General features: G+C 47.1%; 8 protein-coding genes and 1 non-coding gene across 18 annotated transcripts; 4 read left to right on the top strand and 5 right to left on the bottom strand.

Annotated features, from left to right (window-relative positions):
• Positions 1 to 17808: 17808 nt before the first annotated feature.
• On the bottom strand, positions 17809 to 31885 carry NPR1 (natriuretic peptide receptor 1). 2 transcript variants are annotated; one of them, XM_055402315.2, is made up of 22 exons: positions 30359 to 31885; positions 29510 to 29709; positions 28956 to 29069; positions 28414 to 28549; positions 27989 to 28080; positions 27270 to 27405; positions 26819 to 26903; positions 25818 to 25938; positions 25328 to 25402; positions 25093 to 25170; positions 24585 to 24689; positions 24260 to 24331; positions 23996 to 24152; positions 23565 to 23720; positions 23156 to 23324; positions 22061 to 22207; positions 21852 to 21975; positions 21630 to 21698; positions 20972 to 21146; positions 20637 to 20735; positions 19129 to 19220; positions 17809 to 18873 (listed from the first exon to the last, which is right to left on the bottom strand). In XM_055402315.2, the coding sequence occupies exons 1-22, from the start codon at positions 31068 to 31070 to the stop codon at positions 18802 to 18804; spliced, it is 3186 nt and encodes a 1061-aa protein (XP_055258290.1). In that variant the 5' UTR covers positions 31071 to 31885; the 3' UTR covers positions 17809 to 18801. The 2 variants fall into 2 exon arrangements, with proteins under 2 accessions (XP_055258290.1, XP_055258291.1); XM_055402316.2 differs by having other exon boundaries at positions 17809 to 18976; positions 30359 to 31884.
• An 11470-nt stretch (positions 31886 to 43355) lies between these two features.
• On the bottom strand, positions 43356 to 43427 carry TRNAM-CAU (transfer RNA methionine (anticodon CAU)). The gene has a single exon. It is a non-coding gene; the product is annotated as a tRNA-Met (tRNA).
• A 227-nt stretch (positions 43428 to 43654) lies between these two features.
• On the top strand, positions 43655 to 50322 carry ILF2 (interleukin enhancer binding factor 2). Its single transcript, XM_055402317.2, has 14 exons — positions 43655 to 43762; positions 44468 to 44527; positions 44745 to 44787; positions 45144 to 45248; positions 45631 to 45708; positions 46010 to 46112; positions 46608 to 46673; positions 47143 to 47259; positions 47731 to 47809; positions 48590 to 48677; positions 49083 to 49144; positions 49221 to 49335; positions 49549 to 49639; positions 49786 to 50322. The coding sequence occupies exons 1-14, from the start codon at positions 43758 to 43760 to the stop codon at positions 49944 to 49946; spliced, it is 1173 nt and encodes a 390-aa protein (XP_055258292.1). The 5' UTR covers positions 43655 to 43757; the 3' UTR covers positions 49947 to 50322.
• Positions 50323 to 50499: 177 nt separating this feature from the next.
• SNAPIN (SNAP associated protein) lies at positions 50500 to 52476 on the bottom strand. Its single transcript, XM_055402318.2, has 4 exons — positions 52278 to 52476; positions 51982 to 52028; positions 51634 to 51752; positions 50500 to 51114 (listed from the first exon to the last, which is right to left on the bottom strand). The coding sequence occupies exons 1-4, from the start codon at positions 52418 to 52420 to the stop codon at positions 51013 to 51015; spliced, it is 411 nt and encodes a 136-aa protein (XP_055258293.1). The 5' UTR covers positions 52421 to 52476; the 3' UTR covers positions 50500 to 51012.
• A 17635-nt stretch (positions 52477 to 70111) lies between these two features.
• On the bottom strand, positions 70112 to 79615 carry CHTOP (chromatin target of PRMT1). 2 transcript variants are annotated; one of them, XM_055402567.2, is made up of 6 exons: positions 79327 to 79615; positions 78149 to 78230; positions 76679 to 76832; positions 73954 to 74140; positions 73004 to 73141; positions 70112 to 71358 (listed from the first exon to the last, which is right to left on the bottom strand). In XM_055402567.2, exons 2-6 carry the CDS (start codon positions 78211 to 78213, stop codon positions 71153 to 71155), a joined length of 750 nt encoding a protein of 249 aa, XP_055258542.1. In that variant the 5' UTR covers positions 78214 to 78230; positions 79327 to 79615; the 3' UTR covers positions 70112 to 71152. The 2 variants fall into 2 exon arrangements, with proteins under 2 accessions (XP_055258542.1, XP_055258544.1); XM_055402569.2 differs by having other exon boundaries at positions 73954 to 74137.
• A 1205-nt stretch (positions 79616 to 80820) lies between these two features.
• Positions 80821 to 84566, bottom strand: S100A1 (S100 calcium binding protein A1). Of its 3 annotated transcripts, none has more exons than XM_055402710.2 (3): positions 84458 to 84566; positions 82406 to 82607; positions 80821 to 81124 (listed from the first exon to the last, which is right to left on the bottom strand). In XM_055402710.2, the coding sequence occupies exons 2-3, from the start codon at positions 82544 to 82546 to the stop codon at positions 80981 to 80983; spliced, it is 285 nt and encodes a 94-aa protein (XP_055258685.1). In that variant the 5' UTR covers positions 82547 to 82607; positions 84458 to 84566; the 3' UTR covers positions 80821 to 80980. The 3 variants fall into 3 exon arrangements, with proteins under 3 accessions (XP_055258685.1, XP_055258686.1, XP_055258687.1); XM_055402711.2 differs by having other exon boundaries at positions 82406 to 82558; positions 84458 to 84561; XM_055402712.2 differs by having other exon boundaries at positions 82406 to 82558; positions 84454 to 84554.
• A 1100-nt stretch (positions 84567 to 85666) lies between these two features.
• Positions 85667 to 93091, top strand: S100A13 (S100 calcium binding protein A13). 3 transcript variants are annotated; one of them, XM_088835784.1, is made up of 3 exons: positions 85667 to 85787; positions 86721 to 86914; positions 92868 to 93091. In XM_088835784.1, exons 2-3 carry the CDS (start codon positions 86762 to 86764, stop codon positions 93009 to 93011), a joined length of 297 nt encoding a protein of 98 aa, XP_088691910.1. In that variant the 5' UTR covers positions 85667 to 85787; positions 86721 to 86761; the 3' UTR covers positions 93012 to 93091. The 3 variants fall into 3 exon arrangements, with proteins under 3 accessions (XP_088691910.1, XP_055259618.2, XP_088691909.1); XM_055403643.2 differs by lacking the exon at positions 85667 to 85787 and adding an exon at positions 85962 to 86115; XM_088835783.1 differs by lacking the exon at positions 85667 to 85787 and adding an exon at positions 86137 to 86556.
• Positions 93092 to 95709: 2618 nt separating this feature from the next.
• S100A14 (S100 calcium binding protein A14) lies at positions 95710 to 97731 on the top strand. Its single transcript, XM_055402150.2, has 4 exons — positions 95710 to 95866; positions 96228 to 96335; positions 96774 to 96920; positions 97143 to 97731. The coding sequence occupies exons 2-4, from the start codon at positions 96306 to 96308 to the stop codon at positions 97278 to 97280; spliced, it is 315 nt and encodes a 104-aa protein (XP_055258125.1). The 5' UTR covers positions 95710 to 95866; positions 96228 to 96305; the 3' UTR covers positions 97281 to 97731.
• Positions 97732 to 98563: 832 nt separating this feature from the next.
• On the top strand, positions 98564 to 105437 carry S100A16 (S100 calcium binding protein A16). 4 transcript variants are annotated; one of them, XM_055403036.2, is made up of 3 exons: positions 98564 to 98751; positions 104207 to 104384; positions 104684 to 105437. In XM_055403036.2, exons 2-3 carry the CDS (start codon positions 104232 to 104234, stop codon positions 104840 to 104842), a joined length of 312 nt encoding a protein of 103 aa, XP_055259011.1. In that variant the 5' UTR covers positions 98564 to 98751; positions 104207 to 104231; the 3' UTR covers positions 104843 to 105437. The 4 variants fall into 4 exon arrangements, with proteins under 4 accessions (XP_055259011.1, XP_055259009.1, XP_055259013.1 ...); XM_055403034.2 differs by lacking the exon at positions 98564 to 98751 and adding an exon at positions 98931 to 99124; XM_055403038.2 differs by lacking the exon at positions 98564 to 98751 and adding an exon at positions 103371 to 103496.
• Positions 105438 to 125815: the final 20378 nt, after the last annotated feature.

Genomic DNA, 125815 nt, shown 5'->3' with positions numbered 1-125815 from the left:
GCCCGAATCCCAGTTGTGAATTGACATAGCAGGGCCAAGGAGCAGAACCCTGACCCTTAAGTAGTGTTAGAGCAAATGCCATTGGATGGTGTGGAGCCAGCCCCTGGAGCTAAGAGTATATGTCACACAAGCTATTGGAAGCGTCCATGCAACTGCAATTATCAGCCAGACACTGAGAAAAAAAAAAAGCATGGACCCACTTTTGCACACCGCTCATTAGAATCGTGCACTGATTCATTATTAGAAAGGCTTCTGGAAGCTCTGTATTGTCCTGCTTTATCTGTGTTCGTGTCAGCATTTGCCCCTAGCAATCCAGTGTGGAAGCTTGTTTTTGACATTCTTTTCCCTCCCATAATTCAGTCAGTAAAGGCTTTTTATTAGAAATGTTTCTGGAATTTGTTCTTCTCTGGCCTATATATGTGGGTATGTGTGTGTGTATATACATATATATAGGAAATGGCAACCCACTCCAGTGTTCTTGCCTGGAGAATCCCAGGGATGGGGGAGCCTGGTGGGCTTCCATCTATGGGGTCACACAGAGTCGGACACGACTGAAGTGACTTAGCAGCAGCAGCAGTATATCCTTAGGGATTACAGTGAATTCAAGCCCATTCAACATCATGCCACTTCTCTAATCATACTAAACTACTCTCAGACACCTGAATTTCCCAAATCCTTAGTAGAATTTATGTGACTCACCCTACCTAATCAATATAGTTTCCCAAGGCTTATTTTTACAATTATTATAATTTAAAAACCTGTAATAAAGATTCATAACTGCAAAATAGAAGGAACCCTCTTTTTTCCCTTTCACCCCATCCAGTCTCACTTCTCTTGAGTCATCAGTGTTACTAATTTGTTGTATATCTTTCTCTACTTTTTAAAAATACATAAACACATATCCACAATTTTTTGGTTGTTTTCATTTGTTTTTTTTTTAACAAAAATAAAATTGTTTTACAATTTCTGTCTTATTGCTCAATTAGTATTTCTATCCTGCCCATTTTTTTCTCCCAAATCAAAATATGGAAATTAACTTCATTCTACCTAACAACCTCAAAATATTCCCCTCCTCTCTTGTGGAGAAATTGAGCTCTTCCCTGATGCTGCCTCCACCTAGCTGATTTCCAGAAGGAAGGACCTTCCATTTGTCAAAATCCACCCACTGTTAGAGGCAATTGAGGTTAAAAATAGTAAGGTGTTTTTTTTTTTTTTTTTCTCCCTTGGCAGGGGAAGCTATAGTTACCATTAATGAGAATCAAATAATAAGGCCCTAGAATCAAGAAAAAATTAAAATGAAAAGACTCACAGTGCTGCAGAAAGTTCCTCCATCAAAGAAAAAACAAATCAGTGCCTAATAATCCTGAGAGACTTTTTGGCTTGACAATAAAGGAATCTCCCTACCTCAGAGAGAATGATGAATTACAGGGTTTGGGTAAAGACTAAAAAGGCATACTTATAAAATTTATAAAAACATAAAGCTGAAGAAGGAAATGGCAACCTATTCCAGTATCCTTGCTTGGGAAATCCCATGGGGAGTCTAGTGTGCAATGGTCCATGGAGTACAACAGGCCTGGACATGGCTTAGTGACTAAACAACAACAAATGGCAGTTCTAGCCAATGTATGAGAACAAAAACTTGTAAGGAATTAGGGGCTGAAACCAAAATGCTGTTGTTTACAGATGTGAATGTCTATTTAGAAAAACCAAAATAAACTGCAAGCAAATATTTAAACTAAAAAAAAAACAAAAACATAGAGCTGAGACTAGTAGCTAATAGACCAGATTACCATATAGCACTGAAAATGTTATTAATGAATTCAGAGATTGAACTAACAGAACATGAAGTTATTTAATAATGGAAAGTGTGCTTACTTGTATGCCCAGGCCTAGGCTAGAAAGGATTTAAAACAGGGATAAATGTGAGTTCCTGAAATTAATATTTAAAAGTTAGTGAAGTGAGATAGGCAAAGATTTCTTTTTAAAAAGATTTATTTATTTTTGGCTGCACTGGGTCTTCATTACTGTGCATGGGCTTTCTCTAGTTGTGGAGAGCGGGGACTTCAGCAGTTTCATCATGTGGACTTAGTTGTCCCAAGGCGTGTGGAACCTTCCCAGACCAGGGATTGAACCTGTATCCCTTGTATTGGCAGGTGGATTCTTAACCACTGGACCACCTGGGAAGTCTGCAAAGATTTCCTAATAGATACAAAAATCATAATGGAAGGATGGATGAACTGGACTTAATTAAAATTAATATCTGTTGGACTTTCTTGGTCCAACTTCATGCCAACACAACATGGTGCAACTTGGTGCCACTAAACCTGTGCACCGAACTACTGAGCCTGCGCTCTAGAGGGCATGTGCTACAACTGCTGAAGCCTCCATTCTTCACACCTAGAGAAAGCTCACTCGCAGCAACAAAGACCCAGCACAGCCGAAAATAAATAAATAAATAAAAATTTTTTAAAAAATTAAGCACTGTTCATTAAAAGATGTCATTAAAAGGATAAAAGACAAGCCATGAACTGGGAGAAAATATCTGTAATACACATATCTGATAAAAACTGTCATCACAAGATGATATTAATAGGTAGGTAGATAGAGATATATAAAACACAGGAAACTCTCATTTGAAAAGTGGACAAAAGACATAAGCTGGCAGTTCACAAAAAAGGACATCCAAATGGTTAAAAACACATGAAAAGTTTGTTAATATCAAGTCATTAGGACAATATTAATTAAAATTATAAAGTGATACTGGAAATTCTAGCCACAGCAATTAGAAAAGAAAAAGAAACAAAAGATACCCAAATTGAAAAGGAAAAAAATAATATTATATCTATGCATAGATGAAATCCATAACCCCATATAGAGGAAACCCCCAAAGAATCCACAAGAAAGACCGTAGAAGTAATAAATGAATTCAGCAAACTTGTAGGGTACAAGATCAACACAAAAAGCTCCAGGTCTTTCTGTATAACAGCAGTGAATAATCTGAAAAGGAATTCAAGAAAGCAATTCCGGGAATTCCCTGGCTGTTCAGTGGTTAGGGCTCTGAGATTTCACTGCTGGATCCTGCAAGCCACATGGTGTGCCAGAAAAAAGAAAAACAGCAATTCCATTTATAATATCTTCAAAAGAACAAAATACCTAGGAATAAATGTAAACAAGGGAGTAAAACACTTGCACACTGGAAACTACAAATTATTGCTGAAAGAAATTAAAGATTATCTAAGCAAATGGAAGATATCCTATGTCCATGGGTAAGAAGACAATATTGAAGTACTAAACAAAGCAATTGACCTACAGATTTAATGTAATCTCAATAAAAATTCCAAAGCTTTTTTTTTGGTAGAAATGGAAAAGTCAATCTACAAACTCACATGGAATTGCAAGGGTCTCTGAATAGCCAAAATAATGTTGAGAGAGAAAAAAAGAACAATGTCAAGGACTCACACTTCCCATTTTTAAAATGACTACAGTAAGCTATAGTAATAAAAACAGTGCTGTGTTGGCATGCGGATAGACATATAGATCAAGAGAATAGAATTGAGAGTCCAGAAATAAAATAATAAATTGATAGCTAGTCAATTAAAAGACTGTTTTGGTTGTGCTGGGTCTTCGTTGCTGTGCGCAGGCTCTCTCCAGCTGTGGAGAGCTGGGGCTGCTCTGACGGTGCACAGGCTTCTCACTGCAGTGGCTTCTCTTGCTGCAGAGAGCAGGCTCTAGGACACACGGACTTCAGTCGCTGTGGCTTGTGGGCTCCAGAGCACGGGCTCAGTAGTTGTTGCACATGGGTTTTTGCTCCGAGGCATGTGGAATCTTCCCAGACCAGGGATAGAACCCGTGTCCCTGCATTGGCAGGTGGATTCTTATCCACTGTACCACTAGGGAAGTCCCAATAGCTAGTCAATGTTTGACAAGGGTGCCAAGTTCATACAGTGGGGAAAGAACAGTCTCTTCAACAGACAATGATGGGACAACTGGATTTCCACAGGCAAAAGAATGAAATTGGACCCCTACTTCACACCATTTACAAAAATTATCTCAAAGTGTACCTACAATCTAAATATGAGAGCTAAAACTGTAAATCTCTTAGGAGAAAACATAGGACAAAATCTTCATGACACTGGATTTCAAAATGGATTGATTCTGAGATATGATACCAAAAGCATGAACAACAAAAGGAAAAAGAAATAAACTCGATATCATTAAAATTTAAAACTTTTGTACACCAAAGGATATTATCAAGAAAGTTAAAAGACAACACATAGAAAGGGAGAAAATATTTGCAAGTCATATGAGAGTTTAACATCCAGAATACATAAAGAACTCCTAAAACTCAAAAACAAACCCAATTAGAAAACGGGCAGAAGACTCAAATGGATATTTTCCCAAAGAATATATATAAATACAAGCACATGTACAGTAGGTCAACATCATTAGTAATAAGGGAAATACAAATCAAATGCATGTTACAACATGGATGAACCTTGAAAACAATATGCTGAGTGAAATAATCCAGATAGGAAAGAGTAACTATTACATGATTCCACGTATATGAAATATCTAGAGTAGACAAATTCATAAAAGTAGAAAGTAGATTAGAGGTTACCAGGAATAAGGGAGGTGGGAATAGGGAGTTATTCTTTAGTGGCTGTAGATTCTCTTTTTGAGGTGATGAAAACATTTTGGGAATAAAGGTGATGGTTATATAATGTCGTGAATGTAATTAATGCCGCTGACTTATACACTTAAAAATGGTTAAAACAGTAAATTTTGTGTTACATGTATGTTACCACAGTAAAAAAAAAAATCTTTAAAAACTACAATGAAAAAATAACCTTTGACAAAAATCATAGTAACAAGGATTTAAGCAAGAATATGAGAAACCCAAATTGAGGGACAGTCTACAACGTAACTGGTCATATAAATATATATGACATTTATTACTATTATTTATTGATTGAAGTCAGGAAATTTACTGCTATCTAGTCTATATAAGCATGTATTCAAATTTTTCCAACTTCCAATTGTCTCAATGATGCATATTATAGAAAACATTTTTCTTCAGTCCAGGATCCAGCCCAGGATCACACATTATGTCCAGTTCTTATGTCTCCATGGTATTTGTTTTTTGATTCATGATATTTTTTTATCTAGAAGAGTTCTTCAGTCTTAAATCTAAGAGACTTAACATTTTGGACAGACCGGTTACGTTGTAGAATGTTCCCAGACCACCTGACCTGCCTCTTGAGAAACCTGTATGCAGGTCAGGAAGCAACAGTCAGAACTGTACATGGAACAACAGACTGGTTTCAAATAGGAAAAGGAGTACGTCAAGGCTGTATATTGTCACCTTGCTTATTTAACTTATATGCAGAGTACATCATGAGGAACGCTGGGCTGGAAGAAGCACAAGCTGGAATCAAGATTGTTGGGAGAAATATTAATAACCTCAGATATGCAGATGACACCACCCTTATAGCAGAAAGTGAAGAGGAACTCAAAAGCCTCTTGATGAAACTGAAAGAGGAGAGTGAAAAGGGTGGCTTGAAGCTCAACATTCAGAAAACAAAGATCATGGCATCTGGTCCCATCACTTCATGGGAAATAGATGGGGAAACAGTGGAAACAGTGTCAGACTTTATTTTTGGGGGCTCTAAAATCACTGCAGATGCTGATTGCAGCCATGAAATTAAAAGACGCTTACTCCTTGGAAGGAAAGTTATGACCAATCTAGATAGCATATTCAAAAGCAGAGACATTACTTTACCAACAAAGGTCTGTCTAGTCAAGGCTATGGTTTTTCCCGTGGTCATGTATGGATGTGAGAGTTGGACTGTGAAGAAAGCTGATCGCCGAAGAATTGATGCTTTTGAACTGTGGTGCTGGAGAAGACTCTTGAGAGTCCCTTGGACTGCAAGGAGATCCAACCAGTTCATTCTAAAGGAGATCAATCCTGGGTGATCATTGGAAGGACTGATGCTAAAGCTGAAACTGCAATACTTTGGCCACCTCATGCAACGAGTTGACTCACTGGAAAAGACTGATGCTGGGAAAGGTTGGGGGCAGGAGGAGAAGGGGACGACAGAGAATGAGATGGCTGGATGGCATCACCGACTCTGTGGACATGAGTTTGAGTGAACTCCGGGAGTTGGAGAGTCGGACACGACTGAGCGACTGAACTGAACTGACTGATGCTCACATAAAGAAACTTGGTAAGAACAAACAAAAGTTAATAAAAGTGCTTACTTATATTTACACGGATGTAGATGACAATGGGACAGATGCAAGAGAAATTTTTCACAGTGTATCTTCATATACACATTTTATTTTTTAACTGTGTAATTGCTGACTTTAAAATTCAACTAGTTTAACTTAAAAGAGGCTATAAGGGGCTTCCCTGGTGGCTCAGTGGTAAAGAATCTGCCTGCCAGTGCAGGAAATGCAGGTTCAATCCCTGGGTTGGGAAAATCCCCCGGAGAAAGAAATGGCCAAACACTCCAGTATTCTTGCCTGGGAAATCCCATGGACAGAGGAGCCTGGCAAGCTACATACAGCCCATGGGATTGCAAACAGTTGGGCACGACTTAGCAACAACCATATGCACTAGTAATTCTGCTTCCGGATATTGAGATGAAGGAAATGACAACATTAAGTTGAAAAGACATATGTATCCCCACACGCACTGCAGCACTATTTAAAATTGCCAAGATATGGAAACAACCCAAGTTTCCGTTAACTTAATGGATAAAGAAAATGTGGCATGTATATTTAATGGAATATTATTTGGCCATGAAAAAGAATGTAATCTTGCTATTTAAGACAACAAAGGACTTCCCTGGTGGCAGAGTGGATAAGAATCCCCCTGTCAATGCAGGGGACACAGGCTTGATCCCTGGTCTGGGAAGGTTCTACATGGTGTGGGGCAACTAAGCCTGTGACCACCATGACTAAACCCTGCATGCTCTAGGGCCCCAGAGCCACAACTAATAAGCCCCTGTGCTGCAACTGCTGAAGCTCGTGCAGCTAGAGCCCCTGCTCTGCAACAAGAGAAGTCACCACAATAAGCCTGCTCTCCGCAACTAGAGAAAGCCTGCATGCAGCAACGAAGACCCAGTGCAGCCAAAAAAAAAAAAAAAAACAAAGCACACAACATGGATGGACCTTCAGGACATTATGCTAAGTTAAATAAATCAGAGAAAGACAAATACTGTGCACTCACTTATATGTAAACTCTAAAACAAGCAATAACAATTACAAAAATTTAACTCATAGATACAGAGAACAAACTGGTAGTTGCCAGAGGTGGGAGTGCAGTGGCAAAATGGCCAAACGGTACAAACTTACAGTTATAAAATAAATAAGTAACGGGTACGTAATGCATAGCAGGGTGACTATAGTAAATGACACTGTATTGTCTATCTGAAAGCTGCTGAGAGAGTAGATCTTAAAAGTTCACACAAGAAAAAAACTGTGACTCTGTATGGTAATGGCTGTTAACTAGACTTATTGTGGTGATTATTTTGCATTGTATACAAATATTGAATCCTTATGTTTTATACCTGAAGCTAGTATATCGATTATATCTCAGTTAGGAAGTGGAGAGGTGCTGTGATCTCCTGGGAACTGGATCCTGGCAAATTTTAGAGGTGATGTGTGAGTGTGTGTGTTAGTTGCTTAGTCGTGTTTGATTCTTCGTGACCGAACGGACAGTAGCCCGCCAGGTTCCTCTGGCTCCTCTGTCCATGGAATTCTCCAGGCAAGAATATTGGAGTGGGTTGCCATTTCTTTCTCCAGAGGTGAGGTAGGGAAGGTGATTGATATAGGCTGGATATGGAAGAGGTAGACTTTTTTTTAGATTTATTTATTTATTTGGCTATGCTGGGTCTTCACTGAGGTACATTGCAGTGGCTTCTCTTGTTGCAGAGCATGGGCTCTAGGCACACGAGCTCAGTAGTTTTGGTACACAGATTTTAATTGCTCTGCGATATGTGGGATCTTCCTGGATCAGAGATCAAACCCATGTCTCCTGCATTGGCAGGCAGACTCCAAACCACTAGACCACCAGGGAAGCCCAAAGAGGGAGATTCCACATGGAGCTTAGGCTTCAGAGCTACTCACTTTCACTGATTGCTTCCAAGGCCCTGGAAGAGGGTCTAGCAATGTGCTCACATGTATTTGTAAAATTTGCAAAAGGGAGATATTTTAACTATAATTTGCTAAGACTACTCTTTCACTCTGGCCCCTCTACAAGCCTCCCCTTCTGTTGTATAGTATGAAAATGGGCATAGGCATTTTGATGATCTGGCTAAGGTGAGGTTGAGTTAGCACTACATTTTAGTGGAGTTCAGTTGTATATATTGACATAGTTTGCAGTCACTTTCATACACAGTTATTGAGAATCATTTCCATGTAGGACCAGCTTTCAGGAGGAGTCTACCATGGTCAAAGCAGGCTCTTCCAACATGATGACAGGAACGGGACCAGAGGCTATATAAACACAGCGTGTGAACATAGCTTTTATGCTGAGCATTGGAAGCACATGGTTAGCAGAGGAGAAACAAGATTCGAAATATACAGAGCCAGAAAATAGTCTATGGAAAATCCTCCCAATCATCAGATATATAAAACTGTAAAGGGAGAATTCAACTTTCACTGATAACTAGTCAAGACAGAAGTTCTCTCCTATCAGGAATATATTCAGTTATCTAACACACTAAGTGAACTAAATCAGAAAAAGACAAACATCATATGATATTGTATATATGTAGAATCTAAAATATGACACAAATGAACGTATCTATGAAACAGAAACAGACTCACAGACATAGAAAACAAACTTACCAAAGGCAAAAGGGAGTGAAGGAGGGATAAATGAGGAGTTTGGGTTAGCAGATACAAGCTACTATATATAAAATAAACAACACGGTTCTATTGTGTGGCACAGGGAATCATATTCAATGTCTTGTAATAAACAATAATGGAGGGACTTCCCTGGGTGTCCTGTGGTTAAGAATCCACCTTGCAATTCAGGGGATGCTGGTTTGCTCCCTGGTCGGGGAACTAAGGTCCCACATCCTGTGGAGCAACTAAACCTGTGCCCTGTAACTATTGCGCCTGGGCGCCAGAACTGGAGAGCGTGTGTGTGTGTGTGCCACAACAAAAGATCCCATAGGACGCAACTAAGACTCAATGAAACCAAATAAAGAATAATAAATGGAAGAGAAAAAAGATAGTTATTTTTCTAGATTTTGGTATGTTTGCATGTTTGTCAGCTTTTGGAAATTTAAAATTTGCAAAATTTTTAATTTTTAACTTTATCTTCACATTCTAATTAAATATTTCATCCCTAATTTTGTATTGTCTTTCTTAAAGAGGATCCACCAAATTGTATAAGATTCCAGACCCACAAAACCTGGATCCATCCTGGCTGGTGGCTGGCTGGAGAGGGAATCTGAGGAGACAGTAAGCCCATTTAATGAGTTTTTAGGTAGGAATATTGTGCTATCACATGGCTCACAGCCTTGTCTAACTCAGTGAAACTATGAGCCATGCCAAGTAGGGCCACCCAAGACAGACAGATCATGGTGGAGAATTCTGACAAAAAGTGGTCCACCGGAGAAAGGAATGGCAAACCATCTTAGTATTCTTGCTCTGAGAACCCCATGAACAGTATGAAAAGGCAAAAAGATATGATGACACTGAAACATGAACTCCCCAGGTCAGTAGATGTCCGATATGCTACTGGAGAAGAGTGGAGAAATACCTCCAGAAAGAATGAAGAGGGTGAGCCAAAGCAAAATGACACTCAGTTGTGGATGTGACTGGTGATGGAAGTAAAAGTCCAATGCTATAAAGAATAATATTGCATAGGAACCTGGAATGGTAGGTCCATGAATCAAGGTAAATTAGAAGTGGTCAAACAGGAGATGGCAAGAGTGAACTCTTTTTAGGAATCAGTGAACTAAAATGGACTGGAATGGGTGAATTTAACTCAGATGACCATTATATCTACTATTGTGGGCAAGAATCCCTTAGAAGAAATGGAGTAGCCCTCACTGTCAACAAAAGAGTTCGAAATGTAGTACTTGGGTGCAATCTTAAAAATGACAGAATGATCTCTGTTCGTTTCCAAGGCAAACCATTCAATATCACACTAATCCAAGTCTATACCCCAACCACTAATGTAAAAGAAACAACTCGAACAGTTCTATGAAGACCTACAAGACCTTCTAGAACTCATACCAAAAAAGATGACTTTTTCATTACAGGGGACTGGAATGCAAAAGCAGGAAGTCAGGAGGTATCTGGAGTAACAGGCAAGTTTGGCCTTGGAATACAAAATGAAGCAGGGCAAAAGCTAACAGAGTTTTGCCAAGGGAATGCACTGGTCATAGCAAACACCCTCTCCCAACAACACAAGAGCCGACTCTACACATGGACATCACCAGATGGTCAACACTGAAATCAGACTGATTATATTCTTTGTAGCTGAAGATGAAAAAGCTTTGTGCAGTTAGCAAAAACAAGACCAGGAGCTGACTGTGGCTCAGATCATGAACTCCTTTACTGCCAAATTCAGACTTAAATTGAAGAAAGCAGGGAAAACCACTAGACCCTTCACGTATGACCTAAATCAAATCCCTTGCAATTGTACAGTGGAAGTGACAAATAGATTCAAGGGATTAGGTCTGATAGAGTGCCTGATGAACTATGGATGGAAGTTTGTACATTGTACAGGAGGCAGTGATCAAGACCATCCCCAAGAAAAAGAAATGCAAGAAGGCAAAATGGTTGTCTGAGGAGGCCTTACAAATAGCTGAGAAAAGAAGAGAAGTAAAAGGCAAAGGAGAAAAGGAAAGATATATCCATCTGAATGCAGAGTTCCAAAGAATAGCAAGGAGAGATAAGAAAGCCTTCCTTAATGATCAACGCAAAGAAATAGAGGAAAACAATAGAATGGGAAAGACTAGAGACCTCTTCTGAGAAGGCAATGACAACCCACTCCAGTACTCTTGCCTGGACAGTTCCATGGACGGAGGAGCCTCGTAGGCTGTGGTTCATGGGGTCGCCAAGAGTTGGACGTGACTGAGCGACTTCACTTTCACTTTTCACTTTCACGCATTGGAGAAGGAAATGGCAACCCACTCCAGTGTTCTTGCCTGGAGAATCCCAGGGACGAGAGAGCCTGGTGGGTTGCCCTCTATGGGGTTGCACAGAGTCGGACACGACTGAAGCGACTTAGCAGCAGCAGCAGAGACTTCTTCAAGAAAATTAGAGATACCAAGGGAACATTTCATGCAAAGATGGACACAATAAAAGACAAAAATGTTATGGACCTAACAGAAGCAGAAAATATTACGAAGAGCTGGCAAGAATACACAGAAGAACTATACAACAAAGATCTTCATGACCCAGATAACTGTGATGGTGTGATCACTCACCTAGAGCCAGACAGCCTGGAGTGCAAAGTCAAGTGGGCCTTAGGAAGCATCTTTGTGGAAAAAACTTGTGGAGATGATGGAATTCCAGCTGAGTTATTTCAGATCCTAAAAGATGATGTTGTTAAAGTGCTGCACTCAGTGTGCCAGCAAATTTGAAAAACTCAGCAGTGGCCACAGGACTGGAAAAGGTCAATTTTCATTCCAATCCCAAACAAAGGCAATGGCAAAGAATATTCAAACTACTGCATAATTGCACTCATCTCACACACAAGCAATGTTCAAAATCCTCCAAGCCAGGCTTCAAACAGTACATGAACTGAGAACTTCCAGATGTCCAAGCTGGATTTAGGAAAGGCAGAGGAATAAGAGATCAACATCCGTTTGATCATAGAAAAAGCAAGAGAATTTCAGAAAAATATCTGCTTCATTGACTATGCTAAAGCCTTTGTCTGTGTGGATCACAACAAACTGGAAAATTCTTCAAGAGATGGGAACACCAGACCACTTTACCTGCCTCCTGAGAAATCTGTTTGCAGGTCAGGAAGCAACAGTTAGAACCGGACATGGAACAATGGACTGATTCCAAATTGGGAAAGGAGTACATCAAGGCTGTATATTGTCATGCTGCTTATTTAACTTATATGCAGAGTACATCACGTGGAATGCTGGGCTGGATGAGCACAAGCTGGAATCAAGGTTGCCAGAGGAAATGTCAATAACCTCAAATATGACACTACTCTTATGGCAGAAAGCAAGGAGAAACTAAAGAACCTTTTGATGAAAGTGAAAGAGGAGAGTGAAGAATCTGGCTTAAAATGCAACATTTAAAACACTAAGATCATGGCATCCAGTTCCATCACTTCATGGCCAACAGATGGGGAAACAATGAAAACAGTGAGAGACTATTTTCTTGGGCTCCAAAATCACTGCAGATGGTGACTGCAGCCATGAAATAAGAGTTCCTTGCTCCTTGGAAGAAAAGCTATGACCAACCTAGATAGCACAATAAAAAGCAGAGACATTACTTTGCCAACAAAGGTCCATCTAGTCAAAGCTATGGTTTTTCCAGTAGTCATGTATGGGTGTGTGAGTTGGACCATAAAGAAAGCTGAGCGCTGAAGAACTGATGCTTTTGAACTATGGTGTTGGAGAGGACTCTTGAGAGTGCCTTGGACTGCAAAAAGATCAAACCAGTCAATCTTAAGGGAAATCAGTCCTGAATACTCATTGGAAGGACTGATGCTGAAGCTGAAGCTCCAGTACTTTGGTCACCGGATACGAAGAACTAACTCATTGGAAAAGACCCTGATGCTGGGAAAGATTGAAGGCAGGAGGAGAAGGGGACAACAGAGGATGAGATGGTTGGATGCCATCACTTACTCAATGGACCTGGGTTTGAGCAAGCTCCGGGAGTTGGCAATGGACAGAGAAGCCTAGGTTGCTGCAATCCATGGGGTCACAAAGAGTCGGACACCACTGAGCAATTGAACTGAACTGAACTGAACTGATTGTGCTCTCAGTGACATAACCCTCATCATCATCATCATCTATACAAAGTCTTTACTAACATAGGTATTTTTTATTTTGAAATTGAACAAAGAACAAGGTGGGAGAGATTTGATTAACAGTAGCAGCGTCAGAAAAACTGTGGAGGTCGGGGGGGAGAGGGATATGTGTGACCACAAGTTCCATAATAGCCCATCATGTGACAGATGCTAGGAGGTGATAGTTTCCTGCTCTCTGCACTCCTTAGACTTCACCTGAGTGATTCTGCTCCAGACAGGGAGGTAGGCTGTCAAAGGGACATTGATGAACCAGGGTGAACACATAGGAGCTCACCCAGAATGGTACAGAGTTTAGAGTCAGATTTTAGAGAAATCTCTAGAGAAACTAGTGACGTTATATTGCTGAGACTCCAACGGGGGGAATGGAGGGGAAGGAAGGGGGGTTAGGATTAGGGAGGCGGTTTGTCCTTGGAAGAGAGAGGAGACTTTTACAGAGCTAGAAACGGCAGTGCTAGGGCCAGTGGAAGAGGTAAGAGGCAGATTGACCTTTCATAAACATAAAGGGAATTTATATTAAATATCAAACAATTTATAATTCACACTGGAATGATGTTCATCAAATGTTAACAATAACTATTCAATGGCCAAGTTTTAATTTCTTCTCTATACCTCTTTATAGAAGTGTGTCATTTCTAGAAAACAATAAAGTCACAAGTTTTTTTTTGTTTGTTCTTTTTCTTTTTGGCAGTGCTTGTGGGATCCTAGTTCCCCAACCGGGGAATGAACTAGGCTCTGAAGGCGAAAGTGCCAAGCCCTAACCACTGGACCACCAGGAACTCCAATCACTACCTCTTTTTTTTTTTTTCCTAAGTCTCTATTAGATATATCTGGTCTCCAAAGTCTCCATCCAGCTACTGGAATATCTCTATCCTTGCTTCTTCTCTCAACTGTCACACAAGTGGATTTCTTAGACAATCTCATCCTGAGCTCACAATTTATATAAAAACTCAGCTCAAGGCTCCGAAAAAGGACCCTTCATCCAACAAGATGCGCCTTCCTTAGAAGGCAGTTGAAGGAGCATGAGCATGCTTCCTTGTCTGTAAACAAAAATTGTTTCCTCAAAAGGAATTCTGATGATTGAAATATCTCCATCTTCTTATATCAGGAAGAATATTCTAATCACAGCTGTTCAAAAATAGAATGGTCTTAGTTCCAAGTCCCTGAAAGTTTTCCAGTAGAACATGAAAGATATACAGACGTTTTAAAAAGGATTTCAGTCCCAGATAAGCGGTTGAAATGCATAACCTCTAGCTTTTCTTCTAAGGTTTTTAGATCTTACCTCTCATTGAGGGGTCTGATCACGTTGCATTTCACTTACAACTGTTCCTGGATATCAGTAACTCCTTACATTTAGCATTATAGTTTGCATAATATAGACTTTTAATAATAGCAGCAAACTTAATGAGTTCCTATTATCTGTCCTTCAGTGTTCTAAGGATATGATGGGAAAAAACATAATCCTCCAGGCAACCCTATGGGGTAGGTCTTTTTATGATCATTCCCATGTTAGAGCGACAGAGGATGAGATGATTGGATGGCATCACCGATTCAATGGACAAACTCTGGAAGATGGTGAGGGGCAGGGAAGCCTGGCATGCTCGGAGTCACAAAGAGTCGGACACGATTTGGCAACTGAACAACAACAACCATGTTAGAACAGAAAACTGAAGCTTAGAGAAGTTGAGAAGTTTGCCCAAAGCTACTTGGATTATAGGTGGCAGAGGGCTGTCCCTTGAGGTCCCATGGTTAAGATTCCACCCCTTCTTTGCAGGGAACACAGGTTTGATCCATGGTGGGGGAACCAAGATCGCACATGCTGCACAGTGAGGCCAAAATATATATTTTAGGCGGAGCAGAAATTTGAATCCAGAATTAGTCTCTTAATCAGCATCATAATGCCTCTTCACTTGTTAGAGGTTTGAGGTTGCTCCAGTCCTGAATCCTGAGTTCTATATGGTATGATGGCCTGGTCTTGGCCTGCTGAGAGTTTGGTGGGCTGAGACAAGATAAGCTGACCTGATCACAGGACATTATCAACAGTCAATGTGTGCCATGTGCAGTCCATATTTGAAAGCTAAGGCAGACAGTAACAGCGGGATGCATCAAGTCCAGAAGAGGTGTCAGAGTGATTAACAGATGCACCTGATTATGGAATCTTTGCTTATGCTGATTATGGAAAGGTTTTTACAGGGCAACCAGCCTGACCACTCACTCATGGGTGAAATTTGTGACAGGGAACTGGGTGGGTAGGTTTTATCCCCATCTGGACCCCCTCACTACACCTGCAGTTAGCACTATAGTTAAGTGGGTTCCTGCCCCACACCATCTCTCTTCTAAGGCCTTATCTTCCTCACCAGCATCCAAATTTATCAGTATCTTGATGATAAACACCTCGCCTGGAATCTTAATTGAATTCCATTTCAATGAGATTAAACCTCCCTGAACAGTGTTAGGTATTTTTTTTAATGGTTAATTAATTTTTGTATTTTTACAGCTCTTGCAATTAAAAAGAAAAAAATGACTTTCAGGCTGCAAAACTGGCCTCTGATGCTAATTAGATTCCATGGATCTGTCCTGAAAGGTATAAATCATTTTAAAAACATTATCACTAAACGTACTGCTATATAAATAAACTACCCAAGCTCTTCGATCTAGATGAAAGAGAGGATGGAGCAGGGCGTGGTGTGTGAAGATATTTGTCTTTTTCTGTCAGCTCTTTTTTTTTTCTGAGTCCCAGGCTCTGGCACCGCTGGTTCCCTCTGCACACTGTCTACACTGGGCCCTCCTACCCACAGCTGGACCATAGCTGGGCCCTCCTACCTCCAGCTGCACGCCCTCCCTCTCCTTCCCAGAGTGTCACGTGGGCTGATGAGATAATGTATGTGAAAGCCTTGGTCAACTGCAAGGCACAATCGAATGCCAATGATTACTGTTGTTATTATTCTTATCACACTCCAGGGAAACCCTGCGGCCTCCCACCCTCCCAGACCTCCTCTGCAGGACAGCCGGCGAAACTCAAGCGAGGCCAGACAGCCCCTCCCACGTGGGCGGAGGTCCTGGCGCAAACACGTCCCCGCTGCGAGCAGGGTGGGGGCGCTAGCGCCCGCCGCAGACCCTGCCGCCTGCCCGCCCCCCACCTCCCCTCAGTAATGGCTTTCCCAGTCCTTCCTGGCTGCGGGGGCCTAACTCCGGAAGGAAATCTCCGCAGTTCCAGTGAAAGTTCTCGAGCTACTGAAGTCATCGGCTCCCTTGGCCGGTCTTCACACCCACTCCCACAGCCCCCTCCTCTCCAAGTGCCCACGGCGGAGCCAGGCTGCCCCGGAAGGATCTGACCGGCGATTTCCTGCAATTGTCTGCCTGGGGCTCCTCAGTCTATCAGCTCCCCGCTTCCTTCCCCACCTCATCTCTTGCAGTCTCCCCTCCCCAAAGCCCCAGTCTCCTGGATATCCCAACCTCCACCCTGATCTGACTTCTTAGGCCCCACAGTTCTCTTTAGCATTTCCTCTCTCTTCTGAGATTGTCACTACCCCGGGGGAGGTTGGAATGGGGGTTTGGGAGTCAACCTGGCCACCAGGGCCCATCAGGAAGTTGGATATGCTGCCGTGTTACCAAGGCAACCACCCTTCTCTGTTAGGCCTTCCAGAGCTATTTGTCCCCAGCTGAGGAGGGTGAGGACTTGACTGTGTTAGGTCCCTCTCCCAATAAATCAAATCTGACTGAGGCCAAAAAGGGTGGGCAGGGAGCACAGGATATCAGAAGACTCATTAGACAAAGGGAGGACAATTTTCCTTTCTTCGGCCACTTGTGTATCAAGGAGCGCTGTCCCCAAGGCAGACCTCCAGGCTCTGCCCGGACCATCCTGACCTCCAGTGCTGCTGGGCGTGGACTCCAGGAAGAGGCTTGGAGAGGTCGGAGGAGGGGCCTGTCTGCTCTTGATGGATGGTACTGAAGAAATGTCTGGCACTTTCTTTCCCCATGGGGGAGGTGAAACTGCAGCCACCTCTCCCCCGCATTCACATTCCTGCCTGCCTGCTCAGGAAGGGGGTGGGGTGGGTGGCCCGAGCAGGGAAAGGAGGGCCCTTAGCCCCACTGAGAGCTGGAAGCTATCACTGACATTTGTCTACAGTGTCAGGGGAATGGATGGGCAGGTGGACAATTCCCACATTTCAAATGAGGTAAAAAGGGATCCCTATGTTCCCACCCCACCCTCCTTTTTGGCTCCCAGACCTCCTGGGGCAGGTGCCAGGACTGCCCATTCAGTCTGCACTCATTATATTCCTACTGCATGCTGGGCATTGGGTAATAGAGCAAATAAACAGAGGTCTCAAAGTGTAGTCCACGGATTCGGTGAGTCCCCAAGACCCTTTCAGTGGATGTTGCTCAGTCAGTCAGTTCAGTCCTGTCCAACTCTTTGCAACCCCATGGACTGCAGCCTGCTTGGCTCTTCTGTCCATGGAATTCTCCAGGCAAGAATACTGCTATTTCCTTCTCCATTTCAGGGGATGGATGAGGTCAAAAAGATTTTCATGGGAATTATCTTGACAGTGTAGTGGTTAGGACTTGGTGTTTTCACTGCTGTGGCCTGGGTTCAATCCCTAGTCGAGGAAGTAGGATTCTGCAAACTGTGCAGCACTGCCAAAAAAAAAAAAAGTTTTTTCCTCACAATCCTACTAATTATATATTATTTTCCCTTTTTGGCTGCACTGAGCAGCACACAGAATCTCAGTTCCCTGACCAGGGGTCAAACCTGTGCCCCTGCATCAAGAGCGTGGAGTCTCAACAGCGGGATTTCCAGGGAAGCTTTTTATTTACATTATTGAGTGTGCTGTTGTGTGCACTGACGGTTTAAAAACAGTGGGGTTAAAAGGCTGGTGTCTCAGCGTAAATCAGGGCAGCAGCACCAGGCTAGTCATTGTAATCTTCAAAACAAAAAGCCAGTTTCTCTCAAGAATGTCTATGATAAAGCAGTAAAAAATTAACATGTGATGGGTTTATTAAAGTTATTTTAAGTGAGTTAAAAAAGACTTGTTTTAATTTCTAATACAGAATATATCAATAGCTATAACCCACATCAAAGCTCTTTGGGGCCCTCAGTAGTTCTTAAGGGTGTAAACAGATCCTGAGACCAACAGAGTCAGCACTGCTGGGGTCACTCATAGGCTGTTACACTGGTTCCTCAAAGTTGAAGGGAACTTTCTCACATATTAAATTGCCAGCTTGAGAAACGTCTTATTTAAAGCTGAGGGTAGAGAATATGGTTGTATTTCCTGGCAACCTTGGCTCGAGAAAAGACACTGTCACTGGAATAAAGAGTTTAATGGTCTCCACTCACAGGAGAAGCAAGGCATACAAGCTCTCTGTACTTCCCTTTCTCCCCTATGTGCTGAATATCTTGTGCTGGGTCATGGGGGATTCGGGGTGTTTGTGGCCCATGTGGGCTAGGCCCAGATGTGGGCTCCCCCCAGCCCCTAGATTCATCTATAGTCCCTTCTCCTAGTCCCACTCAGGGGGCTCTTCCCGCCCCCCCATAATAGTCACAGTGTAGCAAGGTTGAGGGAGTAGGGCACAGGGAGGGACAGGAGGATTCAGGAATCCACAACCCAGCCTGGCCCGGCCTGGGGTAGGGTGGAGAGTGAGTGTGTGTGCCTACATGTGTGTGTGTGTTCCCTGGGCATGACTGTGAGTTTTGGTCCAGTCCTGTGGGCTCCAAGTTCTCCCCCATACCAGTCCTCTTTCAGAGGTAGTATCTGGTGTCTCCACTGGAGTCAGCACATCTGAGTTGTTCAAGCCACTTCTTTGGCACTGTGGGGTTGCTGTGGACGGGCTGATGCTGGCATCGCTCTGTCATCTCTGGCCTAGGGAAAGGGGAAGTGGAAGGCCAGGAGGGGAGCCAGGTCAGCCTCAGGTGCTACTCCTTCGCTCCCCCAGGAGCCAGTAGGTCCGAACTTTGCCTTTGCCCTGGAGGGAAAAAGAGGACATTGGGGTGGGGAGTGATACGTCCACTTTCCCAAATGATGGGAATAGGGATGGTTGCTTGAGAAGGGGCCTGGGGGACAGTGAGCCCTGCAGGGACCTCAAGGGGTCGTGAGGGCAGGGACTTTCTTTTCTACCTTCATTTCTACATCCCCTCGAAGCTCCAGCTCGAAACCACCAAACTCCTCCAGGACAGCCTTGGTTTCAGAAGATAAGTGGATCTTCAGGGCTGGGTAGGATAAAGGAGGAGAAGGGAGATGAGAGATGCAAGAGTTGGGAGCAGGAGACTGGGGGCCGTGGGGCTAGAAAGATGCTCTCCCACCTTCCTTTGGCCCTGAAAGCCTCCTAATTCAGAGTCCCACCCACTCCACATGGTGTCTGACCACACGGGGCTTGCCCTAAGAATTCCAGAGCTGTGTTGTCCACCAAGATAGCCACTAGTCACATGTGGCTATTTAAATTGCAATTAAAATGAAATACAGTTAAAATGCAATAAATAAATAAAATACAATGCCTCAGAGGTTACCATATTGGACAACACAGCTTATAGAACATTTCTGTTACTGCAGAAAGTTCCATTGGACAGCACTTCAGAGCATCACCAGGCTCTAGACAGATAGTAGAGTGCAGAGGTCAAGGGCTCAGACACTGGAGCCTGCGCTGCCTAGTACGAATCCCAGCTTGGACATTCGGCTGGGGAAGTAATATTAACTCTCTGCACCTCATTTTCCTTGTCTACAAAATGCTGAGAGTGATAGGACCCATCTCAAAGCTTTCTTGGTGGATTAAACAATATTATTCATAAAGTATTTTAAAAGAATCTGGCACTTTGGTGGCACTGTACAATTGGTTGCTATCATTATTTTTTAACTCAGTACCCTCATATTAGGGTTGAGGGAGCCCAGGCCTTGGAGAGGAGATCTGTGCAGGCTGCTGAGGTCAGGCCCAGGCATTCTGACTACTGTTCCCCGCAGCCCTTCCTTGACCCCCTAGCAAACTGTGGTCTAGGTCATCTTAGTATTCCAGAGCCTGGTATTCAGTAGTTGCTCAATAAATGGTGACTGAATTAAATTGTGTTGACTACAGCAGGAAGGAGATCAACAGGAAGCAAGCCCAAGGGAAGAGCTGGGAGCAAGCATTTATCAGGTACCCATTGTGTTCCAAACCCCAAGACATCATCATTTTAAAGATAAACAGCTGAAGCTCAAACAAGCTGAACAATATGTGCCAGTCATGTTATATGACTTTCTCAAATAACTCCTCTGAGGTAGATGTTTAATTCTCATTTCCCAGATAAGGAAAACAGGGAGGTGTAGCAAATTGACATGAAACATCAATTGTAGAACTGAGCCCACACCCAAGCGGGCAGATATGAAGCCCTCCTGACCACACCCAAGAGGGCCCTAAAGGTAAGATTCCTGCTGGAAACTGTCAGACGTTGGTCTGGAAAGACTTTTCAGTCATTTGGCAAGGAGGACAGCTGGGACCTGTGTCTCTGATTAGACTCAAGGTGACCTGGCCAGGTTGAACCCTTATGAGGAGGCAACTCGGGAAGAGAGAGAACAGGGAGTGGAAGGCATCCGCTGCCAAGGGGGCAGCTACAGTCCCCCTGCCCTCCCTGTCCCACCCAGGGGACCCAGAGTACCTTCCCCATTAGACTCCATTCGTGAGGCAGTGTTGACTGTGTCCCCAAAGAGACAGTACCGGGGCATCTTCAGCCCCACCACGCCGGCACACACGGGTCCTGAAGGGAGTGGAAGCCCATCAGTTCAGGGGAGTAGGTGGGAGGAATGGAGGGTGACCTAGGTGGGGCCAGAGGATGAAGCTGCGGTAGGGTGCCCCAGGAGAGGCAGCAGGTGGGATCTGAGGTCGGTGGGAGCCCAGGGTGCGTGTGTGGGGGGCGGGGGCGGTGCGGGTGTACGCGCGTGTGTAGGCAGAGCTGGAGAGGGCTGGAGCCGGTCTCCCCTCTCCTGGCCTCACCCGTGTGGACGCCGATGCGCAGGCGCAGCTGCTCCTGGGGCCGGTGGCGGATGCGGAAGGAGCGGACCGCGTCCAGCAGCGCCAGCGCCATGCGGGCCACCTCGCACGCGTGCAGCCTCCCGTTCCGCACCGGGAGCCCGGACACCACCATGTAGGCGTCACCGATGGTCTCCACCTGTGAGGGTCGCGAGAGAGTGCAGGGCCCGAGGGCTCCAACTTTCTCTTCCCAGTGTGGGCCGTCACCCAGAGGGCACTGTCTCCTAGTCCACCCGTCTACCGGCCATTGTTTGCTCATCCTCCACACTCCGCCCGGTTTCTCTGCCCGTTCCTGGGTCTCCCTGTGACACCTCCTCGTGACACTGTCTTTGCCCATGTCCCTTGGTCTTCTTTCTCTTTTTTTTTTTTTTTAGTTCTACCTGTTTATTGCTACCATCCCGTCTCCCTCCACCCCCTCATGCGCGCATGCTCAGTCATGTGACCCCATGGACTGCAGCCCAGCAGGCTCCTCTGTCGGTGGACTTTTCCAGGCAAGGATACTGGAGTGGGTTGCCATTTCCCTCTACAGGGTAGTCTTCTCTCTTAGGGTTCTATGTCACTCTGCCCTTCACTTTTCTGTAAACCTGTCCACAACTGTCTGCCCCTTCCCATCTTTACTCACCTTGTATACGTCAAAATTGTCTATGACGGCATCAAAGCAAGTGTACAGGTCGTTGAGCAGGGTGACCACCTGGAAGAAAAGAGAATCCACAAGGGTTGAGGAGGAAGGGACCCCACCTGGGCTCAGGTGAAAAATGCAGACCCAGAAGGCAGACCTGTGAGACGGAGATGAGAAGCCAAGCACACCTGGCTGCTCTCACACCTGTCGCTGTGCCTGACTTACCTGCATGGGCGTGCTCTCTGCGGATAGGGCTGTGAAACCCACGATGTCACTGAAGTAGATGGTGACGCTGTCGAAGGCTTCGGCCTGGACTGTCTCCCCACGCTTCAGCTGCTCAGCCACTGAGCTGAGGGGTCAGGGACGGGGGCAGGATCAGAAGATGAGCCGGGGCCAGGGCAGGGGTGGCGGGGGCACCAGGCACAGGCACTCACTGAGGCAGAATCTGGTAGAGCAGGGCCTCGGCCTTGCGCTTCTCCTCCAGGTAGGCCTGGGTCCGCTCCTCCACCAGCTCCTCCAGATTGTTGGCGTACTGCTCCATGCGTGACAGCAGGTTGTCCAGGATATTGCTGCTGTTCTCCCTGGGGACAGGTTTGGCGGTGGGGGTGATGGTGAGAGGGGAGCAGCATGCCCAAGCCTGCAGTGCCCACCCCAGGCTCTCACCCTTCCCAGACTGAAGTTAGCTTATACTGCAGCAGAGTCCCCGGAGACAGGGTTGGGGGGCACAGCAGGATGGGAGTGCAGGGGAAGAGGGTAGGAAGAAAGTCCAACTCATCCCTGAGTCCCCAGGGTCAGGTCTGAAGCTTCAGGCGTATTGGCTCTTTCGCTCATTTTGTTGAATACAAGTAGGCTAGAAGGAGGTGGAGGAGTTAAAGGGCTTCCCAGGTGGTGCTAGTGATAAAGAACCCGTGTGCCAATGCAGGAGACCCAGGAGAGAGGGTTCGATCCCTGGGTCAGGAAGAACCCCTGGAGGAGGGCATGGCAACCCACTCCAGTATTCTTGCCTGGGAAATCCCATGGACAGAGGAGCCTGGTGGGCTGTATAGTCCACAGGATCTCAAAGAGTCAGACACGACTGAAGTGACTTAGCATACATGCTCACAGAGGAAGTAGAAAGGAACAGAGATCAATTGAGAAGAGAGTGAGGGCACAGACTAGTTAAGGGGTGTGCCTGGAGGAACTGGCCCCCACAGAGCACACTGGAAAAGGGGATCAAGGATGGGTGGGAGCTCCCATGGAGGACAGAGAGGCAAAGGGAGGCGGTAGAAGGCCATTTACTCTGCTTACCAGTGAAGACTGTGGAGAAGGGGCCAGGGAGGAGACTAGTATGAAAAGTGGGTGGCTATGGGGACAACTGGGTCCTACAATATTCACAAAGGGGGCTGCAGGGCTGTGGTGGGCTGCAGCAGGCTATGACTGGGGGGCTGTGCATGGGCTCTGCCACCACAGGGATAAAACTTAAGCATGGGATACATGGTGGCTGCCGTGGGTGGAGGAGGCTGGGACGGCCCAGGACTAACACCAGAGACCTGTTAAATTTTCGCAACATCAGGCGGATCTGCTGGAAGGGCGGCCGCTCCTGTGGGTCCTCGGCCCAGCAGCGCTGCATCAACTGCCCCAGTTCCTCCAGGTGACTCTGCAGGACCAGGGAGGGCCGGAAGGGGGGCTGCTCGCCCCGAGTCACACGCTCGATGATCTCTGTGTGGTGGGGGGAGAGAGGATGGGAGATGGGTTCAGCCTGGGGCCTGTTGAGTAACGAGGTGGGGAAGCCCAGGACCAGGGCAAGGGCCAGGGAAGCCCCGCAGGGACCTGGGCCAACCGTGCTCAGGGTCACTGGCCACAGTGGGGGAGAACGGGGTGGCGTTTCCAGGGTTGCCTCTCTCTGGAGCTGGGGTCAGTGGAGTGTGGCGGCATTAGGGGAAAGTGTGGTCCTCTCACCTTTGGGACTGAGGTCTAAACCTTCCACGTGGAAGGCGCCGCTCCTCAGGGCAATCTCCTGAAGGATGATCCCAAAGCTGTACACATCACCAGCCTGGGAACCCCGGGCAGGGGGCGAGGCCATTCGCAGGAGCTCAGGGGCTGTCCACAACTTTTCTGTGGGTCAGAGGTCAGGAGTCACAGGGTGAAGGGCCCCAAAGCTAAGGGGTGACAGGAAACAAGGATGTTGCTGGGCTGATCTGGAGACAAAACGGGGTGCTAGAGCTAGAAGGGGCTCGAGACGACTTCTCCTGACTCGGCTTTCTACTGATGATGAATTGAACTGGAAGTCAGGAAAGGTGGGCCGGAGCCCATCACAGGCCACGGCATCAGTCTCCCCAGCGGGTTGTGCTGGCCGTCGGGGTTAGGGGTCAGAGTCACGTGGGGCTCACTGGCATAGAGGGTGTGTCCCTGCTCTGGCTCTGGATCCCTGAAGCTCTCCAGCCCGTAGTCGGTGATCTTGAGCACAAAGCGCCCGTCGACCACGCAGTTGGATGACTTGAGGTTCCCGTGGGAGCAAATGGCTCCATTGTGTAAGAACAGCATACCCTGGGAAGTTTGGGGAGGCAGGGGCCTGAGTGGGACCTCCAACCAGGGCCAGAGAAAAGGCCCGCTTGGCCCCTCGCCCCACACCCAGTGGGCTCTTCCCGGCCTACCTTGACAATGTCATTGGTGAGTGAGTACCGGAACATCCAGTCCAGGGTGATGCTCTCATTCTCCAGGATGTCCTGCAGGGCAGTGAGAGTCAGCCATGTACCCTGCATGCGCCCCCAGGAGGAGGAGTGCAGGGGTCCCGCTGACATAAACTGGCAGAACAGAACAAAGCTTCATATTTACTCTAGTGCCACCACCCTCCCCCACTTCCATTTTACAGATGGGGAAAATAAAGGTCAGAAAAAAGGAGAGGTTTGCCCTTATGGTCAGGCAAGGGTGGACTCAGGGCTGGACCCAGGTGTCCTGACACTCCCCTGTCACCCTCACCTGCAGGCTCCCACGGGGACAGTACTCTGTGAGGATACAGATGTTGGGGGGATCAGTGCAGGCTCCCACAAACCTGGTCAAGTGTTCATTTTGTACATCCCGCATCTGCAGGTGAGAGCCAGCATCAGAGCCTGGCAGAGACCTCACTCCTCACTAAATCGCCCCTACCCTCAGGGACCCCTCACTCTTCCTAAGTCCCAATGTATTCTCTCCAGACATTCTATGAGCTTCCCGTGATTCCCACTCCTGTTGGAAAGAACCTGTCCCCAGAATCTGCTCCCTACTCCCTCTGCTTCCTAAACCCATCCAGTGGAGCCCCTAGGAAATCTCCAGTAGCCCTTCTCCCATCTGTGATTCTGCTCACAATGTGCAAGGGCCCCTGCCATGGCTCTAGGGCCCACCCTTTCCTAGGATATGCTGTGGTCCCTCCGTGCCGCTTCTGTTGGCCGACCTCCCCGTATCCCCAGATTCTTCCCCGGGCCACTGCCTCCCTCCCTCCGCACATTACATGCTTCAGCTCAAACAGGACTTCCCGTGTCAGCTCAATGCGTTTCCGGTTCACACGTTTCACAGCCACGAGGTTGCCCTGAGCAAGGAGGGGAGGTGGTCACTGTGAGGAAAGAGCCCGGCACTGGGACCCCCACTGCTCTGACAGCCCACCGCTGCCCTAAGTCCCTCCCGAGTCCTCCATCAGAGCACAGCCCTGCCCCATCTGGAGGACCAGTGGTCTTACCCAGACTTACCTTATAATATGCTGTCTTGGCAAAGATTTGGAATTGGCCCTCTGTGGTCAGGAGGGAGCCATAATTGGAGCCTCTCTGAAGGGGTGGAGTGCAGGAGGGACGGTCAGCCAGTGGGCCTAGTCCTCCATCCTGGCTGGCTGAGCTCTGCTCTTCACTCCCCTGCCTTATCTTTGTGTCACCCTGCCTCATCCTGTCACCCGACGGCAGCTCAATGTGTGGGATTTCAGCTCATCCTGAAATCCTTTCCTCACTGATTTACTTTTTGGAAAACAAAATTTATTGCAGTGTAGTGCTCTACCGTGTTGTGTCAGGCTCTGCCGTACAGCACAGTGAGGGTATGTGACCTCAGAGAGGGTATGTGACTTGCCCAAGGTCACACAGCAAGTGAAGGCAGAACTGGGACGAGAACCTTGCTCTCTACCCTAACTCGTCAGGTGCTGCCCCCATACCCGTACCCAGCTCAGCCTCCTTCCCCCAGTAGTGTTCTTACCCCGCTCAGGGTCAGCCGGCTGCCTGCACTCCGGAGATGCCTCTCAAGACTACTGGGCTGCAGGTCCTCCCAGCGCACACGCCACAGCTCTGAGGCCAGTTCCTTCTCTAGCTGCATCTTCCTGGGGCACGAAACCAGCACCTGAGCCCACATCTGAGCCCCTGACCCAGGGCGGGGGTACTCAGCAGCCCCTCCTCAGAGCCCTGGGATCTCTGCAGGAGCTGAGAGATGGGTGGGGCAGTTACAGCCTCTCAGCTTGGAGTCAGGAGGCTTGGGTGAAATTCTGCCTCACTGGGGACCTTAAGGAATTCATTTCACTTCTCTGAGTCTCATGTTCATGTCTAAATGTCCTCATGTGGAAACTGGGGATCTTGACGTTTATTTCAAAGCATTGTTATAAGAATGAAAAGAAATGTGTGTGGAAGCGCCTGGCACACAATTTATGTTCAACCAGCCCTGATTTTCTTCTCTCCCTCCTTGCTTCCCTCTGTCATCAACTTTTCCTGCACCTGTCAGCCTCCCGCCAGAAGGCAGGAGTGAATCTTCCTTATCTTTCTCCTCTGCTCCGGGTTCAGCCCCTGGTACATGGCCGAGCCATCATCCTTGCTCAGCTAAAATGGGTCCAACACACTGCTTCCCATCTGGTCTGTACAAACAGGAAGGGAGGATAGACCAGCCTCAGCTCAGAACAAACACCCTATGATGCTCCAACAGATCTGCTCCTTGGATCTCCCAGATCCTCCTTGGCCACTCCTATCTCTGGACCCTCCTTAAGTCTCCTGCATTGGCAGGTGGGTTCTTTACCACTAGCACCACCTGGGAAGCCCTTTCTGCTCCTTCTTCGTTCTGGGGCTTTTTAGTCTCCTTTCTCCCCCATCTCCCTGGGCCTTGCTGTGCTGTCCCTTCAGCCCTCCCTCTCCACCCTGGGTCCCTGCCACCTCCTCTGCTACTGGTTCTCTGGGCCTTCCAGCCTCAGTCACCACCCTTATCCCCAGGCTCACCTGTATATGAAGAAGGAGACGATCAGGATGCTGAGAAGGGAGAGGCTCCCCACCAAAGCCAGCACCTCCAGGGTGGAGAAGTGGTCTACACAGGAGGACCAAGTTGCAGCAAGAGAGATGTGAGATAGACATTGGACAGGAGAAAAGAACTTTTTTACATATAATTTTTTTTTTTTGGCTGCACTGCATGGCGTGCAGGCTCCTCTCCTGACTGGGATTTGAACCCATGCCTAAAGTGGAAGCGTGGAATCCTAATCACTGGACTGCCAGGGAAGTCCCAGAACTTTTTAATATTTAATCAATGAACTCAGATGGTGGACGAAGGGACAGAAAAGGCAGGTGGAGTCTCTGCGGGAAACCCTCAGTCCCAGAGCGCAGCACCTATTTGACTCGTGAACAGGAAGCATGCAGTGTCTCCAGAATGGAGGTCAGGAAGGCAAGGGGCAGTCACCTTGGTTGCAGGCTGGGTCCTCATTGTCAAAGCCGCACTTGGGGACATCAGGAGGTGGATACCCCAGGGGCCAGTTCAGTTTGCACCCTGACATGGTCACCAGTTCTTGGGAAGTCCCATTGAAGTTCAGAACAACCTGTGGGGGAGCAGGAGTGGTGGGCGGGCATGGGCCCTTGGTGAGGCCTCCTGTCCAAGGGAGCAGTCCTGCCCCTCACCTATCCCGTCTTTGCTACTAGAGACTGTGTCTGCACTGTCAACAGTTCACCGAGCCCCTGGTGTGACTGGAGACAGAGAGCCTCATACCCACGCCCCATGTTATCAGAACGGACAAACTTGAAAGTGGCTTAAGCGCTTCTATATTCTGTATTGAATCACAGTCCCACACTCAGGAAGTTTGTAATTTGGGATTGAAGCACCCAGAAAATAGGAAAAGGCAGTGTTTTCAGTCCACATTCCCAGGCCTAAACCATATACTCCTCCTTCTGAATATAGCCTGTCTGCTGGAAGGGGATCCTGCCGACCTTCAGAAACATGGGGCTTGCTGAGGGCAGGGCTGTGTTCCCTTCTTACACATGGGGCTCCCCAACGACAACTATCATTCTGGTTGTTCCTCCAGATTGGCTGGATTGCTTTTATCCAGGGTTCGCTCTTATGCAGGGAGGTGGGAAGGTGAGACGTCACTCCCAGCTGGCACTGCCTTCTTGGGGGCACAACCTTACCCTGAAGGCGCCAGTGTTAGGGTCCATATCCCAGAGGGAGAAGTCAGTCTCCCGGTCTCCATTGCTGTCCATTTTCAGGTATCCTGTCACACCTGGGGGTACGGAGGATGATGGCTGTGTTTTGAGAGTGGAAGTTCAGGGACTCCAGACCTCATCTCCATCTTTCGATCATGTCTGTCTTACCCTCCGAATATATATCAGTTCAGTTCAGTTCAGTTCAGTTAAAGAGACAGACATGCCATCAGCAGGAACGATTGGTGTTGGGCACTTAGTGAGATGGGGAAGAAAGCCTAAAGGCAGCTTGGAGGGGAGGAAGAGACTAGTGTGTATAAGTGACTACCTGCACTGCAGGCCTAGAGGCTTCTTGTTGCCTCCTGCCTGGGGCGCCCCAGGGTAGCCCATTCCTGCCACCTGCAGTCCCTGACCTTGGAAGCTTCGGTTCCACATCCGCTGAGTGATGCCCTCCCCATCGGTGACAGCTCCCCCGTGTGCTAGAGTCTCCGTCACCGCCTGGATGTAGAGCAGGAGCCCATCATGGAAGGATGCTGGGATGGTGTTCACCTGCAGGGGCAGGTAGAGCTGGGCTGGTGGGGGGATGTATAAGGGGTGCAGAGTGGGGTGCTGTGGGGCAGGGAATGGGAGGTAATGGGAACTTGGAAGAGGATAGGCGAAAACAACCCCATCCACATACGCACAGAGATTTCACTACTTATAAGACACATCTGTATACACCTGCTGGCACATGGGGCAGGATGTATCATCCTCATTTTACTGATAAAGATTTGAGGTTCAGAGGTTGAACAATTGTCAGTGCCTCCCTCCATCATCAGGAAAGATAGGGGAGCAAAGGGAAGGGAAAGAAGGGCAGAGCTGGGAGTAGGAGGGAGGCTGAGAAAGCAGGGTAGAGACCAGCAGAGGGCGGTGGAGTGGAGATTCGGGGTCCACATCACCCAGGACCCCCTCCTACCAGGCCATCCTCCATGGTGAAGTTGAACTGCTCAAGGGCCAAGTGTTTTAGCTTCTGTAGGAATTCCAAGTACTCGGGATTATCCGGCTCTTTATATGTAATGATTTTGGCAGCCTGAGGAGGAGTCGGTGGAGAGGGGAGAGCTGGTTGGATGCTGACTCTGGTCCTCCCTGTACCCTGAGTGCCCACCTCCCAGAGCTGCACCTCTGTTTAGCTCAAGGTCAGATTGGACCCCAGGTCCTGCAGGAGGTGCTGCCTGCATCAAAGCAGGGAATGAACTGGGATGGCATTTCTAAGTCCTGATGGTCGACGGGATGTGAACATTATCCTGCCTCAAGGGCATTCTCTCATATTTTTAGCCTCCTAGTTCTGAAGTCCTCCGATCCTCTATATACCCCTGGCCCCAGCCCCCTGCCCTTCTGTCACCTAACTCCCTACGAACATCAATAACTTATTTTCTGGAATCCTTTCAGACACAGAGGCACCCAGGACCCAGAAATGATGGGCCGGCAACCAAGAGCCCCACAGCCTGGGCTTCCAAGTTGGACCCTCACCCGAAAGGCCTGGTGGGCACTGACATCCTGCCCATCTCCTCTCTCCCAGGGCCTGCGGGGAGCAAGGCCGTGTGCACCTTGCAGGCTTTGCCCAAAGAGGTCCAGGTGGAAGAAAACATAGTCGTCCCCACTCAGGCCAGCTTCCAGGGCCAGAAGCATGAGGGCTCTGAAGGTGTCCGGCGAGCTGCAGATGTAGATAACTGGGGAGAGGGAGAAGCCAGGGTGTCAGGGAGTGGAGGAGAAACTGAAGCTGGGGGGCCCGGGGAGGAAGTTCAGAGACCCTGCGGTGGTTAAGTGAACTCCTGGCTCAGTCTAGGCTAAGCAGGAGAAAGACGAGGGAGAAGGTGGTGGGAGGGGGAGGAGGAAGGAGGCCAGATAGGGAGATCAGGAATGGTGGAGCTGAAAGCGGGGAAGTTGAGGTGTGCAGCAGGGAGAGCAGAGGGCCAGCTGGAGAGGGGACTGGAAGAGGAGAGGGCATGTGGGAGCTCTGGGAAGAGAAGCTGGAGCAGGGAAGCAGGTTGCTCGGAAAAGACGGAAAATGGGGGAGGAAAAAAAGGGCTCGGACGGAACTAAGCCGGCGCCCCACTAAGTGTCAAGGTGGTAGCTGGAGGCCTTTTTAACCTCTGTTAACTCCGGAAGAATCAGTGGGAAGGAGGCGAGGGAGTGGGGAGGTGAGAATACAGGCCAGCCTAGGAAAGAGAGAGGGGGCCATGGAGAAAGACAGGGAAATAGAAACTCAAAGGTGGACGGGGCAGGAATGAAGGGCCCGGAGGAGGAGACGTTTGGTGCAGACAGGAGAGAGGTCAAGTCCCCGGGAAGGCCCGGAGGCAAAGCGGCCCTGCCTCTCACCTCGGCCTTTGCGCCGCACGGTGCGCAGCAGCATGGTGTAGTGGTCGCGGTCCCCCTCGGCGAATTCCAGGTGGTCCACCGTGATGTTGAGGCGGTCGCGAACCCGCATGTACAGACCCTCCACCACGAAGAAGCAGGGCTGGTCGTCACCGGGCTGGTAGGCGTAGAGCACGAGCGCCTGGCGCTCCCAGCCCAGCCGTCGGTGCAGCGCCGCCACGAAGTCGCCCAGCTTGGCGTGGCTGGGGCCCGCGCGGGTGGTCAGCGCGTACTCGTCCTTGGCTCCGAAGCCCACGGCTGGGGCGCCGGCGGTCAGCAGCGGCACCCGCCAGTGCGCGGTGAAGCGGCCCACGGGGGCGGCGGCGTACACGCAGCCCGGGCCCAGGAACACCGCGGGGCTGTGCTCCCACTTGAGGTCCACGGCGGCCAGGGGCGCGGCGGTGTCGGAGCAGACGCCCAGAGCGCTCTCACTGCTGCCCAGCACCGTGCGGACTGTCCACCCCGGCAGCAGGTCCGGCCGCGCCTTCACCCGGGCCAGGGCCAGCTCCACCGCCGGTCCCACGCGCGCCCAAGACCACGGGTACGACGTGTTGGTCAGAGGCAGCACCACGGCCACCGTCAGGTTGCCAGCGTAGCTGCCCGGGAGCAGTAGCAACGGCGGCAGGAGCAGAAGCAGGCGCAGGCGGGCGCCGCCGGGGCGCCCCGGGCGCGGCATGGCCTCAGCGGGCACCGCGGTGGGCGAGCGCTCCCACCATGGCCTCAAGCGTCCACTCCGGCTCAGCGGCCGGTGCCGGGCACCGGGAGCGCCCCCGCGGGAGGGAGGAGCGGCAGAGCGGGGCGCTCCCCCCGGAGCACGCTGCCCCCGCTAGCTGCGCCAGTCCGCGCCGGGAGCGCCAGGGGCGCGCGACCCAGGGCTGTGCCCAGGGCTCTGCGGAGCAGGTGGGTGCGAGAAGAGCGCGGGGGCCGAGAGGACCCGAGTGGGAACCACAGGGTGTGTGTGTGTGTGTGTGTTAGGAGAGAGGAAAAGAGAGCGCGAGCGAGCGCTCGTGGAGAAGGATGGGAGAGAGGGCGCCAGGGAGGAAAAGGGGAGTGTGAGTGTTTGTCTGTGTGCGCGAGCGCTTGGCCCAGGGAGTGTGCCAGAAGGGGCGTCCGGCCGGCCCAAGTCTCCGACAGTCCGGGGGGAACTGGGGAGGACCCAAGCCAAGCTCCGAACCCTCCCTCCCGGCTGCTTCCCCTCCCAGACTCCGAGACCGTAGAACCAAGCCTGGATCTTTAACTCCTTCCTCCCCGCCCCGAAGTCGCGGACTCTCCCGAGCCTCTCAGCCCGCGCGGTTTCCTCCAGATCCTCTTCCCGCTTCTCGGCGGGCCGAATGCGCTTCTCCTCCGAGAAGCGGCACCCGCAGAAGGGGCTCCCTCACGGGGATGGGAAGAAGAACAGAGATGTATGGAAGTAACAGTGCCTCTTGAGCCCCACCTCGTCCCTCTCTTCCTACCTGGCTCCGTCTCGGGAAGAAAGAGGTGCAGGTTTGGGATCTTAGCCGGAAAAGGTGTGAGTGTTTGGTTGTGAGTCAGGTTGGCGGGCGGGAGGGTGACGGTTTTTGGAAAAGAAACTAAAGTAGTTGAATCCAGGGTCCCATGACCACTCTATCTAGGATGTCACCCACCCCCCAGCTTCCAGACTGAGCGGATTAGCGGAGAAAAAGGGCCAGGTGGAAGGGCGGAGTTAACTCTTTAGTTCCCAAAAGGCCGTAGGAACGGGAGGGAGAGCTGGTGGGTGGCCGCTGAAACGAAGAGGTGTGACCGCAGGGCGGCTACCGGCGTTGCGTTTGGTTTGTCTTAAAGAGGGTTATTAAAGTGAGATTTGTCGGGACGGTGGCAGACAGTGTGGGAAACGACAAGCGGAGGCATATACTGGGGAGTGTTCGGGGGTCCTTGACGGCTGGGCGGGGGGCAGGACAGCTGTGGAATCAGTCTGCCCTCTAGTGGCCAGAAGGGGTCATTGGCGGTATCGCGCGCCAACCTCTGACAACTTCTGCCTCAGTTCAGTTCAGATCAGTCGCTCAGGACCAAAGATGAGCAAACTTCTGCACTGTAGACTTTCAAAGGACCTAGTACATGTTAAGCACCAACTCGATGCTGAAGGCATGCATGTGAAGATTCTGTGTGTATATTTGTCCTGTTGTTGTTCAGTCACTAAGTCACGTCCGAATGTTTGCCACCCCAGGGACTGAGGCACACCAGACTCCTCTCCCCTTGACTATTTCCTGTCCACTGAGTCGGTGATGCTATCTAACCATCTCATCTTCTGCCACCTCCTTTTCCTTTTGCTTTCAGTCTTTCCCAGCATGAGAGTCTTTTCCAGTGAGTAGGCTCTTCACATCAGGTGGCCAAAGTACTGGAGCTTCAGCTTCAGTCCTTTCAGTGAATATTCAGGGTTGATTTCCTTTAGGATTGACTGGCTTGATCTTCTTGCTGTCCAGTGGATTCTCAAGAGTGTTCTCCAGCACCACAGTCTGAAAGCATCAATTCTTCAGCGCTCAGCCTTCCTTATGCTCCAACTCTCACATCCATACACGACTACTGGAAAACCGTAACTTTGACTATATGGACCTTTGTTGGCAAAGTAATGTCTCTGCTTTTTAATATGCTGTCTAGGTTTCATAGCTTTCCTTCCAAGGAGCAAGCGTCTTTTAATTTCATGGCTGCAGTCATCGTCCACAGTGATTTTGGAGCCCAAGAAAATAAAATCTGTCACTGTTTCCACTTTTTCCCCTTCTATTTGCCGTGATGTGATGGGACCGGGTGCCATGATCTTAGTTTTAATCATGTTGAGTTTTAAGCCAACTTTTTCACTCTCCTCTTTCACCCTCAGCAAGAGGTTCTTTAGTTCCTCTTCACTTCCTGCCATTAGAATGGTAGTATCTGCATATCTGAGGTTATTGATATTTCTCTTGGCAATCTTGATTCCAACTTATGATTCTTCCAGCCTGGCATTTCACATGATGTACTCTGCATAGAAGTTAAATAAGCAGAGTGATAATATGCAGGCTTGTTGTACTCCTTTCTCAATTTTGAACCGGTCTTCTCTGTTGCTTCTTGACCTGCATTCAAGTTTCTCAGGAGACAGGTGAGGTGGTCTGGTATTCCCATCTCTTGAAGAATTTTCCACAGTTTATTGTGATCCACACAGTCAAAGGTTTTAGTGTAGTCAATGAAGCCAAAGTAGATGTTTTTCTGGAATTCTGTTGCTTTCTCTATGATCCAATGAATATTGGCAGTTTGATCTTTGGTTTCTCTACCTTTCCTAAATCCAGTGTGTACATCTGGAATTCTCTGTTCATATACTGCTGAAGCCTAGCTTGAAGGATTTTGAGCATAACCTTGCTATCATGTTAAATGAGCGCCATTGTACGGTAGTTTGAACATTGTTTGGCGTTGGAATGAAAACTGATCTTTTCCAGTCATTTTCCAGTGGCCACTGTTGAATTTTCCAAATTTGCTGACATCTTGAGTCCAACACTTTAACAGCATCATCTTTTAGGATTTGAAATAGCACAGCTGGAATTCCATCACCTCCACTAGCTTTGTCTGTAGTAACGGTTCCTAAGGCCTACTTGACCTCACATTCAGAAGTCTAGTTCTCGGTGAGTGACCACATCATCGTGGTTATCTCAGTCATTAAGACCTTTTTTGTATAGTTCTTCTGTGTATTCTTGCCACCTCGTCATCCCTTCTGCTTCTTTTAGGTCTTTACTGTTTTTGTCCTTCATTATGCCCATCCTTGCATGAAAAGTTGGCTTGATATATCCAATTTTCTTGAAGAGATCTCTAGTCTTTCCCATTCTGTTGTTCTGCTCTATTTCTTTGCATTGTTCATTTAAGAAGACCTTCTTATCTCTCCCTGCTATTCTCTGTAACTTTGCATTCAGTTGAGTTTATCTGTCCCTTGATTTTTCGTGTCTCTTCTTTCAGTCATTTATAAAGCCTCCCCAGACAACCACTTTGCCTTCCTGCATTTCTTTTTCTTTGGGATAGTTTTGGTAACTGCCTCAAGTACATGTTACGAACCTCTCTTCATAGTTCTTCAGGTACTCTGTCTATCAGATCTAATCCCTTGAATCTATTCCTCACCTCCAGTTTATAATTATAAGGGATTTGATTTAGCTCATACCTGAATGATCTAGTGGTGTTTCCTACTTTCTTCAATTCAAGTCTGAATTTTGCAATAGGGAGCTCATGATTTGAGCCACAGTCAGCTCCTGGTCTTGTTTTTGCTGACTGTATAGAGCTTCTCCATCTTTGGCTGCAAAGAATATAATCAATCTGATTTTGGTATTGACCATCCCGTAATGTCCATGTGTAGAGTCATCTCTTGTGTTGTTGGAAAAGGGTGTTTGCTATGACCAGCCTGTTCTCTTGACAAAACTCTGTTAGCCTTTGCCCTGTTTCATTTTGTACTCCAAGGCCAACTGAAAGTGAAAGGATTAGTAGCTCAGTTGTGTCCAACTCTTTATGACCCCATGGACTGTTATAACGCCCACCAGGCTCCTCTGTCCATGGAATTCTACAGGCAAGAAAACTGAAGTGGGTAACCATTCCCTTCTCAAGGGGATCTTCCCCACCCAGGACTCGCGCATTAAAGGCAGATTCTTTACCATCTGAGCAACCAGGGAAGCCACTCTGAGGCCAAACTTGCCTGTACTTCCCAGTATCTCTTGAATTCCTACTTTTACATTCCAATTCCCTATGATAAAAAGGCCATCTTTTTTGGTGTTAGTTCTAGAAGTTCTTATAGGCCTTCACAGAACCCATCAGCTTAAGCTTCTTTGGTATCAGTGGTTGGGGCATAGACTTGGATTACCATGACATTGAATGGTTTGCCTTGGAAACGAACAGACATCATTTTGTCATTTTTGAGGTTGCACCCGAGTACTGCATTTTGAACTCTTCTATTGACTATGAAGGTTACATACTTCCTTTCTTCTAAGGGATTCCTGCCCACAGTAGTAGATACAATGATCATCTGAATTAAATTCGCCCATTCCCATCCATTTTAGTTCACTGATTCCTAAGATGTCGCTGTTCAGTCTTGCTGTCTCCTGCCATCATGACATCCAATTTACCTTGATTCATGGACCTATCATTCCAGGTTCCTATGCAATATTGTTCTTTACAGCATCAGACTTTACTTTCACCACCAGACACATCCACAACTGAGTGTCATTTCCACTTTGGCCCAGTCGCTGCATTCCTTCTGGAGCAATTAGTAATTGCCCTCCACTCTTCCACAGTACCATACTGGACACCTCTGACCTAGGAAGCTCCTCTTCCAGTGTCATAGCTTTTTGCCTATTCATGAGGTCCTTGCAACAAGAATACTGGAAGGGGCTGCCGTTTCCTCCTCCGGTGGACCACATTTTGTCAGACTCTTCACTATGACCCGTCCGTCTTGGGTGGCCTTGCACAGCACGTCTCATAGCTTCACTGAGTTACACAAGCCCCTTCACCACAACAAGCCTGTGATCCATAAAGGGGTTGGGAGGATGAGAAAGTTGTTCTGTACAGAGAGAGCAGAATACTGAAGTATGTTTCCCATATATTTAGGAGAAGTATGAATATTGTTATGGTCTAGAGCAAACAGTAGCCCACAGACCAACTTTAGATGGCAGGCATATTTTATCTCACTTGTTCTCTCTCTCTCTCTCTCAGAATTGACCGAAAATGTGGGCGATTAAATTACACACACACGCACACACACTCGTGTATGTGTAACTTAATTGCCCACATTTTTATATCAGCAGGTAGCACATGAATATTTGGACTTCTGACTTGTCTTAAAATACTGGAGAGCTGGTAATATAGGTTCTGCATCTCTCTGTGAACAATCATCTGAAACCAAGCATCCAATATTTCTTTGAGTCGAGTCTAGCTCATCACAGTTCCTATTCACTGTGTTGACTCATTTGCATCACTGGCTGAAGCACTAGTGTATGTTTTCAACCCTGATCTAAGATGTAAGGTATATAGGTGTAAGAGTGACTGAGGAGGAGAGGCAAGAAAAGGCAGCAGAGGGCAGATAATGCAAGCTTTGTGTGATAGGCATAATGTCTTTGTCCTAAAGGGAGGACTCCAGAAGCTATAGAGGTAGATAGGAGATAGGGAAATAAAAAAATAACAGTTTTATTGAAGTATATCTGTTATACCATAAACTGTACATTTGTAACATATATTACGATTTGATGAGCTTGGACATACACGTATGCTGGTGAAAGCATCACCACAACATCAAAGTAACACACATTTTCCTCACGTCCAAAAATTTCCTTGTGTCCTTTTGTGTGTGTGTATAAGAACATGAGATCTACCCTTTCAACAAAATTTAAAATGTATAATGTGGTCTTGTTCATTATAGGGCGATATCTTATAAGTAGAACCAATTGGAATTCAGGAAAAGAAGACAGCATACAAATAACCAAAGTCTAGGCAACACTGACCCATTAGTTGAGAAGCTGAAAGGTTTTGGGGGGGAATATAACAATTTTAGTTTATTGGTTTTGAGGTGCCTGTAGATACCTAAGTGGACGTATTCAATAAGCCATTGGAATAGTGGAACTGGAACTCAGGAGAACTTGACTAGAAATCTAACTTAGTAATTGAGCTTCCCTTTTACCCATGGTGGCTTAAATAATTTGTCCAACCCTCAAGCTGAGCTGAAGATAACTAAAAAATGGTAGATGAAATGCTTTTGAAAATCAACAGTCTAGGAAGACAGTGAGAGCATGAAAGGACAGGAAAGCAGGAGACCAGCAGTAGGAGGGCTTTTCCCCCTGCAGTCATTTCCTGATCCAAAATTGGTGGCAGAAAATAGGCTACATGGGGCAAATGAGACAAAACTTGGAGTCCAGATGGGGTTAGGATCCTGAAAGGCTGCACTCTTAGGGGAAACCCAGGAGTAGGGGAAACCAGAAGTAAACAGAAACTCCAGTCTTGAAATAGTCAAAAGCCCAAAATTAAGAACCAATTCATGGGTTTAAGAGCAAGTTAGACTGAAGCGAGGGGTAATTAATGAATTGGAAGAAAGCATAGAAGAAACCACTCAGAACGAAGCAGGGACAAAAAGGAATGAAAAATATAAAAGAGGAGGTTAGAGGAAAAAAGAGAGGAGGTTGCAGATATAAAAGATATCATGAGAAAGTCTGGCTTTCCTTTATTTGGAGCCAAGGAGGGAGGGAAATAATAGGGTAGAGTTCAGTTCAGTTGCTCAGTCGTGTCCGACTCTTTGCGACCCCATGAATCACAGCACGCCAGGCCTCCCTGTCCATCACCAACTCCTGGAATTCACTCAAACTCATGTCCATCAAGTCGGTGATGCCATCCAGCCATCTCATTCTCTGTCGTCCCCGTCTCCTCCCACCCCCAATCCCTCCTAGCATCAGACTCTTTCCCAGTGAGTCAACTCGTCGCATGAGGTGGCCAAAGTATTGGAGTTTCAGCTTTAGCATCAGTCCTTCCAATGAACACCCAGGATTGATCTCCTCCAGAATGGACTGGTTAGATCTCCTTGCAGTCCAGGGGACTCTCAAGAGTCTTCTCCAGCACCACAGTTCAAAAGCATCAATTCTTCGGCGATCAGCTTTCTTCACAGTCCAACTCTCATATCCATACATGACCACGGGAAAAACCATAGCCTTGACTAGACGGACCTTGGTTGGCAAAGTAATGTCTCTGCTTTTTAATATTAATTTCATGGCTGCAATGAGCATCTGCAATGATTTTGGAGCCCCAAAAAATAAAGTCTGACACTGTTTCCACTGTTTCCCCATCTATTTCCCATGAAGTGATGGGACCAGATGCCATGATCTTCGTTTTCTGAATGTTAAGCTTCAAGCCAAATTTTTCACTCTCCTCTTTCACTTTCAACAAGAGGCTTTTGAGTTCCTCTTCACTTTCTGCCATAAGGGTGGTGTCATCTGCATATCTGAGGTTATTGATATTTCTCCCAGCAATCTTGATTCCAGCTTGTGCTTCTTCCAGCCCAGCGTTCCTCATGATGTACTCTGCATATAAGTTAAATAAGCAGGGTGACAACATACAACCTTGACGTACTCCTTTTCCTATTTGGAACCAGTCTGTTGTTCCATGTCCAGTTCTAACTGTTGCTTCCTGACCTGCATACAGGTTTCTCACGAGGCAGGTCAGGTGGTCTGGTATTCCCATCTCTTTCAGAATGTTCCACAGTTTATTGTGATCCACACAGTCAAAGGCTTTGGCATAGTCAATGAAGCAGAAATAGATGTTTTTCTGGAACTCTCTTGCTTTCTCCATGATCCAGCGGATGTTGGCAATTTGATCTCTGGTGCCTCTGCCTTTTCTAAAACCTGCTTGAACATCTGGGAGTTCACGGCTCACATATTGCTGAAGCCTGGCTTGGAGAATTTTGAGCATGGCTTTACTAGCATGTGAGATGAGTGCAATTGTGCGGTAGTTTGAGCATTCTTTGGCATTGCCTTTCTTTGGGATTGGAATGAAGACTGACCTTTTCCAGTCCTGTGGCCACTGCTGAGTTTTCCAAATTTGCTGGCATATTGAGTGCAGCACTTTCACAGCATCATCTTTCAGGATTTGAAATAGCTCAACTGGAATTCCATGACCTCCACTAGCTTTGTTCGTAGTGATGCTCTCTAAGGCCCACTTGACTTCACATTACAAGATGTCTGGCTCTAGGTGAGTGATCACGCCATCGTGATTATCTTCATCGTGAAGATCTTTTTTGTACAGTTCTTCTGTGTATTCTTGCCACCTCTTCTTAATATCTTCTGCTTCTGTTAGGTCCATCTCATTTCTGTCCTTTATCAAGCCCATCTTTGTATGAAATGTTCCCTTGATATCTCTAATTTTCTTGAAAAGATCTCTTGTTTTTCCTATTCTGTTATTTTCCTCTATTTCTTTGTATTGATCGCTGAGGAAGGCTTTCTTATCTCTCCTTGCTATTCTTTGGAACTCTGCATTCAGATGCTTGTATCTTTCCTTTTCTCCTTTGCTTTTCGCTTCTCTTCTTTTCACAGCTATTTGTAAGGCCTCCTCAGACAGCCATTTTGCTTTTTTCCATTTCTTTTCCATGGGGATGGTCTTGGTCCCTGTCTCCTGTACAATGTCACGAACCTCCGTCCAGAGTTCATCAGGCACTCTATCTATCAGATCTAGTCCCTTAAATCTATTTCTCACTTCCACTGTATAATCATAAGGGATTTGATTGAGGTCATATCTGAATGGTCTAGTGGTTTGCCCTACTTTCTTCAATTTAAGTCTGAATTTGGCAATAAGGAGTTCATGATCTGAGCCACAGTCAGCTACTGGTCTTGTTTTTGCTAACTGTATACAGCTTCTCCATCTTTGGCTGCAAAGAATATAATCAATCTGATTTCGGTGTTGACCATCTGGTGGTGTCCATGTGTAGAGTCTTCTCTTGTGTTGTTGAAAGAAGGTGTTTGCTATGACCGGTGCATTCTCTTGGCAAAACTCTATTAGCCTTTGCCCTGCTTCATTCCATGCTCCAAGGTCAAATTTGCCTGTTACTCCAGGTGTTTCTTCACTTCCTACTTTTGCATTCCAGCAATATTTAAAGAGACAGTGGCTGAGAAACTTAAAAAAATACATACATCAAGCCACAGATTCAAGAAGCTCAACAAATCTCAAGATTAAAAAGAATAATCCATACCTGGAACCATCAGAATGAAACTGCAGAAAATGAAAGATTTGTCTCTAAGTCATGTCTGACTCCTTGTGACCCCATCAACTGCAGCACGCCAGGCTTCCCTGTTCTTCACTGTCTCCTGTAGTTTGCTCAAACTCATGTTCCTTGAGTCGATGATGCCATCCAACCATCTCATCCTCTGTCCCCACCTCCTTCTGCCTTCAATCTTTGCCAGCATCCGGGTCTTTTCCAATGAGTCAACTCATGTCCGACTCTGCAACTCCATGGACTGCAAACTCCAGGCTTCCTAGTCCTTCACTGATTATGGTATTAGGATCATAATTAAATCCATTAGTGAGCACCTGGCATCACTTATTTGTCATTGAACATATTTACTATATAATACAATTTGCTGGATGTGAGAGTGTAATTGAAAAAGTCTTGGTCTTACTTTTAAATCTAAAACAAATTAGTTACTGTGTGACACTGTGGTTGTTGTTCAGTCACTAACTCATGTCCAACTCTTCACAACCCCATGAACTGCAGCACTCCAGGCTTCCCTGTCCTTCACTATCTCCTGCTCAAATTCATGTCCATTGAGTCGGTGATGCTATCTGACCACCTCATCCTTTGCTTCCCTCTTCTCCTTTTGCCTTCAGGATTTCCCAGCATCAGGGACTTTTCCAATGAGTCTAATCTCCTCATTAGGAGGCTAAAATATTGGAACTTCAACTTCAGTTTCAGTCGTTCCAATGAGTATTCAACGTTAATTGCCTTTAGGATTGACTGGCTTGATCCCCTTGCAGTCCAAATGGACTCTCAAGAGTCTTCTCCAGGACCACAATTTGAAAGCATCTATTCTTTGGTACCTTCGGAGAAGGCAACGGCAAGCCACTCCAGTACTCTTGCCTGGAAAATCCCATGGACGGAGGAGCCTGGTAGGCTGCAGTCCGTGGGGTCGCTACGAGTCAGACATGACTGAGCGACTTCACTTTCCCTTTTCACTTTCACACATTGGAGAAGGAAATGGCAACCCACTCCAGTGTTCTTGCCTGGAGAATCCCAGGGACGGGAGAGCCTGATGGGCTGCCGTCTATGGGGTCACACAGAGTCGGACACGACTGAAGTGACTTAGCAGCATTCTTTGGTGCTCAGCCTTCTTTATGATCCAACTGTTAAATTCGTATGTCTACTGGAAAAACCATAGCTTTGACTGTAGGGACCTTTGTCAGCAAATTGATGTCTCTGGTTTTTAATATGCTCTCTGGGTTTGTCATAGCTTCCCTTCTAAGGAGCAAGTGTCTTTTAATTTCATAACTGCAGTCACCGTCCCCAGTCATTTTGGAGCCCAAGAAAATAAAATCTGCCACTCTTTCCACTTTTCCCCCATCTATTGGCCATGAAATGATGGGACCGGATGCCATGATCTTTGTTTTTAGAATGTTGAGTTTTAAGCCAACTTTTTCACTCTCCTCTTTCACCTTCATCAAGAGGCTCTCTAGTTCCTCTTCATTTTCTGCCTTTAGAGTGGAGTCATCTGCATATCTGAGGTTATTGATATTTCTCCTGACAGTCTTTAAAATCTTTAAAGACAATCAGAAAAAAGAGGATTGGTTACTCTCAGAAGAACAATCATTTGACTAACAACTCTTTTTTCACAGCAAAAATGGATAAATAGTAAAATAATATTGTAAATGTGCTGAAAGAAAATGACTTCCAATTTAAATTACATATTTAGAGAAAATGTCCTTCAAAAACAAAGGTGAAATAAAGATGTATTCAGAGAAGCTGAAAACAAGAAAGTTAGCCAACAGCAGAAGGGCACTAATTCTCAAGAAGGAGTATTATTCCATAGTGTTGTGGATACAGAAAGGAATAAAGAGCTTTAAAAATAGTAAATCTCAGTGACCATTGTCTTAGTAAGCATTAATGTCCTATGGGATTGAAAATATATGTGGAATTTAAATTCTGTAAACATATACACCTACACTTACCCAATAGGAACAATTGCATCTCACTAGAATCTTGTACAAAAATGGTCATAGCAGCTTTATTCATAAAGGCTTCAAACTAGAAACAACCCAAATGTATTAGCCTGTGTCTTAGCCAGTCAGAGGTCTTGTATTCAACACAGGAGAATGGATAAACAAACTGTGGAATATTTATGCAATGGAATGCTACTCATAATAAAAGGGAACAAATTGCTGACAGACGCAAAACTTCAGAAGAATTTTAAAATGGGTCAAGCAAAAGAAGCTAGAGAAAAAAGGAGTACATAGGATGTGAGTCCTTTTATGTGAACAACAGACCAAAGTAATCTCTGATAATAGAAATTAGAATAGCGATAGCCTCTAGCAGAAGGGCAAAGGGGTATCAGTGAATTTTTTGAGGTGATAAAAATATTTTATGTTAATCTGCGTGGTGGTTACCTGGGCAAAATATATTACTCAAAATTAATCAAGCTGTAGACTTAAGATCTGTGCACTCTGCTGCAGTAAATAATACACCAATGTAGTACTTAAAGGAGTTACACAGCAATATATACAATTCTGGAGGGAGTGATGGTGGTAAACGGAATTAAATTATTCTTGCATTTTTCTGGAGGAGGGAAAAGATTTTATAAAATTAGACTTTGACAGTCGAGGAGGCGCGTCATAATTTTTAGGGTAACCACTAGAAATGTAGAAAAAGAGTGGGAACTGTCAACTGACAGAAGTAGGGAAGGAATAATAAATAGTAAACAATGCAAAGGCAGGCAAGGAGGATAAACAGGATTATAGGAAGGACAGACAGCACATAGTAATATGAATTGATGTAGATGCAACCACAGTCTATCCATATACGTGGCTGTGAAACTTGGCATAACAGTGGAATCCGTCAGAGAGGTAGAATGAGGAAAGGAGAGGAAACTGGACGGAAAATGGCAGAGGGCTGGTCCTTCTCTCCTGTCGCTTCCCTCGCCCTCCTTTTCTGAGCTGTCTTTCCAAAAAAGCTCTCTTTTCAGTCTCCCTTGCAGTCCCTCACAGTCAGTGCTTTCCCTCTCCGAGTCAGTCAGCATACATACTCACATCCGTTTCTTCTGCCTCAAGAGCCTCTATGAACCACATCCAGACACGTAGTGTTCACAGTCACCTGAAACCCCTTCCTACGTGATTTCGCTTGCTTTTTCCATTTCACTCGCTGATGGCAAAAACAGCTTTCAAAGGCTGCATTTTTGAGGGAGAAAAAAGTAGGATTACAGTAGTTACATTTACTGAAGAAATTTAAAACAGAAAAACTGTTACAGGAGGAAAAGAAAAACAGCACTAGCAGAGGATGGTTTCGATCCATCGACCTCTGGGTTATGGGCCCAGCACGCTTCCGCTGCGCCACTCTGCTGTGTGAGGGTACTCTTCCCAAGAATCATATACAAAGGTCTCCGAATGCCAGCCATCCTGACTTCTTTGCACAGCGCTCTCTAGTGTCCGCAAAAGGGCGTTATTGTCTAACCCGTTCTTATTGGCTAGTTACTGACATAGCAGGCCCTTTTCATTGGCTCAATAAACCGGTTTGCCAAAGCAAACCAATAGGCACAAGCAGCGAAGTACGGCGGGAGCCAATCGCGCTGGAGTTTGTTGGGACACGCCGGCAAGCTGCCTCTTCAGTTGTCGGCTCCCCAGAGGAAAGGGGCGGTTGGTGTGGCCTCCATTGTTCGGGATCTAGGACGCCATGAGGTAAGGGTTGTGGGGTGCTCAGGAGAGGTTTCAGGTATTCGACCGAAAACTTTAGGAAGTTGGTCCGAAAGGCGTCGGCGGACTGGAAAGGGCCATGCACCTGGGGGTTGCACGGAAACCCGAGAACTCCGGGTCTAAGAGAGGGGGCGGTCGGGGCAGTGGAGGCGGGGAAACTTGGCCGGGGGTGGGGGGTGGGGCCCAGGAGTCGCGAGGCGGCTCCGACTGTTCCATCTCTGGGGGGTTCAGATGAGGGGGAGACCTCAGGTTCCAGGAGGAGCACCCCCCACCCCCTGTTTAGACTGAGAAGGCGGGAGCGTGTCTCATTCATCCTCAGTGCCAGGCGCTTGACATGCGCTATACGCCTGATAGATGCTCTTACTACATGAACGAATAAATAAGCAGTCACAATAGTCTCCGAAGTATTAGGGTTGGCGGGACCTGGCGATTACGGGGTGTTTCTTGTAGGGCTGTCTGAGCCTCGTCAGTATTTAACGTGGTTTGATGTGATTCAGTTATCCAGTCGTGGGGAGTGGGGCTGGACGTTTGGAAGGTGTAGAAGTGTAAGTGAGAATAGGATCCTTTGGCTTCCAAAGGGAAGTGCAGAGCGATAGAGGTAGGCTAACTTGAAATCATACGGCCGGTATCGAGGAGATTGCTTCAACGAAGTGAAAACAAAGTTAAAATACGTTAATAATGCCTTTCTAGGGGTGACAGAGGCCGAGGTCGTGGCGGGCGCTTTGGTTCCAGAGGAGGCCCAGGAGGAGGGTGAGTGCCAGTTTTTAGCATCTCTGTGCCCGTTGGTTTCCGTTTCAGTCATCTAGATAGGAGTTCGGAGTGGAGTAATCTTACTGGCCTTGTTGAGATCCAGCTGTAGTTTAGAAGTATTCTTCTCAGGCTCTCTTGATAAATGAGTTTGGCCCCATTATGTGAAGTCAATTTGATTTATGTGGTGAGTAATCTGGATTGTTTTTCTGCTTTTTAGGTTCAGGCCCTTTGTGCCACATATTCCGTTTGACTTCTATTTGGTGAGTAACTTGGCCACTATTCAATTGTTGTTTCTTGGAACCTGGCATCTCCCTGTTAATGAAATCATATGGTAGTTGGGAGTAGAAAAAGGGAGGTTTTGAGTCATCTGTGTTGCTTTACATACAAAAACAGTGTAACATGGGTGGGGAAGATAGTTCCTTCATTACAATTGACAGTAACATGATTATAATCTTCGTTCTGAACAGTTAATTGTATCACTGCCTTATCTGTTCATATTAGGGTAGCAAGAGCATAAGTGTTGTAGAATTGTCTCTTTTTTTGTGTTGTGGCAACAGAAAAATCTGTTGTATATTATTTTTGGTAAGTAGTATATAGTAGTTTATTTCTTGTTTAGTGTGAAATGGCTTTTCCCCGGGTCAAGCCAGCACCTGATGAAACTTCCTTCAGTGAGGCCTTGCTGAAGAGGAATCAGGACCTTGCTCCTAATTCTGCTGAGCAGGTATATTCTGTTGGTTTTCTTCCTGAGATTTCATGAAGGAAGCTAGAGAAGTAAACAGCTACTTAGTGAGGTTACTGTTATCAGAGCCTGAACTCCATAGGTTTAATTATTCTTATTTTTCATTGTGGGTAAACGGAGAGCATCAGGTGAATGTATAAACAGATTACATGTGCATTTATATTATTATTGGGGAATCTGTCTTTGGAATCAAAAAGTTTTCTTTTCTGGCACATTCAAGGCTGGGAGGGTCAGGGTGTTCTCAGAATCCTGTGTAGATGTTGATTCATCTCGTATTGAAGGAATTGGGGAAAATAGTCAGACTTGATGAAAAGTTGATTGGTATTTCAACCTGAGGGTATTTTTGTTTTCTGCTGTCTTTCAGGCCTCTATCCTTTCCCTGGTGACAAAAATAAACAATGTGATTGACAATTTGATTGTGGCTCCAGGGACATTTGAAGTGGTGAGTTTTTGAAGATTTAGTCCTAGGAAAGGGAAGCCATGGTAGTGTGAAAGTTTCCTTGATTCCTGTTGCTTGATTCTTCAGATGCTTATTCAAAGCCACTCTTGGAATGCGAAAGTACAGTGGAATTCCTTTGTAGTGCTATTCTTGGACCAGACTCATCATTACTATCAGCTAGCCGTAATGAGTCAGGCTTTTCTTTGCTCATTTTGGGATATGATTTGAACTCTGCTACTTCCAAATCTGGGTAATAAGCTTCTCACTTCTAAGTTTTTTCTTTCTTAAATCCCTTTTCCAACAGCAAATTGAAGAAGTCCGACAAGTCGGATCATATAAAAAGGGAACAATGACTACAGGACACAATGTGGCTGACCTGGTGGTGATCCTAAAGATTTTGCCAACATGTGAGTGTGCCTCTCTCTGGCCATAGTAGCAGAACATAGCAGTTGGATTTGAGGCATAGGGATCTAAATGTGTGCTGTATGTGAAAGAATGTATGACCAGTTACTGCAGGACAGACTTTGCTCCCCAGGGGACATTCGGCAGTATCTGGAGATGTTTGAGGCTAATGTCTTCTGGTAGAGGCCAGGGTTGCTGCTAAGCATCCTGCAGTGGACAAGATAGACCCTACCTCCCAACCCCAAACAAAGAATTATCCAGGCCAAAATGGTATTAGTCCCATTGATAAAAATCCCTACTGTGGAAAAAAGCTGTGTGTAAAGGAGGAGGTGTCACTGAGCCTTCAGTTTGTCTCTTTTTACAAACTTCCCCTTGTAAAAGTGTGTATTCAGTTGTTTGTCATTGCTCTGTGGAAATCAGAGTGCAGAGTAATTTTAAGACATATAGAAAGTCTACTAAAATAATTAGAACCTTCATTATCTCTTTTTCTCTCAATCTAGTGGAAGCTGTTGCTGCATTAGGAAACAAGGTTGTGGAGAGCCTAAGAGCACAGGATCCTTCTGAAGGTTTGAGTTTGTTGCTAAACATGTAATACAGTGGTCATCGAAGCCAGGTTTATAATTATAAGTATATTTTAACAGAGTCAGGTCAGGCTAGAAGGAAGAGTGAGTGCAGAGTTTTATATTGGGAAAGTTTCTAGCAGAGATCACTAGTGTTCAAAATCTAATTGATTTCCCTTACTTTTAAAATTCTTTTTTTTTACTTTTAAAATTCTGTGTTCTCAATTCTGACTCTGGACTGTTGCTGTTTTTAAAAACCTGGGACTTCCCTAGTGATCCAGTTGTTAAGATTTTACACTACCAATGCAGGGGGCATGGGTTCGATCCCTGGTTGGGGAACTAAGATCCCATAGCCAAATAAATAACAAGTAAATAATAACAGATAGATAGATCTGTTAGATAAATCAATAGATAAATAAGTATCTGTTCTCCTACCCTCAAATGTGAGTGCAACTTCTGATTTTTCTTCTTTCAGTTTTGACCATGCTGACCAATGAAACTGGCTTTGAAATCAGCTCTTCTGATGCTACAGTGAAGATTCTCATTACAACAGTGCCACCAAATCTCCGAAAACTGGATCCAGAACTCCACTGTTAGTCCTTTTATTCCATTGCTGTGAAATTTGGGGGAAATTCAAAACATGGTATAAAGTGCTATTGAGTTTACTTCATTTGTTGCTGTTCCACATGGGACCTTTTGGGGACCCAAGTTTACCCCCAAACTTTGCTATCTTCCTTTGTAATTGGAAGCAGTTTTATCAGCTTTCTAATGAAATTGTCAAAAACAGCCAGGCCAAGAAAGCAGTTTGAGGACTTAAGAAAAAGGACTGAGGAAATAGGGGGGTAGGCTTTTAGAGAAAATTGGGGCTCTCTCATGCTTTCAGATCTGGTTGAGGGGAGGAACAGCGATTTGGGGATTTGCTGATCTGGGGACATGGGGCTTAGTTCAGAGAATTACTGGGTTATTCTGTCCTCTTCCTGAGTTCTTGGAGCCTGGCAGTGGGACTGAACTGCTTGCTCAGTAATCGGATGTTTTATCTTGATGATTCATGCCTGTCTTCTAGTGGATATCAAGGTGTTACAGAGTGCCTTAGCAGCCATCCGACACGCCCGCTGGTTTGAGGAAAACGCCTCTCAGTCCACGTGAGTCCCTCCCTATTTGAGTGAAGATAAATCCTAATCCTTCTAACCACATTGAACAGCCTGATAACCCAACCTTCCTCTGACTGATTTTCTGTCTGGATTTTGATTTTTTTTTTACCTGAAGTACCTGGTAGCTCAACTGGTAAAGAATCCGCCTGCAATGCAGGAAATCCCAGGTTGATCCCTGGGTCAGGAAGATCCCCTGGAGAAGGGATAGGCTACCCACTCCAGTATTCCTGGTCTTCCCTGGTGGCTCAGCTGGTAAAGAATCCACCCGCAATGTGTGAGACCTGGTGTTCAATCCCTGGGTGGGCAAGATCCCCTGGAGAAGGGAATGGCTACACACTCCAGTATTCTGACTTGGAGAATTTCATGGACTATATGGTCCATGGTGTTGCAAAGAGTCAGACACGAGTGAGTGGCTTCCACTTCACTTCAAGCAACTTAGGTTGAGGGAAAGAAGGGAATAATTCTGGGAATAACTTCAGCTCTGTGCCTTAGGTATGGAAGTAAAGTCTTATAGCTTTAATTTTTAAAGGTTATAAAATGCCCGTCTTGTACAGTGTATCCTTGTAACATTTATTTTATGTGTAGCAGTTTGTGCCTCTTAACCCCGTGACCCCTATTGTGCCCCTTCCCCTTCTCTCCCCCCATTGGTGACCACTAGCTTGTTCTCTGTTTCTTTATCTGTGGGTCTGTTTCTGTTTCCTTTTTGTTACATTCACTGATTTGTTTCATGATCTGTTACTGCTTTTAATTCCTGGTGCCTCTTACTTTCAGAGTTAAAGTTCTCATCAGACTGCTGAAGGACCTGAGGATTCGTTTTCCTGGCTTTGAGCCCCTCACTCCTTGGATACTTGACCTACTTGTAAGTAATGAAGGGCAACTGGAATTCCTGATCCACCCTATGAATCAGTAGTTAGTCTGAAACCTATCATAAAATGAAACTTGGTACAGATTAAAAGAAATCTTGGAGGAATGGGGGGACAAAAAAAAAAAAAAAGGAATCTCATTAGTGGACAGGTAATCCAATAAAGATTCAATGTTGATTATTTCTTGGGCTTTTGGAGTACTCAATTAAATGGGTAGTTATTACTGCTCCTTTATCTTTTTCATTACTGTTGTCATTAATGTGATAATGGAGAGGAATTACTGAATGAGCAGTCATTTCAAAACTGCTTCTTGAACATGAAAGTTTTCTTCATGATGGTTTAAAGTTTTGTTTGAAGACAGAATTGCCACCTTATGGCACACTTACCAGATTTTCTTGTAGGGACACTATGCCGTGATGAACAACCCCACCAGACAGCCTTTGGCCCTAAACGTGGCATACAGGTATAGCATGCTGCTTTGCGTTTGGGGTTTGACTGTAAGTTGTTGTGTGTTCTTCTAATTCCTCTCCATGTTTCAGACGATGCTTGCAGATTCTGGCTGCAGGACTATTCCTGCCAGGGTCGGTGGGTATCACAGACCCCTGTGAGAGTGGCAACTTCAGAGTGCACACAGTCATGACTCTGGAACAGCAGGTATTGGTGCAGCTCTGAAATGGTCCACTGTGTCCCCCTCTTGAATATCCCTTGTCAGAAAGCAAAGGAAATGTGATCTTAGTGGTCAGAGATTTGGGGGTTCTCACAGATTTTGGTTTTGAAATTAAAAGTTTTCTTCATCTCACTTGTCATGAAAATGAGAAAGTATTTTGATTCTCCTTGCTAATTTACTCTTACTTTGCTCTCCCTCAGGATATGGTCTGCTACACAGCTCAGACTCTGGTCCGAATCCTCTCACATGGTGGCTTTAGGAAGATCCTTGGCCAGGAGGGTGATGCCAGCTGTGAGTGACCACGGTGGGGCAGGGGTTCTTTATGATACTCTGTGATCTACAAAGTAACTCTACTCAATGGTCTTCATGTTTGCACCGTGTAGGTCATGACTTGGATGTTGGGCTACTTGTCTGAAGTCACCTCTTTTCTCTTCTAGATCTTGCTTCTGAAATATCTACCTGGGATGGAGTGATAGTGACACCTTCAGAAAAGGCTTATGAGAAGCCACCAGAGAAAAAGGAAGGAGAGGAAGAGGAGGAGAATACAGAAGAGCCACCTCAAGGAGAGGAAGAGGAAAGCATGGAGACTCAGGAGTGACCTCCTTATCTCTTCACCGCCCCCTTTCTTACCCAAGGGGAAGACTGCAGCCTAAGCTGACTGCTACTGGGCTTTATGTGGTGGCATTTCTGAGGGAGTAAGGGAGACAGGAAGGAAGATTTTTAAAGAAAGACTCTATAGAAGGAAGTGTCATTCCACTGGGTTCTGAAACTGTCTTAGTAATCGGAAGTCTCCCGTTTATGACCTGTGCCATCCATCTACAGTGAAGCAAGATACCAACTTTTCTTCCTAATATTCTAGAATCCCCAGCTCCTGAAACCTCTCAGCCAGTACTTTGTTGTTGAAATGTTGTGAACTGTTAGTGTTTGGATTTTTTTTTTTTCTAAGAAAAAAGATTAAAGTACTTCCTAGTAGGGCTCTTGGTACCGTTTTTCCTTGGCTTCTGGCAATCGTTTTGCTTCCATTTACTTTCTGTACTCTTCATTGAAAATGGTACTTGAGTTTTTTTGTTGTGAATGCTAGATCTCAATTTGAAGCTATATTTGAATTAATGTAGAAGACTCTTGGAACACGTCCATATACCAGAGTAAACTGGAATACCATTTAAGCATTTATTGAAATATTTCTAGTAACACTGCTGCAGTAGTCAAGCCAGTGCAGTCAACAAAAGGGAGTAGATGAGCCATTCACCTTGACTTTGCCTGTCCTTTCCTCTCAATCCTTAGTGTAAACAAAGGAAAACTGGAAGTCACAGAGGCCATTCTGCCCAGGCCCAACAACCTGGCATGTAACAGGAAGCCCCTCCCTTGTTAATGAGGCTCAGAGATGTTACAGGAAGTGGGCCTTGACACAGCTTAGGAAAAAAATGCAGAAGCCTCAACTCATTCCTGGAAGTAAGAGCCATAATAAACCCTTTGGGATCCTGAGTCCTGCTGTACACAGGTTTCTTTGGGCCCCATATAAATGGGTAAGACTGAAGTGTTTCAAACAAACCACAGGGCTGCCTTTTTGATGTCCCAACACCTACAGGGAGTCCTAGAGGAAACAAGGCAGCTGGGGCATAGTGGTCGTGCTATACTGTGGCCATTGGCCATCTTCTGGCCTGTTACTTGCTTGGGGAACCAGAGGGGTAAACTCCTGAATCCAACATTGCTCTCCTTCGGGCTGTTTCCTTGGCCACGCTGTGGTTTAGCCGTCTCAGCCGTTCCTACAAAACAAGATTTGGAATCAGATAACTGACCTGTCAAAGGATTTAGAGCTCCCTGTCAACTGCTGTTGCTGCTTCTGCTACTGCTAAGTCGCTTCAGTCGTGTCCGACTCTGTGCGACCCCAGAGACGGCAGCCCACCAGGCTCCCCCGTCCCTGGGATTCTCCAGGCAAGAACACTGGAGTGGGTTGCCATTTCCTTCTCCAATGCATGAAAGGGAAAAGGGAAAGTGAAGTCGCTTAGTCGTGTCCGACTCTTAGCGACCCCATGGACTGCAGCCTATCAGGCTCCTCCGTTCTTGGGATTTTCCAGGCAAGAGTACTGGAGTGGGGTGCCATTGGTGCTGGAAAATATCTTAGGCTTGTTTCACCTCAAGGTTAAGAACAGTAAGTTTTAGTTCACAACTCCCTTTCCCCAAAGACTAAAAGTGATGGTGACTTTCATTGTGTTGGGGACTTTACGACACCTTTTGAAAATCGGAAAGTACCTTGAATGACTGTTGGTAGGAAATTCCTTTACCTGGGCATTCTGTAGGATGTTATTGACCAAGACGACCCGTCGTCGGGCATTAAGGAGCTTCTTCACATAGGGGTCGAGATCCAGGGCCACTTTCTGATCCTCATTGATACGGCACAGTTCTGGGAGACGGTAGGAAGAGGCAACTAAACACCTAATGGCCTTGTTCTTGGGACAAGTAAGCTAGTAAATGTTATAGAAAACACTCTTTACCACATGGATACTGTCACTAAAAACTTAGGAGTCAGCAGCTCTAGAAGCAAGTGAGAGAAACCCAGCCCAAGAGATTAGCAAAACAGAAGGTACTTAAGTCAGTTGTAGGATCCTGGGTATACAGGGATGCTTACTCACCGGTGGCTAGGTTGTCAATTTGTTCCCGGAGCTCTACTTGGCTCTCTCTGCAAAGAGGTACGAGGCCTACACGGTCAGACTGTTAATGGAATCAAAAACCTCCCCTGTGCTTTTCCCAAGTGCTCAGAGAGGCCAGCTTCTGCCTCCACCTGCACGCCCTCGCGCCAGTCGGCCCCGCCTCCAATCCGCTTCCCCTCTCTAGTCCCACCTGAAGGTCTTGTCTCCGCCCTTTCTTGGTCCCGCCCTAAAAAGCCAAATCAAGAAGAGGCCCCGCCCCAACCGGCCCTCCAGGGCACCTGACGGCGTGGACGTGAGAGTCAAGCTGCTGCACAGCCGGTCTCAGGAACTCGAGGAGCCCCTCGGCGAAGAGGTCGCGGCCTGCGGGCCCCGCCACGGGCGTCCCTGCACCGGACACAGCGGCGGAACCAGCCCCCGCCATCACGCACTGCCCTTACGCCCGGAACCCGCCGCGAAGGCCGCCGGGAACTTAAGCCGCGCCAAAGTGCCGCCAGGGGGCGCCTGCGGAGTGCCGGCTTCGACCCTGCCAGGGGCTTCTGGGAAATGCAGTCTCTGGAGCCAGAGGGGCGGGGCGGGGCGGGGCGGGGCGGAGAGAAGCGAAGGGACAGAAGCTAGAGCTACTGGGAGTTGTAGTTCTTTGTAGGCTTTGAAGTGACTGGTGGAGAAAGTTTCCAGACTTCAAGAGCTGAAAGTGAAAATGAAGTCGCCCAGTCGTGTCCGACTCTTTGCGACTCAAGTCGCACTGTAGCCTACCAGGCTCCTCCGTCCATGGGATTTTCCAGGCAACAATACTGGAGTGAGTTGCCATTTCATTCTCCAGGAGATCTTCCCGACTCAGGGATTGAACCCCGGTCTCCCTCATTGTAAGCAAACTCTTTACCGTCTGAGCCACCAGGGAAGTTGAAAGGAACCGTTTTGGGGGTAGCACTTTTTGTTTTCTCTAAAGTTGAAAAATAATTTCTTACATACCCTATTGTTCATAGCTTTCCCATGTTAATTTTGTGGGAAATCCAAATGACACAGTATATTTCTAAATTTAAGTGTATTTTTACTGGCACTAAAACATATCCAAAACTGAATCTGAATATTATTCACCCTTAAAAAGGAATGAAATTCTGGTGTGTGCTATGATATGGGTTAAATGTGAAGACATTGTGTTAAGTGAGATAAGCCAGACACAGAAGGTCAAATATTTAACAGTCCTGCTTATATGAAGTACCAGATTCATGGAGCTAAAACGTGGTTCTGTCTGTCAGAACAGTGTTGTCAGGGGCTGAGGGGAATGGGAATTTGTTGCTCAACAGATACAGTTTCAGTATTTGTTGTTGCTGTTCAGTCGCTCAGTCGTGTTGGACTCTCTGCGGCCCCATGGACTGCAGCACACCAGGCTTCCCTGTCCATCACCATCTCCCGGAGCGTGCTCAAACTCCTGTCCATTGAGTCAGTGATGCCATCCAAACACCTCATCCTCTGTCGTCCCCTTCTCCTGCTTCAATCTTTCCCAGCATCAGGGTCTTTTCTAATGAGTCAGTTCTTCTCATCAGGTGGCCAAAGTATTGGAGCTTCAGCATTAGTCCTTCCAATGAATGTTCAGGATTGATTTCCTTTAAGATTGACTGGTTTGATCTCCTTGCAGTCCAAGGGACTCTCAAGAGTCTTCTCCAGCATCACAGTTCAAAAGCATCAATTCTTTGAGCCCAGCCTTCTTTATGGTCCAACTCTCACATCCATCCATGACTACTGGAAAAACCATAGCTTTGGCTAGACAGACCTTTGCTGGCAAGATAATGTCTCTGCTTTTTAATATGCTGTCTAGGTTTGTCATAGCTTTTAGTTCTAGAGATGAGTAGTGGTGATAGTTTCACAATAATGTGAGTTTACTCAATGCCACTGAACCTTACACTTAAAAATGATTAAAATGCTAATTTTTATGTAATATAGATTTTTCCACAGGGGAAAAAATTTAACCTGAATGTTTCCATGTTTTTATTTTCTTCTACCCTCAAAAAGTTTCCTTACTTTTGTTTTTCATGGCTTTCCAGAGAGTTTACATCTCTTGTTGAACAAGAGGCACAGCCCTCTGTCTCTAAAATCCTAATGTGTTCCAGTGGCTCACAGAAAAATGGGCATGAAAATATTCAGTCTTGAGATTTGATGAAATAAAGTTCCTATTTTAAGGCAAGAAAACTGCTTGGGAATTCCCCGGTGGTACAGTGGTTAGGATTGTGTGCGTTCAGTGCCGAGGCCCTGGGTTTAATCCCTGGCCTAAGAACCGAGAGCCCGAAAGTCTTCTTTTGTCCGCATCTCACGGCGTGCCGGATTTTAGTTCCCTGTTATTGTTGCTCAGTCGTGTCTGACTCTTTGTAACCCCATGGTCTAAAGCACAGGCTCCTCTGTCCTTCACTATTTCCTGGAATTTGCTCAGATTCATGTCCATTGAGTTGGTGATGCTATTTGACCGTCTCATCTTCTGCCGCCCCCTTCTCCTTTTGTCTTCAGTCTTTTTCAGCATCAGGACCTTGTCCAATGAGTTAGCTCTTTGCATCAGGTGGCCAAAGTATTGGAGCTTTGACTTTCGCATCAGTGAATATTCCAATGAATATTCAAGGTTGATTTCCTTTAGGATGGACTGGTTTGATCTCTTTGCAGTCCAAAGGACTCTCAAGAGTCTTTTCCAGTACTACAATTCAAAAACGTCTTTTCTTCAGCACTCAACCTTCTTTATGGTCCAACTCTTACAGTCATGTGTTTCCCAGGTGGTGCTAGTGGTAAAGAATCTGCCTGCCAATACAGGATACGTAGGAGCCATGGGTTTGATCCCTGGGTCAGGAAGATCCCTGGAGGAGGGAATGGCTACCTACTCCAGTATTCTTGCCTGGAGAATTCCATGGACGTGGACAGAGGAGCCTGGCAGGTTACAGTCCATGGGGTTCTAAAGAGTCGGACATGACTGAGCAACTAACACTTTCACTTTAGTTCTCTTGACCAGGGATCAAACCCGTACCCTCTGCAGTGGAAGCACAAAGTCTTAACTGCTGGACACCAGGGAAGTCCCGTGGGCCTCTTCTCTTCCCTCTTGTGTTCAGTGTGTGTCTGCATTATGACTTAACCAAATCTTCCCAATGTCAGAAATAGCTGCTCAGCCATAAAGTTTTCGTCTTCTGACACCAGCCTTGTAACTCCGTAGAAGATTACATTTCTTTCTCAGTCCTGCAAGGCATCAGGATGACTCGCCACTCACCTTGTACGTGCAGATATCTTTGGTAGACTTTATGTGCAACACCAACATATCATTCCCTTAAAGCTAGCGATTGCAGCAGGACAAAGTCAGACAACCTGCAGAGATAGCTAATGACAGTTCTTAGCTTAAATGCTTACTCATGGCCTAGTTAATATTACTAGCTATCTTGTATTCTGCCTGTTTTACAAGATTATTGTTTCTTCCATTACCAAATGTGTGACTAAACTGCCAGTAAAAATAGTGACAGCTAGGCAACTTGAAACAATTGACCAAATATATAGTTCTATAAGATAAAAAATTTAAAAAAAAATCAAAAATTGTAAGCATTAACTCTAGATATGAAAGAAACAAGAGGGAAACATTATCCAGGCCATAACAGACTAGTAGGACAGATGGTCCAGAGGCTTTTGGATACTGTTAACAGGGGCCTAGTCCAGTAACAGCACCTTGAATGGCCCGTCAATGAATTCCTTGCCTGACCTGGGAATGAACAGCCTTCTTTATGGTCCAACTCTCACATCCATACATGACTACTGAAAAAACCATAACTATACGCACCTTTGTAGAGGACTGGAAAATAAAGGATGTTGCCCACTACCCAGTCCTATAAGAATCAAGTCATTAGCCCTGTGGTCAGTGACCTACAGTACATCCAGAAAGGAATTCAGAAGGATGAGGTATTTTGTGCTCTGCAAAAACTGGGAGAACTGGCCCTTAGTTCCAAATTTTCAGGAGAAAATTTTATGAACTCAGTTTCTTGCATCTTCCCATAGTTCAGTTCAGTTCAGTTCAGTCGCTCAGTCGTGTCCAACTCTTTGTGACCCCATGAATCGCAGCACGCCAGGCCTCCCTGTCCATCACCAACTCCCGGAGTTCACCCAAACTCATGTGCATCGAGTCGGTGATGCCATCCAGTCATCTCATCCTCCGTCATCCCCTTCTCCTGCCCTCAATCCCTCCCAGCATCAGAGTCTTTTCCAGTGAGTCAACTCTTCGCATGAGGTGGCCAAAGTACTGGAGTTTCAGCCTCAGCATCAGTCCTTCCAATAAACACACAGGATTGGTCTCCTTTAGGATGGACTGGTTGGATCTCCTTGCAGTCCAAGGGACTCGTAAGAGTCTTCTCCAGCACTGCAATTCAAAAGCATCAATTCTTTGGCGCTCAGCTTTCTTAACAGTCCAACTCTCATATCCATACATGACCACTGGATAGACAAGCACTAAAACTGTACCCCTTTGTCAAAAATCACATAAGTTCTAGCCTTCCCCCTTAGCTCTTTGGAACAGTCCTCAGAGCTTTCTGAAAGACTGTCTCCAGCTTACAATTCCTAGATTGGTTTGAATAAAATTTTCTAGTTCTTTCTTAGATTGACTATTGATTAATTTTTTTCATTGACAACTTTGTCTTCAGGGATAAAGGTGTTTAAATCATTGTGGGAGAGTGGTGGTCAGCAGCTGCAAAGCTGAGACCCAAACCATGGCAACTTTTAAAACCTAGTACACTTTTTGTTGTTCTTTGTGTTTCTCTGTATTGTCCCCTCTACTGATTAGAGGTGAAATTCTCAGGAGAGGCTGGGGTCTTACTTTGGGAGCAAAGAAGTGGGTAGCTAGGGCAACAACAGCCAGCTTTCAGTAAAGGAAGCCCAGGGGATAAAGCAGGGTGAGTGCTGAAGAGGAAAGGAAAAAAGGTCAAGTCCTTGGGTCCTGTGCTGGGGACAGAGAACATGGGGCTGGCTTTGGCAGGAAAAGAGGAGGATGGCCCATGTCTAGACAGGAAGCCCCCAAATTAGGCCACAGTCCTTTCAGATACCTCTTCAAAGTAATGTCGCCAGATTTAGAAAACAGAACAATAAACTCTGGGACACTAGGTAAGTTAGAATTTCAGATAAACAACAAATAAAATTTTTAATATAACTATCTTATCTAGTAATTCTACTTCAAAGGCTGGTTCTCCTAGGAAAATCACTCCGTGTTTTGTTTTTGTGCTTTCTTTTTCACTCCTTATCACCTTGAGTTAGCAATTTTTTTTTTTTTTTGAGTTAGCTCTTATATCTCATGAGGACATTGTATCAACCTCCTGACTGATCTTCTTGCTTCTAGTCTCTCTGCTTTCCAGGTCAGCCTGCACTCTAAAATATCAGTCGGATTACATAATAATCCTGCTCAGAGAAAATAAGTGCCGAAAGGGACTTTAGAATCCATGTTTTCTTGATTCCTTGGACAGCTCTGTGAAGGAGACGGGGCAAGGGTCTTCCAGCAACTCTGAAGTTTGATAACAGGTTGAAAGCTGGTGCTGGTTCAATTATTCATCCTCTAAACACTTATCAAATTCCAGGGATAGTGGCACTCAGTTCTCACTACAAACCCCACTCCTCCCCGCCTGTGCCTGTATCACGTAGCGGTGACCTCCTAGTCCTTGGCTCTCCCCCAGAGGCTGAAGGAAATGAGAGTCATAAACACTCCCTGCTGCTTCTGTTCCTGAGCTCCCCAGCCCCTTGTTGTTGTTGTTGAGTTGCTTAGTCGTGTCTGACTCTTTGCAGCCCCACAGACTGCAGCACACCAGGCTTCCTGGCCTTCACCATCTCCCGGAGTTTGCTCAGATTCATGTCCATTGACTCAGTGATGCCATCCAACCATCTCATCCTCTGTTACCCCCTTCTCCTCCTGCCCTCTTTCTTTCCCAGCATCAGTGTCTTTTCCAGTGAGTCAGCTCTTCGCATCAGGTGGCCAAAGTATTGGAGCGTCAACTTCAGCATCAGTCCTTCCAATGAATATTCAGGGTTGATTTCCTTTAGGATTGACTTGAATCCTAAAGAACTGACTTCCCTTTAGAATTGGTTTGAACTTGTATCCGTGGACAGTGCTTAGGTTGACTTGTCCCCTCTTGCTGGATACCTGCAGATGGTTCTGGGGGTACGCCACAAGAAATCTCTGCACCGGGCCATGCTGAGTGCTGCTGTGGCTCAGGCAGTACAGCTGTTGTCAAACCCAAGTTTGTGTGCCTGATGAACAGTGAGGCTGAAACTTCACAAGTTTGGGAGCAGAGAAAGGTTTATTGCAGGGCAATGCAAGAAGAACGGGATGGCTCATTCTCAAAAGACCTGAACTCCCCAAAGGGTCTCAGGGAAGAGTTTTTAAGGAGAAGGTGGATGAGGGGAGTTGCAGGCTGTGCACAGTTCTCTGATCATGAGATAATAGGGTAGCGTCTCAGGGGTTAACATATCAGTCATCATGCTCCAGTTGGTCTGGTGACTACAGTCTTATAGTCATCAAGTAATTTCCATTTGGTGGGAATTTTGGCATCTGTAAAACAGCTCAGGAAATTTCCATCAGATACTTTTATCTAGGCATTTTAGGGGGAAACTTCAGATTCTGTGATTACCAGATGGCTGATTTACCATTTAATTTCTTGCCAGTTCTCCTGGCCCAACTCCTGTATTTTGTCCCTACGTGTTCACATCTTTTCACTCAATTCTTTTTTTGTTTTTTAATGTTTAGAGTTGTTGTACTGTTTATTTATTTACTTTGGCCATACTACATGGATTGCAAGACCTTAGTTCCCTCACTAGGGATTGAACTTGCACCCTTGGCATTAAAAGCACAGAGTCCTAAGGAATTCCCTGGCACCAAGTTTTACAAGGAAGAGGCAGGCAGAGGAAGTAGGGGGAGGGGTCTGTCAAGAGTAGTTCCTACAGGGTCTTATTTTATTGTTCATTCCAGTGTCCTCTTCCTGGCAAGCTCAGGCTTCATAGCTGTGGACCCTGGGCTATAGAACCCAGGACACCTGCATGTAAATCAAATGTTCTTCTATCATAGGCATTGTTGTATGCTAGTTTTAAAAATCAATCCAGTTGTTGGGTGTGTGGTCAATTACCTTCCCAGGTCATTCAGTAGGTAAAGAATCTGCCTGCGATGCAGTAGACTTGGGTTCAGTCCCTGGGTCAGGAAGATCCCCAGGAGGAGGGCATGGCAACCCATTCCAGTATCCTTGCCTGGAGAATCCCATGGAGAGAGGAGCCTGGCAGAATACAGTCCACAGGGATGCAAAGAGTCACACACGACTGAAGTGACTGAGCATAAGCATGGGCTCTAGAGCACAGGCTCAGTAGCTGTCATCTGCATGGCCTTAGTTGCCCTGCAGCATGTGGATCTTCTTGGACCAGGGATCAAACCTGTGTCCCCTGCACTGGCAGGCAGATCCTTTACTACTGAGCCACCAGGGAAGCCCTGGCACTTTTCTATGTATGGGAAGAAGCAAGAGTCTGGGCTTGTTGAAATAATTCCTTTGAGAGACTTCCCAGCAGTCCAGTGGTTAAGACTCTGCACTTCCACTGCAGGGAGCATGGATTCCATTCCTGGTTGGGGAACTAAGATATCACAGGGCAGGAGGGCAGTCAAAAAACAAAAAAAGGTGGAAACTATTCCCATGCTCCTTAGTTATCAAAGGATAGGGCCAATATCCTGTTTTTCTCCATCCCGAATCCCCTCACGGTGCATCCTTGGGGCAGCTGCAGTGGCTGAGAGCTCGATGGCTAGCCTCAACATCACTTGCTTACTGAAAAGGCAGGGCATTCTTGGTCCACAGCAGGTTAAGGGCTGTCCTGTAACTGCCACCAGCAACCCCCACCCTAATCTTTCCACTTTAGACACCAGCCTCTAGGCTAGCTCAGGTTTACCTGTACTTTTGACAGACTGGCTCTAAGTCAGAGATTCCCATGACCCCCTCCTGGTGGAACTCAGGTTTGGCTGCTTGCCACTCAAGAGCCAATATTGGAGACAAGTGATGGTAGGAATGGAAAGCTTGCTTTATTTTGGTGGCTGGCAACATGGGGAGATGGCAAACTTGCATCCAAAAACTAACTCTGAGGATTCTGGTTTGACCACGAAGGTTTTTAAAGGGAGAGTCATTTGGGGAGGGGTTCGGAGTCTTCATTCTGCTGTGTGCAGACTTTCTTCTAATTGCTTGGGGGTGATAGTGTGGTGTTCTAGAATCTTGTGCTCAGCTTGAAGTCCCCATTCTTCACTTGGGTGGGGACCTTAGTTCCTGCTGAAGAACTCAAACATATTTTGTTGGAAAGGGTGTGAAGCTTCCACACCCTCTCCAGGCGTGACATTCTCCCCAAATCTCCATGTGCTCATCAGCTGTAAACTCTTAGAACCAAGAGAGCTTCTGGTTTTTAGGACATTTTCAGTACATACACATGAATCATTGGCCTTTGTGATTAATAGGCAACCTCCAGCCCTTCTCCCCTCCATGGAGGTTGGGGAGTGGGACTCAAAGTCCCATCCCTCTAATTACCAGGTTGGTTCTCCTTTTGTTGTTGTTCAGTCGCTCCGTTGTTATCTGACTCTTTTCTGCCTCATGGAATGCAGCATGTCTGGCTTCCCTGTCCAGTCCAAACCACTTCATTAACAAAACTCAGTCTCCAGCCCCTCTCCCCTCCCCAGAGGTCTGGGGAAGGGAATGCAAGTTCCAAAACTTTAATGATTTGATTGATTGCCCTGGCAACCAGCCCCAGTGCACCCCCTCAGATTACCTGGCGCTTTCAAAAGGCCATCTTATTAACATAAAAAAGACATCATTATTAGCCTTTGTTGTCCAGTCCCTCAGTTGCGTCCAGCTTCCCTGTCCTTCACCGTCTCCTGGAGCTTGTTCAAACTCGTGTCCATCGAGTCAGTAATGCCATCCAGGCATCTCATCCTCTATCCTCCCCTTCTCCTCCTGCCTGCAATCTTTCCCAGCATCAGGATCTCTTCTAATGAGTCAGCTCTTCTCAACAGGTGGTCAAAGTATTGGAGCTTCAGCTTCAGCATCAGTCCTTCCAATGAATAGTCAGGACTGATTTCCTTTAGGATGGACTGGTTGGATCTCCTTGTAGTCCAAGGGACCTTCAGGTGTCTTCTCCAACACCACAGTTCAAAAGCACCAATTCTTCAGTGTTCAGCCTTCTTTATGGTCCAACTCTCACATCCATACATGACTACTGGAAAAACCATAGCTTTGACTAGATGGACCTTTGTCAGCAAAGTGATGTCTCTGTTTTTTAATATGCTGTTTAGTTTGGTCATAGCTTTTCTTCCAAGGAGCAAGCATCTTTTTATTTCATGGTTGCAGTCACCATCTGCAGTGATTTTGGAGCCCAACCAAAATCTCACTGTTTCCATTGTTTCCCATCTGTTGGCCATGAAGTGATGGGACCGGATGCCATGATCTTAGTTTTCTGAATGTTGAGTTTTAAGCCAACTTTTTCACTCTCCTCTTTCACTTTCATCAAGAGGTTCTTTAGTTCTTCTTTGCTTTCTGCCATAAGGGTGGTATCATCTGCATATCTGAGGTTATTGATATTTCTCCTGGCAATTTTGATTCCAGCTTGTGCTTCATCCAGCCCGGCATTTTGTATAATGTACTCTCCATATAAGTTAAATAAACAGGGTGACAATATATAGCCTTGATGTACTCCTTTCCCAGTTTGGAACCGGTCCATTTTTCTGTGTCCACTTCTAACTGTTGTTTCTTTGAAGAAGGAATTCATAGGGCCTGGACTCCATCTTAGGCCTGTTCATGCTGATCATGCTTGCCCACCTCTCCAGTGGACTCTGAACTCTGTGCTTAGTGCCTATAGAAACTACAATAGAAGGATAAGACCCCCTCTGGACAGGGGAATCTTGAAGATCACATCCAGGTTACTCATCGCCTAAGAGAAAACATACTCTAATCACTCCTGCCTCCGGACAGGTCATAAATTCTTTCTGTATCTATCAGAATGTAACCACAGGCTTATTGATTATTAACTGTTTGAACACCTAACACATGAATGATGGGGTTATTGTGATTGTTATTTACCCTTTCTTTGTTTATGTAAGTCTCAAGGAATTTGGGGTGGTGGGTTCAGACATGTACATATGGGGTATAAAAGATTTTCACAAATGCTGGTCGGGGTCCTTGGCTAAGAGGAGACTCTGCCTTGGGCCCATTGGTGTAATAAGCTGCACTTCACTATCTGCATTGTCCTGAGTGAGTTTGTCTCCCAGAACGTGTGGCTACAACATCTTGACCTGTATACAGGTTTATCAGGAGGCAGGTAAGGTGGCCTGGTATTCCCATCTCTTTAAGAATTTTCCACTGTTTGTTGTGATCCACACAGTCAAAACCTTTAGCATAGTCACAGGAAATTCTAAGGACTTTAGGACCTTGTGGCAGGAACTGGGACTGATGACCAAATGTATAATATTTCTTGTGTAAGTCCCATCGTAGCACTCTTGTTTAGTTGCTAAGTCATGTCTGACTCTTGCAGGACCAAATGGACAAAGAAGCAAAAGTTAGAACTGGACATGAAACAATGGACTAGTTCAAAATTGGGAAAGGAGTATGACAAAGCTTTTCATACTGTTCATAAGATTCTCGAGAATTGCTATGACAAACCTAGACAGCATATTAAAAAGCAGAAACATCACTTTGCTGACAAAGGTCCATCTAGTCAAAGCTATGGTTTTTTCCAGCTATGGTCATGTATGGATGTGAGAGTTGGACCATAAAGAAGGCCGAGCACTGAAGAATTGGTGCTTTTGAACTGTGGTGTTGGAGAAGACTCTTGAGAGTCCTTTGGACTGCAAGATCAAACCAGTCCTGAATATTCATTGGATGCTGAAGCTAAAGCTCCAATACTTTGGCCACCTGATGAGAAGAACCAACTCATTAGAAGAGACCCTGATGCTGGGAAAGATTGAAGGCAGGAGGAAAAGGCGCAGACAGAGGATGAGATGGTTGGATGGCATCACTGACTCATCACTTGCTCATTAGTTTGAGCAAGCTCCAGGAGTTGGTAATGGACATGGAAGCCTGGCATGCTGCAGTCCATGGGGTCGAAATGAGTAGCACAGAACTGAGTGGCCTGACATCTACCCCTATCCCCACTACCCGCGTCCAAGCTTGCTCTGCTTGCTGATAAATCTGAGAGACTAGGGGTTAAGACAAGGAAGGACTTTATCTGGGGAACTGACTGGCAGAGAAGATGGGAGGCTAGCGCCTCAAAATAACTATCTTGTTGAGGTCTGGATGCCAGGATCTTTTGTAGATTTAGAGAGAAAGAAGCAAAGAGGAGCAAAAGTCAAAGGCAGAAGAGAGAGGGAGAGGCAGTGGGGAAGTAAAGTGAAAGGGTCTTCAGTCTTGCAAAACATCTCCAAGGGCATCTCTTCTATTCACAGGTGGGCAAGGTCAGATTAAGAAGAGGTGGCAAGAACACACAGAAGAACTATATAAAAAAGATCATGACCCAGATAACCACGATCACTCTAGGTGATCACTCACCTAGAGCCAGACATCCTGGAATGTGAAGTCAAGTGGGCCTTAGGAAGCATCGCTACGAACAAAGCTAGTGGAGGTGATGGAATTCCAATGGAGCTATTTCAAATCTTGAAAGATGATGCTGGAAAGTGCTGCACTGAATATGCCAGCAAATTTTGAAAACTCAGCAGTGGCCACAGGACTGGAAAAGGTGTTTTCATTCCAATCCCAAAGAAAGGCAATGACAAAGAATGTTCAAGCTACCACAACAGTTGCACTCATCTCACACGCTAGGAAAGTAATGTTCAAAATTCTCCAAGCCAGGCTTCAGCGGTACGTGAACCATGAACTTCCAGATGTTCAAGATGACTTTAGAAAAGGCAGAGGAACCAGAGAGCAAATTGGCAACATCGGTTGGATCATGGAGAAAGCAAGAGAGTTCCAGAAAAACATCTACTTCTGCTTTAGTGACTATGCCAAAGTCTTTGACGCAGTTTGGGTGGATCACAACAAACTGAAAAATTCTGAAAGAGATGGGAATACCAGACCACCTGACCTGCCTCCTGAGAAACCTGTATGCAGGTCAGGAAGCAACAGTTAGAACTGGACATGGAACAAAAGACTGGCTCCAAATCGGGAAAGAAGTACGTCAAGGCTGTATATTGTCACCCTGCTTATTTAACTTATATGCAGAGTACATCATGTGAAATGCTGGGCTGGATGAAGCACAAGCTGGAATCAAAATTGCCAGGAGAAATATCAATAACCTCAGGTATGAAGATGACACCACCCTCATGGCAGAAAATGAAGAAGAACTAAAGACCCTCTTGATGAAAGTGAAAGAGGAGAGTGAAAAAGCTGGCTTAAAACTCAATATTTAAAAAACAAAGATCATGGCCTCTGGTTCATGGCTAACAGATGAGGAAACAATAGAAACCCTGAGACTTTATTTTCTTAGGCTCCAAAATCATTGCAGATGGTGATGGTGACTGCAGCCATGAAATTAAAAGACACTTGCTCCTTGGAGGAAAAGCTATGACCAACCTAGACAGCATATTAAAAAGCAGAGACATTACTTTGCCAACAAAGGTCCGTCTAGTCAAGGCTACGGTTTTTCCAGTAGTCATGTATGGATGTGAGAGTTGGACTGTGAAGAAAGCTGATTGCTGAAGAATTGATGCTTTTGAACTGTGGTGCTGGAGAAGACTCTTGAGAGTCCCTTGGACTTCAAGGAGATCCAACCAGTCCATTCTAAAGGAGATCAGTCCTGGCTGTTCATTGGAAGGACTGATGCTAAAGCTGAAACTCCAATACTTTGTCCACCTCATGTGAAGAGTTGACTCACTGGAAAAGACTCTGATGCTAGGAAGGATTGGGGGTGGGAGGAGACGGAGACGACAGAGAATGAGATGGCTGGATGGCATCACCGACTCGATGGACATGAGTCTGAGTGAACTCCGGGAGTTGGACAGGGAGGCCTGGCGTGCTGTGATTCATGGGGTCGCAAAGAGTCGGACATGACTGAGCGAATGAACTGAACTGAACTGAGAGTCCCTTGGACAGCAAGGAGATCCAACCAGTCAGTCCTAAAGGAAATCAGTCCTGAATATTCATTGGAAGGGCTGATGCTGAAGCTGAAACTCCCAATACTTTGGCCACCTCATGTGAAGAGCTGACTCATTGGAAAAGACCCTGATGTTGGGATAAGATTGAAGGCAGGAGGAGAAGGGGATGACAGAGGATGAGATGGTTGGATGGCATCACTGACTCGATGGACATGAGTTTGAGCAAGCTCTGGGAGTTGGTGATGGACAGGGAGTCCTGTTGTGCTGCAGTCCATGGGGTCGCAAGGAATTAGACATGACCGAGCGACTGAACTGAAGATCAAATTATCTCTCTAGGAGCTGAACAAAGGCCCTTTAGTACAGTCAGGCAGAGGGGCAGGGTCCTTGGAGGCAAGCTATTACGAATGATTTTAACAACAAAAGCAAGTCAAAGAAGCACTCCCCAACTTGGGAGTCAGAACTGGCTTTCTCTCTGCAGCACCCCCTATCATACCACGTTTCAAAGAATCAGCTCTGACTCTATGTTGGAACTATTTCTTTGACTTGCTTTTTGTTTCTGTTGTTATAGATGTCACACGTGTGTATGTTCCTCGGTTCTTTGTCTTGTCACAACAAAAATTTGGAGTGACGGACGTTAAAGCCCCATCAGCGTGTCACTGCTCTCGGGTCTTGGGCAGACCGTGTTATAGCTCTTAGACAAATCAGTGTTACAGCTCTATTTTATTTAGAAGATAGCAAGAAAATCCATCTTCGAGGCGTGAGGGCACGACGGTCCAAAGACATGAAGAGAAGAGCGGCCCAGTGCATGGGGGAGACAGCGAGCAAGCTAGCTTTGGCTCCTCTTTTTATATGCTTTTTCCCCCCTGGTCCTGCCCTATGTAAATTGGGTCAGCCAGGAGTGTTGTTTGTTTTACCTAAGGTCCTCACTCCAGTCCTCGGACCTTCCTTTGTTCTATTTTCGTGGGCTTTTCCCTTCCTTGTCTTTTGGCCACTGCCATTTTGGACTCCTTTTCCCTATTCTACCTACCTAACATAGTCATACAGTGTCATGCCTCAGAGGACCCTGCTCCTCTGCCTGTTAAAGGTGCCTTTGTTCAGTTCAGAGAGAGAGAATCTGACCCTGCTCACCTGTGAATGGCTAAGGCTAAAAAAAGAAGAGATTAACACACCCCTTCCAAAGCCTGGCCCTTCTAGATGTTCTGCAAGGTTGAAGACCTGTCTTACTCTACTTCTCAGTGCCTCTCCCTCTCTATTCTGCCTTTTGACTTTAGCTCCTCACAACTTCCGTCTTTAGTTCTATAAAAGCCTGGCATCTAGACCCTGACAAGACGGTCATTTTCAGACATTAATCTACCATTTTCTTGGTCAGCCGACTTTCTGACTGAAGTAATATTCCTTGCCTCAACACCTTGTTTCTTGGATTCGTTGGACGGTTGTGTGGCGAGCAGAGTGAGTTTGGACTTGGTAACACATAGTAGTGTTTAAATCTTAAACTGATAATCACCTTACACTAAAAGGTAAAGAAATCAAACCAAGACTAAATGGGGAATCATGAGAATCCTTTAAAGAGGTTTCATGGTGCCATAGATATGCCAGGTCTACTAGTCTGCTTACACAGTAAGAGGCCCTGGCTGGTGATTGGCGGTGGATTGCTGCCACCATCACAGGTCTCAGAGCCATCCTGGGCTTCCAACTCTACCCTTGGTGGTGGGGGTGGGGTGGGCAGGGACCATCCTGCCTGGGTGAGTCGCCAGAATGGGGGTGGTGAGGTCAGAAAGCCCTTTCAGGCAAGAGTGTAGGGCATCCAGCGACCCTTGGTGCTACCAGCTAAAAGTTAGAAGCAGAACTTGAGTTTGGAGATGTGGAAATTTCCTAATTAAGAGGCTGGAGGTGTTGCCCGGAGAAGGTCCAGGATTAGAAAGGAGATGATATACCCCTACTGTGACACCTGTGTCTATATGTGAGTGTTTGGGGGTAAGGAGAGGGAGCAGGTGAGTTCTTAAAATGCCCCAGGGAACTGGAAGATCGGGTGCCCTTGGCATTCTTCACATTGCCTGGAGAATCAGTGGGAGAGGTAGTGGGAGGCCTGGGGTTGCAACGGCAGGGACAGGGGAGGGGACACAAAGGCCAGGCCAGGCCAGAGTCTGCCCCCAGGCCCCAGCGTCTCTGGGCCCCTTGCCTCCTTCCAGGAGCCTCCCACCAGGCCTGTCCCACTTATAGTGATGGTCTGGGTGCTGTTCACTGCTGATGGGTGAGTATTGTTGCCAAAAGCTCGGCCTCTCGGCACAGTGGTGCCAGTGAACCAAATCCCAGTGTTTTGGGTGAAGCAGAAAAGGATAGCTTTATTGCTTTGCCAGGCAAAGGGGACCAGTGGGCTTCTGTGTGTCTCCCCTCCAGAGAACTTGATGAGGGTTTTAATAACTGGTTCAAAGGTAGGGTCTCTGACAAGATTAGAGTGTGGTAGGGCTTGTACTCTTGTGGTTGGTCTACTAATATTGAGCTTTTCTGGTTGCTTCAATCTTGTGTGCTCAGTCAGGCTCAGTCTCTTTGGTGGCCCCACGGACTGGAGCCTGTGAGGCTCTTTCTGTCCACTGGACTATCCCAGCAAGAACACTGGCGTGGGTTGCCATGCTCTGCTCCAGATCTTCCTGACCCAGGGACTGAACTCACGTCTCCTGCACTGGCAGGTGCTCCTTTACCAGAGCCACCTGGGAAGCCCCTCTCCCCTCAGCTTTAATTATGACTCTTGCCTGTTCCTCCCTCCATTAACAACCGTTTGAATATGCCCTTTGGAACGCAAGGGAGGTCCTGGAGTCTTGCCTACTAAACAGACAGAAATGCCTCCATGCCTGGGAGCCCCACAGGTTCCCGCTCAGGTTCCGGGGGCCTGGGGACGGGAGAAAGGGGCTGCCACTTGGGCTTATGTGGCTGGAGCCCTGTCCTCTGCTAGCCCCTCTTGCCTGAATGCTTAGTTCTTTCCAGGGTATGAGGCCAAGGGGAGTGGGTACCTGTGGTGAAGGTTGGGTTGGGCAGCAGTGCTTCCACTGCCTTTAGGTCAGGCATGGGGTCACATGAGGGCACAGGGGAGACAGAGCAAGCGCAGGCCAGGGAGAGGAGTGTGTCTCATTCCTTCTCCTCTGTGGTTGCTCAGGTCACCCCTGACTCCTCTCTCTTGACAGGAATCCCAGACATCAGATGGCTAGATAACTGCTGAGGATGTGGCTTGTCAGGCCAGCTTTTTTTCGACTAACCCATCAGTTTCCTAGACCCCCATGGTCTTCCTCCCTTTCGCCCATTTTCATATTCCACCATTCTGTGTAAATCACCCAACGGCACTCTCCTGCTTAAATTCAATGACTTCCCATCACCCAAATCATAGAGCCAAAGGTATTTAGCAAGACAATTAGGCTCCAGGCTACTCAATCTGGTCAGCTGTGTCTCCCATCCTACTAGGAAGGAATGCTGACTGCTTTCGCGGCATACATCTGAGACCCCTATACCTTTTTGTATTGTTCTCTCCTTCCACTATTCTTCCCCCTTCTCTGTAAAACTTTCTCTTGACTTTAATGGTCCATCATCAGTCTCTTCTCTGTACTCCCAATGCCTAACAAATGATGTGTTTGTATCTCTAAGTCCTTGGCAGATGGTGGGTGAATGAGTAAAAGGCTGACCCAGGAGCTAGGCAGACTTTGTCACTCTACTCCACCGAGGCACTCATTTAGACCGAGTTTGGCAGAAACGGGAATAGGTCTCAAGGAGATCTGGAACTGCAGTGAGCAACAGGTGGGATTGCAGGGCCCATGACTGGTAGGGAAGTTCCTTTGCTCACACTGGAAATTCTTTCAAGGGGTAGGAGGAGAAAAAAGGAGGAGTGGTTAGAGGGATACAGAGGAGGAAGAGAGGGAAGGGGGCTTAAGCTCCAGTGGTTGCCTCATTGCCCAGCTTCACTGGGACCCACAAAGCAACCCCTCACCCCCAGAATGCCTCAGTGCCTCTTCCACCCCTTTTCTTACAGATCTCAGTGGCTTACAGAGGATGGTGCCAAAGATACCAACTTAAAAATATCCTGAAGAACACATACATGTTAGTCATCTTTTGCTAAGTTCAAAGTATTTGGGAAGGACAGTGGTGAGGGATCTCAGAGACTGGGGCATACCAAACTGTGTGGTTGAAGAGGGTAAAGGAACCCACTCACCCTGCAGCTCCCTCCCTTTCTCCCAAACATGTCCAGAAAGTCCTGGACGTGAAGATCTCAAGGGGTAGTCTGCCGACTGCCAATCAGTACCTCCGCAACAGAACAGTCTTGGCAGTCTACTGGAGCCAGAGTTCTAAGGAGCTATCTTTAAGAATAGCCTTGCCCACACAAACATCTCTCTTTTACTCTTTCCAATTTAAGGTTGTCAGCATGTCTGGGCTAAAGACCTCCAGTCCCACGTTCCATTTAGTTGTAATACAGAACTTCAAAACTGGGTTAGGTAGGTTGTCAATGTGACTCTCTCCCAACCCCATATGGTCTTTTCAAACTCTCCTGTCTACCATGAGACTACTTGCTTCCCGACCTAGAGGTTAAACAGGCGAGGCCATACAGAAGGGATTCAGTTAGGTCTTCCCAACCAAAATTTCCTTCCCAGTCTGCAACAACACACAACCTCCCCAACAGTTTAGGGTACTAAGTAGCTCAATGGTAAGTGGTTTGGTTGGAGGTGGTTAGGTTCTTCTTTTCCCTTAAACAGGTGGGGAAAAGGGAAACCAGTCCTGGAGTACCAGGACTTCTGAAACTTTAATGCCTTTGAGCTTTCTATGCACCAAATGAGTTAGTACTTCACTTTGTATGGTTAATCTTGCCTTCGGGATTATTCAAGAGGGAAAATTGTTCACTTTCTGCCCCAAACTCACACCCTCCCCACCCTGAATTTTAATAACAACTATGAAGGACTCACAATTCTACAGGGGTATACTGAAATATCGTTATAGTGGCCATAGCATTTCAAATAGCCCAACAAATAAACAGAAAGTCCTGGCTGGATTTGAGAGAACAATTTCTTATTATAACGAACCAGAAACAAAAGATTCTACTGAAACTGAACAGCTGACAGACTATGGTTGAACTTAAACCTTCATGGGGATTAAGAAGAGGGTCAACAAAGTCAACAAATGGAGAAGCCCAAGACTGGTCTGGGGTAAACGCAAGGACAACAGCACTTCAGCAAGGTCATCTTCTGACCCCTCCCACCAGGTATCCGTCATCAGTTTTCAGCCCTTTCCCTTCTGAGGCATCTGCCAAACCAAAAGGCTTTCTCCTCTTTTGTAGGATGTTAAGGCAACCCAAAAACATCCCTTAGAGCATGATGCAAAACCAAGAGGAAAAGTTTATAAATCTCATTCCAGGGTAGAAAGTGTACATATCCAACCCAGCACGATGGTTATGTGGTACAAATGTACACGGTAATGACTTTAATTAAATCAGAGCTGCTAGCATGTGTAACGTGTTTGGTAGCCCCATAGCTATAGGTCAATGTTCCCAATATACTAAAATAAAACATCAATGTGGCAGAATGCATTTATGAGCTCCAGATTTTCTGAACACTTTGAAGAAGCTATTAAAAATAACGTAAAACAGGATTCTATCTCAGAAACTTAGACATTAAGGTGGAACACTGGTGGGCTCCTTCTGGGACTTTTTCACGAGGGCACCAAATGAACAGAGGAAATGTTAGACTGTCAAAGCATATGACAGATGAGGGGAGGCAGATGGGGGAAAGAGGGTGTACTAGCCACAAGGCCAACACATTCATGTTCAAAGAAAAGTCTGGGTGAAGGAAACCTCTCCCCCCCAAATAAAACAAAACCAAACCCCAGTCATAGGGGAAAAAAAGGGTTTCATACAACATAGTATCAAAAAGTAAAAGGAACACACTAAATGCACAAACTGGTGGCAGGTCAGTCCATAGCCTATTATGATAGGTCCTTTCGGCATCAGTCAGCTTTCTTCTCATCTGTTATCTTAAGGTTATTTACAGATGTGTGACTTGAACAAGAGTCTTGCAGTAGGGTGGGCAGGCTTCAGTCATTGGTTTCGGGATCTGTCTGAGCCATGTAAGCATCCAACTCAGCATCCAGGTGTCCTTTTGTTTTCGACATGTACGCATCCAACTGGTTGTCCAGCTGCTCCTTGGTCAGTACAGGGCGAGCAAGGGCACCTCTCCCTCGGCCACGGCCTCGGCCTCTGCCTCCAAAGCCCCCTCTTCCCCGACCTATCATACCCCGACCTGGCCCAAAGGAAAAAGAGGAAAACAGTTACAAGTATGTTTAATGGGTACTATGGTAAATGCCCCTCAGAGCAGCGGGGCCTAGCTGAGAAAGGCTGAAGGGCAGGGCAAAAAGGAGAAATCTGGAAAAACAGGAAACACACTGGGTAGAAAGCAACACATGGAAAGCACACATAATGAATCCCTTATTACATGCTCATCTCTAAATGCTTTTTTAATTCTATCAAAGGGAAAATAACTGATAATTAAAAATTTCTTAATCTCTCTCAAAATGGAGAAACTAAAAAATTTGAAACTCACTATAAGTTTATAATTAAAATGCAAATACACTATAGATAACTCCATTTAGTAAGATAGGGAGGAAGTAACAAGGGCACAGAGAAACAGGGATGTGAAGCTAGACAGTTTTCAAATTAAACTTTATTGGCGATCCTTCAGAAAAATTAGCTCTTCTCTCCTCAAATTTATCAAACCTAAGGAGCTGGCTGATCCTATGTCAGGAGACTGAGGCGTTATTCTGACATAGGAACAATTAAGGGAGTTGGAAAAAAACACTTGGAGTAGTTCCAGCTATTTCTATCTCCTGATTCTATTCACATTGTAACAATTATGGTTATCTGAGAGGTGGTTTCAATTCACTTAACAAAACATACCAAGCTTTCTGAAAAGCTACTTTAGTCTCCTCCCCACAAAATCCTTGTGATGTCTCTCTCAGAAACCAAGTCAAGATAATTTGAACATGCTATTTCATCCTGAAACCCAAACTAGCTTGCACTTCACTCAATAAGCCAAGCAACATATAATGCGAGAGAAGAAAACAAGCCCTCAAGTTATCAAATGTCCTTTCTCAACAGTTATTATCCCCTGGCTACTTCAAGGTCATAAATTATGGAAGACCCACCACACACTTTGAAAGGACCAAAGCAAATATACACAGGGGCTACAAGAATGTATGTATTTTTTCCCGCACAGGTGTTGTTGGGAGTTTTCCTCTAAACTCTAAGCCAGAAAACTCCCATGAGATTTGGTATTAACAACAGCAACACCATTAAAAATTCTTTTCCAATCTGGGCCATGAAGTCACAAAACAAATATCACTAAGTCTCGAGGTAAGATTATCAACAAGAGTCAGTTAGTTAACTGACACAATACCATCTTGCTTTTTCCACTTTGATGGAAAAATCTCTGGTTTTGCATAGATACAAACTGAGCCAATACCTAGCTCCAAGTCTACCATCTTCTTTAACTCTGCTTTACTTTTGTTCATCCCCCTCTTCTCTATTATTAGACTCAAAGTGGGGTTCTGAGCTATGAGGTGGATTGTGTGGTGGTGGGGTAGGGACAGAAAAAGATAAAACCCTTAACTGACCATCTTGTCATTTTAATACAATTTAAATTTGCAAGAGCCTGAAAGAAGACTGCATATAATCTGGCTCTGTAACACATACCTGACTGTTCTTGGAAAACCCATGACAGACTTTCACACTACCAGCATGTGTATTTAGAAAATAAGCCAGTTTCATAAAACAAACAAGACAAACAAATAAGCCTGCCTGTGACTTGAAGCTGTGCAGAAAGGTGGCTCTGAGTTTTGAAGGGAGAGAAATAAGGGGAAGCTAGTCTCTGAAGTTGGTAGCTGACTAACCTCTACCACCGATTCCGCCACGACCCATAGCTCCACGCCCTAGGCCCCCTCTCCCAGGACCTCCACGACCTCGAACACCACCTCTTCTTAAGCCCATTCGGGGAGCTACGGCTCGTCCACCTCGGAGCAGGTTTTGACCTTGGAGAGGAGGCATACAATGTATATGCAGGTAAATCCAAGAGAGACAAAGTAGATGCTAACCAAAGGAAGGCGGTGAGGGTTAAATGAGAGTTAATTCAGTTAATTTTTGGGTTGGGTGGGACAAGCTGCACACTGAGTATGAACAGATTAAGCTGCTCTTTATTCAATCAATTCAACAAGTCTGACCACAAATCCATTTTTGGAAGAAGTTGGCAGTTATATCAATTAGTAAGTATACACATTAATAGGTATCTACTGAATAATCAGATAGGTGCCTAGTATTATGATAGATTTAAAAATAAATGATATGATTCCTGCTCTTGGTACATTTTTGTAGGGGACAAGAACTATACAGGGAACAGTATGACAGTGCCCAAAATGTAACATAATTAAGAGCGATGGATCAACTTGTCCTTTTTTTCGAGGTGTAACAGTGTTTCACTAGAATAGAACCAGGAACAGATGATTAGTTAAGATATAGGCCAAAAGACCCATACATTTCTTAATTTGACTTATTTCTAGAACTTGAATGTGCTCTGATTCAAGCAGCAGCAGGGTGTTTTAAGATGGAATGGAGATGACATGAATTACCTGTTGTTACGCAGGTCATAGCCTCTCACCATTGCACATTATCAGAAAAGGAATGGTATCGATAAAAGACATGCAGCACTATTAAAAATACGTGATTTCAAAAGTTATTAATTAATACAAATTCAGGCTTAAAGATGTTAAACAAATGTGTCCATAGCAGCCCAAGAGAAAAGGGAAGGGGGTGGGTCCCGAACAACTGTCAGGTACACGGCACTGACCTCGGAGCGACATCCCGCCCCTAAGCAGGGTTCTTGTGGCACGTCCCCCACGAAGTCCTCCTCTGGGCAAGCCTCTCTGGATAATGGGCAGGCCTCTTCCTCCGATTGCTCCCCTGGCCAGGGCCCCTATGGGTCGGCCTAACCGTGCCTGGATGTTACTCTTACCCAGGCGCTGCTTTAAGCTCTTCTGGAAGAAAAGGTGTTAGGGAATTGAGATCAAAAAGCAAGCCAACGGGATTTAGCAACTAAAAGTGCAGAGAAAAAGAAGCGAGATGTCTGTGTTGTGGGAAATAAACCTGCACTTGCTGTCAAGGATCCCAAACCAGAAGCAAGCCTTTGCCTCAGAAAACAGTGTAAGAGAAGCAGAATTTTGATCCAGAGCTTCTAAGAAGCTTGAGTATGGTTCCATGAAATTGGCATCACCACAAATTATCTCACTAGTTTGGCTACAGAAGTCATATACCACTACTTGGAATGTAAGTTTTAATAAGAACACTGTATTTCAAATCGTGGATTCTGCTGAATTTGAACCACCTGTTGACAATGATATGACTTGATTCATACCTGCCCAAGGACTACCACTCTCTTCAAAGGCTTACTCAAACACCATAGGAAGTTCATCACACTCTGGGCAAAATTTAAATTATAAGTTCATTTGAATTCTTGTGACATAAGAACAAGTTTGATTTCTCAGTCAAAGAGGCCAGTGTGTCCATTTTTCCTCTGAGTATCTATCTCCAGACGGTCCACTTTTTACCTTAAGATGTAAATAAACACAAAAAAGTCAAATCTCCTTTCCTTACATATCTTAAATAGTGATAATTCCATGTCTACCTTTGCAAACAGCTCCATTAAGTCAGTATAATGACCTTTAATTTATAGTAAAATATAACTCAAATATATCTCCATAGAAAACCAGCCAAACCTGCATTAGAATTGAGTTGAACTATAATCATAAAACTCAGGGTCACATGTGAGAACAAGGATATACCATAGAGATTTTTCAATAATCTGTCCCTCAAAAGAGAAACCATGAAAACGAGATCTCAGACAAATTAAATTCCTTCAAAGGAATGGGTGACTGTGTCGCCTTGAACACCAAAGCCCTAGCAAACCTGCTCTCCTAAAAAGACTAAGTCAATATGAATGAAAATAAATTATGTATCCTCAGGCTGCACACACAAGTTACTACAAATGATTTTCTCTGCAACCATATGCTATGAATTATTATTATTAGCATGAGATTACAAACTGCTTATCAGAGGGAGAGGCTCTGAATGACATGAGGTCAGGACTTCATTCTACAAGTCTGTTGTGTTTGGTCATTCCAAGTATATCCTCTCAAGATCTGTGCTTTAAGGGGAGACTATATAGAAGTTCTCCCTTCCCAGTCCTGATTTGCTACAAACCCTATTCTCTAACTTAACAAGAAGCTGAAGTATGTCAGCTGTACCATCCAGTTACCACTCTTGAGCTGTGCTTGCTATAGGCTAAGGTATCCACTAGCCACACGTGGCTATTAAATTATAAGCAAAAAAAAAAAACTAAAAAAATAAAAAATGTAAGCCCCTCAATCACACTAGTCATATTTTCATTGCCCAACAGTCACGTGGCTAATGGCTACTGTACTGGAGAGCACAGATATAGATAGAGCATTTCCATCAAGCTTTAAAGCATTTTAACAAGCTTTAAATATAATCTGTGCAGAAAGTTCCTGCGGGACATCACTGCTCTACAGGCTAATTTCTGCACAGATTATATTTAAAGCTTGTTAAAATGTCCTTTGGAATAATATGTCAGGCTTGTCTTCAGCAATTTTTAATATTTACTCTTAGAAAACAGTGGTGCCTTTTATTGCTTTCCTGAATCAGGGATGAATGCAACCACTCCAAGGCTTAAGGTAGCTGAAGCAGAAGGCCTTGTTTATTTTTGGTCAATGAGCCCAACGGTTCAGGGTGCGGGTGAAGGGTGTTATATTTAACTGCTGATTTTATGCACAGCCATGCAGTGCTTCCAATTAAAGTCCTTACAGTTGCATGGCACCGCCCTCCAGACGCCCAGCCACAGCTTGGACATATCCTTCCACAGTCACTGTCCGGACTTGCATAAAAAGTCTATGAATAATAAAGAGCAGGTTTTATTTCAGATCTGAATAGGATTATTTCTTAATGGAAATTTGAAAGAGAACCCACTAATTCTTAAATTACTCAGTGCTGTTGTTCTATTTTACTGACAAGACTTTAGGTGCTGTGGAGATGAGGGTCACCCTACTCTTTCTACTGTTTAGCACTGAAAACCTTTGACTTAGAGGCCTTTCAGATTCCCTGTACTAGGGAAGCAAGAATAAAGTCATTTCCCTAATTTGTAAATAATTTAATGGGGAATATAGGACTTTTGAAGATCATCTAAAACAGAAACTAAAATTCTTTGTGGAAAAGCCAGTGAATCTATTCTTAAGGGCAAAGGGTCAGAGAGTAAGAGATTAATACTCATTGATAACATAGAAACAGGCCACATTGATGGCAAATTCCCTAAAAGAGAAAGACGACAAAAAGTTACTTATTGGTACCTGCCCAAGTGGGAATCCTCTGAGCTTCTCTCTCCTCCAGAGAAGTTCAGCTTTTGCCCTGAGCCACCTCATAATTATCCATCACGTCCTGACAGCCTCAGTGGACTGCCTGGCAGAGATCAGCTGCTTCTGGAGCACTAAGACCCATTCTCTCACCTGCTTAAGTTTTAATGCTGCCTGGACAGAGGGTCTATTCTCCATCTGCTGGGCCAGTCTTCTGTTTCTGGCACTGGCTAGCTGCTGCTGTTGCTGCATCGAAGCCCGAATATTCACTGGCATCGGCTGTTTGTTCTTCAGCATATTAGTAAAGCTTCAAGGTCGAACAAAATGGATGTTTAAATAAAAGCTTTATTACAAAACATTTATTGGCATTTTCATGGCTTGCTAGACCAGGAGCTCCAGATCCCACGAACTTAAAGTGGTACACTTAGATCAATGCTGATGTGGGTTCAAGACTCCTCAGCTTCCACAAACTTGCAAGAATCAGAAACTCAGAAATGCAGCTAAGTGTAGCACATTCAATCAAAAGTGATAACAAGGGCTCAGGTAACGGCTTTTAGAGGTGGAAAGCATGAAAAACACGCAATAAGCAGATATGATGACAAAAGACAGAAGATGTAGTTTCAAAGACGGACAAAGCAAGCCAAAACCTCAGGAGACCTGAGGGTGCCATTTTACGGGCAAATATACGGAAGGACAAGAGCACCTTCAAAGCCCATGGAAATGATATACCCACATAAACTGTAAGAGTATATCACATTTTCTCATGTATTTGATCACTTAGTAATATGCAAATATGGAGAATCAGAATAACACACTCTAAGAGATAAAGAGAAGTACATATGCTTCAGAAAAGACAAACAAACATAAGTAAATCATTTAGTGGTCTAATACCAGCTTAATAAAGTCACTAGTCAAAGGCACTCAATGAACAAAGCTCTCAGACAGAAAGTGCCTGTAAATACTGTAACTTTTTTTAGTATCAAGTGATTATTTTTTCTGACTCCAAATGATAACTTCTGAAAGGGTTAGTTCAATCATCTAAGAGCTTGTGAAGACACTCTTCTAATATTGTCAAGTTAAGTTTAATGGGATGAAAGAGAACACTCAACTGTGAAAGAATTGAAAACAAAAACAAACTAAAGCAGAATGGAAAGAAAGTGAAATGGAGCAAAGCAAGTGCCTCTTACAAGGCCCAAGAATGACATTCAAGGGCCTTTGGACATATTCTTAGCTTGCTACCTGCCTCTTACAGGCCAGACTCACAACACTGCTGGCCTTGGACTGGGCAGCAAGCCTACTGCAGCCAGGGTCATGCTACCGAGCTGCACCACCCCTGTATCAACGTAAAAATATGTGAAGAAAAGGGAGGGTGTGAGGAGTCTTTTTAAAACACATCCCACCAGATAAATATCTCAGATAGCATAATATAAAAATCTACTGATAAGGGGTTTTGAAACAACCGCCCAATTTGTTTTGTGTACCACATACGATGCAACTAAGAACAGAGGTCTGTAGCCTTCTGTTGGTATTTAGTTTACCACAGACTTTCGTGCATTGGACCCCAGCGCCAATCTAAGTACTGCTTTCTCATGAACGAGCTGAAGTTGCCGTTGGCTGCCTCACCGCTCATTGAGAGACATCTTGGTGGTGCTCTTTAGCACGACTTTCGGCGCAGACTGTGCAGCCATCTTCAAATCCCGAGAATCTGCAAAGGACAACGGGCAGGATGAGCGAACCAGAATGGCGACCACCTCACTGCAACAAGACCCAAAGACCCCAAAATGTATCGGTGACCACAACAATCACACCAAAACTCTTATCAGGTACTCAAACAGAAGCTAGTTACTTCAAACTAATAAACTCCTGGGGCTTCCCAGATGGCGCAGTAGTACAGAATTCGCCTACCACTGCAGGAGACACGAGTTCTATCCCAGGGTCGGGAAAATCTCCTGGAGCAGGAGAATGGCAACCCTCTCCGTACTCTTGCCTGAAAAATCCCAGACAGAGGAGCCTGGTGGGCTACAGTGTATGGGGTCGCCAAGGGTAGCACACACACCTTAAGTTTGAAGGCCGCAGGACAGAAAATATCTGCCTAAGCCTCCAAAATGGCAGACCCAAAGCAAGTGTTAAGAGTCTGGTTTTTCATCAACTGCGATCTTTCTCAACCTTGGCGGCAAGGAGCTTTGAAAAAACAAAAAGCACTCAGAAGCCTGGGCCCACACCATTTCAAGCACAATCTCTGATAGTGAAGTCTGGGGATGAGCCATTTACAGCAGGGGAAAATACGTCTACCTCGCTGCTTCTCACGTGCAGCTAAAACTGAGAACTACTGATCTAGAAAGATGACACAGGTAGACCAATTTCGCAATCAAGTTAGGGGCATTAGCAAGGGCCTGGCGACCTGGGGGAGGGAGGGAATAGGAAAAATTTCCTACACGAGCTTTCCCCTGGGAGTGCGCTCCCAGAGAGCGCGCCACAAAATTTAACCCTAAAGCCGCCATTACTTTCCAACGTTCCTTGAAGTCGTGTAATCCTCCTTTCATCTCAAACCTCTCTTAGGATCGCCAACGTAGCTCAACTCGCCAACGTTCCTTTTTCATCCCTATCAAATTCCAACCTTTTCCATCAGTCCCGCGACGAGTTTTTCAGTGCGGGGTCTCCCCCGCCTCCCTCTCATGGGCTCCGCCCCCTTCGCGGCCTCCGACTCCTTATTTGCTTCCACATCCCACCAGCCCCTGTTCCGCGTCTGCCGGGCCCCTCGGTTCCCCCAAACTCTTGCCCTCCTCACCACAGACACGTACCGAAGGAAACGGACGCCAGTGCTCCTCCCGGGGCTGCCACCACGGCTGCGGCAGGCGGGCCGGGGGCCGGCCGAACCTGAGTTGACGGTGGAGGGGCTCGGGTTAACTTGGTGGGCGGTTGGTTAGAGGTGTTAAGCGGTGGGTTGCTAAGTTAGTTCGTTGCTGCTGGCTGGTTTTCCGGTCGGCCTGTCCGCCTGCTCACCAGGCCTGCCCTTTCCTTCCTTTCACTACGGCCGCTGCCGTCAACTCCCGCTCGGTGTCGAAAACAAAATGGCCGCCACTCCCAGGGCGGAATGGGCCCGGCTAAAATGGCGTCGACGCAGTTACGTCAGACGTCAGATCCGCCGCTCCCCTAGAGGGGCGGGGAAATTTGTGCCACGCCCGTGCGGGGACTGGGCGGAGCCCTGGGGAGAAGGCGGGGCTTTAGCGAAGGCCTCGGCCGTTTTACACGCGGCGCCCCGCCCGGGGAAGGGCGTGGCCGAATGGTGTTGCTCTTGGGTTTTAAGGGGGCTGTGGATGATTAAGTGATTTGCGTCTTTGGGGCTGATTTGGTCTCTGTGAAAGAGTGGTCCGCACTTCCTCGCTCGTCCCTCTGCCCCTGAAACTAAGACAGAACAACTAAAATTCTTTACGCGGATGTGCATCGATCTCTCTTGCGGACCGCCGGGCTCGGGTAGTTTGCACTTGGCTAGTTGCACTACCCTTATTCACCCTGGCCCCGGTCGGAGAATTGTGGATTATAGCAAAAGCCCCAACGGAGGCCGGGGGGCCAGGGCTCAGAGCACACCGCTACTGGGTTCTGCGCCACTCATACCGTCCGTCCATATTTTCCTCTTCACTTCCCTCCCTAGCTTGGCCTGAATATTGTTCAATCCTTATTTTGTGGGGCCTTTGCGTCTCCCCTCCGTTTGCGCGTCCACTCTCGCCGTTTTCCATTCATGTGGGTTTTGATGCAGACCTATACGGGATTTTTATTATGCCTTGACACACAATAAAGGGCTCAAATGTTTGAAGATTGAGTGAATGAACACATCTTCACCCCTGCCCCCAATATAGGCGCCTCAGATCCTTTCATTTTCCTTCCTAGCGTATATTTGTGAGTTTAATGTTTTGGTATCCTTACTGGAGTTTACCTACGTGACGTTGAGGGTTGTGTGTTGTTAGGCTCACTGCTGTGTCCCCAGCTCCCACATGGTAGGTCTTCAGTAAATATTCTTTGAAAGTTGAAGGGAAATTCTGCCTTTATAGCTGAGACGCTGGTACATGTATCAGCTTTGTACATCCTCCACTTTTAGCTGGAACCTTGAGTCCCAGCCTTCCTGGGCCTTCAGCATTCCTTAAATAGGAAGATGCAAGGGTCCCTTGACCTATTTCCAAAAAGATCTCTCCTCACATAAGGCAAGTTGTGAGTGAGCAGCCTTCATTTCCCCACCTGCTCTATACTGTTCACCAACTCTATACGGTTACCAAAGGAGACAGGCAGCAGCTGGTGGCTGGTGAGACAGAAGCCTTTAATGAAAGAGGAGTTGCAGGCCTGGCCCGCTATTCTTGCGCCCTTGTTGGTGGGGAAGGAAAAGTAAGGTGAGGGGGACGCGGGTGAAGGAGGAGGTATGGCAGGGTAGAGGGGAAGGGCACTGCCCGCTAGGCCATCTCCTCAACTGTTCTCCCAGAAGAAGTTGTTGCACGCCACTGTGAGGGCAGCCACCAGTACCACATACTCCTGGAAGTCCACCTCTCCATCTCCATTCTCATCTAGCTCCTTCATCACCTTGTCCACAGCATCTGCATCCTTCTGGGCCTGTGGAGGGAGGAGATGGAGAGATAGGTATATAGGGAGATGAATAGCACTGAATTGGGGCATGGGGGGAGGGGTGATTGATTGGGGAGAAAAAGGCAGAGATGAGTAAGAGGAAAACTACTTGTAATTATGGGACTCTTTGTTTCCCTCCTCAAAACTAACAAAACATTTGTGGCTTCCAGTTGCCTACAGAATTAGCTCCCTAACAAGGCAGAATAATAAAAACAATTACCATATGTTGAGTGCCTACAATATGACAAACTCTACACTAGGAGCTTTACAAGCATTCTCATTTAATTCTAGCACAATTAGTATGAAGTGGGTTTCATTATTCCCATTCTAGAGAAGAAACAAATTGACGGTTAGTGGTTAAAGAACATGCCCAAACTCACACAACTAGAAAGTAGTAGCATCAGAATTTGAACCCAGGTCTCATAAAATCTAAAAGCTGGTACACTTTCTACTGGATTCTTTTCTGCATCCTTCAGTTCAGTCAAAACTACTGAACTTATTCCATCTTCTTTCTCCCATCCCCTTGTTGAAATACTGTGCGTGTGAGGTTGCTTTAGTCGTGTCCAACTTTTTGTGACCCTTTGGACTGTCAGGATGCTCTGTCCATGGGATTCTCCAGGCAAGAATATTAGAGTGGGTTTCCGTGCCCTCCTCCAGGGGATCTTCCTGACCCAGGGATGTCTTCTGTGGCTCCTGCATTGGAGCAGATTCTGAGCCTGAGTCACCTGGGAAACCTTCAGATACTGTACCTCCTCCTAAAATGTCTTTACTTACTCTAATAGTCTTCCAGGGGGCTTGAGTGCCACCTCTTTGGAGAGGCTCTTCCACTTCACTTAGGTTAATATTTTCCCATAATCCTTTCTGACACCTCTGTTAAGGCTCTGGGTGCTTCCTGCTTTACTTACTCTAATAGTCTTCCAGGGGGCTTGAGTGCCACCTCTTTGGAGAGGCTCTTCCACTTCACTTAGGTTAATATTTTCCCATAATCCTTTCTGACACCTCTGTTAAGGCTCTGGGTGCTTCCTGCTGTTCTAAGGTTTCCAGTGTCAGTCTTTTCCTTCTAGACTGTGTGTTTTGTTATTGATGTGTCTACACATTGCCTAGCCCTTAGCAGGTGATCAGTAAATCAGGGCATTTTGACTTGAACCCAGAGGAGTCGGGGGCGGCAGGGGAGGAGATGGGTGGTTGGGCTGAGCTGGGGTGGGGAGATGGCAGAGAGGTTCCTCCCTCCCTCCCCCACTCCACCCTGTACCCACACCCTGTGCTCACATCCAGGAAGCCGGAGAGCTCCGTCTGCAGCAGCTCTTTCAGCTCCTTCTTGCTCAGCTTGTACTTGTCTCCCTCTTTGCCCGAGTGGGCGTGGAACACATTGATGAGAGTCTCCATCGCCGTCTCCAGCTCAGAGCCCATCTTGAAGCTCACCTACCCATTTCCCATCATGGAAGTGAGCTTGGGACCATGCTTAGGGTACCTGGGGTTGGGGTAGAGTCCCACAGCTCAAAGAGCCATGAGATCGGATCCCCATCACAATTCATCTTTCCTGAGATTTTACACAAACAGAACTTCTAGACTCATGCTCTGTGCCCTTCAATCCATACTCTAGCCAGAGGGATTCAGGGCTTTGGGCATGGAGGTAGAGCAGCTGGAGCTGGGCTCACTCTAGAGGCCTGGAGTGGACTCTGCTTGGCTCCTGGCTGCCTGGACAGACACTGAGGCGGGTGGGGCAGGCAGGCGGGGGTGGTCACAGGACCCAGTCTGGCTTCCTCTGGCTCTATTTTTACCCTTGGATTGCCTGCCTAGCACAGCCAAGCTCTGCTATTGGGGATGGTGGGCTGGGCTCCCCTCTATAACCTTGACTCTGTGGCCCACCGTAAACAAGGAGTCAGCCTGGAGCCCTTGGTCAGCTTGGTGGAGAGGGTGGCAGTCCGAGTGGATGGTCCAAGATGCATGGGGAGGGAGCCTGAACATGTCACTTTGGCTTTCCTCCATTACCTCTAGTTTGGTTCCTCTTACTTCTCTGCAGAATCAGCCCTTCTACTGGGTAGTAGTGGGAAGGGAAAGAGGAGTGTCTGAGTCTTTTCCCTGGAGCCAGGGCTCCCAAGGAAGGGGAGAAGATACCTGTGGGATCTTGTCTCTGCTGTTGGCTGCTCCTGCCCCCAGGCCAACTTGGGTGATGTTGGGACAGTGGCAGCAGGGAGGATGGGGCTGGTATGTGTTTGGGGAAATAGAGGCTGAATGCATGAGGTCTTCTGAATCCAAAGGGCTGGGAGAGAGGTGTGGGGAAACGGAGGGGTCTGTTGAAGAGAGGGGACTACCAAGCCAGGGGGACTCTTTCCCTTTGCCTTGGGACAGTTGGCCCCTCCACAGCCTCCAGGGGCAGCTCAGGTATCTCAGATCAGGTATCCCCATCCTTCCCCAGGCCTGAGGGGTCAGACAATGGGCCCTGATCAGATGACATCCTAGCTCTTCAATGGAGCCCTTGTATGTGTCACCTGAACTCCGGACATGAGAAGCGGTTGTCACAGAGACCTGGGGGAGATGGAACCCAAGCCGGGGCTGATAGAGGGGATAAGGAGGAAGAGGGAGGGGTGCTGGTGGCTCAGTTACCAGCCCCATCCAGGAAGGGCGCCGAGAGGTTGCCTGGAGACCTCGAGCAGCCTGGGATTTTGCTAGGGGCCATTCTGAAAGGACCTTGGCAGGGAGGGGGTAGACAGACAAACAAAGGGAAAGAATGAGAGGAAAGAGGAGCCGAGGTATTGGAGAGAAAGAGGAGGAGGAGAAAGGGAGGTCATGTGAAGGGAGGGTGGGAGTGGGCCTAGTTCCCTAGCGCCCCCTCCCGGTATTTCCTGGTATCGCATGGTCCATGCTCTGGGAGGGAACACGGACAAGGCCGGGTGGGGTGGCAGATAGACCAAAGCTGCCGGTGGGTGGGTGGGCAGAAGGAGCGGCTCCATCTGCTTTCTTATTCTTACACCACTAGAAGCAAGGCAAGAGCTGGGTCTCCTCCCCAGCACCTGGGAGATGGAGGGAGCTTTGGGGGGCTCTTGAGGGCTCTGTGGTAGGAGGGCCGGGTCTCCTGGAAGCTCAGTGGCTGGGATTCCCACTGGCTTCCTTATCCTCCGAGCTCCCAGATTTCCCTGTGGCCTTCACTTGCCTTCCCCCAGCACCTTCCAAACAAGGTCTCCCCCAAATCCCAAACTCCTCTCAGACCCTCAGGGCACTGCGGTGCCAACCTCCTCAGTCTCCTGGAGTCCTGCTGAAGTCCCCTCTTCCCCAGGCTGGCCAGGGCAGGGAGCAGGGCAGGTGGGGCAGGATACTCACTGTCGGCCTGGGAGCAGGTTCTGGACAGGAAGACGGGGCTGCAAATGTGGCTCCTGGAGCTGTGCGGGAAGACCTGTCTTCAGCTGTCCGTCCCCCGCGACCCCCCCTCCGCACCGGCTCCACCCCTTCACAGACAGACACCCAGTGGGGCGAGGGGCCAGGAGTCGACAGAGGCGCCCTCTGTCTCCTGGGCTGAAACAGGCTGCCCTGTGTCCTCTTGTCCAGCCTTGGATGCCACCCCCACGCGGGGGCCCCAAGAGGCAGGGCCCCGGAGGAAGGGAGGTGGGAAAGGTCCTGGGAAGAAGGCACACTGAGGGGCCTTCTGGGCTCGTCCTCCCACGCTCCACCCCCAGTTATAATGGGCGTGCAGCCGGGCACAGAGGAGCTGCGTGCACCTGACTGAGGGGGCTCATCTTGGAGGGGACTCCTTGGTGAAGAGTCTTGGGAGTCTCCCAGAGGGGTTTCAGCCTGACATCCCCACCGAGGGATTTCAGTCCAGGGTCTCCTCTGTGGGGGGCACTCAGCCTGGGTCCCCCTCTGTGTGTTGGGTCTCAGTCTGGATCGTCTGTGGAGGTCATGGGCTGCAAGATCCTTAGTGGGGTCTCATTTTGAGAGGCCCTCTGTGGTGTTTCTTAGATGGGACCTCTCAGTGTGGAGCTCCCCCAGTTGATTTTTTCAATCTGCAATGCCTTCTCCCAATGGCAATAGGTTGCTACTGCTAAGTCGCTTCAGTCGTGTCCGACTCTGTGCTACCCCATAGACGGCAGCCCACCAGGCTCCCCCGTCCCTGGGATTCTCCAGGCGAGAACACTGGAGTGGGTTGCCATTTCCTTCTCCAATGTGTGGAAGTGAAAAGTGAAAGTGAAGTCACTCAGTCATGTCTGACTCCCAGCGACCCCATGGACTGCAGCCCACCAGGCTCCTCCGTCCATGGGATTTTCCAGGCAAGAGGGCTGGAGTAGGGTCCCATTGCCTTCTTCACAATGGAAATATACATACACCTGATTAGAGAATGGGGTATGGTGGGTCAGCAGGCTCCCTATATTGGGAGCGATGGGACCACAGGATGCCTGCTGAGTGGGATCTGGCCAGGCAGCTCCAGGTGAGTCCCCTCCCTCACCAAGTGGAGGCCGGTGGATTGGGTTTTGGGGACCAGGGTTCCTGGTCTGATTGCTGGATGCGGTAGGCGTGATTGGGCGGATCTCCTCTCCACAATCTACGACGGAAACTTGACACCTCTGGGCTTGGGAGGGGCTCTCTCCTCCCTCCTGGGCATTTATAAACCACAGCCCTGGGGCTCCTGATTGCTGCACCCCATCTCCTTGCCCCGGTGAGTCTTTGCCTTTAACCCCGGAGGGAGCCGGGGAGCATTTTTTTTCCGCTCTGGGCTCCAAGTCCCTCCCCTGGACCTGGCTTGGGCTGGGATTCAGGAAATGGCTTTGGGAAATCCACAGTCCTCGCAGAGGGGAGGGGGTGGGCTGGAAAAGGGAGGATGAGTGGGCATGGCCCCAGCCGTCACCCGCCTCGTCCCCCTCCACCACTGCCTCTGGCTGTGAGTGCCAGTACTGAGCCCAGACTGCCGTTTCTGGGAGACGAGGGCGGGGAAGGCCATGGGGTCTTGAGCCCCACACTCTGCCCAGCTGCCCCCGAGGAGAGATGTGAGTGGGGCGACAGAGAGGCGGGTTCTGTCTAGACTGAGCCAGCCCTGACCGCAGCTGGGCATCTGCCAGACCCTGGCTTCTCTGCTGGGAAGAGCGGCCAGTGTGTGTGTGTGGGGGCGGGTGCAGTGCAGGCGGGTGTAGACCCAGGTCCTTGCACAAACAAGCTTTGGAGACAAACAACCCCGTGACCCTTTGAGGCTGGTGAAACTCTGAGAAAGGGTCCTTGGGACTAAACCCCACAGAGGGGCCACACGAGACTGAGAGGCGTCTAAAGAAAGACCCCAGTCCGAAAGCCTCCTCCCAGACAGGGGTCTCCAGACTGAGGGACCAACGCACAGGGGTACCTGAGACATGGACACAGCAAAAGGATCCCCAGACTGTGAGACCTAGAGAGGAAGGGGTTTCTGGAAGTGAACATTCCTGCCTCCTTACACTGAGGTACCGTTGCCTGGTCCCTTGCCCCAAGCTCCTTCCCCTCATCCCTGTCCCTGCTCTTCTTTGCCTGTGAGGCTTCCTCAGGCAGAGACTTGAGGTGGCAGCGCCAGGGCAGGGGTCCTCTGGCCTGTCCTGACTCTCCCTTCCTCTCCTTCCCCCTCCTGCAGGCCAGCCCCGTGAGGACATCAGCTCCAGCTGCAGGGTCCTGATGGCAGCTGAGCCACTCACTGAGCTGGAGGCGGCCATTGAGACAGTGGTCACCACCTTCTTCACCTTTGCAGGGCGGGAGGGCCGGAAGGGCAGCCTCAGCGTCAATGAGTTTAAGGAACTGGTCACTCAGCAGTTGCCTCACCTGCTCAAGGTAGGTGGGGGTCTCTGGGCATGCGGTTTTGGGAGCCAGTGACTGTGGGACACTGTGTCTGTGAGGAGCTATTGCTGAGCATAAGGTGACCCCAGGTGCACTGAGAAGGGTGTGGCAACTGCATGTGTAACTGGTTCTGGGTGTGTGTGTGTGTGTGTGTGTGTGACTGCATGTGTGTTGCTGCACAGGGCTTTGTGCTTCTGGGTGTGTGTGTGTGTGTGTGTGTGTGACTGCATGTGTGTTGCTGCACAGGGCTTTGTGCTTCTGGGTGTGTGTGTGTGTGTGTGTGTGACTGCATGCGTGTTGCTGCACAGGGCTTTGTGCTTCTGGGTGTGTGTGTGTGTGTGTGTGACTGCATGTGTGTTGCTGCACAGGGCTTTGTGCTTCTGGGTGTGTGTGTGTGTGTGTGTGTGTGTGTGTGACTGCATGCGTGTTGCTGCACAGGGCTTTGTGCTTCTGGGTGTGTGTGTGTGTGTGTGTGACTGCATGCGTGTTGCTGCACAGGGCTTTGTGCTTCTGGGTGTGTGTGTGTGTGTGTGTGTGTGACTGCATGTGTGTTGCTGCACAGGGCTTTGTGCTTCTGGGTGTGTGTGTGTGTGTGTGTGTGACTGCATGCGTGTTGCTGCACAGGGCTTTGTGCTTCTGGGTGTGTGTGTGTGTGTGTGTGTGTGTGACTGCATGTGTGTTGCTGCACAGGGCTTTGTGCTCCTGTCAGACGATGCTGTTGGGTTCTTGTTGGGTCTCTCTGTGCCTCCCTGGTTTCATTTTCCCAGCACAGGACTGGACCCAGAGCTGGTTTCTGGAAGATTCATAGACAATCAGAGCTGAAAGGAGGCCAAGAGAAAATATGGTCCCAAGTCCTCACTTCACATGTATAGAAACTGAGGCCCAGCTATGGGAAAGGGTTTGTTAAAAGTAAAAACACAGCCAAACTCATAGAGTCACAGAGTCTCAAAGCAGGAGGTTCCTGTAAGTGGTTTGTGGTTATTCCCCACACTCTCTGGGGATCCCCTCGGTGACGCAACTGACAGCATCATTCTGTCTCTCCTACTTACAGGATGGGGTAGGGATTGACGTTTCATCCGCACTGGGCTGGCACATCATCCTAGGCTGTTCACAGTTTCATTTACATCCTTTCTGAAAATTCACAGGCACATGAAAGTGTGTGAATATGGATTTATAAAAAAGACACTAAAACCCCCTACAAACTAGTCTCTGAAATTCATAGTCTATCATTTGCAACATCTCCTACATCCTTAAACTTCTCCCTTCCTCTTCTCACAGGAAACGTCAGGCTCTCCCCTGAAAATACAGCGTTCCCTGTAGCCCTGTCAAATAATGTCTGGTTTTTCTTGCGAATCTAATTCCTTCTGGGCTTGGAAACGCAGGTAGTGACCTCTTTGCTTTTCATCACAACTTCCAAACGATAGTCTCTTCTCCTTCTCCTCCCCCACTCTCCCTCTCCTGTCCCCGCTCTCCCCATCTCTTCTTCTTTTTGGCGGCACCTGTGCATCTTGTGGGATTTTTTAGTTCCCTGACCAGGGGTCCAACCCAGGCCCTTGGCAGTGAGAGCACAGAGTCCTAACCACTGCACTGCCAGGAAATTCCACCTTCATCATGAGACACTCAGCTCCTTGGAAGCTCACACATATGCCTGCCATTCTTCTAAGTGTACACCTTACAGCTCTTAGCTTCTGGCTTGCTGTTTCTCTTCTCGTCATTGCCACTGTCAGAATCCACACCGACAACTCATTCAACACCTGGGCCTTTCGATTTCTTGAATTCCTTACTTTCAAAGATTCTGTCTTCCTGCATCTCAGCATTCTTGCCTCTCTGCCCCACTGCCCTGTTCACGATCTTGAGATCTTGTCATTACCGGTGCCTCATCCCACAATCTCAGTTTCAGGCCTCTCTTCGTCTACCACCTCCTGTCATTCCAGTTCTATTCCTCTATCTCATTCCTCCACTCCACCATTCCGACTCCAGAGACCTTCAGTCTCTTGACCTTAATTAACGCTTTTCCATCTTCCATCACCATCCCTCAAGACCTCATCTCCCTTCTGGCTCTGCTGGGTTCTGAGGCTCACCACTATAATCACTTGATCAACTCCCCTTGATTCTCTTTCTTTCTGTCCTAGTTTTTTGGCAAAATCTCAACCCAGGTTAAACCCAACATTTCAGCTCCATTGGCTTGCTGGTGAAACCCACCATTCTGCGTCCACACGGCTGAATTCGGCTGGGGAAAAATATACTTCCATGTTGACTTGTCTCACTTATTCTATGGCCGTTGGCAATGCCTGGTCATTCTCCATTTCCCTACTTGATTCATTTACCAGCCCTTTCAGATGATTATTTCACAACTTCTCCTTTCTTCTCAACTCCAGTACCTCTTCTCATAGTCTCCTTGTCACTGAGAACTTTTCTCACTGAGAAAATAAAAGCCATCAGGAAACTTCTATATGCTTCCTCCCCCAAATTTACTAACTGGTCAACACATTTCCTGCCTTCCTTCCTGTTACGGGAATGATCTATCTCTGCTTTTAAGGCCGGTCCCTCTGCTGGTGCGCTAAATCCTTCTGAAAGACGTTACTCTCCCAATTCTTCCTCTCTTCTCTTGCATCATCAAAACGTCCCTCTGTATGGACTTCCCTGGTGGTCCAGTGGTTGAGACTCCGCCTTTCAATGCAGGGGACACGGGTTCGATCCCTTGTCAGGGAGCTAAGATCCCATATACCTTGTGGCCAAAAAATCAAAACGCAAAGCAGAAGCAATACTGTAACAAATTTAATAAAGCCTTTTAAAATGGTCCACATTCAGTTCAGTTCAGTTCAGTCGCTCAGTTGTGCCCGACTCTCTGCGACCCCATGAATCACAGCACTCCAGGCCTCCTTGTCTATCACCAACTCCTGGAGTTCACTCAAACTCATGTCCACAGAGTCCACATTAAAAAATCTTAAAATCTTCCCTCTCTACTGGATTGTTCTGATCAGTTTGCGAACACACTGTGCTACCTCACGCACTGTGCTACCTCCTGTCTTAAAAGAAAACCACCCTTGACCCTGTAATTCCCTCCTTCTATGCCTTACACCTCTGCTCCCCTTTGTAGCAGCACTCTTCAAAAGCAGTGAGAGATATTTATGCTTGCCGGCTCTGCTTTTCCTCTCCTGGTTCAGAATGCTCATCCCCCAGGTATCTGCTAGGCTTATTCCTCATTTGACTCGATGGCAAATCCTCAGCGTGACCTTCCTTCACCACTGAGTACAGAGATCACCTCCTTGCTCCGTTCCTTTGTTGCTGCTGAGTCGCTCAGTCGTGTTGACTCTTTTGTGACCTCATGGACTGTATCCTGCCAGGCTCCTTTGTCCATGGGATTTTCTAGGCAAGAATACTGGAGTGGGTTGCCATTTCCTTCTCCAGGGGAATCTTCCCGACCCAGGGGTTGACCTCTTCTCATCTCCACATCTTCTGCATTGCAGGTGGATTCTTTACTGCTGAGATACCAGGGAAGCCTAAGACATTAGGACTGATGTGTGCTTAGTCGCTCAGTCGTGGCTGACTCTTTGCAACCCCAGGGACTGTAGCCCGCCAGGCTCCTCTGTCCATGGGATTTCCCAGGCAAGAATACTGGAGCAGGTTGCCATTTCCTGCTCCGGGGGATCTTCCCAACCCAGAGATCCAACCTGTGTCTCTTGCGTCTCCTGCATTGGCAGGTGAATTCTTTACCACCGCGCCACCTGGGAAGCCCTCTGCTTTACCCTAGAGCTGTTTTCTTTCAGGACAGTTTCTTCACAACAGCCTCCATTACATAATTTTATTTTATTTATTTTTGAGATATTTATTTACTGATGTGGCTGCGCCAAGTCTTAGTTGTGGCATGTGGGATCTAGTTCTCTGAGTGTGGAGTCTTAGCCGTTGGACCACCGGGGAAGTTCCTCCATTATATAATTTTATGTTACCAAGAAGTAACATGTAATCTCCTTCCTTTCCATTGTAGGAGACGTTCTCATTTTCATAAAGGTGAGGAACCTGCTCACTGTTTTATTTTCAGGCTTAGAGTCGGGTCCTACTCTTCGTTGCTGTTCAGTCGCTCAGTCTTGTCTGACTCTTTGTGACCCCATGGTCTCCAGCGTGCCGGGCTTCCCTGCCCCACTGTCTCCTGGAGTTTGCTCAGACTCACGTTCATTGAGCCAGTGATGCCATCCAACCATCTCATCCTCTGTTGCTCCCTTCTCCCCCTGCCCTCAATCTTACCCATGTTTTCTTTCATATCCTTCAGTTCAGTTTTCTTCACAAAAGCTTAATATAGTTCGACATTTTTCCAGAGTGCTTTATTTTATTTTTTACTATTTTAAGTGGAATCTTTCATATTATATTTCCAAAATGGTATTTGTTTTTGAGTATTAATATTGCCACCAGATACTTTATCATTTCTAATAGTTTTTTTGGGGGAAGAAATACAGAATTGCGGCTAAGAGCGTAAACTCTGAGTTAGACAACCTAGGTTCAAATACAGGGTCTAGTTTGTCATCTGTGGTTAGTACTTTAATCTTTCTGAGCCTTAATTTCTCGTCTGTGAACTGGCCTCATAGTAACACTATTCTTGTTGGATGGGTCTTGCACTTATTCAGTCAGTATTTACTGAGCGCCTGCTATGTTCCTTTCTGACATTATCCTAGGCTTTGGGCTACAGCAGTGAACAAGCCTCTGCTATGTGCCAGACACTTCCCCAGGCATTGGTGTTGTGGTGGTGGACAAGATGGACAACGTCCCTGTGCTCCTGGAGCCTTCATTCTAGCAGATTAACTGATGTAAAGCATGTCATATGTTCAGCATAATGCGGGGAACAGTCGTCGGCACTATTAAATGCTTACGCTTGTTGAAGTGTTAGCTTTTATTGCTCTTTTGGTTTTTCCTAGGTGTACAATTATATAATTGCTAATATAATAAGGGGTGAATTTACATCTTCTTCCTTAACAACTTTACCTTTTATTTCTTTCTCTTGACTGATTGTATGTTTCCCCTCTCCCTCCCAGTGTTGCCCTGGACATCTTTGCTTTCCACTGGCAATGCTTATAGTATTTTAAAGTTAAGCATGATTGTGGCCTTTAAAAAACTCTGTTGAGCGTGTCTGTGAATTAGTTTCATGCCATCAACAGACCTGGAAAGCCTTCTTAGCCTTCATCCAAACGTTGATTCAAATGTTGGGCATGCGCTGTGCCTGAGGCACCCTTGTCTGGTTTGACATGGATCCATTGTTCAACAGTCAACTTTTCTGTTGTGGTTATTCATCTGGCAACAAACCCTTTGATCACGGTGGTCCGACTTAGAATATCCTTAGATTTCACAGGTCTGCTGGGAGAGACTTTGCCAAGGACCCCCTAGAAAACCAGATACCTTGTGTCCTTGCCATTCCCCTGATCTACCAGGCTAGTGACCCAGCTGGAAGAATGAGAAGGCACTAGGGTTATGCAAGCAGGCAGCCAAGTGCTGTGAACTCCTCCAGCTTTCTGGGGAGGAGGAGGGTGGCCTGAGAAGGCTCTGAGGGTGGTCAGAGGGAGTCCATGCCTACGAGGGCTCCCAAGTGTCCTTGGGCTTATCCCAGGGCTGGTGCAGTGATGTCCTGAAGCCTCCCAGTACCTGCAGTTGAAGGTCCATCGTGTGCATCTCCCCACTCTGCGTTCAGTGACATCACGTGTAAGGTTCACAATCCCCCGTGGTGGGTGTATTTAGATCACAGCACACACTATAACCAGGTTCCCCACTTCCATCCTTTGCTTCCCCCTGGCATTGGGCACCAGGGCAGTGCCATGCTGGGGCTGCAGCTTCGTCCAGAAGGTGTGGGGGAGGTCCTAGTGCTCTTCGAGGGAAGGGAATAGTGACTGGCAATTCTTCCCTGTCTCCCGTCTCAAAGCAGTCATTTCTAACTCCACTGTTTGCTGTGGTCTCTCCTCAGGACGTGGGCTCCTTAGACGAGAAGATGAAGAGCTTGGATGTGAATCAGGACTCAGAGCTCAAGTTCAGCGAGTATTGGAGACTGATTGGGGAGCTGGCAAAGGAGATTAGGAAAGAGAAGGCCCTGGAGATCCGGAAGAAGTGAAGCCAGCTGGCTGGGATGGGGCAGGCATGGCATGGCTGGGTTGAACCCCACTCCCCGCAAATAAAGCTTTCTCCTTGGAACACAGGTGTTGCTTATTCACGCCCATCCCGATTTCTTCTCTTGAGACCAGGGGGTGGGAAAGCTCTGCCCCCACCTGAGGGCAAGTCCAAAAGTTATGAGCAGCAACATAATTCGTCTTCAAATGTTCTGCACCATCAGGTCTTGAATGGGTAGGTGCTCAGTGATGCATGGTTGATGAGTGACTATGTGAAAGGTGGAGAGAGATTTCTGGGACATGTGAGGGGACTTAGATTCCACCAGCTGCTCTGGGGCTTGGTCTTCCCTTTCACTTTCTTATTCCCAGGGTTTGTGTCCTTGGATGGTAATGATAGCAGTGAACATGTGTTGAGGGCTTGGTCTGTGCCGGGAATGGTGCTGAGCATTTTCTTGTATTAGTTAATTCTCACAGGCTGTTGAGGTAAGTACTATTTTAAGTCCTGTATCAAAGATGAGGAAACAGATTTTGGAGAGGTTAAGTCACAAAGACAAGAATAGGTGAAACTGGAACTTCCCCGGTGGAGTGGCCAAGACTCCACGCTTCCAATGTGGAGAAATTGGGTTTCATCTTGTCGGGGAACTAGATCCCATATGCTGTAACTAAAGATCCTGCACAGTGAAGGTCGAAAATCCCGTGTACCACGACTAAGACCCGGTGCAGCCAAATAAATTAAAAAAAAAAAAAAAGATGAAACTGGGTTGAAATACCGGAGCCTCAGTGATGAACTGGGATCCTCTCTCAGTGGGTACACTGGACCCTGTTCTCATCCTTGACTGGAGAGGCATGCAGTTTACACTATCCGCCACCAGAGGGAGCAGGGGTGGGGCAACAGCAGGTGGGGCCTCCCTGGCACCGCCTTACTGTCAGGAGGCTATCTGAGGCCGCTGAGTCCAGAGGAACGTTTAGTCTAAGACAATCTCCTCATTACACATCATAAAAGGGTCCTAGATTGAGATTTGCCCTGTAAGTACCCCTGGACAGAGAAACCTCAGAGGGAACCCCAGGCTGGGACTGTGAAAGTCCATTTGAGACATTCCAGAGTGGCTCCCCCAAGACACATACCCTAAGAGGGATGCCCAGACTGAGACATTAGAGACCTCAGGCTGAGGCACTCTTGGAGAAACACTGCGATTGAAATACCCTCAGAGGGGTCCCCAGACTGAGACCCTTTCAGAAGAATTCTCAGAATAAGACACTTTGGGGACTTCCCTGGTGGTCCAGTGGTTAAGAATCCACCTTCCAATGCAGGGGATTTGGGTTCAATCCCTCGTTGGGGAACTAAGGTCCCACATACCTCGGAGTGTGGCCAAAAAAACAGAATAAGACACTTCTGGAAGGGTCCTCTCATTGAGACACAGACACCCCTGTGTGTTTAGTCACTCAGTCATGGCCAGCTCTTTGCTACCCCATGGACTGTAGCCCGCCAAGGCTCCTCTGTCCATGAGATTCTCCAGGCGAGAGTACTGGAGTGGGTTGCCATGCCCTCCATGGGATCTTCCCAACCCAGGGATTGAACCCAGGTCTCCCTCACTGCAGTCAGATTCTTTACTGTCTGAGCCACCAGGGAAGCCCAAGAACATTGGAGTGGGTAGCCTATCCCTTCTCCAGGGGATCTTCCTAACCCAGCAATTGAACTAGGGTCTCCTACATTGTAGGCAGATTCTTTACCAGCTGAGCTATCAGGGAAGCCCAATTGAGGGCAGAAGTACAGAGGAACCCTGGAAGGAGACCAGGGAGGGACACTGACGGGTATGCCTGGATCTCAGAATTTAGGAAAGGAGCCTAGAGACTGGCTCTGAGCTTCGCCTGACCACACTGACTCCGCTGCCTTCTCCCTTCTTCCTCCCCATTGGCTGAGGAGGGCCCCTGGGGTTGGGCTGAGTCTCCCCACCTCAAACTACTGTCCAGGCTCCCTGGCTGTTGTTGTGGGTGCTGGATTGTGTGTTTGGGGGAAGGGGGTTGCAATGCAGTCTCTGGTTAGGGAAGGTATGGAATTCTGAGGGAGGGAGGAGCAGCTAGCCCAACCAGTTTGGAGAGGTTGTTAGCTGACAGATAACCTGCATGCTAGCTGCTGCAGGGAACTGAAAGGAAGTCCCGGACCACTCAGTCTGCTCCCTCCACCAGGCTGCCCTTCTCTGGCTCCTTTCTCCTGACCCAAGTCTCTTCCCTCAGGACTGGGGAAGGCTGGGGTCTGGGACCTCGGCAGGCTTGAGTGTCACTATCTAAATTGGCCTTGAGGGGAAAGGAGTGTGTGTGTGCCACATTAAAGGACAGAGAGGTCCCTGGGGACATCTTTCAAGTCACGTGTCCTTCATTCCCTCTAGGCCACAAAACCCGCCCTGACCAGCCTCTGCTTCTCCTTCTTTCCTGGTGGTTGACTCAGAGCCTCTCGGAGCCCCTCTGCTTCTCTGTCTTACTTTTCCTCCAGGCCTTTCCTCCCAGGCTTCACGTCACTGTGTCTCCAAGTCTTCCCTCTCTCCCTCTGCAGCCTCTCCTCCCCCTTCTTCCCTGGACTCTGCCTGCTGGTCTGGGGCCAGGGGGATCCCAGACCCAGCTTCTCCACGATTCCCTCCTCTTGGCCAGGACGGGGCGGGCTCCCGGAACTGTGGCCAATGGAGGTGGGGCCCTAGGAGGTGGAGCCCCCGCTGCAGGCTCACAGTCCAGGCAGCGGCTAGAGCTGGGTGGCCCAGCTAGAGCTGGGAGGCCCAGCCCCCTGCCTCCCCTCCCTCCGCCCAGGTATAAGAGCTGAGCTCAGGTGAGCTGGCTCCTTCAGTCCTGTCTCAGCGGCTGCCAGCGGGTAAGGAGACCCAGGGCTTTGCACCCAAATGGGCTGAACCAGGTTCAGAGGGCATGCTTCGCCTATACTAGCTTAGTCTGGCAGGGGAAGGTCTGGGGGACCTGGCCCTGGAGACTGGGGTGTGTGTGTGTGTGTGTGTGTATGCACAGAAAAGGGGTGGGGGGCTAAGGAGAGGCCTCCAGATAGCAGGCCTAGGGGCTGTGACCTTAGCTCCTGGAGCCTGGGCAGGGAAGGGCTTATGTGGTGTTGGCTCTGACCCTCTGGGTGAGGCACAGAATATCTGGGGTGCAGCCAAAGGGGATAGTTGAGCAAGAAATGCTGAGTTCTCCCCTTAGCTCAGCCGCCCCTCTCCTCCGAGCAGATCATGAGCCATCAGCTCCTCTGGGGCCTGCTGTAGGACGACAAAACTCTCACCACAGGACCAAGCGCATCAAGCATCATGGGACAGTGTCGGTCAGCCAACGCTGAGGTGGGCCCATTCATCCCTGACCTTTCTGTTCCCACTCCTCTCCTTCACCCTGAGGGTCTGTGTTCCCCGCTGACTTCTGTCCCCTCACCTTGGCCTTGCCCTGCACTCCAGACCCTGCCTGTGAGACCTGAACCTCCTCTCTGGTGCCCGCACAGGGTGATGAAGATGGGCCCCCCTGAAGAGGATGCTTGGGCCTCATGCTAGGACCTGCCCTGCCTGGAGGCTGGGGGAGGCGGGGAGGAAGCCTTGCCCAACTCGTGGCTCAGGGCAGAGGACAGCGGGGGCAAAGGGTGCTGGCTGCTGGGCTTGGGGGTGGGTGAGGGCCCATGGACCTGTCAGCTGTCTTCTACTGTGTTGGCTCTGTGGGGCTCCTGGGGAAGCAGGCTGTCATAGGGTGGGTGAGGCCTCCCTAACATGGGCGATGTCCCTTGTCCTCAGGATGCCCAGGAATTCAGTGATGTGGAGAGGGCCATTGAGACCCTGATCAAGAATTTCCACCAGTATTCGGTGGAGGGTGGGAAGGAGACGCTGACTCCCTCCGAGCTCCGGGACCTGGTCACCCAGCAGCTGCCCCACCTCATGCCGGTACTGAGAGAGTGAACCCCGCCCCAGGCAGTACCCTGACTTCCCAAGCAAGTGCTCCAAGACCCCACCCACGCTGCCACAGCCCCTGGCACTGGCAACCCCTAGCCCTTCCCCTGTCAGTGCCAGGCAGGCTCAGGTCCTGCTTCCTGCCCCTGGGCAGGGTGGGGTGGGAAGGTTGGAAGGTATTGCCCGTCTGAGCTGAGGTGTCTTCCCTCCTTGCAGAGCAACTGTGGGCTGGAAGAGAAAATCGCCAACTTGGGCAACTGTAACGACTCTAAACTGGAGTTTGGGAGCTTCTGGGAGCTGATTGGAGAAGCAGCCAAGAGTGTGAAGCTGGAGAATGCTGTCCAGGGGAGCTGAAAACCTTCCCCTGGAATTCTGGATGGGTCGGGTGGGATGCTGGGGAAAGGGGACCTTAAACACCTCTCTCCACCACCGCCACACTATTCCCCAGCCCCACCTGCCTCACCTCTGCAGGGTTCAGGTTCATAATGGCCCTTCTGGGGCTTCTGTGTACTTCATCCCTGTGGAGCTTATGGATCCAGGGGTCCCCACCAAGGGGGAGGCTCGGGGAGCCATCGGGGCCAGGGACATATGTGGAAGGCTGCTGGAGGGTTGAGGATGGTGTAAGGGCCATGTCATTTAGTAGTGGGGAAGGGCAGAGAGGAGCTGAGCTGTGGGAAATGATTTGGAGGGGGTGGCAGTAGGGATGGACATTTGGTACTAAGAAGGGTCTCTATGAAACTACCCCTCCTAATCTCTTCCCCAACCCAAACTGTCCAGTGCTTTCCCTCCCTGTCCCCAGTTCTGCCTCAGCCTCCTCTCCCTGGCTTAGGGCAGAGGAAGAGAGAGAGAGCAGGGTCGGGGAGAGGCTGAGGACGGTGACTTTTGGGAGTGAGAGGACCAGCTGGGTGCTTGGGCATTTACAGGATGATGGTTGTTTTGTATCATTTGATTAATAAAAAAAATGGAAAAAAATGAAAGACGTTGTCTTGATTGGTCTACCTCCCATCCCAAGGGTCCATGGGTAAGAAGGATGAGTGGGGGTGAATGGCAGAGTCATTGGGGGGCATGGTACATGTGGAGGTGCAGTGGCCAGCAGCGGAAGTGGCTGGGGGGACTCACACTCTCCCGTGGGTTTGGGTTGAGGAAGGCACCAGGCCTAAAATGTGGGAGACCTGGTCCTTTCTGAGGGACAAACTGTACTTTGCCAGTGGCCTGGGCCTCTAGCGGAAGAGCGGGGCATGTATGCCCACGTGGTGGAACGGATGTGAACCCAGGGTGCTAGAGTCTGTGTGACTGGCAGCAAGGGAACCGTGAGGCTGAGAAACAGGCTGACCGACCTGGGGTTGAATCTCAGCTCTGCCACTTACTATCTTTGGAACTTGTGGGCATCATCTCAGAGTATCAGTTTCCTCATCTGTAAAATGGGATCGGACATGTGATGTAACTACTCAGCAGAGAGGCTGACGCAGAGTGAGAGCCCAGGGAGCTGAAGTCACTGGAATGGGGGATGGCCCCCAACAGCTGACGGGGTCAGCTGTTGCCTCTGGGACATCCATGGCCAGTTTCCTGTGGTATTTCAGAGAAAGGGATGGAGGGGTCGTTTCCAGAAGAATTCTCTGCTGCACATGAGGTCCAAGGGATGCGTGCACTGAATGGGGAAGACAAGGAGCCACACTCTGGGTCCTTCTGACCGGAGCCGACAGAAATGGACATTACTCTTGAAATCCCAAACAGTCATAGTTTCTGTGGCGAGCCAGGCTGGCCTGGAATTCTAACTGAACTTGTCTGTTTGGGGCTGCTGAAACTGGGCTCCCAGTGACCCCAGGTGAGTAGGGCAGGTGACTGTACTTCCCTTCCCTTCTCGAAGTTGTAAATTTTGCTCAGAGCCTGTGGGACTAGGAGGGTGGGGTTGGGGGAGCGCCACCTCTACCACTCCCTCTGGGGTGGGGGCGGAAGGGTGTTAAAAAAGGTGTGTATCCCTTTAACAAGGGCCCAACCCCAGGGCCCAGGCGAGAGGGAGTTCAGCCACTACCTCCCCACCGAGCCAGCTCTGCCGGGCAGGGCCGGGAGGGAGTGGGACAGAATCTGGGAGTGCAGCGGGGAGGAGTCCTGGCTGGGCTGAGCGCGGGGAGCTGCTTGGCAGTGCCAGAGCCCAGGCCCCAGAGCCCCGCAGGAGAGGAAGTGGACCGAGAAGGCAGGTGAGCACCCCAGGCCCGTCCTGGGAGGTCTGGGGCTGCCGGAGGGGCCCCTGCAGCCTTGGGAGGCCGGGACAAGGGGCGGTGTTAAGGGGGCCTGAGGAGGGGACCCTGCAGAGACTGAGCAGGAAGGTTTTGTTAATTGTTAACTTTCCCCCAAAGCCAGTTTGGGAATGGAGCTTTCTGGTGGTCGGAGAGGCCTTCAGAGGAGTGGATGCAGGGGTGAGACCCCCTTCTCCAGTCCAGCAGCTACCTGGGATCCTCTCCCCGGGTTGGGCCACCGGGTAAAGTGTTGAGCAGCTTTGCTCCGGTTTTCCCCCACAGTTCACGGCAGATGTGTGTTGGTGGGGGTTGGGGAGTAGCCAGACCCTGGACACAGGCCTCGCTGGGCTCTGAGGGCCGTGTCCTGGGACAGGTGATGAGGTCCAGGAAGAACCAGCAAGAGCCCAGTGGGTCTGAGGGCAGCCTGAGGAGGGGAGGCAGAGCCTGGGTGACCTCTCTGTACCTCTGATTCCAGCAGGTCCCAGATGCTAGGCCCATGTGCTAGGAGCTGTTCCTTGGGAGGGGCCCAAGAGACCAGAAGAAACCTGGGTGAGGCCCCCTGGAGCCCGAGTTCTAGGAGAAGGGCTGGGAAACTGGGCAGCTTCTCCTCAACCTCAGGACCCAGGCAGGTTCTGGCTTGACTTGCTTTGCTCGGTGGAGCCACCTGTCCTATGGAGCATGCCCCTGCCCTGTCCTGTCCAGGATGGTGGGGGTGAGGGCAGGGATGCTGGGAGATGGAGCCCTGGAGTGCTGGGGAGCAGGGCTCACACTTTCCCCTTCGACTAGAGGCTAGAGAGGCGCCGGCTGGTTGTTGGTGAGGCCAAGTGCAGTAGAGTGTGTATGTCCACACCAAACTCCTCCAGCGTAACTTGTCTGGAAAAAAAATTCAGATAAACAGGTTTCTTCCTCCAGCTACACACACTGAAAGCAGAAGCGTTTGGAAGGTAGATGGGTCACCCAAGCAGAGAGGATCAGAAATGGCAGGATTCCTTGCTTATTATGATTGTGTACATTTGTGGATTCGATGCTGTGTGTTCTGTGAGGGTGAGGAGGGGTGAGGCAGGGACACTTGTCTGAGAGATTAGCTTCTGGGACTGGGAAAAGAGCTAGAGGAGGGGGAACAGAGAGTGGAGTTGTAGAGGTTGGAGAAGTAGTTTGGAACAGCCTTGCACATAGAGTAAAGCATTACCAGCCTGGTGTTAGACTGTGCCTTCCTGTGCTTTGCAGACGGCTGGGGCAAATGAGTGAATTAAGAACAAAGTGAATGAGTGCGCAAATGAGTGGTGGATGCAGGAGCGAGGTCAATGGAAGGGACGCAGAGAATGCCAAATCCGGCTTGAGGGTGGACCAGGCTCTAGAGGGGAGGTGACCAGGAGGAGTAGGAGTCTAGGGACATAACCCAATACTTGGGAACAACCTAAGACTCAAGAGGTATGTGTGGAGTGGGGAAGAAAAGGTGAGTTTTAGAGGGTGTGGGCTCCATGTGGAAGGGGCCTGGGGAGTTAAAGAGATGAGGGGGTGAAGAAGAGGCCCTTGGAGGGGTGGGGCCCAGCGCCTGGGGGTGAGAGGGTGGGGCTGGAGTGACTGAGACCCAGGAAAGTGGTGTCAGGGCAATTTGAGCTTTTGGAGAAGTCAGCAAGCTGGGCTGAGGTGGGCGGGGTGGGGTGGGGGCCTCTCGGTTGCTCAATGATGAATCAGCCAAGGTGAAGACAGTGAAAACTCTGCCGGTGGGGGGCCCCAGCTGAGAGGGTCCTTTGGAGGATGAGTCCTTCTATTCTTGCTTCTTTGGAAGGCTGTAGTGTACTGCCCACCTCCCCCATCACTCTCAGGCCAGGATCTGCTTAGAGGAAAGTCAATGCAGGGGTTACCTCCTGCCCGCCCTTCCCAGGGAGGGGCTGATGGAAAGGCCCACCACCTCCCTTCCCCCCAGCCCCTTGTCTGGGGACCCTCTGGCCTGGTTGGTGGGAGGACTGGGTAGGCAGCAGGGGCAGGTGACCTTGGCATGGGTGTAGTGACTGTCTCCTGGCCCCCAGGGGAGGGAGGTGTGATGACACCTGACTATTAGCCTCTGATATCTTTCCTTCAGAAAAACTTCAGCAGTTTTTAACTCCGGGGTTGTCCAGTGGACTAGAAGGTGGGGTGGGGAATTTTGGGAAGCCTTGGGTCTGAAGCCCACCTCTCTGGGTGACTGTGTGCTTGACAGTAGGTGCTGAGGTGTCTCCTGGGAGCTCACCGATGTCTTGCCAGGTAGAGGCTGAGACATGGTGGAAAGGAAGGGCAGGACTGGGCTGCAAGAAGGCAGGTGGTGGAGGGGAGTGGGTGACCAGGGGGGAGAGGGGCAGAGGCACCTTGCCTCAACCCCATTTCTTTCCCTTTGCTCTCCTTTTTTTAAAAAAATTGTTTATTTATTTACTTATGGTTGCACTGGGTCTTCGTCGATGTACATGGGTTCTCTAGTTGGGGTGAGTGCAGACTACTCTCTAGTTGCGCTGTTCAGGTTTCTCATTGTGGGGACTTCTCTTCTTACAGAGCACAGGCTGTAGGCATGAGAGCTTCAGTAGCTGTGGCTCTCAGGCTCTAAAGCATGCAGGTTCAGTAGTTCTGTTCCCTGGGCTTAGCTGTTCTGCTATAGGTGGAATCTTCTTGGAACAGTGATTGAACCCATGTCATTGGTGGGTGGATTCTCATCCATCCTACCACCAGGGGAGTCCCTCCCTTTTCTAGTCTTGTTTCCCACAGGATTCCTCATTTGGGGAACAAGGTCTGGGATGGGTAAATTTGGGGGTTCTCTGAACTTTCTCCCCACTCCCAAGGTTAGTTGGGAGTAGTTGATAAAATTCTTGCTGACATGAGTGCAGCTTCAGGAATCCTCAGGAATACTGGTCAGAGGCCTGGGCCATTCCCTACCCAGGAAGGCAGACGGTTCTTGGACTGAAACACTTTTGTCTTCATTTGTGAATGTTAGAGCGTTTGAATGAAAGTCTCACAAAGGTGTAAACATTGAACCACACAATTACACACAATAAATGAAGAGGACTTCCCTGGTGGCTCAGATAGAAAAGAATCTGCCTGCGGTGCGGGAGACCTGGGTCGGGAAGATCACCTGGAGAAGGGAATGTCAACCCACTCCAGTATTCTTACCTGGAGAATTCTATGGACAGAGGAGCCTGGTGGGCTATATATAGTCCATGGGGGTCACAAAGAGTTGCAGACAACTGAGCGACTAACACCTTCACTTTTCACTTTCACTGGAAAAAGAGTGTGGTTTCCTATAGTTCTGATTCCATATTTCATCCTTCTGGCCAGATGGTCAGGTGGACGAGGCAGGGGAAAGAGGGGGAAGAATTCCTGGTTAGAGTTGCCTCAGCCTGACCCTTCTCCCTCTCCACTCTCCTTCCTTCCTGCATCCTGGCTTTGTCCTTCTGAATCTCACCCTTCCTTTAGAAGAAGTTTCATAAAAGAGACATCTTAGAAGGGTGGTCAGGGACCTTGGATACCTGGTGTCAGGGCTGGAAGGAGGTGGAATATTTATAGAACCTCTACCTTGAGCAAGGCATTGACCAGGTCATGTGGGCGAGGGGAGATGCAGAGATTAAAAGCAGGGTGGTGGTATATCTTGGATTTTAAAAAGTGGTCCCAAAGTCTCCGTGTCCTGCTGTTTGGTTCAGGAAATGCAATGGCTGCACGTAAGAAACACCATCCTTGCTTCAAGGAATGTCTGGTGTCTGAGGAGAGAAGGTCCTAGAAGAGATTGCAGCCACACTAAGCTAGTGGGCCCAGCCAACACCGGCTGAGAGTCTGTGGGAGTCAGGGGAGGAAGGTACTGAGGGCAAGGGTCAGGGCAACCTTCCCCAGGAGGTGTGGTTTGGGCAGGCTTCAGCTAGGTGGAGAGGGCAGGGTAAAGGGCACAGGAAGAGGGATGGATGGCCAAGAGGGGATTAGAAAGCAGGTGGCAGGGGTAGGAGCTGTGGTGGGGCCTGGGGAAGCAGACCTCCCTTCCAAAGCGAACCACGGGATGCCCTGATAACGGCATCCATGTTCCAGTGCCAGCACCAATGGGCAAGGCGGCTGCAACTCATCCTTGGGCTTGGGGGTGGGAGGGAAGGCTCATTTGCCAGGGTTCACTTGGGGGGGCTCTGGGCATGGGTGGTGACTCAGAGTAGATCCGCCTGCTCCCCTCATATCCTGTTATTCTGTTGGCTGTATCCGCTTGGAATGTGAGTGCCTTTTGTCCTGGGGCGAGGGGGTGACGTGTGTAGCCTCCGGCTGGCTGCGGAGGCTCCATCTCCAGCTGTCTCCAGCTGGGGCAGGACCAGGCCTGGCTCCTCCTTAGGTAATGGGGTGGGGTGGGGCGGTCCTTGGATCCTGCTGTATATTTCGAGGTGGGTATGAGGGTGGCTGGGGGCCTGCACAAAGCCTGACCTGGTGGATCAGGATATTGTTTAACCAGAGAAGGACAGCCATGGCCTGAGACCCTGAACGCACTGTCCTGGAGCCCAGCGGAAGGGTTAGGGAGATCCTAGGTCCGTGCCTCCTGCTTTGTTACCTGGGGCCAGGTCTCAGGCCACCCGGGGAGTGGGGGACATGGCTTCTGTCCGTCCCCAGCCCCTGTGGCCCCTCCTATCAGTTTCTAGCTGATACTTGTTCCCTGGGCAGGGACCCTGGGTAGGCCGGGTATGCAGAGGGCAGAGGGATGGGTGCTGGCACTCTCTGTCTTCCCACGGAGCCTCTCTTCTCTCTGGGGCTCTGACAAGCCCAGTGCCTGGGGCTGGGGAGGGGCCTGGAAAACCTGCTGAGGCGGTTGAGCTGGAGATCACCTGGATGAGAGGAGACATAGTTCTCATTCCAGGCCCACCTCCACGTTCTTGGATTCTCCTTTCCCTGCCTCCTCCCTCCTCCCGAGGTCCGAGGTCCGGGGTCTGGCTGGCCAGCATGGGGGGCCAGGGGCCCAGGGGGTGGGGCCAGCGGAGGACAGGGGCTGGGAGACCTAGGCAGAGATGTGGCCTGTGAGGCGTCCTCACTTCCCCTCATCCTGCTGCCCAGGCCCTGTGAAGCGTGAGCCAGTGAGATGGCGGACTCCTACACGGAGCTGGAGAAGGCGGTGGTCGTCCTGGTGGAAAACTTCTACAAATACGTCTCCAAGCACAGCCTGGTCAAGAACAAGATCAGCAAGAGCAGCTTCCGGAAGATGCTGCAGAAAGAGCTCAACCATATGCTGACGGTGAGGTTCTCCCCACGCAAGGGCCTGGCCTTCCTCGCCCACACCCCTCCTCAGCCCCCAAAGCCCTGTCCTCTCTGGGTGTCCTTCCTGACTGCTTTCTCTGTCCTTTCAGAGTTCCCCCCTGCCCCAAACCAGGGTCTCAACTCCACCCAGGCCTCTGTCTTCAGCGTGCCCAGGCCTGAGCCAGGGAGGGCTCTGTTCCCATTTTCCAAGGGCAGCAGCGGCCCAGGCCTGGGGTCCTGCCTGGGGCCGCTGTAGAGCTGCCACATCAGCACTGCTGATCCTTGATTCTCCCCCAGGACACGGGGAACCGAAAGGCTGCTGACAAGCTCATCCAGAACCTGGATGCCAACCACGACGGACGCATCAGCTTTGACGAGTACTGGACCTTGATAGGCGGCATCACTAGTCCCATCGCCAACCTCATCCGCCAGCAGGAGCAGCAGAACAGCAGCTAGAGGGCCCCTCCCGCCATCCATTCCCCCCAAGCCCTTGCTACGCTCCCTCCTCAGCCTCCTCTGCCCACCCAGGCCCCTGTCCTCTCTTCTCCCTAGTCCAGACCTTCTTCGGACCGTAGCTGAACAGGGTATGGGGGAACGTCAGGGCCCCTTTGTGAGTGTCTCAGTCTGGGGGTGCCTCCCTGTGGGTCTCAGCCCCTGGAGCCAGTGGACCCTGGGGCCCCTCTGTGACAATGCTGTATGGGGACCCAAGAGTTTCCCTACCTGTTCAGTCTGTCTATCCTTCTGACTTCCGATGTTCCTGCCTGATCCCGGGCCTCTCCTGACCTCAGACGTCAGCTTGCTGCTTCAGGTCTCCGGGTTCCTGGCAGCACCAGCAAGGAGCTTGTCTCTTGCTCTCCCCTCAGCCCCTCTGCTGGGTAGAGGATACTTCCAGGGATTGTCCTCCAGCTGCCTCTGCGTCTGGGAACAAGGTCGAGCCCCCTCCCTACTCTTCAGCCACTGAAATGGGAAAAAGGCTGGATCTAGAGTTTTCCTCCCCCTCACCCAGTCTCTTTGCCATGTTTATTAAAGCCTTTCCACTCCTTGGAACCTCCTCACGCTTTGGTGATCTTTGCCACGGGCCCTAAGGCAAGGGAGCAGCAAGGGGGAAATCTCATGAGAAACCCCAAGGTCAGAGGAAAAAAGAAGGACTCTGGGACCCTGCAGGTGCTGTCAGCAATAGGTCAGCAACTTCTTCCCTCCTCCTTGAAGGGCCAAGGTCACATGTCATTACCTCTGGGCCCTCATAGCACAGACTCGACTCACACTCAACTTCTGGGCACACAGGGCATCCCATTTAGTCCTCACTGTAATTCCAGGAGAGAGAGGCCACAACTCTCATGTTGGGTCATGAGTAGGACTGAGATACTGAATTCTCATCAATAGATTATTCTAGTACACAGGGAAGGTTATGGGATGCGTAAGTGGGGTGCAAAGAAAGAGGGCTGTGGGAGGCCAGAGTTAGGTCTTACACCTCACGTAGGGGTCAGTGACAGCTTCTGTGTTTCTTCCCCGCCATGGAAAGACAGCACATGCCCCCAGGAGAAATAGGGCAGGAGGTCCAGCCTGCAGGGCTCTGGATCAGTGGTTTTCAACCCCAGGAAGTGTACCCCAAAGTTTAAAGTTTTACAAAAGATGCACAGTCATAAACAGTTTTACAGTTTTATTGGAATCCATTATAGATCCTCAACCTTCTAATAGTGACCTTCCTCAGTATGAGCTTGTGGTCAAACTATGAGTTTAATATGGTGCTATTTGTCTGTTACCTGTTTTTTTTTTCTTTTTGTTACTTTTTTTTGGTGTCATCAGTTCAGTTCAGTTTAGTCACTCGGTCATGTCTGACTCTTTGCGACCCCATGGACTGCAGCATGCCAGACTTCCCTGTCCATCACCAACTCCCTGAGCTTGCTCAAATTCATGTCCATCGAGCTGGTGATGCCATTTAACCTTCTCATCCTCTGTCATCCCCTTCTCCTCCTGCCTTCAATCTTTCTCAGCATCAGGGTCTTTTTCAATGAGTCTGTTTTTCGCATCAGGTGGCCAAAGTATTTGATGTCAAGGATTATGTGCTTGTTACAATGTCATGAGGATGTCTCCCTGTTTTCTTCTATGAGTTTTATAGTTTCACGTCTATGTTTAGGCTCCCATTTGAGTTAATTTTTGTATATGGTGTAAGGTAAGGGTCCAAATTCATTCCTTTGTATAGGAATATCCAGTTTTCCTAATACCATTTTTTGAAGAGATTATCACTTTCCCATTGTGTGGTGTTGATATCCTTATTGAAAATCATTCAATCAAATATATGAGGGTGTAGTTTTGGGCTCTCCATTCCGGTCCATTGGCCTGTACATCTGTCTTTTTGTCAGTTCATACTGTTTGGATTACTGTAGCTTTGTAATGTGTTTTGAAATCAGGATGTGTGAGGCCTCCGGCTTTATTCCTTCTCAAGATTGTTTTGACTACTTGGGGTCCTTTGAGATTCCATATGAATTTCAGGATAGTTTTTTTTTCTATTTCTGAAAAAAAAATGCCATTGGGATTTTGATAGGGATTTCATTTAATCTCTAGGTCCCTTTGGATAGTATGAACATTAAACTATATTAAATCTTCCAATCCATGAATTTGGGATGTCTTTCCCTTTGTTTGTGACTTCCTTAATTTCTTTCAGCAATCTTTTGTAGTTTTCTGTGTATAAGCCTTTTGCCAAGGACTTGATGTGGTAGTTTCTTAAAGTTTAAGGTGTGAGGATGCCATGAAAGATCCCGGAGGCAACTCAGAATAGAGCTCCCTTCACTGTCCCTGGTTTGTGCCTGGAGACCAACACTTTACCCATCAAGAGTTTAGAACAGCAGGTGGGAAGTGAGCAGATGTGTGACCCCAGTTAGTGGCTTATTTCTAGAAGGTTCTAAGTGTAATCCTAGAGCACTGGAGATGACTCTAAGCTTCAGTGAAGGTCAGAGAAGCTTACCAACAATCACTGCTTGGGCTCCAGGGTCTGAAGCCAGAGCGGCCCCAAAGGAAGAAAAGCAGCCACTTCAAGGTCAGGCAGCTCAGCTGGAGGCCTCCCTGGGGAGTGTCGGGGCCAGCAAAGGGCCAGGCTTTCTCCCTCACCCAGGAGTCAGGGACCAGATGGCCTGAACAAGGCCTGAGCAGAGCAGGGGGACAGGGGCCAGAAACAGGTTCCTGTGGGGGTCCCACAGTGGAGCTGAGAAGGGTCCCTCTGTCTGGGGTCTCACACTGGCCTGGCCTAGTGTCTAAACTATTGGGACTAAGGGGGTGGGTACCCAATAAATTGTGCCCATCAAACCCATCTGTCACCAGGCTTGTCAATCTACAGGGCGTGAACCTGGCTTATCTTGGCACATTAGGGTTACAACACTAAAACCACCTGGGTCAGCTTTTGTATTTCCTATACATTTTGGTTTTCCTTTCCATTTCTATACCAAGTAAAGTCCCTTTCAGAAAATAAGACAGTCCTTTCTGTAAGTCCAGTGTTAAAAGTTTTAAAAAACTTTTCTCATCCAAGGCTCTTGTGGTCCTCCTGGCAGCCCTATGAGACAGGAATCATAATCCACATTTTATAGATGAAGATATCGAGGCTCAGAGAAGTGACGTGACTTAGTTAAAGACACACTGCTGATCTGACCGGTGGATCTGCCGCTCAGATCACTCAGATCTGCTGTTAGCCACTCTGTGTGGACTACCCAAAGGGAAGAGGCTCTGGTCCGTGTCTTGGCCCCGGCGATTATGAAGCGTTTACGCCCCTTGCAGGCCCTGGATGGTGGTCGTGCTTCTGCTGAGGACACGTCCACTCATTTATTCACTTACTCATTCAGAGCACAGCACTGTGGGGTCTTCCCTGGTCCAGTCGTTAAGGATTCGAGCTTCCACTGTAAGCAATGTAAGGAGCATGTGTTCCATCCCGGCAGTGCGGCCAAAAAAAAAAAAAAAAGAATATAGTACTTGTATGTGCCAGGCACAGTAGATAGTGCAGCAAAAAGAGAAGGAAAAATACGTCTCTTGATTTTATGGAACTTTCAGTTTAGAGAAGACAACAAATAACCATGCAATTACATAAACAAGTGGATGATTACAAACTGCCAAGGGATCATATTTACAGCAAAATTTTTTTTCCTGCATCAGGCCTCTGTGGGGTCTTAGTTCCTGGATCAGGGATCAAACCTGGGTCATGATAGTTAAAGCACGGAGTCCTAAACACTGGACCACTAGGGAATCCCCTACAGTATTTTTAAACAAAGAAACCTGACTTAGTCTGGGAGTGGGGAGTGTCCTTAAGGAAGTGACTCTTGAGATTTAAAAGATGAGCAAAAGTTATCGAGGCAAAGGGAAGATTGTGAACGTAAAGCTAAGGGGAAGAAGTGCTACCCAAATAGAAAGACCATCATATGCAAAGGTTCTGTGGCAGGAAGCTCCTTTCTACTGGGGGAAAGTGAGTGTGGCTAAAGCTCAATAAAGATGAGGCTGGAGAGTTTCCTCAGGGACATGTTAAGGATTGACAGCCACTGAATGGTTTTTTCACCTATGTGAGCATGTGTGTGTATGTTTGTGTGCAGTTGGGTGTGTGCTGTGCTCAGATTTGCATTTTTAAAAGTTTCACTTATTTTGCCACATGGAAAAGATTAAGACAGCAGGTAAAGTAGGGGCAGGGAGACCAGTGAAGAGATATTTTTAACAAATAATAGTTAATTGTTACTGAGTACTTACTCTGTATGAGGTTTCTCTGGTGGCTCTCTGGTTTTCTCCAGTGAAGGACAAGGAAGCCTGGTATGCCGCAGTCCATGGGGTCACAAAGTGTCACACAGAACTGAACAACTGAACAATAATGGGTGACTCAGTGGTTAAGAATCGATCTGCCTAATGCAGGAGATGCAGGTTTGATCCCTGGGTCAGAAAGATCCCCTGGAGAATGAAATAGCAGCTAATTCCCCTATTCTTGCTGGGAAATCCCATGGACAGAGGAACCTGGTGGGCTGCAATCCATAGCATAGCACAGAGTTGGATCAGACACGACTTAGCAACTAAACAAAGAAACTTACTCTATACAGGCACTGTTCTGAGTTTGTCACACATATTAAATCCCTAACCCCCAGAACCCAGTGAAGTAAGTACTTATGTTATCCCCATTTTACAGGTGAGGAAACCGAGGCACAGAGAAGTTATACAACTTACCAGAGATCATACAACTGATAAGCGGTGGAAACCAGGCAGTCTGATTTGGGAGCTGCGGCTCTTAACTACGATTGTCTCCTGAACTCCGGTAGAGAGAGTTAGAGTGCAGGCTCATTTATCCCAATCAGCATGTGCTTATTTAGTGCTCACTGCCTGCCAGGCAGTATTCTATCTCTGTGGAGCTTGGAGTCTACTCAGGTGGCGATACATGAGCAGCAAGCAGACAAGAAAATCATATGGTGTGTAAAGAAGAATAAAACAGATGAAGAACAGTGAGTTGGGAGAGGTGGTGGGGAGATGTGAGAAGCAGATGCATTTGTGAGAGATTTAGGGGGTAAAATCATCAGGTCTTGATGGATTGCACATAATGGACCAGGGAGAGTCAGGTGTTCAGGAGACCGATATTTCTGACTTGTGAAACCAGATGGATGGTGGTGCCATTTATTGCCACAGGGAGAACTGGAGGAGGCCTAGATTTGGGGGAGTAGGTGTGTGGATATAGCAAGTTTAGTTTTATGCAGTAATGTCAAAGGAGTCGTTGGATATACATATCCAGAGTTCAGAGGAGAGGGCTGGATTGGCAGGTTGAGAAGCAGAAATATACAGACGGAAAGCTAAGCATTGGGCATGGATGAGCTTGCCAAGGGACGGAGTGAAATGAGAAGAGAAGAGGTTCTGTCTAAAGAGCATCTGCAATTCTGACACCAATTCCAGTTTTAGAGTGTGAGTTTTTCCCCCATAGCACCAAGCAGGGTATCCTAAACTCAGCTCAATTCTGACGCTTTTATCTACCAGGAGACAGCACCAGACCCACCAGTTAAGGGCTGAGTCCTACAAAACGTCCCCCCAAACCCTCCCACTTCAGGTACCAATCGAAAGTCTGCCTATAAAGAGAGGTTGTCATAACCCCTTCTTTCAGTACTAGAGCACAGTTCTCTTCCCCAGATAGTCACGTGGCATGTCCCTCATCTACTTAAGGTCTTTGATCAAATGTCACTCTCTCAATGGAACTTTCCTGATCACTTTATTTAAAATTGGACCTCTCCACAGGCTGGTATACCCTATGCCCACTTCCTGCTTTATTTTCCCTCATGGCACTCATGACCTCTAAAATTCCATGTGTTTTTACTTTTTCTTCATTGTTTATTGCAAGCACCACAAGGGAAGATTTCACTGTCTCACTTGTTCACTGAAGTGTCCCCCAGTACCTAGCACATAGTAAGTACTTAATATTTGTTGGGTTTTCCCAGGTGGCTCAGTGGTGAAGAACCTGCCTGCCAATGCAGGAGACGTGAGACTCGGTTCAGTCCCTGGGTCGGGAAGATCCCCTGAAGGAGGAAATGGCAACCCACTCCAGTATTCTTGCCTGGGAAATCCCATGGACAGAGGAGCCTGGCGGGCTATAGTCCATGGGGCCACAAGGAGTCTGACACGACTGAGCACACACACACACACACACACACACACAGTATTTGCTGAATAGGTGAACTTCCATGTGGATGGCTCGCAGTACATGAAACTGACCAAGCCCAGCAACAGACTCTCGGTTTGCCATCCTGATCTGTTTGCTCAGCCCCACCTACCATAATGGTGCTGGCATCTGCACATGTTCGAGTCAAATCCAGAAGTCTTTCTGGCTTCTTCCTTACATCTGATTCCCCATACCTAATTGATCAGCAAGTTCCTTTGTTTAAAAACAAATCTCAAAATATTCACTTCTTTCTCTCTATAATGCCCTTCCCATCACCTCATTAATTTTTTAATTAAAAATTAAAAAAAACATTCTCTTTTGGCCATGTGACATGCAGGATCTTAGTTCCTCAACCAGGGATCAAACCCGTGCCCCACACAATGAAAGCACAGAGTCTTAACCACTGAACCACCACCCGTCCCATCGTTTCAAAGCCGTCACTATCTCCCTGTCGTTGCAAGGGCCAGTCTTCTCTGCTTCCCACAAGTCCTGCTTCAATTCATTCTTGAAATAACCGCCAAGGTCATCTTTTCTCCTTCAAAGGGATGCCCATGACTCATAGCCATCAGTAGCAGCAACAAGAACAATACATTAAGCAGCAAGGTACAGAGAAGGAAGAAAAGAATTAATCACTACCCCACTGTCCAGAAATAAGCATTAACTATTTGTTGAATACCATGGCTCTCTATCAGTACAGACAGCTAGAGAGACTGATAGATTACAGAAGAAAAAGTTATAAAAATGGGACCACAGTACATGTTATTTATAATAAAAGAAGCTATTTTAAGTTTTACTTGTAGATAAAAGGGGAAAATAGCAGAGGGAAAATGAACAAATTACTGAATTTCAGGTAAATCATTTTTCATCATGAGAAATATTAATGTGTAAAAGAGTCAGAGATAAAAAAACAACTCTTCATCACCTACCAGAAGGATGAGGAAAACAGTACATTTATGCTTACTTCCATTTCCCCTCTCCCAATCTACCAATCGCTGAGAGTTATATTAGTTAATTTTAAAATGTTGACATATACAGTATTTACATTCTGTTTTGTAACAATTTCCAAGGCAAGTTTAGTTTTAGTTCTATGAATTCGGCACTCACAAACAGACCTTTTAGCCTGGCTTCATTTCAGCATCCTTTATTTGAGTAATTATTTGGTTGATTGGATTTCAAAGGGCTCTTGGCTTCTGTATTTCCTGAGTTCTTTCAGCTTGAGACTTGCTGCTTGGCAGGGCATAAAATTCTCAGGTCCTACATTCTTTCTCTCTGTACCCTGTAGACATGGCTCTTCCATTTGCTGCCGATGCGAGTTCCATGGGAAAATCTCAGACTAAACAACTTTCCCGACCTTGTTTATGGCTCACTTTCCCTTCATGGATGCTCTCTCCTTTCATATTCTTTTTCTAATATTTTAATGATGAAATATTTCATGTATGTAGAAAAGTACAGAAAATAGCACAGCATCCAATCATAATCTTTTCTGAATTTAAACATTAAAAAAAAATTTGCTTCAGGTCCCTTAAAACAAACAAAACTTACAGATCTAGGTGAAGGCCTCCACGCACAATCCTTTATTGCACTGACCTTCTCCACAGCTGTAGCCAGTGTTGGGGAGGAAGAAATTCTCCTCTGCCCTGCTAGGTTCTTCTGGCTGGTCTAAGAATTAAATTGACATGAGACCAATTAACAGGAGAAAATCAAACAAAAGTTTAATAATACATATATGTGGGAGAGACCCAGGAAAACTGCATATTAGTATCTCACCAGAATGGTCAAAACCCTCACTTTAAGTAACATCTTCAACTAAAGACAAAAGAGGAATTTGGGGGGCAGTGGTTTGGAACTTTAGAGGGAAGGAAGATAATTTAGTCGGAGATGGAAAAGCAAATATTTGGTAAATAAATGTTTGCTTGGCCATGACAAGACAATGGGATGCTAGTGGACTCTGATCTTGCCCTACCACACCTAGCCTAGATTCTTTGCAGGTATCTTTGGTGATAGCTTTGTTTTGGCTTTTATCTAAATTCTTTAGGCAGGGCTTCCCTGGTGGTGCACTGGATAAGAATCCACCTGCCAGTGCAGGGGGACATGGATTTGATCCTTGGTTCCAGAGACTGGTTCCACATGCTGTGGGGCAACTAAGCCCATGAGCCACAACTACTGAGTCTCTGTGTCAAAACTACTGAAGCCCAGGCGCCTAAAGCCTGTTCTCTGCAACAGGAAAAGCCCCTGCAACGAGAAGCCAGGGCACTGCAAGGAGGAGTCGCACCCCTCCCTCCTTGCTCCCCCACCAGTGCTGGCTGCCACTAGAGAAAACCCACGCAAAGCAATAAATATCCAGCTCAACCAAAAAATAAATATAGATATTTTTGGCAGCTAAGGGGAAGGTAAAGAGATGCAAAGAGCTGGTTCATTAAGACCCTGATGCTGGGAAACATCGAAGACAAAAGAAGAGGGAGGCACAGGATGAGATGGTTAGATAGCATCACTGACTCAATGGACATGAATTTTGAACAAACTAAAGGAGATAGTGGAGGACAGAGGAGCCTGGTGTGCTGCAGATCACGGGATCTCAAGGAGTTGAACACGACCTAGTGACTGAAGAACAACAAAGAAGAAAGACTTCCTGAAACTTATGTTTCTTAAAATTAAACGAATCTTCAAGCCAAAGGGACACATTTTAGGGTGGCAAAGTTTGCTCTCATACATCACCATCCCCAATTATGTGTTTATGATTCTCTTGGTTAAAAAAGATAATTTTGATCACATATGTACATGTTCCTAAGCAATATGTTATTTAGTATTGCACGTTCTTGCACTTTAAATAAATAGTACCATAATGCAGAGATTCTTTTGAAACTTCCTCGTTTTATCCATATTGATGGAGTTGATTTGTTTTCATTTCTGTATCATATTTCACTGTTTAAATATGCTCTAATTTATTTCTCTATACTGTTGATGAGCACTAGGGCCCTTTTCACTTTTTTTTCCATTTCTTTTAAAACTATTTTCAGTTCAGTTCAGTTCAGTTGCTCAGTCGTGTCCGACTCTCCACGACCCCATGAATCACAGCACACCAGGCCTCCCTGTCCATCACCAACTCCTGGAGTTCACTCAAAGTCATGTCCACAGAGTCGGTGATGCCATCCAGCCATCTCATTCTCGGTCGTCCCCTTCTCCTCCCGCCCCCAACCTTTCCCAGCATCAGAGTCTTTTCCAGTGAGTCAACTCATCGCATGAGGTGGCCAAAGCGTTGCAGTTTCAGCTTTAGCATCAGTCCTTCCAATGAACACCCAGGACTGATCTCCTTTAGAATGGACTGGTTGGATCTACTTGCAGTCCAAGGGACTCGCAAGAGTCTTCTCCAGCACCACAGTTCAAAAGCATCAATTCTTCAGCGATCAGCTTTCTTCACAGTCCAACTCTCACATCCATACATGACCACGGGAAAAACCATAGCCTTGACTAGACGGACCTTTGTTGGCAAAGTAATGTCTCTGCTTTTTAATATACTGTCAAGGTTGGTCATAACTTTCCTTCCAAGGAGTAAGCGTCTTTTAATTTCATGGCTGCAATTAAAATTTTTGTTGTATTATAATAAGGAAACATAATTATAACCTGTGTAATAATGATTCTTTAGAACCTATTGAGACTTCTTTTGCATCCTAGAGTTTATTCAATATTACATGATCCACATGTGTTTATTTTCTTTTTGTTGAGTGTAGAATTATATATATATATAGACTAATAGTATGAATTTACCAATAATATCATTCAGTTATTTTATATTTCTGTTTATTTTTGGTCTCCTTAATCAGTTTCTGAGAAGAGTGTATTACAATTTCTAACCATAATTTGTTTATTTATTTCTTCCAGAAGTTTTGTTAGCTGTTGCTTTGTATAGTTTGAGGCTATATTACTGGTGTTTGTATGTTCATGACATTTGTATTTATGTTCCTCTTGTTTCTTATACTTTTTCAACTTGAGTTCTCTTTTATCAAACATCAGAATTGCTTCCCTGATATTTCTTTAAGAAAACAGCTGCACGTGTTCATTTATTTATTTATTGGCTGCAATCAGTCTCAGTGGCAGCGTGTGGGGTCTAGTTCGCCGACGGGATGGAGCCTGGGCGCCTGCGTTGGGAGCACAGAGTCCTAGCCACTGGACTCTCAGAGAAGTCCCCCTGGAGAAGGCAATGGCACCCACTCCAGTGCTCTTGCCTGGAAAAGCCCATGGGCGGAGGAGCCTGGTAAGCTGCAGTCCATGGGGTCGCAAAGAGTTGGACACGACTGAGCCACTTCCCTTTTATATTTACCTGGTATATTTTCACCTGTTTTTTTAAAATTTTGTTGTTGTTCAGTTACTAAGTGGTGTCTGACTCTACAACCCCATGAACTGCAGCATGGCAGGCTTCCCTGTCCTTTACTATCTCCTGGAGCTTCCTCAAACTCATGTCCATTGAATTGGTGATGCCATCCAACCACCTCATCCTCTGTCCTCCCCTTTTCCTCCTGCCCTCAATCTATCCCAGCATCAGGGTTTTTTCTAATGAGTCAGCTTTTTGCATCAGATGACCAAAGTATTGGAACTTCAGCTTCAGTATCAGTTCTTCCAGTGAATATTTGGGGCTGATTTCCTTTAAGATTGACTGGTTTGATCTCCTTGCTGTCCAAGGGAGTCTGAAGCATCTTCTCCAGCACCACATTCTGTTATTTTCTTTTTTAATTTAAAATATTTTAAATGTAATGGTTTTTTTTAACACAAAAACATTTTGTATTGGGGTATAGCCAATTAACAATGTTGTGGTAGTTTCAAGTGAACAGCAAAGGGACTCAGCTATATATATATATATATGTATGTAAATATTTAAAACATTTCTTTTAAATGTTTCTCTTGTATGCAACATATTGCTGAAAATAATTTAAAACCCAATCTGAGAATCTTTTAAGAAGTATGTTTCTTTTGTTCATCTTTATTACAGACACTGGAACTTCCCTGATGGCTCAGATAGTAAAGAATCTTCCTGCAGTGCAGGAGACTCAGGTTTGATCCCTGGGTCGGGGAGATTCCCTGGAGAAGGGCATGGCAACCCACTCCGGTATTCTTGCCTGGAGAATTCCGTGGACAGGGGAGCCTGGCGGGCTACAGTCCATGGGGTCTCAAAGAGTCATACAGGACTGAGCTGATAACACACATTACAGATATTTAGGCTCAGAGGTTAAAGCATCTGCCTCCAATGCAGGAGACCAGGGTTCGACCCCTGGGTCGGGAAGATCCCCTGGAGAAGGAAATGGTAACCCACTCCAGTATTCTTGCCTGGAGAATCCCATGGACGGAGAAGCCTGGTAGGCTACAGTCCACGGGGTCGCAAAGAGTCGGAGACGACTGAGCGACTTCACCTTCAAGGCTTATTCTGCCATTTTATTTTGATTTTTCATATAGTGTTCTTTTTGGGTCATTCCCCCCCTTTTATTCTTTCTTGCTTTCCAATGGATAAAGCCAACTTTCTTCTTATATTTCAAAAGTTATACTTTCTATATTTAAAAAATGTTGTGATTGCTTTAACTTAACCCCATGTTCCTCCTTGGAATAATTTCCAAGTGTATCATTCATTTTATATTTCCCTTAACAGGAAAAGTACTTTTTCACACCCTCATATTCTTTTAGTCTTGTCCTTTCCTCTCTCTTATCCCATCATCTTGACAGTCCCTAAAATTCAGGTTGATTCTTCTTGTTTAAGTCCCAACCGAATGACAGCTGTCTCGTCCTTCAAGTGCTTTCCCTCAGGTTGATAATGAAATTCTGTGCCAAGTCCCTTTTCTTTTTCTTTTTGCAAATATAACCTGCAGCAGCTGGTGATTCTGCTCTCCAACTAACCATTTCATTCTCTCTCTCCCCGTTGCACTTTGGCCTTTTAAAATAACCAGATTTTATTTTATTTTTTTGCCACACTACACAGCTTGTGGAATCTTAGTTCCCTGGAGTTGTGTTCCCTTTCCCTCCTCTCCCCTAAAGTGGATTCACAGAGTTCTAACCATTGGGCTGCACTGAGGATATTTTTTAATACCCTCACAGTTGATCGACTGTTTGGCTCTTTGCAAGATTTCTTTGAATATTTTATAACATTGTGGTTCAGTTCAGTTCAGTTCAGTTGCTCAGTCGTGTCCGACTCTTTGCAATCCCATGAACCATAGCACGCCAGGACTCCCTGTCCATCACCAACTCCCGGAGTTTACCCAAACTCACGTCCATTGAGTCGCTGCTGCAATCCAACCATCTCATCCTTTGTCATCCCCTTCCCTTCCTGCCCTCAATCTTTCCCAGCAACAGGGTATTTTCAAATGAGTCAGCTCTTCGCATCAGGTGGCCAAAGGATTGGAGTTTCAGCTTCAACATCAGTCCTTCCAATGAACACCCAGGACTGATCTCCTTTAGGATGGATCTCCTTGCAGTCCAAGGGACTCTCAAGAGTCTTCTCTAACAACACACTTCAAAAGCATCAATTCTTCTGTGCTCAGCTTGCTTTATAGTCCAACTCTCACAGGCATACATGACTACTGGAAAAACCATAGCCTTGACTAGACGAACCTTTGCTGGCAAAGTAATGTCTCTGCTTTTTAATATGCTGTCTAGGTTGGTCATACCTTTCTTTCCAAGGAGTATATGTCTTTTAATTTTGTGGCTGCAGTCACCCTCTGCAGTGATTTTGGAGCCCCCCAAAATAAAGTCTGTCACTGTTTCCACTGTTTCCCCATCTATTTGCCATGAGTGATGGGACTGGATGCCATGATTTTAGTTTTCTGAATGTTGAGCTTTAAGCCAACTTTTTCACTCTCCTCTTTCACTGTCATCAAGAGGCTCTTTAGTTCTTCTTCACTTTCTGCCATAAGGGTGATGTCATCTGTGTATCTGAGGTTATTGATATTTCTCCCAGCAATTTTGATTCCAGCTTGTGCTTCCTCCAGTCCAGAGTTTCTCATGATGTATTTTGCCTATAAGTTAAATAAGCAGGGTGACAATAAACAGCCTTGACATACTCCTTTTCCTATTTGGAACCAGTCTGTTGTTCCATGTCCAGTTCTAACCTGCTTTAAAGCACAGGAAGCTCACCTGGCACTCTGAGATGACCTAGATGGGTGGGAAGGAAGTCCAAAAGGGAGGGGATATATGTCTACATATAGCTGATTCACTTCATTGTACAGCAGAAGCTAATACAACATTGTAAAGCAATTATATTCCAATAAAAAAAGAAAACTAGGAAAAAAATTGCTATTTTGTCTTCTTGCATTTAGTGTTTCTGTTAAGGAGTCTGATGTCACTTTGATTTTTGTTCCTTTTATTTCTTTTGAAGATATTTAGATTTTTATCTGATTTGATATTCTTAAATTTTGATGTGAGTTTGAATGTGTTTCCTCCCTCCCCACTCTTAGTTACCCTAGCTACCACTTAGCAAACATATTCAACCTGAGACCTTTCACCTTTCTCTAATTCTCAGAAATCTATTACCTTGTTTCTTCAGCTATATCCGCCCCCTTTTTTTCTTCTGCTCTTTGGGGAATCCTATTATCCTGATCTCACACTTTTTATGTCATTTAGCGTCTTTTGAAATATTCTGTCTCTTTACTCTTTTCTTCTGCCCTCTGGGAGACTTTATTTTCTTGGGTTCCAAAATCATTGCAGATGGTGAGTACAGTCAAAAAATTAAAAGACGCTTGCTCCTTGGCAGAAAAGCTATGACAAACCTAAACACCATATTAAAAAGCAGAGACATTACTTTCCTGACAAAGGTCTGTAGAGTCAAAGTTATGGTTTTTCCAGTAGTCATGGATGGATGTGAGTTGGACCATAAAGAAGGCTGGGCTCCAAAGAACTGGTGCTTTTGAACTGTGGTGTTGGAGAAGACTCTTGAGAGTCCCTTGGACTGCAAGGAGATCCAAACAGTCAATCCTAAAGGAAATCCGTCCTGAATATCCATTTGAAGGACTGATGCTGAAGAGGAAACTCCAATACTTTGGCCAACTGATGAGAAGAACTGACTCATTGGAAAAGAGTCTGATGCTGGGAAAGATTGAAAGCAGGAGAAGGGGACAACAGAAGATGAGATGGTTGGATGCCATCACCAACTCAATGAACATGAGTTTGAGCAAGCTCTGGGAGTTGGTGATGGGCAGGGAGGCCTGGCGTGCTGCAGTCCATGGGGTCACAAAGAGTTGGACACTACTGAGCAACTGAACTGAACTGGGAGATTTCCTCAGCCTGATCTCCCAGTTCACCCATTTGTTCTCCAGCTGTGTCTATCCTTTATTTTTTTTCCCCAAATGTTGTGCTTTTAATGTCAATGAATTTGTCTTTTATATTTGGTATGTCTACTCAGTTCTTTTTTTTAATGGCTTCTTGTTTTTTATTTCTATCATTTGTTCTTTATAGTTTGAGGATATTTATTATTTTATTTGAACTTCTTGGTTCATCAAGTTCAACATTTCTGCTCCAAATGGTTTGGGTTGCTCTTTTTTCTATGTCATTATAATAGTTAATCACTTCAGGTTCTGATTATTTTGGCTTGCAAGTTTACATTTCCTGTGCTGGGGTGGGATTTGTTCTCAATTCTGTGTCTGGTGATGGTGTTGGGCCCCTCAGCCAAAGACACCAGAGAACTAAGGTCACTATTGTCTTTGCTGCCCCTCTACTAGGCAGCATTGTGGGGAGGGATATACCTTCAAACTTTAATTTAAAACTCTGGGAAGAGGCAGTCTCTTTAATCCTTCAGCTCTGGGGATTTACAGGAGGAGGAGGCTTGGTTGCCTTAGGTCAGCCCACACCTATTTTCATCAGCTTCTTACCTTAACAGGGCTTTTATGTTACCCTGTTTGTAGTCAGCAGTCAAGAGTTCCTGTCTTTCCATGGAGGCAATCATCTTGTTATCTTTTTTCTAATCCTTAGACCTTAAGAAAAATGGCCATAATCTTCAATTTAATGTTAAGTAAGGTGGTAATGTATGGATGTGAGAGTTGGACTGTGAAGAAAGCTGATCGCCGAAGAATTGATGCTTTTGAACTGTGGTGCTGGAGAAGACTCTTTAGAGTCCCTTGGACTGCAAGGAGATCCAACCAGTCCATTCTAAAGGAGATCAATCCTGGGTGTTCATTGGAAGGACTGATGCTAAAGCTGAAACTCCAATACTTTGACCACCTCATGTGACGAGTTGACTCACTGGAAAAGACTCTGATGCTAGGAAAGGTTGGCGGCGGGAGGAGAAGGGGACAACAGAGAATGAGATGGCTGGATGGCATCACCGACTCTGTGGACATGAGTTTGAGTGAACTCCGGGAGTTGGTGATGGACAGGGAGGCCTGGCATGCTGTGATTCATGGGGTCGCGGAGAGTCGGACACGACTGAGCGACTGAACTGAACTGAACTGAAGGTGGTAATAGTGGGAATCCTTTCCTTGTTCTTGACTTTTATAAGAATAATTTAAAGCATTCATTTACTATTGAGAATGAAATTGCGGTAGGTTTTTGATAGATACTCTTTGTTAGTTAAGATATTTCTTTCCATTCCTAAGATCGCTAAGAGTTTTTGTTATGAATGGGTATTTTGGCATCTGTTGAAATATCATACAATTTTAATTTTTAGCCTGTTAATGAGGTGACTTACATTAATACAGTTAAAACCATCTCTGCATTCATGGCATTGACCCAACTTAATCATGATGCATTTTTCCTAGCTGTAATGCTGGATTCCATTTGCTAATAGTTTATTTAGGACTCTGCATCTGTAAGCATAATTGAGACTGATTTCTAGTTTTCCTGTCTCATATGGTACATTTCTGGTGCTAGCATCGAGGGTGATCTACTTAGTCCAGAGATTTGGCTGTGTTTAACGAATACCAAAAATAGCAGAGGCAAGGAGGAGGCAGAAATTGATTTATCTTGTACTATCTGGAGATTTGTGGTGTAGGGCTGGTTTGATGGTTCTGCTCAGCTGTCTCTGGTTTGTATGGTTCAAATGGCTCATCTTTATTTTAAGCAGCAGTGAAGGAATGGTGGCATGTTCTCTGTCATTAAAGGCATGAATCAGAACTTACACATATCAAACAAACAAACAAAAGTTGCACGTATCACTGTTACTGGCCGGAGCTGGGACCAAATCCAGGTTCAGCTCAGAAGTCAATGTTTGAGAGGCAAGGGTTGATAGGAAAAGACAGATGCTTTATTCAGGAAGTTGGCAACCTGGGAAGATGGATTAGTTACCCAAATCATCTCTCAGCTTCCAGTTAGATGGAAAAGGATTTTATAGGGAAAAACTGGGAACTTTCAGGGTGTGCAAGCAGGGGCTACATGCAGAACAGCACAGTCAGCTCTGACAAGCATCTGAAAACCGGCCATGAAGTGACCTGGTCAGTATCATCTGTAATCTACAGCTCCAGGGTTGATTTGTTCACATTTTCTTGAGGCCCATTTCTGATGTTAGGCAAGTTATAGAGATCAGTACTGCTCAAGGTGGAGCAGCTTATATCAAGGCTACAGTTTGGTCATCGTGCAGCTAGCCTTTTCCCTCTGGTGATGGTTTTAGTATCCACAAAACAACTTGGGAATTTGTGTTGGACACTGGTTTCCATGTCCTTCAGAAGAAGCTAAGATTTCTGGGATTGCCAGATGACTGACCTGTTGTTTAAATTGTTACTGGTTCTCCTGGCCCAGGTTCTATCTTTTGTTATTATATATTCACATTCTTTCAATCCTTGACTCTTGATCTGGCTTTTTGTGACTCATGGAATGCCTGGGAGACCAGAGGTTTTCTATGAAGAAGCAACAAGTGGAGGGCATGGATGGTGGGGTGGGGTTTGCCCCAGGAAGGCCACACAGTTTTCCTGCTCTGTTTTATCACTTTATCTACTTCTCTTAGTCATGTGGCAAGGAGGACTGGGGGCTGTGGCCTTTACTTGAACTTAAAAGCAAGCGTTCTTTTGCTACGAGAGATAAGAGGAGAATAGGTAATGGGACAACCAGCAGTCTTTACATCAAAGACTATTTCATATCTGCCTCCTAAAGTAAGCTAGGCACTATTTTCTCTTTTTCTGTTTTCTGGAAATATACGTTTTGTATTAAGATTTTTTTCTTGGCTATTTGGTAAACGCTGGCAAAAATCATCAGAATCTGTTTTATTTTTAATTTTTATCTTTGTTGTGTGGATTTATACTAGTAATCAATTTCTTTAATAGTTACAGGGCTTTAGTCTTTTTAGTCCATGTTGATGAGTTATATATATATATATTTCTTCCATGCAAAACTATTTTATGTAATTTTTCAAATGTCACTCTCAGTTTTATCCGGAGAAATCCTGGTTAACCTGTTTTAAGAGTTTGAGCCTTCAAAATCATTTTGCGTTTATTGAGTACCCCAGGCCATTACCAGTTTAGCATCACTTTTTATGCTAACTTTTTATTTCCAGATTTTCTGAACCATGCCAGACCTGTAAACGAAAATCCCAAATCTGCACAAAGGCAGACCCAACGTTAAAATTTCTCTAAGAAAACTATTTTTTCCCATCCAGAGTCCAGGTCAAGCTATAGGAGCTTACTTGTAATCTCATTTTGCTGGTGGGAGATTTTCCTTTCAGGCCATTTTTTCACTAAGGAAGCAGTCCTTTGAGGGTCTTGCTTCTTGTAAGGGGCTTTCCATTTCCAAGCTACTTGAGATAAAAGACTCATTTCTTCTCAACTGGTCCCTAAAAACTGAAGCCCTTTGTTTCTGAGATTAGAAACCACCCCTTCCCAAGGACAGCTGTAGCATTAACTCATGCTGACTCCTTAGTTTTTAGTTTCTCCTTTGCTTTGGGCCTCTGACAGTTTCCTTTCTTGTGAGCTTAGCTATGAATTAGAAAAAGTACGAATGTAACATCTCAATCAGAGGGAAGTAGAAGTCTAATTCTTTTTCATTTCTTCCTTTTTTAAGTTGAAGCCTAGTTAATTTACAATGTTATGTTAGTTTCAAGTGTCAGCAGTGATTCAGTTATACATACGCATTCTACATATTCTTTTCCAGATTCTTTACCCTCAGCATAGACTATTTCAAGACATTGAGTGTAGTTCTCCGTGCCATGCAGTGGGTCCTTGTTGTTCACTTCTTTTGTGTATAGCAGTGTGTAGATACTTATCTGAGATTTTTCTTGTTCCCGAGGTAAGCTTCTCTCTCAGAACTGTTTTTGCTGGGCCTCATGGGTTTTGGATTTCTGTGCTTTCATTGTCATTTGCCTCTATTTACTTTTTGATTGCCTCTTTGATTTCTTCAGAGGTCCATTGGTTATTTGGTAACATATTGTTTAGCCTCTACGTATTTGTGTTTTTTTCCAGTTTTTTCCTGTAATTGATTTCTAAGCTTATAACCCTGTGCTTGGAAAAGATGCTTGATGTCATTTCAATTTTCTTGAGTTTACCGAGGCTTGCTTTGTGACCCAATATGTGATCTATCCTGGAGAATATCCCATGTGCACTGAGAAAAAAGTGCATTCTGCTGCTTTTGAATGGAATGTCCTATAACCAGTGCGTATATGTTAACCCCAACCTCTTAATTTATCATCCCCCGTCCCCTTTGGTAACCATAAGTTTGTTTTCTATGTCTGAGTCTATTTCTATTTTGTAAATAAGTTCACTTACATCATTTTTAAATTTTATTAAACATTTTTGATTAATTAGTTAATTTTTTGGCCTCACTGTGCGGCATGTGGGATCTCAGTTCCCAGACGTGGGATTGAAACCATATGCCCTGCATTGGAAGCTCAGAGTCTTAACTGCTGGACTGCCAAGGAAGTCCCTGTATCATTTTTTGAGAAACCACGTATTAAGTGATATCAGATGGTATTTGTTTCTGTCTGACTTCGCTTAGTTTAATAGTCTCTGATCCGTCCATATTGCTGTGTACTCTGCCATTTTTCATCGAGAGTGCCCCAGAGTCATGTTTAAGAAGGAAATTAGACTATGCCATCGTATTACTTAAAATCCTTCCCCGGTTTCCTATTGTACTGAGAATAAAACCCGTAACTCCTTACACTGGCTTACAAGGCTCTGTATGACTTGACCCCCTTCTGACTTTTGCATCTCTCCCTCACCATCCATGCCCCATCCACGCTGGTCTTCATTTGCTTCTTTCACACCCCGAATTCCCTCCCATCGCTGGGTCAGTGCCTGGAGTGCTCATCCTCCACTCCCTTTGGGAGAACTGCTCACCCCTCAGGAGGCCTTTCCTGACCACCCTGCCCAGGTGATGATTCTCTCTCATTGCATCCATTAGTTTCCATGCATAGCTCTTACTACAACTTGTAATTTACATTTACTTGCTGTCATCCTCCAGAGAAGGCAATGGCAAGCCACTCCAGTACTCTTGCCTAGACAATCCCATGAACAGAGGAGCCTGGTGGGCTGCAGTCCGTGGGGTCGCTAAGAGTCAGACACGACTGAGCGACTTCACTTTCACTTTTCACTTTCACACATTGGAGAAGGAAATGGCAGCCCACTCCAGTGTTCTTGCCTGGAGAGTCCCAGGGACGGGGGAGCCTGGTGGGCTTCCGTCTATGGGGTCACACAGAGTCGGACACGACTGAAGTGACTTCGCAGCAGCAGCAGCAGCAGCAGTCATCCTCACTTGATTACATGCCCCACCAGTGTAAAGAATGTATCTGTTTCTTTTTCACCAATGTATCCCCAGGGCCTGCTGCAATGTTACTACCTAATTAACATTTGTTGAGTGTATCAATGAGGAATGAAATGGAGAGCTGTACCCTTGAAGGCCACACTGAGGAGTTTATTTATTTAATAAAACTTTTTAATTTTATATTGGAGTATAGCAAATTCACAATGTTTTGATAGTTTCAGGTGTATAGCAAAGCAATTCAGCCACACATATACTTGGATCCATTCTCCCCCAATCTCCCCTCCTACTGAGGCTGCCACATAACATTGAACAGAGTTTCCTATGCTACACAGTGGGTCTTTGTTGATTATCCATTTTCAATACAGCAGTGTGTACATGTAGGTCCCAAACTCCCTAACTCTCCCTTCCCCCAGCCTTCTTCCCTGTTAACCGTAGGATTGTTCTCTAAGGCTGTGAGTCTGTTTCTGTTTTGTAAGTAAGTTCATTTATATCATTTATTTTTAGATTCTCCATACACACTGAAGAGTTTAAATGATGTGATGGTCAGTGAAGAGATCCAGGAGTTTCTTGAGCAAGTGAGGGATAGGATGGATAGCTATGATCAGAATGAATGAGGGGAGGGGCTGTGGTCCAGGAAGAGACTGGTCAGGAGGTTGCTCTCCCAGGGCCGCTGGGGAGAGGCTGTGGCTACAGGCACAGAGGAAGAGCTGGCCAGGTGAGGTTCCCAGGAAAACCCAGCAGCACTTGGTCTGTGCTCAGTGCGGACTGGGCTGGCGAGGCTGCCTGGCTGGGTCTGGGGTTTCTACTGAGGAAGGCAGGGTGATGCCCATGTTGGGCTTGGATGACCAGGGGAGCAGTGAGAGCCTGAGACTCTCAGGGGAGGTTGGGGCAGCCTGAATGCAGATTCACACTCTTTCAAGTTGGTAAAGGATCTGCCTGCAATTCAGGAGACCCGGGTTTGATTCCTGGGTCAAGAAAATCCCCTGGAGGAGGGCATGGCAAACCAAGCCAGTATTCTTGCCTGGAGAATCCCATGGACAGAGGAGCCTGGTGGGCTACCGTCCATGGGGTTCACAAGAGTCAGACACGACTGAGTGACTAAACCACCACCAAAGTGA

This window comes from Moschus berezovskii, chromosome 4, assembly GCF_049115385.1.
Source record: "Moschus berezovskii isolate FMDL1 chromosome 4, NW_MosBer_1.0, whole genome shotgun sequence".
Taxonomy (NCBI): Eukaryota; Metazoa; Chordata; class Mammalia; order Artiodactyla; family Moschidae; genus Moschus; species Moschus berezovskii.
Note: the sequence above shows the minus strand (reverse complement) of the source record. Positions and strands in the feature narration are given on the sequence as shown.

Coding starts and splice junctions, on each gene's coding strand:
- S100A13 (XM_088835784.1), top strand. CDS start 86,762: ATGGCAGCTGAGCCACTCACTGAGCTGGAGGCGGCCATTGAGACAGTG. Junction 86,915..92,867: donor AGTTGCCTCACCTGCTCAAG/GTAGGTGGGGGT, acceptor GTCTCTCCTCAG/GACGTGGGCTCCTTAGACGA.
- S100A1 (XM_055402710.2), bottom strand. CDS start 82,546: ATGGGCTCTGAGCTGGAGACGGCGATGGAGACTCTCATCAATGTGTTC. Junction 81,125..82,405: donor AGCTCTCCGGCTTCCTGGAT/GTGAGCACAGGG, acceptor CTCCCTCCACAG/GCCCAGAAGGATGCAGATGC.
- S100A16 (XM_055403036.2), top strand. CDS start 104,232: ATGGCGGACTCCTACACGGAGCTGGAGAAGGCGGTGGTCGTCCTGGTG. Junction 104,385..104,683: donor AGCTCAACCATATGCTGACG/GTGAGGTTCTCC, acceptor ATTCTCCCCCAG/GACACGGGGAACCGAAAGGC.
- ILF2 (XM_055402317.2), top strand. Junction 46,674..47,142: donor AGCACAGGATCCTTCTGAAG/GTTTGAGTTTGT, acceptor TTCTTCTTTCAG/TTTTGACCATGCTGACCAAT. Junction 49,640..49,785: donor CCAGGAGGGTGATGCCAGCT/GTGAGTGACCAC, acceptor TTTCTCTTCTAG/ATCTTGCTTCTGAAATATCT.
- CHTOP (XM_055402567.2), bottom strand. CDS start 78,213: ATGGCTGCACAGTCTGCGCCGAAAGTCGTGCTAAAGAGCACCACCAAG. Junction 76,833..78,148: donor AAGATGTCTCTCAATGAGCG/GTGAGGCAGCCA, acceptor TCGACCTTGAAG/CTTTACTAATATGCTGAAGA. Junction 74,141..76,678: donor CAGCATTAAAACTTAAGCAG/GTGAGAGAATGG, acceptor CTTTTCTTCCAG/AAGAGCTTAAAGCAGCGCCT.
- SNAPIN (XM_055402318.2), bottom strand. CDS start 52,420: ATGGCGGGGGCTGGTTCCGCCGCTGTGTCCGGTGCAGGGACGCCCGTG. Junction 52,029..52,277: donor TCTCACGTCCACGCCGTCAG/GTGCCCTGGAGG, acceptor ACCTCTTTGCAG/AGAGAGCCAAGTAGAGCTCC. Junction 51,753..51,981: donor AATTGACAACCTAGCCACCG/GTGAGTAAGCAT, acceptor ACCGTCTCCCAG/AACTGTGCCGTATCAATGAG.
- NPR1 (XM_055402315.2), bottom strand. CDS start 31,070: ATGCCGCGCCCGGGGCGCCCCGGCGGCGCCCGCCTGCGCCTGCTTCTG. Junction 23,325..23,564: donor TTTAGACCTCAGTCCCAAAG/GTGAGAGGACCA, acceptor CCCACCACACAG/AGATCATCGAGCGTGTGACT. Junction 21,699..21,851: donor CAGAGAGCACGCCCATGCAG/GTAAGTCAGGCA, acceptor CTTTTCTTCCAG/GTGGTCACCCTGCTCAACGA.
- S100A14 (XM_055402150.2), top strand. CDS start 96,306: ATGGGACAGTGTCGGTCAGCCAACGCTGAG. Junction 96,336..96,773: donor GTCGGTCAGCCAACGCTGAG/GTGGGCCCATTC, acceptor CCTTGTCCTCAG/GATGCCCAGGAATTCAGTGA. Junction 96,921..97,142: donor AGCTGCCCCACCTCATGCCG/GTACTGAGAGAG, acceptor CCCTCCTTGCAG/AGCAACTGTGGGCTGGAAGA.